This window comes from Sturnus vulgaris, chromosome 11 (assembly GCF_052056855.1).
Source record: "Sturnus vulgaris isolate bStuVul1 chromosome 11, bStuVul1.hap1, whole genome shotgun sequence".
Taxonomy (NCBI): domain Eukaryota; kingdom Metazoa; phylum Chordata; class Aves; order Passeriformes; family Sturnidae; genus Sturnus; species Sturnus vulgaris.
The window spans coordinates 22,210,551-22,332,446 of record NC_142253.1 but is presented as its reverse complement, the minus strand read 5'-3'; the positions used below and the strand labels follow the sequence as shown (position 1 = coordinate 22,332,446).

General features: G+C 44.6%; 1 protein-coding gene across 3 annotated transcripts; it reads left to right on the top strand.

Annotated features, from left to right (window-relative positions):
• The first annotated feature begins 241 nt into the window (after positions 1-241).
• PHF2 (PHD finger protein 2) lies at positions 242-53,777 on the top strand. 3 transcript variants are annotated; one of them, XM_088171731.1, is made up of 23 exons: positions 3,533-3,571; positions 3,698-3,798; positions 23,391-23,476; positions 28,861-28,975; positions 31,941-32,101; positions 32,587-32,728; positions 35,086-35,272; positions 35,828-35,990; positions 36,834-36,921; positions 37,460-37,566; positions 37,850-37,941; positions 38,344-38,433; positions 39,201-39,563; positions 40,314-40,433; positions 41,037-41,155; positions 41,498-41,676; positions 41,883-41,956; positions 43,020-43,177; positions 47,447-47,724; positions 48,619-48,714; positions 49,606-49,715; positions 50,869-51,130; positions 52,678-53,777. In XM_088171731.1, the coding sequence occupies exons 1-23, from the start codon at positions 3,548-3,550 to the stop codon at positions 52,764-52,766; spliced, it is 3,204 nt and encodes a 1,067-aa protein (XP_088027857.1). In that variant the 5' UTR covers positions 3,533-3,547; the 3' UTR covers positions 52,767-53,777. The 3 variants fall into 3 exon arrangements, with proteins under 3 accessions (XP_014746930.1, XP_088027857.1, XP_088027859.1); XM_014891444.2 differs by lacking the exons at positions 3,533-3,571; positions 3,698-3,798 and adding an exon at positions 242-573; XM_088171733.1 differs by lacking the exon at positions 50,869-51,130.
• Positions 53,778-121,896: the final 68,119 nt, after the last annotated feature.

Sequence of the window (121,896 nt, the reverse complement as noted above, 5' to 3'; positions counted from 1 at the left end):
GACCGGAGAGCCCCGATCTGCCGGTGCTCCGCTCCGCTCCGCCCGGCCCGGCCCGGCCCGCTCGGCCCCGCTTCCTCCGGGCTGACGCAAGACCGGGCCCGCCGGGGAGGCCGCGCCGGGCTGTCACCAGGGGGCATCGCCGCGATCGCCGAGCATCGGGAATCACCATCCTGGAGGGACAACAACAACAACAACAACAGAGAGCCCCGGCCCGCGGCGCCGGCGGGCGGCGGGACCTGGCCATGGCCCCCGGCTCCGGGAAGCGCTTCCCGGTCCTCCGGCACCGCTCGCCCGCCCCTCTGGAGCCCTAAATCTACTATCGCGGTTTTGTAGCATTTTTTATTATTTCGTATTATTCCTGTTTTTCCGCTCTCCCCTTCCTCCCCCGTTTCTCCCCCCTCGGCGCCTCGGCCCCGCCGCTCTCCGCTCCGCTCGGCCGGGCGGGCGGCCGCGAGCGGAGCGGATCGTCTCGAACATGGCGACGGTGCCCGTCTATTGCATCTGCCGGCTGCCCTACGACGTGACCCGCTTCATGATCGAGTGCGACGCCTGCAAGGACTGGTTTCACGGCAGGTAACACACCGCGCCTGGCACCCCGGCCCCGGCCCCGCCGCCCCCGGCGCTCCCGCCGCCGCGCTCCCTCCCGCAGGCCTTCCCGGAGCGCCGAAGGAGGAGCCGCGCTCCCCGGCGCCGCTCCCGCGCTCCGGTTTTTGTGTGTTTTGTGGGTTTGGGGTTGGATTCCCGACACAAAGCTGCTCCCCCCGCGATGACACTGGAGCCCCGGGGTGGCGGGGACCATTGTGCGCGCCCGAAGAGGGGATGGGGCCGCCCCACGCCGCCCGCCCGCGGCTCCGCGCCGCGTCCCTCCCGGAGTCGGGCCCGGGGCGGGCAGCGCGGAGCCGCGGCGGCGGCGGCGGCTGCGGGGCTTGGCCGTGCTGTCAGTGAGCTCGGTCCCCGCGCCTCGGCCTCCTGGCCGGGCAGGGCTCGGGCACCTTGGCCGCGGGGTGTTCCCCGGTGACAGGGCGGCCATAGCCGGGGAGGGCCGGGGGCTGCGGGGAGCGTCCGCCCTGGCAGCCCCTCGGCGCCGGGGCCGGGCGGGGCGGGGGGAACGGGCGGGGAGCCCTCGCTGGCGCAGCGCCCGCCCCGGGCCCCGCCGGGCAGCGCCCCCGCCCCCCGGGGACCCCCGCTCGCCCTCGGCCCTGCCCGAAGCCGGGGCCTGCCGTGGCGGGCCCGCGAGCAGGCGAGCGGTGGGTGAGGCCGAGCGGGGCGGAGGACTCGGCTTTTAGGCTGGTTTCTCCCCAAAGCGCCTCCCGGCGCGCAGACAATGGGCGGCCGCGGCGGAGTTGGGGCGGGCGGCGGAACTTCGGTGGCGCCTGGTGCGATGGGGGCGAGGGCGGCGACTGGGGACCGAGAGCCTCAACAGCCACCCCAGCGGCCGGGCAGCCGTGCCGGGGACGGCAGTCACCCGGCGAAGGGGGGGTACAGGCGGGGACAGTCCCTCGACAGTACGCCTCGCTCCCTTCGGATATGACGGAGAAGAAGGAGGATGGAGTGTCAGCGGCATCGCAGCAATTCCCCAGGAGTGATTGAAGTGTAAAAAGTGCAATTAAAATCAGGTAAATCACCTGGATGAGCGCTTTTTACGACAGGGATCCGGTCAGGTTAGGCTGTCGCTTTTTCATCGGAACCAGCGCCCAGCAGCGTTTCCAAACAGCTGCGGAGTAGGCGAGGCGAGAGGCTCTGCCTGGTGCGGCTCACGGATGCCCGAGCGGGACCTGGGGCATTCGCGGATCTTCCGTGCACGGAACTATTCAAGACGCTTTGCCGTGTCATTGGGAATGATGTTCTGCCATTTATTTTAGAAGCTGTATAGAAACAGGAAGAGAAATACAGAAACAGGCAGTCCTAGTTCCAGTGGTGGCAGAAGGGTGCTCCGCACGTGTGTTCCGGGACCGTAGGCTCGCAGGACACACGTTGTCCGTGCCAGTGGGGACTTGGGCACAGATGGTGAGGTGAGGATGGAGAGAAGCCTCAAGCATGTGTTATTGAAACTTAGAAAGTTTAAGGACATGAAAAAGTTAAGATTTTCAGGCAAAGTAATGACGGAGTGGATTCCTGAAGAGTAAACAGCGAAAGGCATTAAGGTGCTTGCACAGGATGGGGAATTTCCGTTGAAACTGATGAAGAGAGGTTGCTTGTAGCTGATCAAGCAAATGATCGTGTTCTGGGCAGCTCAGGGTCAATAGCACAAGGAAAGGCGTTTAATTTTGTGGCGTAAAGGGCAGAATTGATTTGTAGCACTGCTGGGGTGGAGTTTGTACCCTTTTTCCTTAGATTACGGTGGTGCCCAGAGACTGATTTTAGAGAAAGAAAACTGAGGAGTTCACTTCTTACAGTGTCAAACTCTGAGATAATTGTATCAGAGACGTTCATGGAGTATTAGGAGCAAACAGCTTATCTATGATACTGTTTGCTTTTCTTGGTAATATACAAGCAAAAAAATAGAAAAAACAAATCAGGATTTAGTTTTACAAAATCATGTCTGTCCTGTACGATCAAAGCGCTGATGTTGATGTTTATACATAACTGCAACAAAAATATTCAATGTTATATAGTACTGCAACCAAAAATACAGTGTTACATAGGTGTGGCAACCAAGCATGACCCAATGTGCCAAGCTGCACAGTGCTCAGGAGGCTTGCTCTCCTGAGTGTTTTAGTCATACTTCTGTTTCTTTTTAACATCATGTACAGTGTGCAATTCAGAAAGAAAAAGGTGTCATTTCTGGTTTGGTTTTGTAGAAGCAGATTAGTTTTTTTCATGTTTTTCTTCTGACAGGGGTTCCCAAATATTTAAAAGAAATAGTTTTCATGGGTTTATCCCTGCAGCAGTCACAGTCTTCCTTTCATCTAAGGCTGGGCAACATCTCTGTGGCAACTTCAGCAGTTCTGATGGCAAATTGATATTTTCAAAGTATCTAAAGTGTGTTAAACTTATGTCATGTAGTTTAGAATTTGGACACAAGGCAATGGAGCCCTCTCCACTTCTGGGACAAATGCACTGGGGACCCTTGGACACTGCTGAAGTGTGCTGAGCCAGGGAGCTGTTGGTGTGCTCACAGAACCCTGTGACTCCTTGTGAGGTTTGATCATTCCTGTTCTGTCCGTTTGCCTGAGCTGCTCCAGACAAGCAGCTTCCTGCTGTCTGGAAAGGACATAGGTGATCTTAGAGGCAAAGGAGAATAATGGCAAAGTGGGCATGGGGCTGTTTCACTCCTCTTTATGTGCAGGTGGTGTGTTCTTTGGTGAGGCTGTTTGGGCGAATGAAGTCCCACACACTTCAGTGCTCTGCCTGAGCAGCCACCCTGGTGCTCCATGGTTTCCTGGCCCCTCTCCTCTTGGGTCCCATCCCAAAGAGGAGTCCTGGTGTTGTTCTGCCTGGCACCAGGTCTGCAGGCAGCAGGGACAGCCGGGGTGCAGGGACGGCTTGGCATGGGACCTGGCTCTTTGAAGAATATCAGGAAGGGAGGAGGAACTCAGCAGATGCCATGGGTCACTCTGCTGCCTCAAGGGTAGGCCTGGCTGGACAGAAAGATTGGTACCAGGGTCTCTGGGCCAGCCACATGATGCTGGGGCACAGGGGATGTGGGACAAGGGGGTTCAGCTGTGTGGTGTGAGGAGCTTTGCCTTTTCCACAGCTTGCAGGTGATGCTTCTGGCTGTCCATGCCTGGTGACTCTGTGCTGCCCCGCAGGGATACCCTCCATTCCCCCTTCCTGGGAGCAGAGATGGGCTTGCTGGTAAGTTGCTGGTGGCTGGAAAAAGTCCTACATGATGACAGGTCTCTGAGTGTCTCATCTTCAATGGAAACATTACAGAATCTTGTATCCAAGACAAGTCCTTTTGTACCAGTTTGTTCAACTAGAAATCTGTACGAGGTTACTCATTACAGCTGTAGGTGAAGGGAGGTAAATTATTCATTTTCTCTTCAGTATTTTGTTACCTGTTCTTATAACCCACACCTGGTGCTGTAGGGTGGGATCGTGTTTGCTAAATGAAATAACAAGTATTGATTTTATTACTTCGTGTATATTTTAAACTTTGAACCTTCTTGCTCCAGGCCTAGCAGTAGTCAATAACTTAGTAAAAGGTTTAGTTACCTAAAAGTAGCTTGTGCAGTTATCAGAGCAGCCTAAAGAGGTGGTGGGAGTTACTCAGGATGCCCTGGCACAAAGAGTGAACATGGCTGGCTTAAGAAAAGCGCTTCTCTGTTACACTGCAAAGCTAAACCCTGTGTGTGGGCAGATTTTATGCTTATAACAGAGCATTCAGCATTTTCCCTTTCAAAAACAGGTCTGGTTTTACATGGCAGCATCTAGTTCCACTCTTTTCCCGAGGCTTATCACTAGCTATGGGCAAATTTCGAAATTTGGCTAAAATTTGAAGATTAGGATAATCCTAAAACTAGCATGCTATTTGCTTTGGTTTTATCACAGCAGAAGAAATCCTTGAGGTTAATCGACCTGTGCCGAGAATGATTTCCTTTCATGTGCCGAGTTCTGATAGGACCAAGATGTGTAAGTTTTCAAATAACTAAAAATCTCAGGTTATTTCAATTTTTCCTGCAGAGCTAGTTGACATGACAGGCTCCATTTTTCTGGGATCCTGAACACAACAGGTATCATGAACGAGCCATGCTAATGCCTATACTAGAATGCTTTAGAAAATCCAAGTCTAAGTAATACCAAAAGTGTGGAAAGGCCTACATGAACATTGTCTGGCCTGCTGTTACCTGAGAGCCAGTATAGATCACAGAAGAGTTTTGTATATAAAGATTCTTTTAATTCTGGAAGGTTTTACCCAGATTTTATCTCTGAAAGGGTTAAATGTTAGACATATTAAACACAATTCATGTTTAATTAAAAGAAAAAAGATAAATATATGGTTTAATGAGTACTCTCCAGCAACCCAAGGCTTTAGCTGCACTGTTTTGTGAGCAGTCCTGTGGGCACCTAGGTACCTGTTGAGTTCGGCACTAGTGGGATGGCAGCTTTACCAGCCATGTCACAACAAAGTTCTGCAAGCAAAGGAGAACTTTTTCCTTAGTGCTGAATAGCTCCATAATAAAGGAAATTAGTAAAGATATTTTGACAAAAATTATCAAAGGACTGTAACTGCATACGGGGAGATACTGGTGAAGAGAAAAGATGTTATACAATCATTATAAGGCTTTCCAAAACCCACAGGCCACCATCTTTAATATTACCTTAATGGATTTTCTTCTTTCTGACCAATATAAATTTTGTAGAAGCAGTGTAGTATATCTACACTGAAAACTGAACATGTTCTCCTTGCCCAGATAGCCCTCCCCTGAATGTAGGCAGCCCTCTCTTGTATGGCAGCCTATAGGTCTACAGTTCTCAAAATATTTTATTAAAACACTGTTTGCGGCATTAAAAGTGTCCTAGAAAGGTGCTCTGTAACAGTGCTGGAGGTTTGTTTGTGCTACAGGTGAGCTGATGCTTTGGGATCACGCGGGTTTTTCATAGTGACCACGTCATGCATCTTATCAGTGACTGATAACACTGTAATGTGGGTGTACATTAGCAAGTCTTATAGTGGCTGACTGATACCAATAGTAATTCCTTTCTAGAATTTTATCTGAAAACAAATGAGCCTGGTCACAGTGTTACAGTCCATTTTACAACTTTATGCATGGCTATTTTTGGCTGTTACCTGGCATCCAAATACATCAGGTATACAGTATAATGGCAATGACAACATGTTTGGCAAATCTCACCATGCGTCTTGTGTAGATCTTTCCTGGGGTGTTGGTCCCCCACCCAGTGTGATGGCTGAACATCTTCCCCCAAGAAGGGCACTCTCTGAGGGACAGGAATGTCCTGGGGGCCGTGGTCTCCAGCAGTGTGGTGTGATCAGTCTGCAACATCTTGAGGCAAATGGTTTCAAGTTGTGCCAGGGGAAGTTTAGATTGGATATAGGGGAAAATTTCTATATCAAAAGGGTTGTCATCCCTGGCACAGACTGTCCAGGGCAGTGGCGGAGTCAGCATCCCTGGACAGATTTAAGAGAGGTGTGGACTGGGGACATGGGTTAGTGGTACACTTGCCAGTGCTGTGGTGATGGCTGGACCTGATGATTTTGAGGGTTTTCCAACGCAAATGATTCCATGATTCTGCGATCTCTTGCTTCGTGCTGGTGCTTGGTGCTCTCCAGCACTGGGACCACAGCCTGGGGCACCCAGGGTGCCAGGGATGAATATTTTCTCCTGGGCTTGGAGACTGCAAATCTCTCCTCGTTGCACTCTCCTGGGTCTTTGGAAGAGCTGTTGGAAGAGGCTGACAACATGTGCAGGACTCCCAGCCAGCAGCCCATGGAGGAGTTCCTTCTTTTCCTCTTAGGCACATCCCCAAAAACTGGTAGGTGCTGCTTCTCCAGGTGAGGCCAGGGCTTAGTCCTGTGCTTACAAGCAGAGCAGGAGTGAGGACACTGAGTTTCCCTGGATGTAATTGTGTTTAGCTTCCCAGCTAACCGGGATAGGCTTGTGCTGGGATAGTCAGCAATTTTCAGTGCTTCATCCATTAGTTTTAGCAAGAAGTCGAGACAAGCAGAAAGTTAAGAATAGTATATTTTGACAGGAAAAAATAAACCAGAATTGCAGAAACGAAGATATTTTAAAATTTCCTGATTGCAATTTTCAACCCAGTAATCTGGAACTATGTGAGAGCTGCCTTATTGTTTTTATGGAATTGCTCATGGATTTCATTGTGTTTTCCTCTTTCAGCAAAATATATGGTACATTTACTCTCAGAAAGAGCATTTCACCTCATCTGGCAGACTGGAAGGGTGTAACAAGTGAAAAAAAGTGAAATATTTCTGCTAAATAGCAGTAGCTGTAATTTTTTTGTTTAACCTCCATTTTTGCTGTTAACATCTCAGTGGAAGGGAATGGAAATGTGAAAATTGGCTGGAATGCTGTTTCTGTGCCATATGTGCTGTGTCCCTTATGTCAGCAGCACATGGAACAGCCAAGGATCCTTGTGCAGGAGCACAGTCCCCACAGGAAGGTTGTGAATGAGATTTAATGCATTTATTGAGCATCTCAGCAAAGCCTCTGGGTCAGGGCAGGTGGGGGAAGTAAAAGGGCTTGCAGTGCTGTTGCTGCTGGGCCCCTGTGTTTACAAGGGCAGTGTCTCCTGGATCACCATACTATCTACTTGGGGTTTCCTCTCCATTCGTGATCTCTAAGTACCCTGAAATACAGTTGCAGCAGTTAATAAAGAACGTGGAGGGCATCTAGTGTACTCTTAATTTATTTAGCCAAAAGGAGCAGTTTACTGGCCAGGAGCAGGACGACTGGAGCCCCTAGCTCCTTACAGGCTGTGGGAACAGCATATGAACAGCATCAGAGCTCCTTCACATCCCAGAAGTGTTTCCCAGGGAATTAAAGAATGCTGTCACCGAGGAGTCCTCCTGGTTACCTGAATGAAAATATATTGAGCAAAGAATGGTAAAGATGTGGGGCTGCTAAGTCTTTTGTTCCATGGTCACGTCAGAAATCCAAGTCACAGAGGTGCCATCAGAAGCCACAAGCCTCCCAGAGAGCCCAGGGGCCGCCTCTCGCCAGCCTCTGCTCTGTCATCCCTGCTCTGTGTATGGAACACTGACGTGCTACTCTGCAGCTGGTTGCTGATAAGGGATTCATCATTCCAAAGATTTGACTAATTCCTGCTCTGGTTTTGCGTCTCAATGCAACTTCACCCTGAAAGGTGTAAAGATGGGTAGAGCATATGAAAGAGGGTTGGAAAAGGTGAGGATGCCTTTTCCTTACAGGTGAACATGGGGCTTGTTCTAAAAGGAGTGGATTTGCTCTTGTTGAGATGGCTGAGGAAGTCTTAAAACACTCAGATGTGTTCTGAGAAGATCCTAAGAATTCACAGCTTTTACTGCCAAAGTGGTTCTTGGCAGTATTTGGAGCTCTTATCCACCAACTCTTTTGCATAAGGACAAACACGTTGGCCAAATGAAAGCACAGCTGTTCTTGAGGGAAAGCCAACAAATCCGCTAATGAGTTGTCTACTAATAACTAATAAAAATAATAACTAATAACTAATACTGGTTTATTCGTTCATTATTGGAAAAAATAATGTATATTTCCAGTCCAAGTTTGCTTATTTTCAGTTTCCAAGTGCTGTGTTAATGCATTAGTGAAGAGCCTCTTTCTCACCGAGGTGTTTCTATCAATGTTTTGATGTACTTCTGCTCAAGTCATCTTCTTTAATTGTGACATGATAAAATTGTTCATCTGGGTTTGGCTGAAATAGTAGAACATTTCTACAGTCCAAGAAATACTCTTTAATTTTCTAGTTCTATACAGAGACCTTTTAACTTTTGACCATGTTTCAGTGAATATTTTTCCCCTCTCTTCTACTCCACATTAAAGTTTCCCTTTCTCTTTGTTTATATTTGCAGTAACTTAGCAGACAAATGTTGGTTATCTGCATTAAACTTGTAAAGGAGCCAGATATGGCTGCACTAGTTACCTTTTAAGCAGTCTGTTTTTGAAATTGGGTTTCTACCTTTGGAATTGGCTCATAAATAACAGCAGAAGGCCTCAGCCTTGTTTGAGTTGGAGCAAGAGAAAACCTCTCCAGCCTGCTGAACTAGCACTGATAAGTCAAAGTGCTGAAGGACCAAGGAAAGCAGAAAGAAACATGTAACAGTTCCTCAAAAATTAATTTTTAGATTATTGTATGGGACTATGATAAAGTTCAGCCTGGTGGAATCACAAGGCGCTATGGTGGGCACACACCAGCTCTTGCTGAGGAATCCTGCCCACGGCGCTGTCCTTCCAGCACTCACGGGAACAGGCTCCACATCAGCCAGGGCAGCAGCACATCATGCCCTGAACCCTCACTCCCAGCTTCACCAGCACACCCCTGCTCACTGCTCTGCTCACCCCTCTGCTCACCCCTCTGCTCATCCCCTGCTCACCCCTCTGCTCATGCCCCTGCTCACCCCTCTGCTCACCCCTCTGCTCATCCCCTGCTCACCCCTCCGCTCATGCCCCTGCTCACCCCTCTGCTCACCCCTCTGCTCACCCCTCTGCTCATCCCCTGCTCACCCCTCTGCTCATCCCCCTGCTCACCCCTCTGCTCACCCCCCTGCTCACCCCTCTGCTCTGCTCAGCCCGCACCGCTGCACCCCATGCCCCCAGATCCAAGTGCTGCGCAAGGAGTGTGCGTGTCGATGGATGCAGCAATGTCCTTAGAAATCGAGGATTGCTGGAAGGTGTGGGAGTAAAACTGCAGGGCACTATGAGCAATACTGGGACTGAAACGCAGCTGTGGGTGGAAAACTGTTACTATTCCTGATATTGCTTGTAAATCATAGTCTGGAGGAGACAGCGCGAGGCTCGGTGTGTCAGGACACTTCGCTGGGAATGGAAGGAGAGGGCTCTCAAAGATTTGGATACATTGTTTTCCTTCGTGCTTTGGACACAGAGTTGCACAGGAGTGTTACAAACTGAGCAAATGCTTGAGAGACATCCCAGCCCCGCTCCTGGGCTTCGCAGCACCATTCTCCCGCAGCGCTGTCACTGCATTTTCTGGTTTTATCAAGTTTTGCCCTCTTTTCGACACGCACCAGACTGACCAGAGAACAGGATAATTTTGCCCAAACACCTCCTGTAAAAGGCAGAGTGCTGTGCTGACGTTGGCTGTGCAGTGGTGATTCCTGCTCACCTTAATATCTCAGATACCTCTAAGGTCTGGGTGTGATCAGCTATGTGCTCCTCCTGCACGTTCACTGCTCCCCTTGAGCAGTTCATGGGGAATATGGTGATATTCCTTGGTTTTGCAGGCTGGACACAGCCCACTGCCCCTGTGGGTGTTACTGAAAAGTGGGAGTTCATGCTTCAGATTCCCTTGTGACGTTTGCAGACTGAGAGGGGAGCAGGTAAGGAAACGGGTGCTATGAATTGACAGAAGCAGGGAGGAGATGGTGTGAAGAGCAGTCCTGCACCGAGGGTGGTACTGGGCAGTGTTCTGCTCCCAGTAGCCATCTGGGGCTGCCCTGAACTGGTGCTGGCTGCTACCTAAATCCCATGTACAATTAATGTCCCTTTTTACCATACTGCTAAATTTTTCCATTTAAAAAATGCTGAACTGAAGTAGTTGTTGGAATTCAGTTACAATCCTATATGAAAAATACCCAAAGGGCTGGAATGAGCTGGGGTTGTTCCCTGATGCTTCCAAAGCAAGGGGCTGTAGGAAATGATCTATTCAACATGTCACTTGCAATCAGAACTGCTGTTGCCTGTAGTGTTCAATGATGAGCCAAGCCTTAATGTTTCTAAATTCTCAAACCTAAGCTTTTTCCCAGGAGGCTTTCTGCAGGGAGGTTGGGCAGGTTTTGTTGTTCAGTTGGGAGTTTTTTTGGTTGCTTGGGACTTTTTATGTAGAACAAGCAGAGCTGTTGTTTTATGCTTTGGTGCAAGGAAGTTTTTCAGATACAAAGCACTCACAAATGTTCTTCAGAATAATTGTTTCTGCTTTTTTGTGGTGTGAGAGTTGGCGAATGGTTTGAGGAAGGAAAAACGTGTGTCAAGGAGGTGTTTCTGAAGAGCACTTACCCGGAATCTTGCAGTGAGTGGGAGCAGAGCCCATCTAGCTGTCTGCAGTCACAGCCTGAACCTGCCAGCTGCTGCTGCTGCCTTTTCATTGCCTTTCTTTCTGAATTTCGTGTTTCTTTGCATTCTTGGAGATCTGAAATCCCTCTCAGAGCAGAACTGGTTGCTTTAACTGCAAACCATGCTGATGGGGAGGCTCAGTGGCACTGGCCTGCTGGCATTCTAGGTCCTGCTCATGCCACAGGGCTTCAGGGGGACAGAAATGTCACAGAAATGTCACAGTCATTTTTTAAGGAAGGATGTCTTGTGGAGCACTTTTAAGGAGTCTTGTGGAACACATCCTGCATGGGCTGGAAGGGTTCAGTTAGGTAAAGTTTTCCCTTTAAGAAGAGCAAGGCTGAGCTCCGATTTTGTGTTGAAAAGTCACAAGCAGTGAAACAATATTAACACTTCATGTCGTGTTTGTAAAAAGACAAGAGAAGTATCTGGAGAAAAAGAGGAAGTTTATGACTTCCCATAGAATCCCAGAATCATTTGGGTTGGGAGGGACCTTAAACCTCACCTTTCTCCAGCCTCCTGCCAGAGTGCATTGATGTGCAGATGCCTAAATCAGCTGAAGAAAAGGGAACTTTAGGTCAGCACCGCACCTAGCAACGTGCAATCCCTGCTGCTAACTCACAGGCACTGAGTGTCACTCGGTATTTTGTTTTGAGCTGTTACTGCTCCTCAGCAGTTCAAAATCATGGGTGATTAAGAAATATGTTGGGCTTTCCCTGTCAGTTACCAGGTGGAGCAAATCCTTACATGGACATGAAGGACACAACTTCATTTCATGTGCCCAGTCTGGATGCCTGATCCGAAGACACTCATGTGGTTTATGGCTGTTGCTATCATGGTTTTCTTTCTAAACACGCAGGTTCTCTTTGTATCCCGGTATGAAGGATGTTATCTGTCATTCCCACACACACATGCCATGTGCTGTGTCAAAGGACAGCATGGACCTTCTCCACCATGGCTGTCTTTGGCCGTGCGGCAGTGCTGAGCATGCCGTGGGCTGGGACCCTGTGTGCTGTCACCTGGATTAGTGATTGTGAGGTGAGCCAGCTGGAGAATGGCATGGGAAGAACACGCAGAGCACGGCATAGATGTACATGGAGACCTATAAAGCCAGTTTGCTTCTTGAAATAGGAATAAAATGTGATAAAGCTGCAATTAAATTATTTGAAATTTAATGTTAATCTTTTGAAAATGTATTTGAAGTGCTGAAAAGATACAAGAGGAGGTCATACATCTCAACAACACAAACAAGAATGATTTGGAGGTTCTGTTAATTATTTATCATTCTTTAATTGTGTGGTTGTTGGGTTTAATATTGTAAGTTCTTTGTAAATATGACAGTGAAAATTATCGCTGTTCCTTCTCCCTCCTTGTTGTACTGTCGGTTGGTATTAGAGCTTCCCCTGTGAGTGTTGCAGCTGGTTCAGAGTGTTTGCCATGCAAAACGGAGCATGGAAAGGTAACATCAGGATACTATCAGGATTGCCATGTGTTTATATATTTATATATGTATCTACAAAGAATACGTGAAAATGGTCCTGTGACTGAAAAGGACAACCAACCATTGACCGGTATTTTTAGCGAGATCTGAGCATTACGGTGATGTTACTTCAGATTTAAAAGTAAGTTATATAAATGGTTATATAAATGGGTGTCACAATTAAAGCAAATCGAACACACACAGTACTCAGATTTGTATTAACATGTATAAATACATACATAGATGTATAAATAAATACACAGGTACAAGTAGTTGTTGCTGTACAAAGTTAATGATGTCTGGGGTTTTGCTGCTGTTGAGTTTATTTGCATTTATCTGTCATTTAGTCAGACACATACACTGTCCATCTCCTGCTCCTGCCATATGTGTGGCTGTGGATGTGACACACAGGATGAGTAGATTCTTGATGTGTCAGGAGGGGTGAAAAGGAACATGAAGTCCAAAGGAGTGGAGGTGCTCCAAGTATTGTGGCTTTTGGAGGACAAGTCACAAAATCAGAAATTCCAGAGCAATCCATTGGTTGCAGGCATGAGTTTGTAACAGGCCAGTGTTATAGGAGTTTGTTGAGTTGTGGGTCCTGCACAGGTGATATTACAGCAGTGCTATTTATTTGCAGTAATGTTGCTGTTGGAGGGAGAAATGGAAGGAGGGGGTCAGGGCAAGACTGTGGTCAGTTTGGAAGGATTTTGGACAATGGCTGATTTCCTGGTGTGTATGTGCTCATTTTTAAAGGTAATTCCTAGAATTGCAGAGGGCAAGACGTAAAGGATATGTTTTACCAAGCAGTGCTTGGTAAACACAGGTTTGTATTACAGCGCAGCTGATCCTGGCTCCTGCTCCTCAGGGCTTGGGTTTAGCCCAGCTTTTGGGGTTTCTTCTGCAGTGGGGCTCTCTCAGAAAAGTGGCCTCCCTGCTTGGCCACTTGTGGGGTGCCATTCCTGATAGAGATGCTTTTAATCTTCAAATCCTGGGCCAGCAAAGAAAGGCTGAGGTTAAATCCAGTCTCATTCACAGTGCTGCTTGCTGCCACACTGGGCTGGTGGCTGTCATGGCTCACTCAGACCAGTCTGCCATAGGAGTTGGCTCTGTTAGTCTGTAGGGTCTGGACACATCCTGGTTATAGAGCTGGCAGTGTCCACCATCCTCATCCCTTGTGGATGTGTGATATTATACGGAACCTTGAAACTGAGACCTTGTTCTGTAGGGTCTCAAGGAACTGAGCAGTGAGCCCTGGCTGCTTTTGAGGCCTCTGACTTCCAGCTTTGAATAACAGATTTGTTGCTGGCATGCACAGGCTCTAGTTAGGCCACATAACAGTGTGATGCTGGCAAAGACTTGGGCTGTGCAGTAGGTCCAGGTTGCTGCGATCTAGAAACTTCATTTATTTCTGTTTGGTTGATTTCTTTTTTCTGAGGTGGGTAATATTTCTTTTATACAATGTCACTAGTTGGTTTTGCTGAGGAACAAAAGGCACGTGCTAATAGTAGATGTTTTTGCAAAGTAGTTTGGCCTGTGCTTGGGCACAAGGTACCCTGTGAGAGAAAACACACAAAGGCTGGGTTGCAGCACTTCTCTGTGGAGGAGGGTTTGTGCTGGGTTTGTACAAGGCTGATCTGACAGTGGGCTGTTCCCAGGGGCTGCCCCCTGGAGCTCTTCATGGAGCAGTGGTCAACAGCTGAGGTGACACGTTGCATGAGGAAGAAGTGCTAAGACACTAATATCACAGAATTTTGTTGGTCATACAATAATTCAAGCATTATTTTCCCTGAGACAATTCTCCTTCCTACTCCCTTCTGCACTGGACAGAATACAGCCTCTGGTTTCTAAAATGCTCATGAAAATCAGTCCATTCCCAGGATCTTTTGCTGACTGTTGTGCTTGCCTTAGTGCACGTGAGAGAAGGCACTCCATCACTCCATCCCTCAGTTACCTCAGTTATGTGCAGCAGATAAACAAGGATTTATTTGATCAACCCAGCAGTAATTCCATAGAGAAGTTTTGCAGTATGTTTGGAGATAGAAGAGGAGGCTTTTAGGGATCTGGAGAGTTGCTTATGCAGACTGGGATGAGCTGGGAGTCAGAGGGAGGAAGGGTAAAGGACAGTTTTATGCATGAGTCCACTTTCTGGTGTATGGCCACTAACCTGACACAGCACTTACACCCAGGCAGAGCCCCAGGGCAGGACTCCTCCTGTAAGTGCCATTTGCTCTGCAAAGCTCTCAGTGACCTCAGCAGGAAAACCTCAGTGTCCACCCCAGTTGTGTTTAGATCTCAGCCATGGGGAAGCTCCATGTGAGAGGTTATTCTGCTGGCAGAGGCTCTGGTTAGGAGTGTCTTGTGAGGATGACAGGTCTGAGGACATGGAGCCTGTAAGCTAAGTGTCAGGCTCATGGAGCAAACTGGCAACAACCCCCAGTGCTACCAACTCCATCAGGGTGTGGAGCTGCTGCTTTCCTTAGGATGGAACAGAAAGGGTTTAGGGCACTTGGGGTGTGAATTAGTGGTGACATTGGTAGTGCTGGGGAATGGTTGGATTCCATGTCCTTCAGATTCTTCTCTAATGTGAATGATTCTGTGATTCTGTCTTCTGCCGGGCCAAGAGTCCTGTGTGGGTTGTGGGTGGAGGGGTTGCTGTGTTGGTCACAGGGCTGCATGCCTCAGGCTGGGGAGCTGAGCTGTGAGGCAGGGCCTCTGCACTGCACCTAGCTGTGGCTGTGCAGGGGGAGCCAGGACATGTGCTGCCTGCTCACTGGCTTTGTTTCTGAATTCTGCAGAGTGCAGTGTCTGCTCAGGTGTATCTGTTTGAAGCTGTGTGGAAGCAGAACAGAGCTGTGTGGATGCTGTCATGCCGAGTGGGACTGGTGTCACAGCTCTGAGGTTCTTGGCTGACACCTGCGTGTCAGTTGCAGATGAAATAGAAACCATACACAGAGAACAGAAGGTGACTGCTGAAAGGAGTGGGAGAGAGGAAGAAAGCAGCAGAGACAAGACATGTGCAAAACAGTTCACTTTTCACACCTGCAACCTGTTGGCTCAGCCCTTGGGGCGGGGGCTTTGTCACCCTTGCAGAACCCTTTGGGGCAGGGCTGGGATGTGCTAGGGTGCTGTGGAGGGCTGCACAGTGGTGTTGTCTGCTTTGTCACCTTCCCTTGCTCCCAGGTTGGGATGAGCCCTTCTTGCTTCCTGCAGTTGCAGTATGGCCACCCAGCCTGAAAAAAGTTTTGGATATGACCAGATTCCTTTGTGGACCAGTGCCACTTCTTTCAGTGGTGTTACACAAGGAATAAACAAAACCTAAGAGAATGATTTTGAGATGAGGGTTTTTTTGTTCTGTTTGTTTAATGAACTTCTTGACCTTTTGGGTTTAATTTGGGCTTGGCAATTTTTTCCTTCAGTTTTGTTTTATTCCTGCTTTTTACCACTCTCTTTCTCTGGTTCCCTCCCTCTTGGCTTATATCCCATCTGCCTTTGGGAAACCCGGTGATGAGAAGGAGGAAAACAAATATCAGGACAGCTGTAATCACACAGGGCTGAGCAGCTTCTCTGCTGAACAGGCTGAGTACAGTTTTCAGCAGCAGCAGGAGCACCTTGGCATAGTAGTGGATCCACAGATGTCCTGTGCCCAGCTCAGGTCCTTCACGTGGCAGAGGATAGGGCTGGTACTGCCAGGGGATGGGGCAAGAATTATGTTTCTGTGCAAAAAATGGCACGAGGCATTCTCCCAGTCAGTGGTGAAGGTATTCACCTCTTCAAGGTGTTGCCTCTGAGGTCATCAAGATGACAGGCATTGCAGTCAGCTGGAATTGTGTGATTGATTGTTGGGGTAAGTCTCTAAGTCTTTAATTATTTTAGATTATATGACAGCAAGATTGAATAGAATTTTGAGTTGACATAAAATAATTAGGGGGAAAAGTCTCTCATCTAGCACTTTTCAGCCATGTGTGTTTCATGAGAGAGTAATCTGCCAGCAGTAGGGATCAGGAGAGCTGGGCTCCATTTCTGAAGCAGGGTGTATTTCCTTGTTCTATACATTCCCTCAGTGAGAAGAGGTTGTTGGAAAATATAATTTGTTCTAAACTAAGCAGTAATTCTCCTTCAAATTATATCTTAATAAAAAAGATAACATCTTGGGCAGTCTCTGATTTAGGCACACTGCATTTTAAATCTGTCCTAATTATAGTGCTCATTGCTTAACATTCATTTAATGAAGATCCTCATTTATAAGGACAAGGTTGGCAAATAGGAATTAATGCCATTATAACCCGTGAGTCTCCCAAAGGAAACAAATCAAAAGATCTGTGAAGGAAATGAAACCTTATTATTTATAGTAAGGCAAAGCACAGAGTCACCAGCCATACCTTTGTGTATCTGGCTCAGGGGCCTGCAGCAGATGTGGTTTGGAAAGGACAGTGGAGAAGCCCCCAGTCCAAGGCACCTGTCTTGCAGGTGGACCTTGGTTTTGTTTTGGTCTCAGTTTCTGATTCAAGACCAGAGCTCCTCTCATCAGCCCCGGAAATAACCATAGTGGTTCACCAAGGCCCAAAAATAAGGATGGAAAGAAGACATCCCTGTTGTCTCTGTGGATCTGGAATGTTGTGGTGGATGCAGGTCTCTGCTGCTGTCATTTCATCTCATGCTGATGTCAGAACTGCTTGATTTGAAGGAGCGCTGTCAGAATATCTTCACAGGTGTTGATTTCAACACACACAGGAGGTGGATGGCTCCACTGGCTCCTTAAAAACCTTGGTCACCCTGAACAATGTTTCACTGGTGGAATTCAAGTGATGGCAATGAGAGTTATGTACCAGCCTAAGAGCCCTTAGGGCAGTGCAGACTTGCACAGGCCCCTGCAACTCTCACAAATATCTCCTTACTTACTTGGAGGCTCCAAGTCTCTGGTGACTGGAAGGAAGGGCTGGAGCTGGGCCAGGGCAGGCTCAGGCTGGATCTCAGGGGAAGGTTCTTCCCTCAGAGGATGCTGGGCACTTCCCAGGCTCCCCAGGGAACAGACACAGCCCCCGAGGCTGCCAGAGCTCCAGGAACTCCCAGGAATGCACGGGGTGAGATTGTTGAGGTGTTTGTGCAGGGCCAGAAGCTGGACTAGGTGGTCCTTGTGGGTCCTTTGAGCCCCTGAAAGCTCTGTGTGGGCAGCACAGCCCAGCTCTTGCACAGAGCTGGGCATTTTCAGAGCACTGAGTGTTTGTCGATTTTAGAACAGCAGCCTTGAGGCAATGGGGCAGGTGTTGGTGGTGCTGCATGCAGGGGGGAAACTGAGTCAAAAAGCTGAGCTCATTTCCTGGGATGAAAAGCAGTCCAAGGAAACTGATGAGCAATGAGGATTTTCCCTGTCCCTGCATTCAGGTGTTGCTGAAGCTGCCGGGCTCCTTGCAGGGACTGTGCAAATGCTGTTCACTTTGCAAGAGGAGTCCTTTCCCTTTCCCTTTCCCTTTCCCTTTCCCTTTCCCTTTCCCTTTCCCTTTCCCTTTCCCTTTCCCTTTCCCTTCCCCTTCCCCTTCCCCTTCCCCTTCCCCTTTCCCTTTCGTGTTTCTGTGAGTGAATGAGGTGATGTGAAATCCTGGCTGTCCAGTACAGCTTGAGTTCTCTCTCATTTAGGCCTTAATTAAAGACCTCTATGCAGGGGACCCTCACCCCTGTGCCCACACCAGCACGTGTTCCTTCTGCTGTGCTTGGTTTTGGGTCTCCTGCTGAAGTGACACCAACGTGTGTCCCTGTTCTTCTGAACTACTGCTGAGCTCTCTGCTTTGCTTTAACCGTAGCTGACAGCAGGTGTCAGCTCTCCAAAACCTGTTTCATGAAAACGTGACTGACTAGATGAGACAAATCCTTCTGCTTAGGAAAAGGCTCGTCTCTGCTCTGGAGACACTGAAGAATACACAGGCGAGAGCTCTAGCCAGAGTTTACTCTGTAAAACCACCAGAAAAACAGCCCAGGAGACATGAACCCATGGAACAGTTCATTTCCTTGCTCTCCAAACAGCCTCCCTCTTTCCCCTTTTCTGTCTTTTATTAACTTCTCTTGTGCTCACGGTGTTGGCTGTTGCATTTCTGGATGTTGGGATGGGCACCTAACATTGGCTTGGCATCAAAATATGATGCATGAGCCCCTCCACTGCTGGGTAGTGCTGCTTTTCTGCAGCACCTATGGCTTTGTCCAGGTGTGGAGACTCCTGGAACTGGACAGGTGTTTTCTGTACAAATGACACCTTGTTGGTAAGGAAGAATGTTGTGCAACAGGTGATCCATGACACACTGAGGAACAGCAGTCATTAAGGGATAGGGATGAGCTCAGGATAATCACTAATTGTGATCTGTAAAAATGCTGGGAATTTTTCTGTGTTTCATGGAGCTTTGATGATTTGTCCTCATGAGTTGGGGTGGAGCAGTGCCAGGGAGGGGAGGGGAGGGAAGGGAAGGGAAGTTAGCCTATTTTTTCTTCAGCTCTATTTCTGTTTTCCTAAATTTGATTTTATTCCCCATCTAAGTAGTCTTTTTCTTGTTTATTTTATTTTTTCATATTTTTCTATATTGTTTTCTGGTTGATAATGGAGGTAACATGGTTTTGATAGAAGAGATACTATGTGGGTTAACTTTTCTCCTGAAGCTACTTAAAATGTCACCTCCCTGCAGAAGACAACCCAAGGTTGACAGAAACATTCATGCTATAAAACCAGTTTAATTTACACACCTTTTATTAGTGTTGCCTGCATAACAAAAAAATAATTGTTAACTTTATCAGAATATTGAGACTTGATAAATCTCTTCACTGCAAACACAGAAGCAATTTCATTTTAAAGTGGCAAAGGGCAGAGTTTCTATAAAAATGTAATTTGTAGCCTCTGACTGCAAAAGCTTCTAATGTGCTAATTCTCCTTTAAGTCAGTGTAACATGGGTGAGATATCAGCTTAAACAGCTGCTATATCAAAGCCTTTACTTGTCATTATTATTTTTTCCCTACAACAGTTTTGGTAAAATTCAAATACATTTTAAATAATATTTCCCTTTTATCTCATTATCAAATTAGTTTTACACTGCCTCATCATGAGTTAAATCACTTAACAACCATTTAAAAATCAACCATTAGTTTGGTTAAAATTGTTCCAACAAGATTCCTGGAAGCAGGATAATTAATCTCTTAGGCCATCTTTGCTGTGTTTGGGCAGGAGGGTTTTTTGAGCTCTGAGAGGTGGTGGTGTCTGCTGCTTCAGCAACCCACATCCCTGCCCTGCACAGCAGATGCATCTCCAGTTCCTGCTGGCACGGCTGAAGCCCCTCAGGCATTAACGGCCATGGCACAGCAAGTGAGGGGCTTTGTGGGGTGTCTGGGAAGGGCTTTCTCTCACAAAAAATTGTCCAACCCTGGCACAGCTGCCAAGGGTACTGATGGCGTTCTCATCCCTGGAGGCATTTAACAGCCCTGTGGATGTGGCATTTGGGGACATGGGTTAGTGGTGGCCTTGGCAGTGCTGGGGAATGGTTAGACTTAATGGTCTTTGAGGGCTTTTCCAACCTATTTCTGTGGAAATTCTGTGGCTCTGTGATTCTGTCCTTCAACAAGCAAAAATTTTTTCCTTCTAACCCAGCAGTGCTTCTGGGAGCTCTTCCCAGTTCTTCCCTGACAATGGGAATGCACCCAGATCCCACACTGACACTGCTGTGGGACTGCTGTGTGATCCTGCTCCTGAGCACCCTGCCTGGATCCTGAGCACAGCACCTGGATCCTGAACATGGCACTTGGATCCTGAGCACCCTGCCTGGATCCTGAGCACAGCACCTGGATCCTGAACATGGCACTTGGATCCTGAGCACCCTGCCTGGATCCTGAGCACAGCACCTGGATCCCAGGCACATCACCTGTGATCAAGCACTGCCTGTGATCCCATACCAGCTGCCTTTAGACCCATCTAATAATTTTCAAATGCTTGGTTTGAGTCTTTTTGATGTTTGTTTCTCTTGGGCAAATGGAGCTGAGAAAAAAGTCTGGAGGGACCAAAACAGAGTGTTCTCATGGGGTAAACCGCAGAGTGTTCTCATGGTGTAAACCACAGAGTGCCCTTTGTGCTGCAGTTTGAGGGCTGAGAGGGAGAACACCTCTGTTCAGTCACTGTAGATGACTCGGTTTTCTTCAGCTGCAGAAATGCTTTCATTCTATATTATTGGTAATTAACCACCCTGAGAAAAAATACATTTGTAAATTGGGTAGGAGATGCTTCAGAACTGGGCCCTGGCTTCTACCCCAGCTGGCAGTCCCCTTCTGCTTTTTATTCCCAGGTGAAAATGCTCAGACCACCCCCAGGGGCAGCCACAGCCCCCTACTACCCAAATCTTGCTCTGTAAACCCAACACAGGCAGCAGGAGAGGTTGCTTGGGGCTGTTTGGCAGTCTGGCTTTAACCTTTTGAGGGAAATTTGGTTTCCTGTGTCTATATCCATGTGGAAGCCACCAACAGTCCTGCTGGTGGCAGTGCCTGGAGAACCCAGCTCTGCTGGGTGAGAGAAGCAGCACAGCCTGGAGTGGGTTGGTATTTTGGTTCCTAATCTCCCGAGGCAGTTCAGCTGGGACATCCCTTGGACAGTTCACACTCTCTGTTTCCCACACAGAGAGGGCAGCAGCTTCTCCCTGTGAGCAGCTGTAAGGGGCCAAACCTTATTCCAAAGCCGTGCTGTAGCTGGAAAAGTTGACTGTGTCGTGTAGGGACCTGCTGGAGTTTGAGGTCAGTTATTTTTACTTCTCTGCGTTGTTCTCTCAGAACAATGGCTCCCACCACGCTGCAGCATCGCCCTGTGCCACAGCTGCTCAAACCTCCTCCCATCCTGTGCCAAGGGTCTCATCTCCTTACTTTAGCTAAATATAGACTTTTCAAGCTCTTGTAGAGAGCCTAATCCATACCTTTACTGAGCTTAGCCAGCTGAATCCAGTGGCATAAGCAGCTGACACAGCTTTCTGGGTAGAGGAATCCTCTACATTCTCTTACTCTGGCTCTAATCTACCAGGGTTTGTTCAAATTTTTTACTGAATAATCTGGTATTTTCTACTAATTTTTCTGGTATTTTCTATCAATCTGATATTTTTCTCTATATATGTACAGGATTCTGAGGACTGGATTGTTGCGATGATGATTTTTCCTGTCGGCAAATTTCAGTTTTCCAGGAGCACACAATAATTTAGTGTTTTTTCATTTCTTGAAAAATGAAAAAAATTTTAATGAAAAAAATCAACCAAATCTGCAGTTGCTTTGACACAATTCCAAAATAATAATTTCTGTTCCCAGTCTGGGTTCACAGAGATGAGAGTGTCTCTGGCTTTGGTTGCAGAGCTTCTTTGTGTTGAAGGGAGCTGGCTCCCACATTGGCAGCTGCAACAGGGACACCATATCCACCAAGGTTTCTGGCAGGATCTCATTTTGACACAACATTTACAATGGGAATAAAAAGGATGTGTTTCTGTATCTTATCTAGTTTGGCCTTTCCCAGCGTGGTTGCAGCCTTGGTTTTGTTGCTGCTGTTCTCCAGCAGCAGGTGTGTCTGTGGTTTGTGATGGTGACGTGCAGCACCGTGTGCCTCGGGGTCAGCAGGGGGTTCAAAACCACCTCTGAGAAGAGGAGCTCACAGTGCATTTTAACAGCTGCCTCCCTGCCCCAGGTGTGCTTGTGTTGGTGCTTGGACACCTGCACACCCCACCAAGGGCACCCAGAGCCCTGAGCTCCTCAGGGAGCAGATCCAGGGACTCATGGGAGCAGTGGGCACAGGACTGTGTGTTATCCCTCCTTTATCAGCACCCAGGTCATGGCCTCCCTGCTTCTGGGCCAGCACTAGGTGCTGCTGGTGTGTCCACCCTGTATGAGTCTCTCCCATTGCTGAACCCAGTTTTGGACACGCTGATGTCCGGCAGAGCTTGAATGGAGCAAGAATGGTCTGAGGGGTTCCGTGAAGTGCTTGGTAGAACTGGCTCATGCTGCTACCTGGCCTTTGGGATGGAGCAGCCATCCTCTGCTCTGCTTCCTCGGTGCAGAAACAGAAGCAATAAACTCTGAACTCCTGCACTCATCAGTACCCAGCAGTGCTGGGGAATGCCAGGGGCAGAGAGTGGCCTTGTGCTTGGAGGCGGCAATGCATGACCCCTGCCCATACCTTTTCCCTCGCAGAAAAGCAGTGTTGGTGCTCTCTGGAGCTGAGGAGCACTGGGAGCTGTTCCCTGCTCCCTGCATGTCCTGGGGAGGCATTTCAGGCAATGAAGTAGAGGAAGCCCAGGAGAGCTCTTGGCACAGTGCGATCCAGCCTTGCTTGTGCTGGAGCTTAAGGTGCCTCTGATGCCTCTCATGGGTGATCTTGCCTAGCTAAGCTCCCATAGAGCCAAGGCACCAGGGATATATCCCACAGCATCCCCCTGAACCCTTTTCTCTCTGTGGTGCCTTGCAGCATGGGCTGCTCCTGACACAGGGAGCAGAAGCAGAGTCCCCTTTGACCTTCCTCCATGGCAGGACATGCTGGAGCTGGATTCTTTGGCTGGCTGCTTGGCACTTGGACTGTGCAGCAGCTTCTTGTCTTGGGTGCTTCAGTGCTTTGTCATGTGTTTGGCTCCTCCCCAGTGCTGTACTCCCACAGGATTGTCCACGGGTGTGCCCAGGGCTGCGGGTGCTGCTAGTGTGTCCCATCCAAACCCACCTTGGTGGCATCCTGGCATACCAGCAATGCTGAGCTGGGGGTCTGCTTCACCTCCTCATCTTCCACATTGCAACAGAGGTGGAAGTTGTGGAACTATGGAAGTTGTTCACGTGGTATCCCTTGCCAAGATCCCTCTGGTACTTCACAGCTGCCCACAAGTATTTTGTGAAGGTGTATTTTGTTAATCAAGTTTATGTGGGATGGTGCTGGGAGAACTCTGTGTAGGTGATGAACAGTCTCCTTGGAAAAAAAAATCTGTGACACTCTCTGCCACATTTTTATGGAGTTCCACAGTGGGCTACTGGGTGGGCTTCTGGCTGGCAGCTTTTGGAGCAAGCCCTCAGGAATGTAGGCTACACAAACCCAGTCTGTACCTATGTACACGGCCTCAGAGCTGGTTTGGGCAGGTCAGTGTGGCTGCACAGCAAACGTATGGGGCTCTCATTATGACTGGTGTGCTTGGAGATGGGCTAATGTCAGATTTAACTTCTTGTGTTCCAGCTGTGTCGGTGTGGAAGAAGAAGAAGCACCAGATATTGACATCTATCATTGTCCAAATTGTGAGAAAACCCATGGAAAGTCGACCTGTAAGTACCCCTGTGCAGCCAGTCCCCGACACGCAGCAGGGTGGGAGTGTTTGAACAACAGGAGCTTTTCATTTGGGTCATTACAAAAGGCATGCCTCAGTATCATTGCCGTAAATATTGGAATTCAAACCAGAAGGTGAAGAAAGGTGTTAATGGAAGATGCGAGTTGATCACGGAGCTTTGGATGCAGCCTTAGGCACATGTGTGAGCTCATACAGGCATTTACCTGGAAAAATGCAGTTCCACAAAAACCTAAGTGTCCTTCCCTGCATGAATTGTGCCCACACTCAGTAATGTGGGCTAGAAAAACCCTATGGAGGCAGCTAAGTACTCATAGAGGAAGTTTTGGAACCTACACGGTGTTTTCTGTCTGCAGATGAGAAGAGTAAGAAATAGTTTGTTTTGCTTGGCCTGGATATAGAATTCCAGTGATTTCAGTGTCAGTCAAAATTGTAGGATACACTGAGGGTGCCAATTCTTGCAGTTCTTTCACAGGGAGAAGGTTCTCCTGAGCAAAAGTGACAGTTGATCTCAGTGGGAGTTTGTCTGGGAAGGCATCGTGGGATGTGTTTGCTTTGGTCAGATTAATTCACAAATTCTTTCTATTATACAATGGAGAAAAAAAAAGAAAATAAACCAATCCCTGTGAAAGATTAAATGCTTTGCTTGAAAACCAGTTATTATAAATAAGCAACAGTGCTGGGGAGGATCCTGCTGCTCTGCAACCTCAGGGCATCCTGCAGAGGAAGAGCACTGCTCTCATCTGCTGTAGCTGAGAGAATCCTGATGACCTTTTATTTAGTGTGAAATAAGGGATGACTGGAAAGTGACTCCTGTTGTGTTAAAATTCAGAATTTTTAACCCAAGCAAATATTTCTGTATTGCCTTAATTGTTAAAGTTTAAAAAATTTCTAGTGGGAATGAGATGGAGTCTGAAGTGTTTGTTTTGTGGGCAAAACTAGAATTGTATTTACACTGCGATTTTAAAAAAATCAAATGTGCACTAGAAACCTAGATGACCTGCAGCTGTTCCTGTCTCCCACAGGGTCCAAGTGAGAAGCTGGCAAAATCCCTGTTGGGGGGCTGGTTCTGAAAGATTTGACAAAATCAGTATGTGCCTACAAAAATGCTCTAGTTTGAAAGGATCAGCCTTTCTAGTGTTTTATTTTCCTGGTTACACAAATATCCACAAATAATTTTGAAGTTAATGATTTGGGATTGAAGGGGGGATGACTGCAGACACTCCCAGACTGTTCCTAACTCAAGAGGGAAGCAGCAGCAGAGGATCTCCGGCCTCTGAGAGTGTCAGTGCATAACTCTGAGATGGGTCTGATACTTTGATTTCTTTTACTTTTTAAAAAATTATAAATGATGAAAGGCACCTACTGTTCAGTGCAAGGGGAAAAACCCAGACGGAAGCAGCAAAAGCCTATAATCAGGAATTGAATATCAATTCTATAAAAACTGGGGTGCATCATCCTGGAGTTGAAGACATGGCAGTTTTGATAAAAAGATTGCAAGTTTAATATACCAGTTATGATGAGGAGAGTTGAATTGACAACAACATTCTGATGCTTTTTAAAACGTTTCTGTCTATCCAGTTATTTTTATTCAAATAAAAATCCACTGGTGCGTCCCAGAGCATGCAGCCCAGCAGAAAGTGCTGCTGGAGTACAGTTCCACCCCCTGCCATGGCAGGGACACCTTCCACTGTCCCCGGCTGCTCCAAGTCCCAGTGTCCATCCTGGTCTGGGACATTTCCAGGGATCCAGGGACAGTCACAGCTGCCCTGGGCACCCTGTGCCAGGGCCTCCCCACCCTCACAGGGAACAACTCCTTCCCAATATCCCGTCCAGCCCTGCCCTCTGGCAGTGGAAGCCATTCCCTGTGTCCTGTCCCTCCATCCCTTGTCTCCAGTTTCTCTCCAGCTCTCCTGGAGCCCCTTTAGGCCCTGGCAGGGGCTCTGAGCTCTCCATGAAGCCTTCTTCTCTCCAGGTGAGCACCCCCAGCTCTCCCAGCCTGGGTCCAGAGGGGCTGCAGCCCTGAAGCAGCTCCGTGGCCTCCTCTGGACTCTCCAGCAGCTCCATGTCCTTGTGCTGTTGGCCCCAGGGCTGGAAGCAGCTCTGCAGGTAGGGTCTCAGAAGGTGTCCCTTGACCCTCTTCCCTCTGGGGATGCAGCATGATGGGAATACAGACCAACACCCATTCTGTAGGGCAGCAAGGACACTTCCTTTTCTCCCTTTGAATACAGCATAGGCAGTTTAATGACATGCAACACCAATCATCAAAGAAGTGAAGTGCAACAATTTTATTTAAACATAAATTATTGCTCTCCTTACCTTGAGTTTTGGTGACAATGTCACAAGCTGCATAGTAATTTTCCCTACTAATGTGTAGAATTGTGGATCCTGTGGAACAACGAAGCTGTTTGCTGTAGCCCATCCTTGCAGGGTACACCAGGCCAGGGGAGTTAAAAGCTGGATGAAGTGAAGGAGGGAGCGGCTTGGCTGGTGAATTCCATCTGTTGGAATTTGCATGGAGGATATGCTGCTGCAGGGCTTGGGCGCTGCTGGGAGATTGCTCCCTTTGCCTATTAACTGCTCCAGAATCTGTTCTGACCCGTTATCCAGCACTATTAGCTCTGTAATAAAGGAGTAGGAGTTGTTCTAGTGCCAGTAGTTCACTGGTAGGATTTAATTATTGTGAGATTAGCAAAGGGAAACACAGACACAAATTGTCTGTTATGCAACTTGTCTGGATTTAAAAATATACATGTATTTTTGGAGCTTGCCTTCTACCAGATATGTTTTCCAGATGTGAAATTTAAAAATCATTTTCCTCTCCTTACATTTTTCCACATTACCACTGTGGTGAGTGGCTGCTCTCAGAAGATTGCTTCCTGTCACATGGCATTTTAAGCCATTCCTGTTTAATGAAATGTGTAGGGACTTCTCTTTGGGAAAAAGCATCCATATTATCCATTTTCTGACATAATTTCAATAATATGTAAGGGCTTCCTTTGGGCAGGCTTGGCTCATTTTCATAACACAGTCTGAAATGCTGGGTTTGATTGCTGCCTCGTTTCCAGCAGTGAAAATCAGGAGAAATCTTTGGAATCAGTGGAGTTACAGAGCTGCAAGTGAGCCAAAGGCTGTGGCTGGCTTTAAGTGGCTACAACCTTTGGTGTTGATCAGTAGAGAGCTCATAGGGTAGTCCTGGGTATCCCTGCTCTAGGGAAGCACCCGGGTCATGGTTGGAACAATATGGGCTTCAAAGTCCCTTCCAACTCAAACAGTCATTTAGGTTGGAAAAAACTCCAAGATGACTGAGTCCAACCTGTGACTCATCACCAGCTTGTCAAGACCAGAGAACTGAGTGCCATGTCCAGTTGTCTCATGAGCACTTCCAGGGATGGGCACTCCACCCCTTCCCTGGGCAGCCTTGTCCCATGCTTGACCACCCTTTTATTCTTCCTGAGCATTCAAGTTGATGATCCCTTCTACACAAATAGGTTTGACATAATGTATGTATTCCTGTGAATTACTCATTTTGAGCTACAGTTTTTGTAAAAATTTATTCCCTTTTTCCAATGTTGGACTTCCCAAAGGTTAAATTTGATCAGAAGGATCTGCAGAAAAAGAAATCTGTGATAAATTACAAAAAAGTAGTTTTTCTGGCCAAAGCTGGGATCTGTTGCACATGGGAATGAAACTTTAGTCCTTACTATGGTGCTTATGGCAAAGATTAAATATAGAAAACGTAGCTGAAAATGGACAAGGCTTGAATGTTTGATGCAGTGTAATGGACTCCAGCTGCCATCCAGGAGACAGCCTCTCCTGGGGAACACTCTGGGGTGAGGAATCTGGGCTGCCTCTGCAGGAGGGTTGGAAGGGAGAGGTGGATGGGAGAGATGGATGGGAGAGGGGGCTGGGAGAGGTGGCTGGTGAGGTTCAAGGGAGAGGTGGACGCCTGCCAGCTCTTGGTGCCGAGGCAAAGAGCTCCCTTGAGGTTTTGGGACAGTTGCAGTGGATTTGTCAATTCACTACTGATCTGTCGCTTTCATTTCCCAACACTCCATGCTATCTGGAGTGTAATAAAGGAATGTGCTTAGAGGATAAGCTCTTTAATTTTCCTGTGGCAAGTGACACCTCTTCCCTGGGACTTGCACTCAGAGTGCAAGTGCAATCAGCACACTCGTGGTGTGGATTCAGATGTACTGAGAGGGGGAGGAGGCGGAGATTGGGAAGAGAGGGAGAGGAGGAAGGTTTGGCGTTCAAGCCAGGCTTGTTTCCTTTGTTACCAGGAGCATTGAATTAATACACTAAGCCTGAGAGTCATTAAGATAAAGAACTAGCAGCTTTAATGAATATCTCCAGCTAGGCTGGGCCTGCATGGAACGAATAAACCCAACATGTTTTGTGCAAAACCTGGGATGGACTCACTGGGAGATGTCTTTCCTTGAGTTATTCCAGGCCTGTGGTCAGGAAAGCAAAATTTGCTCTTTCCAAATCTCATGTATTATATCTCTAGGCTCCAGATTCCTTTCCGAATGGAAAAGTATGTGGATCTCTGTGTGTGCAAAGAGTGAGGAGTGGGTGCCATCCTTGAGGAGTCTGCTGCCTTCCCTCACTGTTTTGATAAGAGGTCTGGACCTGGAGTGAAAAACTGAGTTTCATGTTGTAAAACAAGGGTGGAAAATGAAAATATGTGACATATGAAAATTCTATTAACAGAGGCTTTAAGTGATACAAATGTGGAAAAACCCAGTTTCCTACCAAAGTGAGTTTCTCTGGACACACTGTGGAAGCAGGAACAGCTGAGGGAGATAGTGCTGACTCAGGGGAAAAGCAGGACCAGTTTTTCTTGCTTTGTGTTATCTGGCTGTCAGAGGCAGGGCAAAACCACACTGAAACCTAACTGGCTCACGTGTGCTCACTCCTGCTGGCCCTTTTTCCCTGATGGATTCTCCTGTGTGTCCATCCCTCACTGGGAGCAGAGTCAAGGAGTCTCAATCTGTTGTCAGGTGCAGGTCTGAGCCATAATAAATTCCCTTTCTGGGAGTTTCCTGGTGAGGGTGAGGGGCAGTGTGAGAGCCCAGGGTGTCCAGAGCCAGTGCTTGTGTGAGGCTGCAGGCACTGCAGCTCAGCAATTACCCAGCTGCTGCCCTCTGCTCCAAAATGCTCACTGCTCACTCTGTAATGTATTCAGCTGCACCACTATCATCTAATGGGGCATTGAGAGCAATATTAAAACCTGCAGGGCAGCATGGCAGGGGTTCCCTCCACTCTGCTCATGTGAGAAATTAAATGAAGATTCATCCTTCCTGCCAATGCCTTAATAATTATCTTCAATTTAACATAACCGTCCAATTAATTCTTTTTCAGTGAAAAAGAAAAGAAATTGGCATAAGCATGATACTGGCCAGACGACGGAGGTCAAGCCTGTACAGAATGGGAGCCAAGTGTTTATTAAAGAGCTTCGAAGTCGGACGTTTCCCAGGTGGGTTTTGGTCTGGACAGGGTGCAGGGGCAGTGCTGGGGTCCTGTGAGGCTGGGGATGGTCTGTGCTGGAAGCATTGCAGAGTATTGGTGATTAAGTCAGTGCTGTTTGACTGCAGATGTCTCAGGCTCTTTCCTTTTTCACATTTGTGCAGCTGTATTCAGATCTCCTCTCGGCTGAGCCCAGTGCCTGTGGATTTCCGTAAATGCTGGGATTTGGGAAGGCAAGGATCATGGAATCAGAGAATGGTTTGGGTGGGAAGAGACCTCAAAGCCCATCCAGTCCCACCCCTGCCATGGGCAGGGACACCTTCCATGTCCCAGGCTGCTCCAAGCCCCAATGTCCAACCTGGGCTTGGGCACTGCCAGGGATCCAGGGGCAACCACAGCTGCTCTGGGCATCCTGTGCCACGACCTTATCCCCTTACAGGGAACAATTCCTTCCAAACATCCAATCTAAATCTCTCCTAGTTTAAAACTCTTCTCCCTTGTCCTATCACTATCTACCTCTGGAGAAACTCACTCTTGCTGTTTTTCATAATCCCCCTTTAGGCACTGAAAATGGCTCTAAGATCTCCCCAGAGCCGTCTCTTCTCCAGGTTGAACCAGAGTGTGTTTGGCCCCTGGAACATCCACTTGCATAAGAAACTAAGCAACTTACTGCATAGAATTCTCCAGTTCTCAAAATTCTAATGTCTTTGCTGAAGTCTGTCCCCATCTTGGACAGAACAATGACGTGCTTGCTGGGTGACAAAGGCTCTGTTACTGGGGTAATGAATGGGACTAATTGTTAGGTGGCATGTCCCACATGTTATTAGGCTGCTCCACAGCCACTTGCAAGAGTCATCATTTTCTTTTGGCTCTTTAATGTAGGCTGTAGCCAAATAAATCCTTAATTATTAATAACTAATTATTTTAGAGGAGTCCTTGGAGAGTGGCAAAGTAAACACATAACTTTTTCCTTTTTATTAAGAATTTAATTTCACATTTAATTTAAGATACTAGTCTTAGGCTGCTTAAAGAAAAAGCTGAAAATACTTAAATAATTCTGGGAATTGTTTTGCAGCTTTTATAGATGTGTTTTGCTGAGCTCAGGACGAGTATTTTTACTTGCCTTGCTATTTCCATTGGGGCCTGCAAGGTTTTTTTATTTTTGTCTTTGCTGTTGATCCTTTTTTATTTTTTTGTAATTTGTAATTTGACAGGCTGCACAGCTCATTTTTAAAAAGATTTATGGCCCAGGCAGACTGATTTCAGTAACTTCGGGTAGCTTCTGAGACTGCAGTCACACATATAGTATCTCTGAGTCACTCCAAAATTGATATAAATAATACAGCCTCCCATTTTTTCTCTTTCTTACTCATTAATGTGAGCATAAGAAAATCCTGCTGCCAAATGAATCTCGTGAGACAGGAGGGTCTGTAGCACAAAGAAATGCCTGCAAGATCTGGGGCTTGAACACAAGGTCTCATGGAGGAATTTTCTCCTCCAAAGCAATGGATGGGATGTACAGATGTGACAGACCAGCCCCAGCACTTGGCACCCAGAGGTGCTGGAGGGAACAGGGGGCTCAGACCAGGAGCATCACTAATGAATCCCAGCACGAGGCAGGGATTGAACACAACCAGTGTTCACAACCCCCAGTGAGTGCTTGGGAGGGTCTCAGGTCAAAAGGAACACTGAAGAGAGAATTCTCTTCATGTCATTCTGTTCTAAAATGTTGTGTTGGTTTGAAAGCAAAACCAGTGCGAGGCTCCAAGTCAGTAATACAATTTAATAGGAAAAAAAAAAAAAAAAGAAAAAATAAAATACATGCAATAATACAAAAGAAAAACCACCGACAGAGTCAGAATACAACCTGACACCCTGTCAGTCAGGGTGTTGGTAGCAGTCCGTATAAATGGTGGCTGCAGTCCTCTTGGATAACGGATGTGGTTCCGTTGAAGCAGTGCTCCTGTAGAAGGTGCAGTTTTCCTCCGAAGATCCAGCGATGATGTGGAAATGGTCCGACTTTCCTCTGGGATCCAGTAGAAAGGTCTGCCTTCGCGTCCCAAACCCCAGTTTTTTATCTAGGTAGGAAAGGCTTGGCTCCTGCCCCTGGCTGGGGCATCTCCCAGTGGGATGATGTAATCTTATCAGTCACACAATAGGACTTAATGGCCCATTAACGGAATATATCTTCTGGAGGAAGGATGGGTTGTGAAAAGATAACGATGATCATCCCCCGATCTTATCAGATGGCACATCAGCAGAGGATATCTCCCACAGAGATAAGGATCACCACCCCTCCCACATTTCAACAGATGGTGATAGAATACACATTTTTGCATTGTACCCCAGGACAAATGTTTAATATCGAAATAGCACTGGAGTAGCAAGAGTAACAGTGATAACAATTAAATTGATTATTCCCTGGGAGGATGTGCAGGCCCTGGCACAGGTGCCCAGAGCTGCTGTGGCTGCCCCTGGATCCCTGGCAGTGTCCAAGGCCAGGCTGGACTTTGGAGCTTGGAGCAACCTGGGATGGTGCAAGGTGTCCCTGCAACTTCAAAATGATCTGCAGTATATTTCCCGAGCACATTATTTGGCTACTTTAAAATGATATGCAGCACATTTCTAGGGTCATTTATTTGACATTGGGTAACGTTTTTAATCTCACCTTCTTTAGAGTGAAACATTTAACATTAATTCCTTTAACATTGATCACTGGTAGCTATCCTACAGCTGAGGAAAATGGTCTTTTGCTTATTTTAGGACTTGCAGTGGTTGCAGCACAAGGCTCAAGCAATTGATGTTGCATGATTTTGTTGTGCCCTTCATGGTTTTCAGTGAATGGAGTTTTAGCTTATGTACCTAATTTGCCTATAATTTCTTTTCCGCAGTGTCTGCCTTTCAGCAGTGAAACACAGAATGTTCCAAACTCAGTGGGGAGCCCCTCACCACTGAATCTATGTTTGCTTTTGCAGTGCTGAAGACATAGTGGTGAAAGTGCCAGGCAGCCAGCTGACAGCAGAGTATTTGGAAGAAAAGGGCTTTGCAGAGCCCATCCTGGTCCCCAAGAAGGATGGGCTGGGCCTGGCTGTGCCTGCACCCACCTTCTATGTCAGCGACGTCGAGAACTACGTCGGTGGGTATCTGGCGTTGCACTGCTTGGAGCTCAGCTGCATTATAGAAATAATGAATTGTATTGTAAAATATTGTCTGTGCCATGTGCTGTACTGGTCTCAGTGTTTGTTATGTAGTGAGAGCTTGTAGTTAGCAATTAAGTTGCTCTTGTTTTGTGTGGCAGCTTGGCAGTGAGGCTGAACCAGCCTGCTCTGCTCTCCACAGCTCTGCACAAGCAGTAACAGCCGAAGTGGTATCAAGGAATGGCTTTCCCAGGGACATGACTACAAAAGCACCATTTAATGGGTATTATGTATATGCAGGTCTTTATGTATGTATGTTTGTGTGGGTACATACATAACCAACAGGGAAGATCGAAGGGCTGAAAAGGTCAAGAAAATCAGAAGATTGAGATGTTTCTGGACAGGTTAACTCACCCCCAAGCATAGAAAAGAGGGCAAGGCAGACTGTCCATCAACCTGTCCTCTCCATTGAATTCATGTGCAGGGCCGGAGCGGAGTGTTGATGTCACTGATGTCACCAAGCAGAAAGATTGCAAGATGAAGCTCAAGGAATTTGTGGATTACTACTACAGCACAAACAGGAAAAGGGTCTTAAATGTCACAAACCTGGAGTTCTCTGACACCAGGTAGGTGTTCAACCTGCTTCACAGTAATTACTACAGATTTATTTTGATTTATAATTTGTATTTAATTTATTATTTTGTATATAACAAATTTCTATATAATAACATAGCTGTATACTATGCTATACTACCTTATGTATTTATTTTTGAATTATATTAATATTACTTACATGGAATTTTATATAAATTATAATTTAAAATTACTGAATCCCACATCGTGTCTGGGATACGTGGCTGGGTTCAGCCTCTGCCTTCCCCAGTGCTTTTCCTCCTTGTTTAGCAGCTTCTGGCTGCTCTGACTTTAGGTGTAGGGTAGCATGTCACTAGGTGTCCTTTGGGAAGAATAACTTTGGAATTTTGTTATAATTCTGAAATCCTACAGCACATGTACTAGTCCTGGTTACAGTGCTTTTGCCAGGTAACCTGTGATCTGTCTGATCTCAGCTCAGGGTCAGGGTAATGATGACTTCCCAGTGGCAGGCTGGGGGTGATGGTGCAGATCAGAGGGATCAGATATTGGGAAGAAATTCCTCCTTGTGAGGGTGGGCAGGCCATGGCACAGGTTGCTCAGAGCAGCTGTGGCTGCCCCTGGATCCCTGGCAGTGCCCAAGGCCAGGCTGGACATTGGGATTTGGAGCAGCCAGGGACAGTGAAAGGTGTCCCTGCCCAAGACTAGATGGGGATGAGATGATCTTTAAGGTCCCTTCCAACCCAAACCAACCTGTGATTCCATTAGCTGATGCCAATGCTGAGTCCACTGCCTGGGGCTCTCTGCAGCTGTGCTGCCATAACTGAGCAGTGCTGTCCTTCCAGCAGTGGGCAGGGACATCTCTGAGATATTGAACACCAAGAGCTGTGCAGGTTATTTTCACAGGCCACGTATCCTTTGGGGTAGCTGATGCTTCCAGAAGGGAAGCACCAGGAAAAGGAAAAGATTCTTTTGCACATAAACACTACTCAGATGATAATGAATATCAGCAGAAAAACAAAAAATTGTAGTTTTGGGGAGCATTCTGCTTCAGCATGAAGGCTGAAAAAAGAAGGCTGGTGGATAATGGCAAGCTAATTTTTCCCAGGCATTCCCCTGATCCCTGTGGCTGGAATTTAGTGGCTCACCCCCATCGCTGCAGAGAGCAGCTCTGCTCACTGCAGGTTTGAGACCACCGGGATTCTCAGCAGAGATTTTTTCAGCTTTCTGCCATTATCCCCAAATAATGGGATGTCTTTTTTCCTGAAGGACTGCTGGAGCTGTCGTTCATACTCTGCTAATCGAGACATTAATAGCAAATATTTTATTTCTTAGCATAGACAGTGACAGTTTAATTGAATGCACAGCTCCATCTTCCCTGCCATGGAAATGGAGTTATTGTCATCAGGGCTTGACACTGAGCACAAATTACATGTGGGAATATTTAATATTGGTTTGAAGTGCAGATACTCTTACTGATGTGGTATTTTAGAGTGTCTAGCAGTGACTCTTCACCTCCTGCACTATCAGTCCAAATTTTGGACTATTTGAATCTACAATTTAGCACATTCTAGGATGAAACACTTACTATCTGGTTGTCATGCCACTGCATTGTCTTAGCTGTGATTATAGTGTATGTTATGTATTTGACAAAAACATAATATATAAATTATATAAATAAATAAATAGGAACATATGTTCAGTGTGAATGAAGATAATAAAAAAATTTGTATAAATTTAGATACATATCCAGTAAGAGTATGTTCTTAATGTACATAAATAGATTCATTCATATAAATTATAGAAATATATTATATATATTATATTTTAAATATATTCACGTTATTAACCCAAATTAGACTTTTTCCTTCTTCTGAGCTTTTAGTATAACTTAATCTAAATTAGATTGCTGATTTTCAGCATCAGATCAAGAGTTTTTTATCCACAAGCATTAATGTTACTATTATTAGGATTATTAACATTAAGCTTGACTTGCTAATTTTTACAGTTTACCAGGGGATTCCTGTCCAAGTGCATACATTTCACTTTCTGTTCTGGAGGGGCCTGGGAAGGTGGCTGTGATCACAGCAGTGTTGGTACCTGAGCCTGCATAGCAGGGGCTGGAAAACTGCAACCAGCACATATTTGATCATAGATGATACTGCTGAAAGAAGGCAAAAGGATTGTTGTTAACTCATCACACTTAAAAAACCTTAAATCTCTGTCTGCAAACAGTTTTCCATAATTTTCTGAATGAAAAGCAGTTCCACTGCCACAAGAGGAGCTGCTCCAGTTTGCCGTGCAAGTATTTGTCACACTCCCTTCTAGCTGTACCAGGGTCGTGGTGCTCTGTTTTAAAAGCTGCCTGTGTGTTCTCCACTCTCTCTGTAAGGATGTCCAGCTTTGTAGAGCCTCCTGATATTGTTAAGAAGCTGTCCTGGGTGGAAAATTATTGGCCTGACGATGCTCTACTGGCTAAACCCAAAGTGACCAAGTACTGCCTGATCTGCGTGAAGGACAGCTACACTGACTTCCACATAGATTCTGGGGGGGCTTCTGCCTGGTACCACGTGCTGAAGGTGAGGGAGCCTAGTTTTCAGGTATAGCTAGTAACAAACTCAATTTTACACACAAAGCCATCATAGAATTCTCTCCAGAATTAATCTCTCCGTTCTTTTCATCATTGTCCTGTTGTATCTGAGCCTTAACTGCTCTAAGTGAGTACACTCCCAGAGGTGCCAGGGTCTCCTGAGTGAGGAAGCACTTGGAGCTTCATGGAAGTCCTCTGTGTATTTTCGCCCTATTAGGATTTTAATGGTTGTTTAGTGCCTTCTGCACATACATCACCCTAGGCCTTAAAGATACCACATTCTGTTTTTGCAGTGTGGTGGAGCCTGGCACTCTAAACTTTTTGTGCCATCACTCACACAAATCTGAGCAGGTGTGGTCAGCTGTGATTGAATTATTTCAGCCCTTCTCCACAAAGCTGACTAATTAATTTTATTTAAATGCTGCCAAAATACATGTTACATATGTGTTTAGGTAAATATTTGTATGTGTGTCTGTGTGTGCGCGGGCCAGTTCAGTGTTGTTTAATTTGGCTGCTTATTACTAATTTTATATTTATAATTCAGGGAGAAAAGATCTTTTATCTCATCAAACCAGCCTCTGCAAATATTTCTCTGTATGAACGCTGGCAGTCAGCAGCAAATCACAGTGAGATGTTTTTTGCAGACCAAGTAGATAAATGTTACAGATGCACCGTTAAACAAGGCCAGACACTCTTCATCCCATCAGGTGAGCAGGTGGGGGAGGAGGGTTTTCCTCATCCTTTAGAGCAGCACATCCAAAATGCCAGAGGGGTGGGATTTGACAACTTTCTCTGACAAGATATGGAGTCTAATTCTCAGTAGAGGTTTTATTTCATGTGCTTACAAACAAAACAAATCAGAACTTGTACTGGTCTCTATTAATATTTTAGCAGCCTTTTAAAAGTTAAACTATTAGGGAGAGTGTTCCACTCGTGGTCTAGATGGGTTGTAGTAACTCATGAGTTCTCTTTCTGTATCCATCATGTCATTGGTGCTTTCTGACATCTAACAGACAACTTATATTGAATGAATTTGCATTCTGACCATGACACTCCCAAATTCTTGTCACAGACATTAATCCCCTATGACTCTCAGGAACTACAGGTGAATGTGTAAGCAGATTCTCTCACCAAATGTTTACACACTTGAATTTTACCTTGGGTGTAAGAAGTAGAAAGTAGGTGTTTCTCTTATGACCATCTGTGGAGCAAATGGTGGAACAAACACAGCGATTTATAGAGAGTCACTAACTTAAGTAGATTTTTATGTGAAAATACATGTTTGGAAAACACCTGATTCTGACACTGTGATAAAGCACATGCCAGGGGCTGTTTCAGGTCTTTGTGGAGACAGGAAAGCAGCTGCCATTATGTATCCAAGCAAAGAAGGGACCAGAGGCAGCTTTGTTCAAAGTGTGTGTGGTTCTGGGGCTGGGCTGTGTGGGTACCTGTGAGCAAGGTGCTCAGTGAAGTGCAGACATCCTTTGGGATTGAAGTCTGTGCTAATGGCCTTCGAATTCTTGTCTTGAGGACCCTTCTCTCTCTTTTAGGTTGGATTTATGCAACTCTAACACCAGTAGACTGCCTGGCGTTTGCAGGACATTTTCTACACAGTCTAAGCGTGGAAATGCAGATGAGGTAATCTGTCTTTAAAATCTAAAGTTATGTAGAGGCTCATTTTAAAATAAATCAGTAATAACGTATCATTTACAGTAATACTAGCTCTTGGGCAGTTTTGGCACTCACCTTTGCCCCCTCTGATTGTGGTCCCTGGTGCTGAGTTATCCTGAGCTGTCCTTGCACCTTTGACAATGCACCGGAGGTGTCCAGCTTGATGTGGCCACATCCTGAAGGCAGAACTGTTACACACTGCCTGGAGTTTTACCCTGGCACCTGCCCTTCACTGCTGGATCAACCCCCACCTGCTCGGCTGGGCTCTTTTCCCAGTGTAAGACAATACAATCAGTTCTCTACTGATTCTGGGCAAATGATGCAATAAAACCATCATACATCTGTATCTCAGTATTTTACCAGTGCTGTCATGTTTTGCTTTTGGCCTGAGGCCCAGCCTACGCGGCAGCAGGGTAAAGAGGGGACCCACTGCAAAGTGACCCTGACACTTCTGTGACCCACTCGTGCTCTGCCATGCCCAGGTTCCTGTGACTTTGTCTTGCAGGGCATATGAAGTAGAAAGGCGTTTGAAAATCGTCAGTCTGACTCAGTTTCCCAACTTTGAAACGGCATGTTGGTATACGGGGAAGCATCTACTAGAGAAATTCAAAGGTAAAACTGCATTTCCTTGCCTACCCTGATGGCTCAGCTTCGGGATCTGAGGACAATTACCCTGAATCTCAGTAGCCATAATTGACAGGTGGGAAGGCTCAGCTGGATTTGGGACACAGTAAAAACTGATTATTACCATCAGGTTGTAGTAGGTATTAATTTGTGGGGCTAAATCTCAAAGAGTTAACTTCAGCTTCCCCAGTTACAATTTTCAAATTAAATGCTTGCTGTAAACAACTGTAGCTGTCAGTGGCTGAGTGACAAGTGTTTTTCCTCTGCTTAGGTTTGCATAAAGCTGGACAACAACCTCCTGCTCATCTCCTTCAAGGAGCAAAGATTCTCAATGGTGCTTTCAGGTCGTGGACTAAAAAACAGGTGGGAGAAGCAGCTTGGGTTAATATTATTTGTTTGTCAGTTGCTGGAGCAGAGAGGAAATTCTGGAACAAGTAACATCTCCATTGCAAAACATCTAATTCTAAGATGCCAAAGAGAAGGTATTAGGAGAACTGGGGATGAGCAAAGTGATGTTGCAGTTGTGAAAATGAAATAATATCTGAAAAAGAATGATTGACTTTGTTGTTCTCTCAGGACAACTTGTTACCATAACACCCAGAACAGGGGAAAAATTTTTTTTTCTTATTTGAATGTCTAATGCAGTCAAGATTAATTTAAATACATAGGAAAAAATATGGACAAGTCACTTTAAGAGGGTTTTTTAAAAAATATTTTTGAAGAAAATATGCACAGAAACAGCCATTTGGCTTTGTTGTGTTTTAGGCTTTAGCAGAGCATGAAGATGAACTACCAGAAAACTTCAAACCAGCACAACTTATCAAGGACCTTGCCAAAGAAATAAGATTAAGTGAGGTTTGTGCTGTTTTTATAATATTTACTGTGTTGGGTGTCCAGGATATAAAATGCACGGAGGTACCACCCATTGAGTGTGGTGTCAAATCCTGCTGGCTGGAGATGTGTGACAGCAAAAGATGGCCACAGCTGGCTCAGCTCCTTCAGGAAGACATTGTGCTGCATTCCACCCTGTTCCTAACCACATCCAGAGACCTCAAAACTGAAACCTATCTTGTTCTTTGATCCACTTTGAAATAGTATTTAAGTTTTCTGATTGTCAGAACAGCAAGTTAAGCAGAAAAAAATTTATTTTTAATTAGTCAGTGTTAATTTTAATTGGGCAGCTATTTTACTGCTAATTTTTCCCAGGGGCATGAAATGTGATTCTGCTATATTTATCACATCAGATTTGAATGGAAGGGGTTTTTGCTCGAGGTGATCAGCATTTTAAGCAGAAGGCTGTTCATTTTATCCATCCTGTGTGGACAGGCCATTTAAGAGTCCCACATGATGGTACAACCCAGTGAGGGTTACATTCCTACCAAGCCTCTGGAGTTATTGCAGGCCAGGCTTGAGGAATGTGGGGGTGGGATTGGTGAGCAGTGCATTTCTGTGGCCTTGGTGGGATTTTCATTCCTCGGTCAGACTGACCTGTGCTGCAGATCTCCCTCCATCACACCTTTGGGCATCTCTGGGGTTTGTTTCCCATCTAACGGGGGGTGCAGGTGAATATCCAAAACGGGACCGGTGTGTCTGAACACCTTGTACTTTGTGCCAAACCACAGAACGCTTCAAAAGCCAGCAAAGCAGACTCGAGTGCCAACCCCACGGCCGAGGAGATCTGTCCTGTGGAGAAGGAGGAGGCTCCATCACCTGTCCAAGTCACCCCTCCGCCCCTACCTGTAGAAAAGCTCCCTAAAAAAAAGACTCCCAAAACTGTGAAAACCCCTAAACAACTCAAGCCATCCAAACCCCCGAAGCCTCCCAAGCCCCCCAAACCTCCCAAAACACCAAAAGTGAAGGGAGAAGGCAAAAAGAAAGGAAAGAAAGCGAAGGAGAGCCCACCACCAGCCATCCCCAACCTCGACCTGCTGGAGGCACACACGAAGGAGGCTCTGACCAAGATCGAGACGCCAAAGAAGGGGAAGGTGGGTCGTGTTTGAACCTCTCCCTCTTCTCCCACCCTCAGAGAGATAAAATCATTCCCTAAGTCTCACGCAAAAAGTAGCATGTGCCACACATTGTGAAACCCTGGCTCTGCAGAAGCAAAGGAAAAGTTTGTAACTGCTGGCTCACTGCCTTTCTCTTACTCAGCTGGTGGGTTTGCTTTGATGTGGAGCCTCCCAGAAACCCACTGATCTCAAAAGGTGTCAATGACAAAAGAACTTGGTCCTAAAGTGCCTCATTTGCTTGAGATGTTACTCTAGAATGAGTGACTGAAAACAGAACAATAGTTTTCTTCCACTTTTGCCCACTTTCTTTTAGACATCCTTTAATTCTGATGCCCTTTAATTCAGCGTGAATTTTGCTACTGATTTCAGTAGGGGCCAGGATCGTCAAGGCACTGACAGAGGAATGGTTGTACATTGTTTGTGAAGAAATATCCATAAATCTTTCCTAAAATGTTTCTGAAGTTCTAACACTTTGTGTGCAGGTTGTGAAACCTGTTGTGGGGTGACAGACAGGGAGAGGAGAGTATTCATGTATCAAGGAGAAGTGCAGCTGCTGTTCTGCGCACTCTGAAGGAGAAATATTTGATTGAACCTCAATTTGGGGTTCAAAAAGAATAAATGGGAGTTTTCAAATATATATAATGTTATTGCCCAGATAAAGCCTGTATTTCTGACATGCCAACACTCCATCCTCATTCAGAAGACTTTTTCCTGACTTTTTCCCAGGCTGCAAAGAATGTTTTAAGTGCTCCCAATAAGGAATCTGCGAGCAAGCAGAATGAGGTGGAGAAATTTGAAGTTCGAGAGCAAAATAAAAGCAAAACAGAAGCCAAATGGAAATACAAGGTAATGTCTCCTGTTAAATTCTGCCACATAATGATAAAAAGGGTAGGGAGTTGTTTGTGGCTCTGCTTAAGTGGAGAGAGCGAGGCACCAATTTTCTGTTCTCAAAGAAAAGAAAATTAAGCAGGAAATAATCAATTAATCCCTTATAAAGGAAGAGGGGTTGGATGGATTCTCCAAAAGCATGTGCTGAATTGTCCATTTGTCCATAGTGACACCAGACTGTTAGCAGGGAGATGGTTCAGTGTTGATCCCTTTTGTGACTCTTGCTCTGACACAGTCCTACTAGTTTAAGTCTGAAATCAATAACTAATCAGTAGCTAACTAATAGCTAATAATCAATAACTAATTTTAATGGTATAAAATGAGAGTTAATGACATCTGAATTATGCCCTATGGATTAAAAGACTGCCTTTCTTGAGGGCTAATGCAGGGTAGGTGAAATTCACTCATAGAATAGAACATTATGTCTGCAGGGAAAATTTGATAGAATTTTTAATAAAGGAAAATTTAACAGGCTTAGATTCTGAGGGTACCTGGGAAGCTGAAACATAAATGACTAATTTAACTGATTTATATATTTTGTTTTGGTCTTTTGCCTTTCAGAACAGTAAACCTGATTCACTTCTAAAAATGGAAGAGGAACATAAATCGGAAAAGACTCCTTTATCAGGAAATAAAGACAACAAATTCACATTCTCTTTCTCTAATAAGAAATTGCTCGGGTAAGTAAAAATATGACAACACATATCAAATAAAAAAGGAAATTGCAAGGAGGTCATTATTTATATTTTTTATATAAGGCTATGAAAATCTGCCTTTCTGGTCCATGTAGAAAATACCCTATCATTAAAACTTCTTCTAGTGCTCTAGTCAGAGTCCTATTTTGAGATATAAATCCTACGTTCAGAAATGTGTTTGTAAAATTATTCTAGTTGCTTTGGCATCCCTGAAAGAATTCAATTTGACTGAGATTTCTGCATAGAGATACTCGCTGTCTGTCAAGTCATAATCTGTTTTCTACTCAGAGTGTTGTTATTGATTTGTAAATTTATTTTTTTTTTCAGTTCAAAGGGAGTCAAAACTCATCTGAATACCAGCGTGTTTGGGTCACTGCAGAATTTTAAAGAGGACAAATCCAAACCTGTACGGGATGAATATGAATATGTGTCAGATGATGGTGAACTAAAAATTGATGAGTTTCCAATCAGAAGAAAGAAAAACACTGCAAAAAGAGAACTGCCCTGTAAGGATATTTCCTGGTTTGTCTTTATTTGCTCAACAAGGTCTTAGGTAGTGATGGTCCAAGACAATCGATATAATCTTTGAAATCTATGTGATTTATAATAAAGAAAGCCATGTCTTACCTGTCAGTCAAATGTGAGTGGAATAGGAGGACTGGTTTTTGAAGGGAAAAACGCCATGACTTTTTGTTTCTTTTTATTTATTTAGTTTTATCAGATAAAAAGGAAGCCCTGCAGCACACTCCTGTTAAGAAGCCGAAGGTGGAGTCGGTACCATACAAGGTATGAGGTTATTGTACCTTCACAAGGAGGCACTCCTACAACATGAGGCTCTCTAAGGTCCTTTCCAACCCAAACCATTCTGTGATTCTCTTCCTGTGATGTAGCAACTCAAGTGCTTGTTTTGTGCCACTTGGCAGAGCCTCTCTGCCCATCATGGGCTGAGATCTAGAACACTCCTGAGCCAGGTGAGCCCGGCCCAGCCCCTGCAGTGTCTGTGAGCCTGGGTGGAGTTCACCTGCAGGATGGGACAGCCCACGTGGGTTTGCTCTGTGTCTGAAGCTCAATGCTGGAAATCAAATGATATTAAAATTAAACGTTTTGCCCAACTGTGGTTAATACAAATTCATATTGTAATACCAGAATAAATCAGAAAAAGCAAAATAGTTTGTTAAGACAGAACTAAAGATGACCAAAGTGCTTGGCTTTCAGTACTAAGGAGTTCTTTTCACCCTGGTTTGTGTCTGAGACATTCAGGAAGCAGTGCAGACCTCTGTCTGAGGTACCTGAGCTCTGTGGCTGGGTAGGAGCCCAAGGAAGGAGTCCCTGGAGACAACAGATTAGCACCCCAAGCAGTAAGGGCTGGTGCTGTAGCAGCCTGAAAGCAGGGCAAGAAGGGGAAAAAACTTTTCTTAGGCACCAGACTACAGTGCCTAGAAATCTCAGCCCCAGAGAGAGGGCCAGAGGTAAGCAGCTCCCTTCCAGAGCCTCACGTGACACTGTTCCTACTTATCTGTCCCATTCCTCTGCCTGACCCTCCCAGTCTGCTGCTGTGGGAATGGAAACACTCATTAAAGGGAATTGATCCCATGAACAAGATCAGACCTCAAAGCTTTGGAAAAGGAAAGAAAAACCTACCACACCTACAGGCTACAAGGAAATGGATTTTTACCATGTACTTGGTGTCTTGTTTTGCTTTTTTGTTTGTTTGTTTGTTTTGTTTTGTTTAAAGAAAGTAAATTCCAAAGGCTAGGCCATGTCTTTGGAGGAACAGCAGGCTGCAGAAGTTCTTAGGGACCAGCTCAGTGGGTTTCCACCTTTTTTAGCCCTTTCCTTGTTTTTGCAGAGTGAGGACTCATCAGATGAAGATTTACTTCACATTGACACAGAGGCAAAACCGGGACGCAATTCCAAAGTAAAGAAAGAGAGCGGAAGTTCAGCAGGAATTCTTGATCTTTTGCAGGCAAGCAAGGAAGTTGGGGGTTTAGAGTATAACACCAACAGGTATGCACCAGGGGCTGCTTTTCCCTCTTACCTGTGAACAAAATTGCTCTTTTGTGGTTGTGTGTGAGTGAGAAGGAATTTTGCAGCTTGTTAATTGCTTTTTCTCCAGTAAGCCAACTCTTCCTTTATCTTGTGATCTGGAGGGAGACAGAGGAAAGATCTTGACGGTGTAATTTGAACGAATAAAGGATTTCGCATCTGTAGATGCTGAAGATCAGTTTTAGCAATAATGCTGTAATAGATGAATAATTCAAAAGGAGAGAGTTCAGTGACTGCAGCTTGAGAGTGGGAATTATGGTTTTTAATGTAGTGAGATTGTAATAAAGTAATCTAAATGGCCAGCATTTCTCCCATAAGGCATTCTAAGGTGCCACAAATACCAGGTGTTTGAAAGAAAGATATAGGAAACTGTCTGCCCTCCTTCCCTCCCATCTCTGGTTATCATTCGTCTTCTCACCAAAAAATGAGGCTTGGAGAAAAAAGCAAACTCTTTGGTGAGTACTTCTGTACCTGAAATGGAAATATCTGCCTCGGCTTAGTGGTGTCTTATGTGGAATGTGGAAACTGATGCTGGATGTTTTGGGCTATGGCCAGTAAGGTACAGCACCAGATCCTGCAGTGATCCAAACAGTGAGTGGTAGAAAGAAATAATCCCATTAACACTTGTCTGCTTGACCATCCCTGTGAATTCCTTGGCCATTCTGCATTGTGGTCCATGATGGGATGGATGTTTTTGTTGACTTTACATTTACATTTTGGCAGCTGATTAGACACATCAAAAAACAGTTAGGTGTGTCTGATGCTGTAATAAAGTGCCGGGCTAATAAAACTCCCATGCTGGAAGTTTGGTATAAAAAAAGAAAATTTATCAATTCCTATAAGAAGTTAAAGAAATCTTCCATGGCCCTGTGCACACTGCTGGCCATTCTGTGGATAACACAGCTCACTGTGTGCTTTGAAATGGTCCTTGATCATTGTCTGCCTTGCTTGGGGTATGTTTTGCTGTCTGCAAGGAGTTAAACCAGAATAGAGCAGGACTCAGGCCTTTGCTTTCCCCCCACAGCCTGAGCGCTGTACCCAGGGAGTTTGAAGGCTCTGTAGTTTCTGAAATCAAAGTCCCACACACAGCCCCGTCACCAGTCTCGGCTGAGTTACTGCTCTGTGTGGAGTGGCTCACTGGGAATGTCTCATACCAATGCTGGCTCTGTGATAAATGCTGCATTTTGGCAGTGTGTGCTGCATCTTGATTGGGAAAAGCCCCTGGTAAATGTAATTACTGTGTTTAATTTCATAATTACGCTGGGCTTTTCAAATGGCCATAACGTGCTTTTTGAAAATAAAGTGGAAGAAACATGATATGCAAACACGCTGTGTCACAGCATGAGGCCAGTGTGGTCACGTCTGACTCTCAGGAACAATTCCCATCTTTCTCCTCTTGCAGGGCAGATGAAGGGTAGGGCATGTGTGTATTTATAGATCTGTATGTGTACATTGTGGATGCTGTGGAGCGGCCCTGTGTCACTGTGGGATCTCCTCTCACACAAGCAGTCAGTGCCTGCATCCCTGTCAGACCACTACTGGATCCCAGCAGTCACTGGGAAGCAGGTCAGGGCTTTTTGTGGTAGTGGCCTTATCTGAATCATGCAAACCTTATTCTGTAAAATACTGGGCTGTCACTAGCAGCTGGCCACTGCAGAGGCCCTGATGGCATTACCTAGAGCGCTCTAGAGAATTACAGCTCAACTATGTGTGTCAGCAAGACAGGGAGAGGGAATGACAGATCTCCTGCAGAAAGGCTGCTGTGAGCGTGTGAATAGGCTGAAAGAACTGAAATAGAATATGGAAAAGGCTTGGAGGGCTGGTCATCACCTGAGCTTGAAAGAAATGACTTGTGTCCAGGTCTGACTCAGAAATGGAAGAAAACACTGGGTTTGTACTTGAAATTGTTGTAGTTCTTTAGTTTTATACAATGGTGACTTCTCCAGAGCCACCGCTCAATCAGTAATACTCTGCTGAAATATTATAAATTCAGTTTCTAAATATGAGGATACAGGTAGGAGACTCAGTAATTGCCAATGGGAGGAAGGAGATGATCTGCCTAGAGAGGGTGAACCCTTGGAGAGGGATGGCAGTGGTAGAGTTGGTGGTTCAAAGCAAGGCACCGGCTCCCTACACAATATCCTTCATGATGCAGGGTGCTGGGACCATTCCTGTGCCCATCTCACTGACGAGGTAAAACCTGAGTCCATCAGTGCTTGGTCCTGTCCCCAGCACAGCTGTTTGCCTGCTCCACCTGCTCTGGGACATGCCAAGGATAGGATGGCAAGCCTGGGTACCACAGTGCCCCTGAGCCTCCTTTCCTCAGACTGAGCCCCTTTCCCAGATCCTTCAGCCCTTCTCCAGATCTGCTTCCTTCTCTGGACATGCTCCAGCCCCTAGATGTCCTTCTTGACATGAGGAGCCCAAAACTGACCCCAGGATTCCAGGTGATGCCTCAGCAGTGCCAGCACAGGGGCGGGCACTGCACTGGTCCTGCTGCCACACCAGGGCTGCCACAAGCCAGATGAAGGCACAAGCCCTGCTTGTGTCTGGGTGTGTCTGTCAGAGTGTCCTCCTCTCTGTACACTCACAACAGCCGCTGTCAGTCCGAGGACAGGACAAGAAGGCTGCTGGGCTGGAGGCAAGGCTGAGCTACCCCCCAGTGCCACCTCCTGTGTGTTTGGAGGTGGCTGGGGGGATACAGCAGGGGCAGAAGCACTTTGGCTGCATTGTTCCTGCTCCAATACTCTTTTAAAATGTTTTTCTAAGCCAAAATTGTAACTCACTGATAGTTTACTTCCATAAATGTGTTTTTTAAAAATCATTGCTGAAGCTACAGAAAGGGGATGTGGCTCTTCCAGAGCTTCAAAATTGCTTCCTGAGTCTTCTTGAATTTTTTGGCTTAGAAAACTGAAATACTCCTGATGGAAGCACACCAGGCACATGCCGTAATGAGAAACACTCTGCTTCATGTGCAGCTCTGAGACATTTCCCCATTCTCAGGATGGTGTTTGACTCTCAGAACCACTGTTTTTGATCATATCCCACCATTTAGTTGTTGAAATTTGTGTTGCTTAAGGCAGTTCCTCTCTGATTTGCCCATTTAGTGGTCAGTATTTGATGGTCTGTTTGCAGTGTTTTGAGAGTCCAGTGTTTGGAAAAACAGTTCAGGGAAAAAGGCTGGAAGAAAATATGATAATTCCTTGTAGATGATGCAAAATATTTCTTTGCCACGGAGAAGGCAGAGGAGAAGGCATGATATTGGAGGGATTTAAATGTCTCTTTCCTAAATAAGTTTTTTTATGTTCTTTTTGTTGAGTTGTGAACTGACATTAGTCTTTACTCATTTTCAGGATTATGACTAAATGCCATTAGTGACCAGAAACTTCCTTTATGGTCTTGTACATTATTCAGAACCCAGATTAAGCTCAAGTAGGAGAACGTGACATGGTGCTGATAATTCTCTTGTATGTTTGTGGCTTCTATTGCAGAACAAATGTGTAACAAGTGTAACAAATATTATTGCCACAGCAAGGGTTTTTTTGCATTTCACTACTTGCCCAAATTTCAGACTTCTGGAAATACCAGATAATGTGTTCTGCCAGTCTCAGAATTAATTTCCAGGAGCTCCTGGAATGGTGACAGCCCATGATGTGAACTGGGACCAAAAACTTCCAGGCAGTTTCGGGCAGAGCCCCCCATGACACCCCCCACCAGTGCTGATGCATAAGCTCGCCTTTTACAGGAGCTGGTAGTATAGACTATAAATAATACTATTCAAATGTGAAGATGAGGAGGATGACTTGGTAGTACAGAAATATAACACTATTAAAGATAGATAGACAGACAGATAGACAGATATTTAAAGATTTTGATGAGGAGGAGGAAGAGAAGGAGGATGATGATGATAGTTGGTATAGAGACACTGCTCTGTCAGGAATTCTGCTGTGGGCTTTGGGAAGTTCCTTGAGCTCTGCCCAGAGCACTGACAGCCCCAGGGATCTGCCCACATCTCCCTGGCTCCTGGGCCATCACCCCCATATCTGAGGTGCTCTCTGTGGTATTCCTGTCCCATAAAATTCCCCACTGGCCCTGGTGGTATGTGCAGCTACTCAGAGGAATCAGACGGTCTCTCCTAGCACAAGTGCCATGGCAGGAGTGAGCTGCCTGCCAAAGGTTGGTGTTTCTGCAATCACCGAGTGCTCCGGCATCTGTCCCTGTGTCCCACAGCCAGCCACCTGCCTCCCCCAGCACGCAGGAAGCCATCCAGGGCATGCTCTCCATGGCAAACCTCCAGGCCTCAGAGTCCTGCCTGCAGACATCGTGGGGCACCAATCAGGCGAAGAACAACTCCTTCTCCACACAAAACTCAAAAAAACCTGGTGGTGGTGGCAACAAAAACGCTGGGAAGCGGCTGCTGAAGAAAAGCACAAAGAACAGCATTGATATTGAGGATTACGATGAGGACCAGGACCACTTGGATGCCTGTTTTAAGGACTCAGATTATGGTGAGTAGGAGGGAAGCAGAATGAGGGTGTGCCTGGGGCTGCATGGACACACGTGTGCCTGTTGGCAAATGTCCCTTTGCTCATGGGTGCTTCCTTCTGCTCTGCCACCCTTGGATCAGCCGGGTATGGAACAGTGATCTGCACAGGAAAGGAAGCAAAGACGTGATGGCAGACTGGCTGCAGAGCCCAGGGTCACTCAGACATTCTGGCAGGCTGGATTTGAGGTGTGGCACAATGACAAACTCTCAAGAAACATGGAGAGCCCCCGAAACTGCAGCAGTCAACCCAGAAACAGGGGACTGTCCTAGAAATGTGGCTCAGGTACTGCTACTTGTGACAGAAATGTCCTTGTCTGCACAGTAGCAATTAAACCTCCAGCTGAGAGGAGTGGAAGTTGAATTTGTATGTGAAAAAGGGATCTAATGCTATTTTGGCAGAGAAGGCAAGCATCTGCAGCAGAAATGGCCACATGGAAACACAGAGTGGTTTGGATTGGAAGGGACTTTCAAGGGCCATCTAGTTCCACCCTCTGCCATGGGCAGGGACACTTTTCACTAGACCCTGTCCATCCTAGCCTTGGATAGTTGCAGAGGTGGAGCAGCCACAGCTTCTCTGGGCAACCAAGTTGTACTAGATGATTCTTGTGGCTCCCTTGCAGCTCAGGATATTGTGTGATTATAGAGGAATACAGAGAGACAGTCACAGTTTCATGACAGCACTACACACATCCCAGTAGTAATGTGTGGATGAGAGCAGAGGAAAGTCTCGAGTGTTACAGCTGTGACAGAAGTGCTTCTGTGCCTGTGGTCACTGCACCTGAACAGAGTAAGGGGCCTCTGTGCAGGGTAGAGCTGTTTCCTAACCTGAAACTCTTGCCTTTGTTTCCTACTGTAGTTTACCCTTCTCTCGAATCAGATGAAGATAATCCAGTATTCAAATCCCGATCAAAGAAAAGGAAAAATTCAGATGATGCCCCTTACAGTCCGACAGGTAAGTCCATGTGGTCTGTGATGCCCAGATTTGGGCTAAATCTCTAAAACTCTGCCATTTTTCAAGGAGTGTGGAATCTGTAACACATAATGAGTGATTTCATTAGCACACGTGAAGGATTAACTCTTTCCATGGCAGTGGGAGGTGATCCAAGTGCTGGGATTCCTGCCAAGCAGTTTTAGCCTTCCTCCGGCAATCAGCTGGCAGGAGAAATTAATTCCTTGGTCGGTTTATTTTTCCTCACACTCTTAGTGATAGATCATTTGGTTGCCACCTTGGCAGTGGTGTAACAGTGAATCAATTCCTGGACAGCTGAGTTGCCGTGGATTTCAGGAGTGGACTGGGAATACTGAGAGAGCAGGCATAGTCTCCTCCAGCTTCAGCTGAAGCTCAGGATCTGGAAGGGTTTGGTCTGCCCTGGGTTTGTTGGAGCTCACCAAGGACAGTGACAGGCGAGAGGGCCCCTAGACCCCTTTGACCTCTGTGGCCCATGAACAGGGCACCCTCTGTGTGTGCTGTGTGTGACAAGCAGCCTATGCTTGGACTCATCAGCTTGTGGCCTTGCATGTCCTCTCCTGGTGAGCAGGTGAGCATTATCCCTTTGGAAATGACACTCGTAATCCAGGATGTGGGCACAAACCTGTGTGGCTTTGGATTCAGGTGGCTGTGGAGCTGCTCAGCTGTGTGACATCTCTATCAGCAGCTTCTGCCTGTGCCACTGTGCCCAGAGGCTGTTGGCTCTTGTGCCTTCACTCGCACCTGGGGAATGGAAAGGGCAGAGGCTGTCCCTATCTCTCCTGGCTGAGCAGGGCAGAGCCTGCTGCCCTGTGATGGCTGTGCTGCTCCCACAGGCACATTCCTGCCCCTCACCTGCCTCTGCTCTCCTTGCAGCACGCGTTGGCCCCTCGGTGCCCCGGCAGGACAGGCCAGTGCGAGAAGGCACGAGAGTGGCCTCCATCGAAACTGGACTCGCTGCTGCCGCTGCCAAGCTGTCACAGCAGGTGAGAGGTTGCCTGGGGAGGAGGGGCTGTCAGCAAAGGAGAGCCCTGTGCCCAGCAGCAGAGCTGTGCCCGAGCCCAGTGCTGGGCCAGCCCTGCGTAGTGTTTGGTCCTGCCAGTGACACGAGGCTCTACAGCCTCAGGGAAGTAAATGGAATCCAAACCCAGCAGTGTCACAACACACCTAAGCATGTCACAAGGCAGCAAGGGACAGAGAAAAGCACAGGGAAGGATGAGGGAGTGAGAATGGCTACTGGGGTAGAACAGGAGAAGGCTGCCTCAAAGGAGTGTACTTGATGTGTACTTGAGAGCCTGACTGATGCGATTGCTTGTCTGTGAAGATTGGCTGCTGGGAAGTGTCAGGGTTTGCTTCCAAACGTTTGGTGAACTGTGAACAAAGGGTCAGTTTAGGAAAGGAACTGGGGCAGTTTGGATGTTTGGTAAGTGTCTAGTTTCTGAAGGGGTCAGAGAAGCCCCATAAAGATGACCTGGTGAGATGCTGAGGTGACAAGGCCTGCTGGAGTGAGGTTGGTGAGGCACCTCAGCAAGCTGGTGGAGATGCAGGTTGTGGTGGCTTTGGGCTTCTGCGATGTGGACTGTTGAGTAGAAGAGCTTTAAGGATGGTGGCAGGGTTTCAAGAAGAAGGAACTGAAAGTAGACAAGGGACACAGAACAGCAGCAGACCTCTGCCATCCCAGTGTGCATGTTCAGGTGCAGTTACAGGTCAGGAGATGATGTGTGTGTCCTAGCAGGAAGCAGAGGCTGGATCAGTGGGATGTTTAATATCCTTCATGCTGTTGTGCAAGGGTGTGAAGATCCCTGAAGATAGGAGGTGCCAGTTTTTGTGGAAGATGGAAAGATTTGCCCATGCTGACCACGCTTCTGTGCCAGGGCGGTGTCGGTGTGGCCCCCGCTGGCTCCCACTCGCCGCAGTGGTAAGGAACGAGGAGACCCCGCACAGAGCGAGGATGTAGAGGCACGAGAGGCAAACGTGTGTGTGCAGCTGTGAGCCAGACGTGCCGGAGCAGCCCCCGAGCGCTTGTCCGTGGCCAACTCCTGGGGTGTCGTATCAGGACCCTAAGCAACACTGCTGGCCCTTGCCCTAGCTAAAGGTCTTCCGGGGATTAATCTGAGCTTCATCTTTGTCATTTTAAAGGAGGAACAAAAAGGCAAGAAGAAAAAAAATACCAAAAAGAAGCTGTCAGCCCCCAACGCAAGCAAAGTGGCTCAGGAAGGCAGCTCCCCCGAGCCGAAGCTGGAGTCACAGGCCAGCAGCCTCACAGATCACGAGTACACCGCAGGGGCCAGCACCTTTGGGGTCGCCCAGCCTAACAGGGGATCGCAGCCGATGGCACCTGGTGTTTTCCTCACACAGAGGAGACCCTCATCATCCTCGCAGAACAATGCCTCCGCCAAAGGTACCAGGAAACGCCTGGGTTGTGGTGCAGGAGTGGGGAAGGGTGAAGGGCCATGGAACCCGAGCCCTCAGCAGGGCCTCCACTGCCGTGTGTGGTGTGGGCATGCACAGATACAGGTGTGTGGATGCAAGTCAGAGCTGGTCAGGGATAGGGCCCGTCGCCTTGACTGTCCTAGCACTGGGGGGGCCAAATAGGTGCTTTTCTGCTGGGCTGTTGGTTGCAGGGTGTGAGGTATCCCAGGACAGGAGCACTGCCCAACACGGCCGCAGCTCAGGAGGAGCACCTGCAGGGTCACATCCCAGACAGCCTGTATGGATGTAGGGAGCCTTGGCCAGGGGAGGATGTGTCCATGAAGGCTGTTCTGCCCAGGGCTGGGGCAGGCACTGTGCTGTTGGTGGTGGCTGTCCACCAGCTCTGTGCTGACTGTAGCTGAGGACAGTCCTCCCAGGACACACAGAGCAGGGCACACTGCAGATCCCTCTGGACAGCTGCTGCAAGGGTGCAGAGGAATATCAAACCTCGGGAGTAACAGAGCTACAACCAAAGACAGGGGATAGGAAGAGGTTGCTCGCTGTCTGCTATAGGGAAAGAGCGGGAAAGCTGAGGCTGTCCCAGAGTCTGGGCTGGGACCTCCTGCTCTCCACTTGAACTTGGCTTAAGACGTGTAACTGAGGCAGGTATGTGGGACAGGCACTGCATGGCACGAAAACTGTGTGTGATCTCACTGGGAAAGGCCCCAGTGACAAGTGAGGTAATGTGGCAGATGTTTCCTGAATTCCATGTATTCATGTGGAGCAGATTAGAGGTAGTGCCCTGTCAGCTTGGATGGCCATAGGGCAGGATGTGTGTAGCCTGTGGTAGGGGCTGAGGTCCTGCCAGGAGCTGGTGGTACCTGTGGCTCTCTGCAGAACTGGAGTGGAAAGAATGTATTTGCCTGGAATTGTGCTTTTGTGGTGAAATGGTGGGAAACAGGTCCAAGACAGAGAGGTGTTCAGGAGCCTGGAGCTGTGAAGAGCTGTGGGGCATGTGTGTGTCTGTGTGTGTCTGTGTGTGTCTGTGTGTGCAGCCTTTCCCTTAGGAGCAGGACAGCACTGGTGGGGCTGGGTTTGACTGTCACCCACTTGTGGGCAAACAGGTGACCATGAGCAGTGAGCCAGGGCAGGTGAGGGTGCAGGGCAGCAGGGCTGGCACTGCAGGGACAATAGGGTGCCCAGCAGAGCTGAGGGGACAGGAGAGTGCTCGGCAGAGTTGTGGGGACAGGAGGGTGCCCAGCAGAGCTGTGCCCCCCCAGAGCAGGTGTGGATGTGTCCATAGGAGTGGGTGTGCACTGTATCCCCAGCTCAGCAGGGCTGACTCTCCAGGGGCTGTGCTCCCAGCCAAGCCCTGTCCTATGGCCAGCAGCCCCATTCCTGAAGGGTACTGGTGGGTGTCCTCGAAGGTGCTGGGCAGGGCTGGCAGCAGGGCCATGGAGGCAGCTGGAGGGTCTGTGCCTGTGGGGTGGTGCAGGGTGGGCATAGGTGCTCACCCCAACCCTGCTCTCCTTCCAGGGAAGCGTACGAAGAAGGGGATGGCCACGGCCAAGCAGCGGCTCGGCAAGATCCTGAAGATCCACCGGAACGGGAAGCTGCTGCTCTAGTGGCCTCAGGCACACTGCCACCCACTTCTGGGTCACCACCACAATAATCCCTTTAACTTTCAGCGGTCAGACTGTACAGAATCCTGGTATAAATATTTTTTAATATAGATGTCCTTTCTCAGAGTGCTGAGAGCGACTAGCCGCAAAAAGTTAATACTAATCTCGGCCACCGAGGAGCGCGTCGGGTCCCCGCTCTGCCCCGGCCCCGGCTGTGGCCCTGGCCCCTCTCCTCGCCCAGCGAGCGGGCAGGGTGGGCGCCGCCGCTGTGGTGGCAGCACCGGGGGCAGCGAGGGCCATGAGGCCACGGCGGGAGGAGAGCGCAGGACTCAAGGCGTCAGCCAGGGAGGTGGCGGGCGTGCTCCTCAGGCACTGCCGCTTCCCTGGGCCCCTTTTCCTAGAATGTAGCTTGTACATAGCTTTTGGAATAACCACCGCCGGGTTTTTATACGGGGAGGGTCTCTCCGGGCGCTGCCCACCGGTACCAGCTCTTTGCGTAACTTCTTGTACGAGGAGGGAGACAGTTATTTTACTAGCACCTTGTGGAGTGTTTCCGTGTTTTGTGACAATGTAATTTATTAATGTTTGTAGCTTTTTATATTTGTACATTTCTTATGGGCTTTGTTTATATACACACATTACCAGGGCGCGGTGCCTGCGGGGAACCAGAGCCACCTGCCGCTGTTTGCCAGGGCCACCGGGGCCACCACTGGGGCCACCACCGCGGCCACCACCAGGGCCGTGCTGGCCTGGGTGTCGCGCCTGCTTTTTTTATTATGATTATTATTATTAGTATTATTATTTTTTCGCGACATGTACATTTCTAACAAAGTTTATCGTGGCTATCTATCTATGACGGTGTTTTATTTACCGATTCATATCAAATGCTCTTGTATCGACTTCACAAAATCTTAAGTAAACCTAGAGCAAAGTTTAAAAAAAGAAGAAAAAAAAGTAAAAAAAAAAAAAAAAAGAAAGAAAGCAAAGTAAAACTATTTCAGGTTTTGTACACAATTGCCTGGGCCTGGCCTTTTTGTGGGGTCAGTGAAGGAGGGGTGGGGACGAAGCCGGGGGTCCCTCGAGGGTGGGTGAAGGAGCAAGCAGGGACCCACAGCTGGCACAGAAAGGGAGTGGCTCTGCTGCCACTGTAACTGTCCCCTCTTACACACCTCTGCTTGGTACAGCACCACGAGAAGCCCTGGTCAGTTGGGCATGGTCTGCAGTGTCCCGGTAAGATACCTCACGGTCCACCCAAAGGTCCATGTACCCCCCAGCACATCATCCACCTCCCATGGACAAACACACATGCCTGTTTCCCTCTGCTTCCTCCCTCTTGCGGTCACCAGGTGCTCCAGCCTTTCCCCTTTTGTGTGCTCATTAAAACATGCCGCACCTCACCATTTATTCCTTAGGGACATGTGCAACCTGCATTTTTCTCTTTGCTGATGCAAGGCCATTCCCACCTCCCACACTGCTCCCTGTTCTTGGACACCTTGTTCTGGCAGTGGCCCGAGCCACCTGCAGCCTGCACAGTTACCTGTTCCCCTGTGATGGCGCCAGCAGCCTCAAGGTGCAGCCCCTGGCTCAGCACCCTGCTCCGGCCAGGCCGAGGGCTCGTCGCCCGCTCCGTGGCTCTGAGGAATCCTCGCAGGCCGCTCTCGCAGGGACATTTCGTGAGGGGTGCGGTGGCTGGTGGCGATATCGAGCTATCGCCAGCTGGGGGAGTTCACAGTTTAGAAACAGCTGCGGCCGGGAAAATGGGACCCGGCGGAATAGAACCTCCCGAGCACCTCCCGCGGCTCGGGGACAAGCGAGCAGCCCTGGCTGATCATAAATTATCCCGGGCTGGAAGGGACCCGCCAGGATCACCAGCTGAGGATGCGCTGTGACGGGTGAAAGCGAGCACCCACCCAGGGCACCCACCCAGCGCCCACCGCCGACTCTGCCCCAGCCTCACGGAGCCGCCCGCAGTCACACGCCGCAGAGCTTGGGTTCTGCAGTCGGGAGGAACCGCGCGATGGAAAGCCAGTGCAGAGCTGCCGCTCCCATCCAGGGATAAGCGGGGACAGTCGCTGTGCCAGCCTCCCTGTGCAGGAGCCCGGGGCTGGTACGAGGTCCTGAGTGCCAGTGTGGGACAATCGGCTCACCTTAGGTATCACCTTTACTGTGACTGGTACCTGGGAATTCATACACGTGCTGCTCGATGCACAAAGTATGGCCCGGCCAGGGAGGTGTTTGCATTTATAAGCAGAGAGGCTGTTGGCTGCTCCTGCTAAACCACTACTCACATTTGTGTTTCTGCTGTTTCTGTCTTTATACTGACAAGAATCACTCCAACGTAGACATTTGGCACAACCACACCTTAGTCTCACAGACCTCACATTCATTTTCCCCCCGGCAGGGGCAGGCTCTGCCTGGGCTGTGGGGAATGTCCAGCATGGCCCGATGCTACCCGGCGCTGCGGGCTCATTCCATTCCATCTGCCATGGATCTCAGTGCCCATCCCACAGGACTCACAGCATTTGTGTAAACTGTTTGGAAGTTTTTCTCTGCATATCACAAGAGAAAGCCTACTTCTCCTCTTCTCTTGAAAGTGTAATAATTATAATGAATTAGATTTTCTTCTCTTTTCAGCCTGCAGGGAAGATGCACTTTGAGATTCATTTTCAGGTCATTCTCCTGTGAAACTTCACATACTTCTGTGCCCTGTCCATCTCCCTGTCTCACTGGGCTTGCTCCTGGCTCACTCCTTCCACCACACACTGCAGGTGTTTGCAGACTGTGTGTGACCACGTGTCTCCCTCTCACCTTCAACTCAATCAAATAATTAGCAGTCCCGTAGGAGTCAATTAGGTGACATATCTTGAAAGTCTTCATGTTTACCCTACTTCATTTATGAGCTCTGTTTAGCAGCCCAAGGGAAACCCTTTCTTCCTGAGGTCACCAGGGCACCCGGGCTCATCTTCGGTCTCCTGACTGGACTACAGAAGAGTTCACACTCATTTCTCCACTGGCTGGGCAGTGGCCGCCGTGGGCCAGACTCCTGCTATGGCCACAGCTCCTTTGCTTCGTGGTCCCTCAACGACTCTGCCCTCCTGTGACTGCAGGGAACATGTGGCTGTGCAGTAGAAACTGTGCTCCACTGGTCATTCTTTTCCCTTTCTTTGCTGAACTCAGCAGTTCCAGCCCACAGCCACTTCATTTGGTTGCTGCCATCAAACATATTTAGTGGGTTGGTTTGGAGAACAAACCTTCCATACAAAGCGGAATATCAGATCCCTGAATCCAGAGGAGACAGAAAGGGAAGAAAGGGTGAAGGTTTTCTAGAAGCACATGTGTATGAATTTATTGGAGCAGATCTTAAAATAGGACCTAGAACAAGTTATACAATTAAAACTGCACTAATGCTGTATGGTTTACACGTCCCTTGCCCAGGGTTAGAAACTGCAGCAGCTCCTTTCAACATACTTTCTTAATTCGAGATCGCCAGCCTACGTACTTTGCCTCAAAATGTGCAAACCTTTAACTTCCCCCAAGGGACAACTCACTCTGAGAATGAAATATTAATTAGAGCCTCGTCATCTGCCGTCACTGTGTGGCCTCTCAGAAGCAGACCCGGTCCAGCCCCAAAGTGCTGCCTTTGTGTGGGGCTTTTCTTCCCCACATTCCACCCGTGGGGCCCTGTCACAGTGGGTAAGAGCTCCCCAGGCCTGAAGGGGAGCTGTCTGGCTGAGAGTAGCTGGCTGCTGACAGGGAGTATCACTATTAACCAGCTTGTTATCTTTCGGGGTTTGCACAAATCGCTCCCTGCCTGGCTTTTGGCATCAGCGGTGATGACAGCTCTTCGACAGATGCTGGTGAGGAGTGAATAAAGGTGCTGTGGCTAAAGACCATCTGCAGGGATTAAACCTTCATCACATTCGGTGACTTCTCTGCTCTTTAGACAAGGGAGCCTTTATTTTTACCCAGGTACACACCTTAGTTTCTCCAAAAGGCTGTTTCCCTGCCAGGCACTTCCACTGCAGTTTGTCTATCATGGAGACGTTTGATAACCACCCTAAACTGACTATTTGCACATTTAATCCATTATTCTCTCTAATGCTTTTCTAAATCTCCAGCAACAACCCACCCTGGTGTAGGACTGCTTCAGGAAGTTGCTGATGGCTCTTAGGGCCACCAACTGCCAGCACCAGCCACAAAGGTGTTGAGGGTTGATTTTTCTTTTACCTGTTGCCTGTGGAATTTTTCCCATTGACTTGCTAAAGAAGCATTGATGGCTATTGAGACAGGGGAGGGGGAACAAACCGCTCTGCTTTTTGGGAGTTTCTCTAGGAGGGAAGGACAGAGACACCGCGAGATTACAAACAGGTAAAAGGGGGAGCGGCGGGGGGAGGCAGGGAAGGCACATTGCTCTCTCTCTCCCTCGCTGTTGGCTTCGGATCACCGCTAGCACCGCTATAGCGGAGGCAGAAATTGCCTCATCCTCTGCTGCTGGATCCCCCTCTCCAGCCCTCCCAGGACACCCTGGGATCGACGCTGCCCCAGGGTTCGTGAGCAAAGCCTCTCTTTTCCACCCTTCCCGTCTGGGATATGGCCGCCATTACCGTGTGGTACCCGAGCCCGCCCCACAGCGTCCCCTGCAGCCGCGCGGGGATCATCGCACCTGTTCCGCCCAGCGCCCCCTGCCGGCTGTGACGGGAACTGCACCAAAAGGGAAGTGCCCACGGCCGAGGACTGGAACTGGGTTCCTGTTCTGTTTGCTATTAATTTCATAGTTGTTGTTGTTTTGTTTGCCTTGTTATACATACTAGTAAAAACCTGCTATTCCTATCCCCATACCTTTTCCTGAAATCCCCTTAATGTCAAAATTATACTAACTTTGAGGAGCGGATTTACTTTTTCCATTTCAAAGGAGCACCCTGGTTTCTCTAGCAGACACCTGTCTTTCAAACCGAGACAAAGGTCAAAAGAGAAAGTGATGTGTGATCTTCAGAGTCATGGCTTTCCATCTGAGCTATGTGCAGAGAGGGAGAACTAAAACATGTTGTGATTCTCCATCATCTGAGCAATGACACAAATGTGATTTGAATTACACAAGAGCCATGGATTCACAGAATATCCTGAGCTGGAAGGATCCACAAGGATCATCAACTCTAACTCCTGGCCGTGCACAGGACACCCCAACAATCCCACCCCGTGCCTGAGAGCATTGTACAAACATTTCTTAAAAAAGATTTAATGTTTAAAATAAGGAGAATATTAAATCTTGAGTTTGTTTGTCCAATGCATAAGACTGAACAGGGAATTAAATAGACCCAAGCAAAGCAATTAACTTCAGTGAGGAAACTGCTGTTTGTTTTCAGTGTGTTTTTTGCTGGATGCAGTAGCATATGAGGAGGAAACAACATCTGATGGGGATGTTTATCTCATGCAGTGACTCAGTCCTCGTGCCTGATGCTTCTCAAAGCACCATGTCTTGCTGCCCTTGTTGCAGTCCTGTTTCCATTGAGGTCCTGATGCTCACTATTTCCTTCCAGAGCCCCGCTGGCTGTGTTCCAGGTAGGACCCCCCAAATTCCTACAAACCTCACATTGACCTGAGGCATCCTTGCAATAGCAAAGTTTTTATTGCCTCCCTGTGAGGGTGGGGAGGCCCTGGCACAGGGTGCCCAGAGATGCTGCGGCTGCCCCTGGATCCCTGGAAGTGTCCCAAGTCACGTTGAACTTCTTCATTGTGTAGTCAGTAATGAAAGGGCCCTAACTATTCTAGCAGTAATTTATTTTTATGCAGAAATCAAGGAGATTTCCATCTGAAAATGGTCTCCCCTCTGGCCCCAAATGGTTAGTAACTGCCTGGTTGGACTAGGCTTCTCCCACGTACATGCCTGTTCTTGGAAGTCACAGGAATCCCATGCACAGAATGGATTTGCACAGGCATAAATAAACAGACAATCCCAGGCTGTGGGTCTCCATCCCAGCCACATTGTGCTGGATGAGATAAACCTTGGCCCAGGTCCCTTTCCCAAGGCAGACCCCACCTCAGGCACTGGAGGTGAAAAAGGGTAGGAATTATGTGTTGTCCGTACAGCAATTCCAGCAGGGAGCTGCTGGTGAAGGATTTGCACTTCCTTGGAGCATTGTTCTTGCCAGCATCCCATGACCTAATTCCATGTACCTAAGGCAGGCTGGCAGGACAGAGTGGCATTCCTTCTGGAAAAGTGTGCTTAGCTTTCCTGTGAGCCAATTTGTGACAGCTGGAACCCTGGGTGGTCAATTTGGCTGCAGCCCTCCTGCACAGCTCCATAGGGGAATTCTTGAGCTTGGCTCTACCTGTGGATTCACAAGACATATTGTACTTCTTCCTGGACATTATTTTCCAGAATGATTCAGTTGAGAAATCTAGAACAGTTGGAGGGTTTATCTGGAAATACATCACTTTGCCCTTAGGTATATTCATTTAATATATAGATATGTATTTATTTATGTGGAAAACAAACCAACCTTAGACAATAACAATAGCTAAAAGCCAAACTTGCAATTGCTATTCAGTGTTACTGCTATTAAGCAGCTGCTACTCATAACACAGCAGTGCATACTTTGGATCTTAATCTCCTCTTGTGGTATTAAATGGGCCAAGCAGCTGCTAAATGGAACGAAAGTGTCATCCATCAGGATCAATTTGGATAAACATAAACATCCCATTTCCTTGCAGACAAACATGGCATGGGCTGAGCAGCTTGCTTTGGCCATCAGAATGATGTTCCTGGAGTTCCAGCAGTGGAACCTGAGCCTGGTACTGTTTTGGGGAATTGCGGGTGTGAAAGGCTGGAACATGTGATGTCCATGCTTTTTGTGGGGATGGAGCTAGGGAAAGGTGACTCTGTATAGTGCATCTGGGGCTTGGCTTGCACTGCCTGCTGTGCCTGCATCAGGGAGCGCCCATGAACCCTGGGGCAGATCCCTGCATGTGCAGGGGCAGTCACACAGTGCTCAGCAAGGGAAATATCAGGGGTTTGAGTCTAGGACTACATGGCACTTCCTCTTTATCTAAGCAGCCAGCCTCTTGCAAAGGAAAATTATCAACAAGGCAGCTCTGTCGGTAACAGATTTTTGCATATCACAAGTGCATGCAGGGAGCCTGTGTGCCTTGAGTTACCATCACTCAACCTCAGAGCTCCATTTGAGAGGGATCAGCTGTAGGGAAGTAATTGGAAAAATATGGCATAAATTGTGTGTGTACACATGCACATGAGTAAAGCAGCTTTCATTAAACAGCATTAAACACAGAACCATATGCCAGATTGAAATCACTGAAGATTCCTCTGATTACTACAGCCAGCCCTGGGCCTATGGACTGCTACGTAGCTTGGCTTGGTGGTGAGTAGCTCTGGAATGTCCCAGCAAAGGTGTGAAGTCAAAAATGAGAGGTGGCTGGAAATTTGGGGACTGACAGCTAAGAATCGTGGAGGTTCAAGAAGCATATGACACCTGTGAGAGTGAGACCTTCTCATCTGCTTGCAGCAGGATTCAGTGCAAGGTCTGGTGAACATATAAACTGATTTAGATCTTCATGGTGAAGATATAAACTGATTACATTAAGTGATTGCTCCACCTGTACCTGAAGGCAACATAAATTAGGTTTTTCCTTCTTCAGCTTCACCTACACTGAATTCCTTCTCATCCCCTCCTCTCTCCTGTCTTTTCCAAGCAATGCCAAGAACATGGGACATGGGATGTCCCATGGCACCATAAAGATGTCAAGGAAAGGGCTGAGGAGCAACTGCAGAAAGATAGGAGCAACCTTTGGAGTGGGGAAAAATGCTGTCCCTGTCAAGGCCCTCTGATGTTGTATATTTAGAAACATGAACCCAAAAAAGTCAGTAGATTTTTAAAATTGGGAGTGTAGAGTTTTATTATTTAAGAGGTTTTATAAAGATGTTTTAAACAGACCGTGGAATTGCTATAGCAGGTTGGGTTTTTTCCTCTTGGAAATTACTCAGCCATTTGGTTTCTATTTTTGCACAAAGCACAAGGTTTTTGAACAATCATTTGATATGCTTGTTGATGCATCACAAGAAGGAGATATGCTTTGAATTCTCCTTAAAAACCCCATGTAAACACAAGGTTTATGGAGCATTGCAACAAAATACCATCTCCTTATTGAGTGCTTTCACATGTAATTTCCTCTCCGACTACTGCATATAAACACATTTATTGTATTTGAGAAACTCCAAAACCTCAGACACAATCAGGATCAATAGCTCAGCAAAGGCAAGTTATAGTTTAAAATGTTTCAATTTTGAAACAAGATGCCTGAATAGTAGCAGAGGAAGGAATAGAGGGACATTTTAACACAGTAGGGTGGTTGGATGGCCCCATTTTTTACTCCTTGGAGTCACATACTCACACTGCACATACCAGCAGCATCCTCCTCACCCAGGGACAGCTGCTGGTCCATCGTCTGTAGAAAGGACATCCAGACGCAGGATTGTCATTTCACACAGACAAGGGCATGGTCCTCTCCAGGCCCTTAATTGTCCACCGTGTTTCTTTTTGTGAAGAAACATGCATAGGGGTTGTTTTCCTTTTTCTTGCATTTATATTTCCTTAAGGCTTTATATTAGAAAAGACCTAAAGAAATACACAATACCAAGATATTATGCAGGTGAGAAGAAATAGTAACAAGTGTAAGATTCAACATGACAGAAGACTCTGAGAAAATTATTAAATAGTGCTGAAATAAGTGGATTGTCTTGTTTCCCGTTGTGCACATGGCACACTGCTGGGCACAGAGGTGATCACTGCAGGACTGGGGTCCCTTTAGCTTCCCCACAAGTCAGCCAGGATGTGCACACATCTCCTAGTTCTGAATCTTCACTGTTCCTGTGGAGACTTGTGAGGTCTTTTTAGTTTAGCACATAAGCCACTGCCACCTTCCTCCCCACAGACGAGCCTTCTGGAAAAATTGTTGAAAGTTTAAACCCTACTAATTTGTAAATGAATAAACATGAAATTCTCTTTGGTAAGTTCTAAATCACTATTTGTGCCCCTAAGGCTGTTTATGGTTCTAATTATAGAATCATCACGGATTGGTTTAAGCTGGAAGGACCTTAAAGATCATCTCATTCCCATGATGGACAGGGGCGCCTTCCACTGTCCCAGGATGCTCCCAGCCCTGGCTTGGACACTTCCCGGGATGAGGCAGCCACAGCTGCTCTGGGCACCCTGTGCCAGTTCCATAATGATCATATAGTTATCATTTTCCTCTGCTAAAACTGGTACTCAAATTTAAGCTAGACATTTCTCCACCTGTCCTGAAGGCAACGTAAATTGGGTTTCTGCTTCTGCAGCTTCCCCCGCCCGAAGAGCATGGCTCTGGGCTGAGCACAACAGGGCTCTGGGCTCTGCCAGCGCTGCCTGGGGCAGAGCAGGAGCAGCTTTGTCCATGCACAGCAATCACGGCACCAGGGTGCACAGTCTTGTTACGCAAAAGATCTGTGAAACGTGAGTAACCTGCAAAAACAGCGGGGCTGCAGTCTGAAATTACTCTCCCCGATACTCTCTGTATATATATATTTTTTTAAATTTGTTTCTGCTATGCCCTGATTTATCAAAGCCCTAAAACACATGTTTGACTTTAAATACCTCACTGCAGCTAGAACTAATTGCATGCTTAGTCTTTGACGGCTCAAGGTCATAAAGAAATCACTTGCTTTTCCAAACAAATACTTCAATATGTTAATTGCTTGCAAACCACATCCCACAGTCCCTGCAGAGATGGGTGTAGGACTATGTGCCTGTCGGTTTCCCCGACCAAATTCAGGCACTGCCCTCAGTTAGTCGGGGCACAGCATGTCCAGAAGGGTTGGGTCAGGCTGGATTTGTGTCTGAAGTGTGACAAAGCATTTGGGAAGAACGTGTGGCTGTCCTTCCTGGTCCTGCTGGTAGTGGCTGGGTGGGAGATGTCTGATGTGCCACAGTTACCTGAACCCATCTGGGAAGTCTTCAGCATCTCTTCAGCAGACATTTCACATATCGGGGAATCATAAATAATATAGCAATATCCCACTGGGGATCTTATTAGTGCATGTAGGTAACTACATTAATACATAAATATGCAAATCATATATAGAATCTAAACTTGCACATATCTAAAAAAGTGGTACTGCACCAGTAGGGTTCCCACGGACACTCACTCCGACAGCCTGGGGGTATTCCCTCCCTCCCTCTACACTGGCTGCTTTCCCCTCCAAAATTCTTAGTAGAACGATAATATTTTAACAGTTGCAGCTTTAAAAACCTTGATTATGACCAATAATTTCTCCCAGGCAATTGCATATTTAGCAGAAGGGAAAAATTAAACTTCCCAGGAATTAGGTTATTTAGGGCATAAAATTCGAGGAAATAGGTATTTACGTCATTGTGGGCATGGTTTTTATTTTCCCTAATTTTCAGATTACTTTCGATTAGGGTCTGGTCAGAGTGGAAAGTTCTTGATGTGAAATAGATACTATCTAAATCATTAGAGCTCATTCATTGCCATGTGCCACCTTTTAGAGCAATTAAACCTGACCTTGGGGTTACAGAGCTGAGCACTCACCGACCCAGGGCACTTCCTCTGAATATGAATAAGCTTGGAGTACAAATACAGTGGGGCAGGATTGCTCCTGGCACAGATAATGCCTTTGTTAGATAGAGCAGGGCTCTGTGGGCTCTTAGACTATGGAGTCCATTGATTCAGAACATTCACTGCTGGGGATCAGTTCTTGGAATTTTTTTCCTTTTTTTTTTTTCCTTGACATCTGGAGTCTATCTCTTTGCCAGGCTCTCAGCCCTCCACTCAAAAAGAGAAAGTGAGGGAAACAGATGGACAGGCTCACAAACATTGAATAAGTACCAAAAAAGTTTGACAAAAATTTTGCAAGAAGAAGAGGGGAAAAAAAAGAAAAATATCTAAATTTTTAAGTCTTTTGTCCATTAAAATTTTTGCCAAATACTGCCAGATGAACTTGAGTTCAGTCTAAAAATCCCATAGTTCTCACCAGAGTGGTTTCTTCTCACTTTTCAGCTTTCAGTAGCTCTTCCAATGGCAGCGCCCACCATGTGCACAGCACATTTGGAGTCCTTTGACTACAGAAAATGTACAGGGCAAGGACTGTCCAGGATTGCCCTGGAAATTTCTGCTAGGCCTATCTAGCCATAGGAGTTATTTCAATGCCTTCTTCATTTGGCAGAAACAATGGAGAAGCTGCCTCTACTTACAGGAAACAGAAAAGGAGATGCTGGTCAACAATTAGGTGGGGTCTTGTTTAGAGAACAGAGCTTTTCATGCCCTGCCAAGCCACATTAAACAATAACTGTCAAAATCTGTTAGAAGATGGAAAATTGGTATTGCTTGGTACAAAACTAATTTTGCTGGGGTTTGTTCACAGACTATGTGGCACGTTTAGTCCTGTTTACCCCAGTTCTCAACAATCCAAGACAGCTCCAAATGCTTTTCTTTCAGCTTTCATAATGTGCTGAGGGGAAAAAGGCCATCTGGCATTCCTTCACCTGGCAGGGCCACTCCTCATCAGGCTGCTGACCTAAAACATAATCTCCACCATGACTTATGCAGAAACGGGCAGGACCCACCTGCAAAGTAAAAGCCCTTTTTTGAGGCCAGACTCCTGATGGCTGATGTGTGCACATTCACCTTTAGGAGACTTTGCCAACTTGTATTTCATTGCCACAGCGTGCAAATGGTTTCCAAGCAAGTAATTCTGCTCACTTGCAGATAAAAGTTAAAGATACTGAGGGAACTAAATCAAACATCCTTGTTCCCTACTGACTTAATCCAAGAAGTCCAGACATGGAAATATTCTGTGTTGCATCATTTCTGAATTCCTTTACACATCTTGTACACAGCATGAAGAAGCAAAGTCAGGACTTGATGTTGTGAGGGCAACATTTTCTCACCATAGCCTATAAAAGTATAAAGAATTAGGAAATATTCACAGCCATGGCAGATTTAGGGATTCTGACTTTTTTTGCAGGTGTGATTATAAAAAAAGATGATGAAGACTATTTTAGATCAGCTTTATTTAAAAATTTCTTCCGAAGTAAGCATGCAGCTGAATTAAGTTGTTGTAAGAAACCAATTTCCTGTGGTGGCTGAACAGTTTGATGGTGAAGTTTTGGCTTCAAGTACAAACACAAAATCAAACCAGCCTTTATTACCCATTTCCAAGTGCAGCACTTGACTTCATGAAAACAGCACTCTTCTCCTCTTAGAAGTTTTTCTCATGGTACATTCCCATCCCTGAGGGAGCAACTCATTCCCTGTGTTAACATTTTATTTGAGAACCATGATGTTCCTGTGTAATGAGTGTAAGGAAATGCCATCCATGCTGGGATACCACACTGGGAAATGAGGGCCAGAGATCCACACCACTGTCATCCTCCACAGAGAGCCAGCAGAGCCAGCAGGATATGAATAAAATTGTATCTGCTCAGTTAAAATACTGCAGTTTTACTTGGTTAGCCGTTTCCATGGACACACAAAAAAAGGAGGTTATTAACTGGCTATAAAATTGTACTTTCCATGTCAATATGTCAATACAGAATTAGGTAATAAGAATTTAAAAAATTTGGAAAAAATTAGTACCACCTGCTTTGTCCACGAGGCAGAAAAACGAAGGCATTATCAGAAAGGAGCTGCAGAAGGAGCCTGTACCCAGGCAGTGATGCTGAGAAATATGCCTCAGTGGGCCATAAAATCATATAATTTTTTGGGCTGGAAGGGGCCTGAAAGCTCATCTCTTCTCCCCTGCCATGGCAGGGACACCTTCCACACCAGGGTGCTCCGAGTGTCCAGCCTGGCCTTGGACACTGCCAGAGATCCAGGGGTAGCCCCAGCTGCTCTGGGTGCCGAGTTCCTGCACAGAGCACACATGGACTGTCATTACTGGCTGGTGTTTGTCTGCTAGTGAAGGCAGGGTAAATGTACTGGCAGTCTAATTCCTTTAACTGGATATATCAGCCCCAAAATCACCCACACAAGCTGGGAGTGTTGGAAAAATGGTCTGCAACTCACTGGTATTTCAGGGGCAGTGCTGGTACCTACGTGTTACGGTGGCTTTGCATTACTTTTTAAATTAAATTACATTTTATCAAACTGGAAGTGTCCTATTGCTGAGTAGATTTCTCCTGTTCCAGGCACAGAACCACTGCTTCCATAGGAGAAATAAAGCGGAAAACCATGGTTAAAGCCAGACCATTCCTTGCAGAAGTTTAAATATCTCACTTGGAACTCTGTCTCCTCTTTTTCATGTGCTGGAAATCAGGGCTGCAGAGCGAGGGCTGGCTTTGAGCAGGCAGGGGGCTGGCGGCAGCAGGAAAGGCAATATTTCCAGCTCCACTCTGGCCATTAACAAGAGCTATTTGCCCACAAACAATCTGGAAAGAGTTTTCTCAGATTACAGTAAAAGTTAATGGAGTTGGAAATTCCTTCTCTTTTGGATTAGCTCAGCGTTCTTTGTGCAGCCCGTAAGTACATGGTGAAGTGCAAGGAAGGCTTGGTAGCAGCAAAAGCAACGGAGAACATAAAGCCCATTGCGGGGAGCGGGGGGGCCTGATCCAGGATTCCTGGGTCGTCTCACTGCTCCCTTTACTCCGGGTGGGAAAGCTCAGGACCTCCCTCAATACCTTTGAAATTGAGAGGACAATTAAAGAAAGCACTTGTCAGCAGATTCTGCTATAACTGGTTATTTAAGGAGGTGAGGGGAATTGGAATAAGCAATACAATTTCAACAAGTTACAGCATCATCACTTTGACAGCAGGTTTTGCAGACAGAGCACTGCACGAGCACGGAGAAAGAAGCTGAGAGGACAGACAAACAACAGACAGCAGAAAACATGCATTCTAGGTTAAATAAAACTAACTGTTGGTTTGAGCCAAAGCCCATTAGGTGACACAGATTAATTAAAACATGAGAAACCAGCTCACTTATGCTACACATTAGGTGCTTCCATGGATCTCTGATCACAACATTATGGATTCTTCAACGCATCCTTTTCAATGTACCTTTACACCTCCTAAGAGCTCTTGTTATTGTACCAATTGTAACAAAAAAAATTCATTGTCATCCATTTATATCAGAAGAAACTTACAGCTAAGTTGTGTTTACACTTCATCCGTCTTTACTATATCTCAGACTTGATTTTAAAAAAAAGAGTGAGAACTCTGTGTGGTCAGCAAAGTCTTTCCACTTAGAGGTCAGCAGAACTTCCCCACCTGTGTCCTTCACCACCAGAGGAGAGCCAGCAGGGAATAAATGAACGGCTGCTGGAATCATCTCTGCCTGCACAAGAAGTGAAAAAATGCTGGTGCACTCTAGTTAAAAAGTGGAAATCTCTTGCAATGCATAAACTTGAGACAAAACCTACCAGAGCTGCTCACTGAAGAGGGTTCGAGGTCCATCTGTACAACAGGAGATGTCTTCTTCTCTTAATCATTAAAGCAGGCGAGGCAGAGCAGGGACTGGCACCCGTTCTGTGTGAAGCCAAGTGACATTCACCAGGGACGAGCCCACAGACAGACGTGACCCCTTTCAGTCACAGCTGGCTCGTCCTCAGGGTGGATGGAAGCTGCTGAGGACAAATCCTCCCTTCTTTATCCCCACCTCCTCCTGTTTAAGTGCCATTACATTACTGAAAAAATACTTATAGTTAATCAGTGCTGCTTAATCCTGCTCACTTCCATCTGTGCCTCTTTGTAGCCTGACACCTCTCCTGTCCCGAGGCCATGGAAGGCACAGGGTATTTAGTGGGGAGGTCTCTGGGGAGCAGCTGTCCCCAGTCATCCTGTCCACATCTCTTTCATTCCCAGATTATATCTTGTACCAACAGTTTGTGTGTAGGAAGAATCAAAGCTGTCAGAGCAGCTTCCAGGATGTGCACAGTGCACAAGTGCCCAATCGGGGGCGTGGGCTCTGACCCCTGTGCTCACCCAAAAAAATGACGAATAAATAATAAACGGGGCTGATTTCCAGCCTCCTCCAGCTCCTCCAGTGCTCAGCAGCAGAGTAATCACTGACATGCACAACCAATGAAAGCAATTTGGTGTTAACTGGCTGAACAGGCTTGTCCAGAGACCCCAGATTTCCTCATTCAGGCATATTGCACAATGGTAATTTTCTCTTTAAAGGAGGTAAAAAAACCCCTCAACAGGCTAAAAGATGCCTCCTCACAGCCTTACTTTCCCAGTCCTGCTCTTCAAAAGCAATTGACAGAAAATCCAAGGACGAAATTTCAGAAACCATGGACTGTAATGAAAATGGAATGCTTGGATAAGTCCTAATGGACTAGAAAGATTTGATAACAAAAAGCATTTCTTTAATATTAGTCCTTCACCTAAGCTCATGGGGATGAATCTATTGAGTTGCTCACATTCACTGTCTTGGGAGGGTACTTAAGTCTTTAATTCTGGCTGACCAGGGTGTTTCTGATGGATTGAAATGGAAACACTTCTACAGTGGCTTTGTGGGTGCAGCTTTGAACTATAATTCACTGCCAACAAAATTCTGTTTTGTTGATGTCAACCCAGAGAGCAGGCAGGGGAACCAAAAACTTGCTGCCTGCTGGGTTTCAGCCTGTCAGCAGCACTGCTGGCTCATCACATCCCAGTTCTGTTCTCCAGTACTCACTTGTTACCAAGTACCTTATCTACTATTTTAATTGTCAATTTAGCATTTAACTAAGCATTCAGTCACAGAAGGACCAAACGCCACAGGGTTCCTGCACACAGATGTGCTGACCCCATATGGCACTGCCTGGCTTTTGACATCTGGTTATTTGTAGCTTCAAACGATCCTTTACACCACAATATCTTCATAAACCATGAAAATGAAGTGTTTTAGGGGTGTGTCAGTAAAGGACAGGACAGGGAGTGCCGAGCTAAGCTCATGGCACGATCTGAGCCTCCCAGCAAGGCGGACTCAGTAACTCAGTAGATGCGGGTAAGAGTTCAGGGCAGGCACTGTGCGAGGATCACAGGGAACTGCTGTTAGTGCTCTGTAAAATTAAATAACCACCCTCGGAGCAAATGCTCTTTCTTGACTGCAGGAACACCCCTGCTGAGGTTATCAATGGTATTGCAAGGTAAACCTGTCAAAATCGGGTAATACCTTAAAGTAGGATAGTATTTTGTGAGGGGTTTAAGCACTTTTCCCCAATGGCTCCTCTTCCAGCTTGGCCAGGGAAATGCTGCTCGGTGCCTCGGTCACCTGAGAAGAAAGCACTGTTATTTTATGAGTGGAGTGAGATGAGTTATCTTTCTTCCACGCTTCAGCAGCTCCCTGTGGCTGCCTCGTTCGCAGGTATTTCGCAGGATTAAATGACCTGATGTTATCTAACTGCCGGGCAGAACTCGGCGTGTCCCATCTGATCCCATCTGTGTCCCCTCTTAGCGCCCACAGAAATTCCCATTTCTCATGGCACACGCCAGGAAACGTTGTCAGCTTACATAAATAGATAATTTGACAAGGAAATTTAGGTTTTTCCTCTGTTATTTTGTCTAATACTTCTCATGTTTTGTCTATTGTATTGCAGATTGGTTAAAACAGGACTGCAGGCAAGGGCAAGATACACAGAATGCAAAGGTAGTGTCCACTCCATTTTGCTATCAGGCAATACTTAGGTCTTGAAAGTCTACTCCAAGTTAGGAAAATATTCGTATGTTACAATGCAAATATTCTCATGTTTCAGTGCCAACCTTTAAAAATGAAGTTTAACACTGGAAGTGTATGTGCCAGCCACAACCTTGACTCTGACCCGGGCATGCCCACCGACCCAGCTCAGCCTGGTTGTGTCATGAAGGTTTCACAGGATCACAGAATATTAAGGGATAAAGATCACCTAGTCCCAACCCCACCACCTCCCACCAGACCAGGGTGCTCAAGGCCTCTCTTTCCACAAGACTCAAGACCGTCCCAAGGGCACAAGAGCCTGTATCCATGTCCATCACATAATTTATGTGTAATAATTTTGGTTGTCCTGCTACACCAAGGGCCATTTCAGACCCTCGGGCACCCTTTGGCAGAAGTTCATCAGTTGCTTACCAAGCATGAGGAGAAACAAATAGCTGAACTGTCATTAATTGGAAACATCCACAGTTATGTCCTACCTCACTTGCAGATTTTCAGTATTATCGTCACATATAAATATATATTGTGCCACATGTGACCTCGGGAGGGGTGGCTGAAGTTCTCACTGCAGAGACCATTCTGCATGGCACAGAATCCCTGATATTTCTGCCCCACCCTGCCCGCCCTCCACTCCTTACAAGGGTACAAAACACAGAACATGTTTCTTAAACAGCTCCAATCACAGTCACACCAATGTAAGAGCAGCAGCTGAGGCTGTCTCCAAACCTAAAACCTGACTGTGCCTTGAAAAATGAGCACATCTCCCTGGGGATGGAACCTTGGCCCTTTTGCAGATGAGTGGGAAATCTCAGGTGGTTCCAGCAGAGCTTGGTTGTCACTCCAGCTCTTTTGGGCTAAGGCACAAAGGGGCCTGGGCCCCTCTCTTGGAAGGGAAGGTGTTGCCTTTGGGGTCTCAGCACTGGTGGTGTATCTCCAAGCAAGCTCAGAGCTGATGTAGGTATCTCCAGTAAAAGTTATGGAGTTGTTAATCCTCCACAGGTTTTAATAATCATTTAGCATTTAGTGAATGTGCTGGACTATAAATGTGTTATTAAACCTAAATTAAATGCAGATTTGGAACATAAATATGCTATAGAAATTTATGAGGGATCTTAGCAGTGAATAATTTTTTAGACATTGCTGTGAAAGCTACAGAATATCAGTTTCTGAATTAGTATAAAATACTGTGTGTTACTTGTCCGTTATTGAGCCTGTGTCTGTGGAGGTATGTCCTAAAACCCCCATGCAGTCCAAAACTTAATTAATTGGCAGGAATTTCCAGGTCTGTAAAAAAACAAATGAACCATTTTCATGTCAGCACAGTACTGGTCCACCTGGAATTGCTGGGTGTGGGTCCCACTTTCTCCAGGCGTACCAAGCTCAGGATGTGCAGAAATCACAGAAGCCCCGGATGACTTGGGTTGGAAGGGACCTTAAAGATCATCTTATCCCCCCCTGCCATAGCAGGGACACCTTCCACTGTCCCAGGGTGCTCCAAGCCCTGTCCAGCCTGGCCTTGGGTACTTCCAGGGCATGTGATTCACATTCTAAAGACCTGAAGTTTGTTTGGGCTGCCAGTGCTTGTACATTCCTCTTCTTCCCCGAGAACAATCACCAGAAAGCCCTTACTGCAAAGCCTGGAAATGTGTTGTTGATAAATTCAGGGAAGCCATTCCCAATAAATCTCAAGCACCTCACTCACCACGAGGTATCAGAAAACAGTGCTGTATTATGTCGACATGCCCTTGGTTGAATTTACATCAACAATACTGAATTAATTTGAATTGGTTTTTAAAGGAGAAAAGCAAACCTATAACACTTTCAACCAGCTTACAAACCTGTTGATGACTGCAAAATCTGAAGATCCTGCACACTACAGCCTTTTGGTCACTCTGAGGTACAAGAGGATCCTATTTTCTGCAGGAGAACTTCAAGATTTAACAGCTTTGGGTAGAACAAGGCTGTTAGCTGAGAAATGAACCTCATTAGTATCATAGTTAGGAAACAGACTACCTCAAATTCTGCAGTGGCCAGGAGGTCAGGGCAAATGTTACAAAAGACAGAATAGTGGAGAAGTTAATTGACCTAATGATGATGTTTTATTTTAGAGTCATGCCAAATTTCCTTCATGATCTGCACCAAAAAATGAACACCCAGCTGTCATGTGTGAGACATGGCTGTCCACATGTGAATTTCCTAAAGGATCATCTCTGTTTCTAGTAATTCCAGATGCAATTGTACACCTTACCTTAATCAGGCATGATGGAAATCTGCTCCCACTCAGGGAAAGAAGGGGAGAAAGGAAGCAGCAGTGCAAGGGCAAGGTCCTGGAGCACTGGCTGAACACTCGAGGTGGTTCCTGGAGGAACAAAAGAGACATTTTACATGGCAAATATGCTCTCAGCAGAGCACATCATTGTGGATGACTTCCCCTCACTCCTGAGACTGATGCATCCACTGTTTCTATTGCCAGCCCTGCATGTGATTAAAGGACACTCCACATCCAGAGCAGTGTTGTTGTACAGAATGTGTGTCTTATCAAATAATAAACTATCTGTCATAATATTGGCTCAGGATTTGGGAATTTTCTAATGCAGGAAGATTAACATGACTGAACTTCAAATAAGTACCATTTCTGACTAATTGTTTGCAGATATGGCATAGAAGCAAGATGGCTTCCTTTGAGAAAATAATATGATTTTACTTTACAAGATTTTAGCTGAAAAATAAATGCTCAAAGCCCAAACTTGCTTAAATCTGTACATTTGCAGTCACCTGAAGGGAAGCTTCTCTTAGAACACTGGAGAGTGACCCCAGCATGCTGGGCTCTCCTTTAAACAGTAATAGGAAGCAGTCACCATATTAGATTTAATCACCTGGGCATAGATTTTGTTACAACCACATGGGCAGCTCTTGAGATCTGGTCTGCAGACCAGACTTGACTTGTGAAGTCTTCCCTCTCCATAGCCATGAAGACACACAGAGAAATTCACTCTATAGAACTCACAGAGGCTCCCACTTCTTTTTTTAGCCATTATTCCACTCCCCTTTCTTTATGGGAAGGACACAAATGCCACGCCTGTGTCTCCATCCCTCTCTTGGTATTCTCCTGTGCTGATCTCCATAGGGTGGCCTGCACAACCATTTTCTCCCTGCAGGACACTGATCAACACAGCCAGAAAGATCTTGGTTCTCTATTCCAGCTGAGTCAGAGGCTCGACATGTGACCTTCTGTCACTTGGTCTTCTCATGTCAAAATCGAGTTTAAATCCAAGAACACACTGAGAACTGGATGCTCCAGCTGAGCCGTACCTTTCTGGGTAGATACATTGCAAAGAGCACAAATCACCCCACTTCAAACTTTGGGAATTTGTATATATTTAAATGTATACAAAATTCTGCTGTTTCTCGACAATAAGTTCATGCTGTAGAAGGAGGAAAATCCAGCAGGCTGAAGTGAATAATGCATTAGAACAAACACCAGTACATTGTTTCCCATTTAAGGAACTGCCTGGATATAAATAAATCCTTACTCATATTCTATTATTTAAATAACAGAATCATTCTTACTGTGAGTAACAATTACACCTTTCACAAAAATAAGAGGTAAAAATTAGTTTTGAGAAGAAAATCTCAATGAGGAATGAACCTTAAACTTTGATGCTCTCGAAGTGTATTGAATGTGGCTTGGTTCACAACTATCTGCTGTTGTCCCCAAAATGTCATTGTTTAACCCCCGCCAGCCACCAGTCCCTCTCAGGTCCTCTCTCATTCCCCCACCAGTGGGAGCAGGGGGAGAATCGGAAGGGTAAAAGCCAGAAAACTTGTGGGTTTAGAGAAAGACAGTTTAACATGGCAAGCAAAAGCTGTGCACACAAACAATGCAAAACAAGGTATGAATTCAGTGCTGCCCACGGCTCGGCAGGTGTTCAGCACGTCCAGGACAGCAGGTCCCCATCCTGTGCAATGGTGACTTGGAAAGACAAATGCCATCACTTCAGACGTCCCCTCCGTCCCTCCCTTCTTCTCCCCCCAGCTTTACATCCTGATTATGATGTCACATGGGCTGCAATATGTCTTTTTGTTTGGGTCACCTGTCCTGGCTGTGGCTCCTCCCTCCTTTCTGCCCAGTGTGACCACACCAAAGCAGGAAAGGCTTTGGCTCTGCCCAGCCCCAGCAAAAACATGTCTGCATAATGAACCCCTCGTTCAGCACAAACCCAAACCTGCCCCAAACAAGCCAATTAATTCTATCCCAGCCAAAACCAACACACTAGTAAAGGACTGAACTGGATGTGTGAAATTCAAGCCAAGGCCGTTTCTACTTTTGATGCTCTACCTGAAGGTGCTGTTTCCACCACATGGCAAAATCATGTGTTGCCTAAATTTGTGCCAGCATTGTGTCTTTCTAAGGTTTCCTCTTGCAGAAGGCAAGGAGCATGCAGTGCATGGAAACACGGACACAAATAATTGTCCAAAATAACAACTAAGGTAAAAAAAAAAAAAAAAGAAGAAGAAGAACATGGATCAGGGATCATGGACCCTCACTGAAGCAATTTTCTCAGTGAGAAATGGGCTGGTGTTCTGGCATTAGTGAGAAGGTGCTGCTTTCCACTTGAAGTCCCAGCCTGTAGTGAGATGTACTCATGAATATTTGAGTTCACTGGACAAGAGGCAGCTGAATTATTGCATATTTACACATCTCCAACAATACCTCCAAATAACACCAGAAAGAACTGAGGCAAATGCTTTAAAAACATAATTTTCAAAATCTGAAACACAAAGATTTCAATTTAATAACTGGTTGCATGATTCCAAAAAAATGTAGGGTGCTATACATTCAAATCAAGTAACATGATCCTTTTGCCTGTAATTCCACACCAGCAAAAGTCAGTTGTAAGGTAGATTAATTAGCCACTTGATTTTTTTTTATGTGTGATATGTATAAGCCCAGAGTATTCTACTCTAAAATTCATTTGCATTTCTGCAGCATTTGGAGTGAACAAGTTAAAAAAACCCAAATAATAAAGTATTTTCTTTTGCTTGTATTATCAGTTTGTGAAAACAAAGATCTGATGAACAAACCATTTTAAACAAACAGGGGTTTAGGAGTGTGCAATACAGCAAATTGTGGTTATTTCTTGCATAACTTTGTTACATGCCAAGCATTGATTTCCTTTTAATATAAATGAAACCTATAAACTGATGTAATTACCCTCCCCACATACATTAGTTTAAATGCTAGGGTGTTACAAACCCCATTTATCTTTCTTGCTTTCTGTTGGGCTGCAAGTCAGCTCTGAGATTTAAATGTTGTTTAAAAGTTCTTGGCTAATTGATCACTTTAGAGATGCTTTAAACACAGGTAAAACACCGACAAAGATGTTAAAAGTAAGCTTTCCTAATGGATGAATTGCAGCTATCCATCATCCTGCAGCTACTTCCCCAGCACCCTGCCATTAAACCTAATAAGTTCTATTAGAGCTGTTAACATGTGGCATCTGTTAATGGAAAGTGTATAATGCACAAGGCATGAGGGGACCTGAGGGCTCCAAGAAGTAAAGTTTGGAGCAGAAAAACAAATTCTAGCCATTCCCAAAGTTAATGTAAAGCCAGGTCAGTGTTCCAGGCCTTTCTCAGAGGAGATTCCCATTTAAAGCCTTGCTGGAGCAGAGGCAGTGGGGCCTCGTTCGCTGGCACAATCCACATGTTATATCTCAAATACAACAGCAGGCAAAACATAGAAGTTGAAGGAAAAAGAAGAAATACACTTATTTTTGGCTTGAGAAAACAGTGTGACACATGACAAGTCTGGATCTCTTTTGGAGAGGCCATGCTCTACATTACTGAGATTAAGTCTGATCATTGCTGAAGGAAGACAGAAACCCCCCAGCCTGGATGGCAGGGCTGTTATAGTGGCTGTGAATATCCGGTGTGAGCTGATTCCTGACATCTTGAACGAGTTGCTGGGGCAGTTCCTCCAAGCCTCTGCCATGTGGATGCTCTGGCAGATGGAGGGATGGGGCATGGGGAGAGTCTGGCTGGCAGCTTCAAGGACCGTGTGTAATCAGAGGCTTTGAAGTGTTCCTAGCCTGTGAGACCACTTTCCTTGGTACTAGGGGGACTATCAGAACATATTATAATGACCAAAGACAGCCCATGTAGTAACAGCTGTGAGTGTAATCCAAAAATTAGCTCATTAATTCACAGGAAAGTATTTTCTACTCGTCTTTCATTATAAAAAGCATGTCTGCTTGTTAGCAAAACGTGGAGCTTTAACTGGAATCTTTAAAACATTAGCAAAGCCATGTGCTTTTCTATCCTTAGTGGGAGATTTATTGAGTTTATTCTCTAATCTCTGTTTACAAGCAGAAATATGATGAACATAAATCATTTGAATAAGATTTCAAGCTACAAATCCCTTTTGCTATTTTCTGACATCCTCATGTTATTTCAAAGCTGCAATTAATTCTTTTCTTTGCTGGCCCGTTTGTTTTTAAAAACAATTTCACTCCACTTGACCTTTGTATTACTTGGAAAAATGTTCAAAGTTGGAAATAACTCTAGATGTTATCTGTTAGTGCTTATTTACCATGCACAGTGAGCTCAACTTGAGCCGGAGCTTAGGAGCCCCAGAGAGATACAAGATGAAGGGGCAAATTCCTACCAGCAGGAATTAGTATCACAGGAATGCTGTGATCATTATTAAGGCTGCCCTCCAAGCAATGGCTCTTATGAAAACTTCAAATATTTAGAAAAGAAAGAAAAAAACCGATGACACAAGAAATAACTTTCTAGAGCTCTGTCCTGCAAGGTGCTGGGAAATCTGGCCACAAGCTAAGCAAGCACGAAAACAATCATTAGATGGGCACAGGTACAGAACTGGGCCCAAGACCCTGAAACAGCAGCAATTAATTACTGTTAATTAATTCCAGTTATTGTTGTTGAACAAGACAAAAACGTGCTGTGCATGAACTGCATTACAGCAACCTCTAGAAGCCCAGAACTCTGCAAAGCTGGTAATTGTGATATTAGAGTGATTTCAGTGATTCTGCAAGAATAACTTTTATCTTTCTAGGAAGTTTTGCCTGTTTTCAGTGGGAAATGTGTGGCTGAAAAGGGCTGCTCCGGTTTTGCAACTGCTGCCAGCTAAGGATCTGCTGAAACTTGTTTTCAGAAGTGCAGCCGATCTATATGGGATCAACAACAGGGCAACAGCATTAACTGAACTATTACACCAATAGTATGTTGTCCAGACACACAATCTCCACTTTTTTTTATGCTAGAGGGAATTCAAGTTCTGAAAAGAAAAAAAAAAAGGAAAAAAAAATCTAAGAAAAAAATTGAATAATTGAATACAGAAAGCCAGCAATATTTACATTTAACAGATTGTAGCATTTTGGTTTTCAAAAGACTGAGTCCAAGGCAATTAAAACTTTGGTGGCCTTTCGGTTTTTAAATTGCAAATGCAGGGTACCACGGCGGGAGAGTGGGGTCTCTGCAGCACATGTGGCTGTCAGGGTTTGACAGGTGTGTGCTCGGGCGCTGCCGCTGCCTCGGCAACCTCGGGAAACCTGAGAGTGTTTGTAAACAGTCTGTGCTTTCTCAAAAGTGCCCTTGAGATTTGGCACAGGAAGTCAAATTGCTCAAATCTACCTAATTTGGCACGATACGTTGAAAGCATGCTTGAGTGATCATAATTGCACTGGGACTGACTTCATTTAGCAATCTCTGGGCATACCTTTCCAATAACAACTGCAGGCGATATAAATTCAATCTCTTGTTTGTTTCTGAAAGTGATTAGCCTAAAAAATTTGGAATTTAAACACTCATAATTGCAAAGTGTTATTTATATTCAATTTTGATTTATTAAAGAAAAAAGTCTCTTCACTTTTTCTTCTTCTTCTTCTTTTTTTTTTTCCTCCTACCCAGGAATGGTTTGAGCTGCTTTGGAAGGTGAAATGGGTAGAAAATAGAAATGAAAGGAAAAAGACATGTCTTGTTTGTGGTGAATATTGCTCTTACAATGGGATTTTTTCTCCTACAACATATAGTTTTGCAACAAGAGCATAAAAGGTTCTGATGTTTGCTTCAAGCCTGGACTTTTTGCTGTGAAATATCTATGGCTCACTAGGATTAATATAATTTTCACATCTATGCAATATGTGCAAAAATAAGGCAAATCAACTGTGCTGTGCAACTGCAAGAGCAGAAAGAGACCTCAAATAGTCCCATTTACATTCTGAGTACAATAACCAGCGTTGCTCAACATGACAAACAAGGCTGAAATAAAGATATTTGTTTGGTGCATGCATTCAAGTTTTAAAAATTGCTTAATCTAAAACATATTTGCATCCCTTTTATATTTGCCTTCTCCAGAAATTGTTGGGCAAGAATTTTCCTGAAAGTGAATTTTGGGAAAAGATCTGCAGAAAGAAAAGATTGATTCATAAATGCAGGCAAATACTCATAAGGACTTTTCAGCAGGATGCTAGCTCAAACAAGTAAAACAATCCCCCTAAAAGCCCATAACATGTATAAACCCCAAATGTCAGATTTCCAATTAAAGAAGCATGCTGTGAACTCTTTAGAAATTTACTTATAAATTAAGAAATTGATTTCCCGACAACTGTGTTGCAGCAGTTTAAAATATTCAGAGAAAACAAAAAAATTCATCTTTCTTTGCCCTAATCGCAAACAGACCTGTGTGCAGCTCCCTTGCTCTAATTAAAACCAAGAAATTAGAGATGAAGCCAAGCAGCAAGATCTCCATCAAGGCTGACCCTGTGACCCCAGCCCTACATGGCCAGGAAGGACTGGGCTCTCCTCACAGGAAAAACAGAAGCTGGACAAGTCTCTTTGCCACATTGGTTTTTTCCATATCCTCTTTGTAACCATGCTCTGCTCCTCACTCTACTTGTCACTGAGCATGGCCAGCTCTGAGCCCAAGGAGGGTGAGACGCTGTGTTCTCACCAGGAGCCTGCTGTCTCCAGCACACTGTGCAGCCCTGAGAGCCTGCTGGGCACCAGCAGCCTTCAGCAGCAGGGTGGCAGCAAGGACGTCACGTGTGTCACACCGTGGCCACTTTCACCAGCCCATCTGGAGCCCTCAGTGCTGTCCACAACCAGCTGGGTGGAGTGAGGAACCGGGGGTGTGGTCTCTTCCCCCATATAACAAACTGACAAGCAGAAATGGCCTCAAGTTGTGCCAAGGGACGTTCCGGTAGGATATTGGGGAAAATTCTTCACTGAAAGAGTGGTCAGGCATCTGAACAAGGTGCCCAGGGCAGAGGTGCAGTCACCATTCCTGGAAGTGTCCAGAAGGCTTCAGGATGTGGCATTTGGGAGCACAGTTCAGCAGTGAACATGCCAGGGCTAAGTTAGTTGTTGGATTTGAACACCTTGGAAGTCTTTTCCATTTGTGACAATTCCATGATGGTTCTAGGATCTCTCCTGGCAGCGATGCCCACCCCATGTTGCTGTTGAGGGGTGCCCACAGCTTACCTGGACACCTGGCTAGGAAAGGAAGCTGAGCACATGGAGGGCAAAGGCACCTGCACACCCTGAAACTCAAGTGGAATCTTTCAGACATTTCTGAACCCCTACAGGGCCCTGTGGCAAGTCATGGGATCCCAGGGTCACAAACCAGAGTGATGCCAGCAGGTGTATCCAGGGGGAACAGGTCACTTAAGTGGTGCTGGAATAGAGAATGAACAGTTCTCAGACCTATCAAGCTTTATCTAAAATTTACTTTGTTTTTAAAGTAACAAATAAACCAAATCATCCCTAAAATAAAGCCAAACATCAGGGTGGATGATTTAAAAAGGGTCTGTGCACAGACTGTCTCAAGTTAGGTGAAACCTTCACCTACTAAGCAAATAATTTAGTGCCATAATTATCCCATTTCCCTGTCAGCACTACTACTGTTTACCCAAAACATCTCCATTTAGTTTTAAACCAAACACATTATTTACTTGATGGGAGGGAAGAGAACAGAAAGAGCAGCACAACCTGAACATTCATCATTGTTGTTTGTGCACCTTGAAGGACATTGTTGAATTATTGCTATAAACATTCCCCATTTGGCTAAATGTTGATGATATAAACAAGGATTTTTCCTCATTAAGGTAATTTGGCTCAGTTTGAGAAACTGATTTATCAAGAGAATTAATTCAAGGCAGATATGATTTGTGTTTCTTTGTACTTGTAGATGTTTCAGCATAAACATCCCCATTATAATCAAATTACAGCTAGTCTGATCCTACTAACAACAGTTTTCAAATACACTTCACATGTGCAGACACGATGTCCTTGCTCCAATTTGGAGCTGTGCTGCCGAGCCCCAAGCTCACTGTTGTCATGGTGCCCAGGAGGCAGAAGAGCCTGGCAGATGCCTTGGGTGGCACTGGGGACCTTAACGTGGAAGGTTTGCTGGTTTTGGAGTGGGGCAGAGGGAAGTGCTGTTTTCTCCTCCAGCTTTCCCATGAGGTACAGATTTAAAAGGACTTTCCTGGGCTGGAGACAGGATATAACTAGGCAATTAAAATAAAAAGCCTCTCCCTGCTTCTCTAATGTGCATTTTATGTGGTCCACAGAAGCAGGATGCAAATCAAGTACCAGTGAAATCAACTGCCCCTAAACCAAAGATTTGTCTGGTTCAGCACCTTGGTTCAGTCCTTTATACAACATTTCCTAGTCTTCTTTTTATCAGAAACAAGAGAAAGACAGTCACAGTGGCAGATGGTTGGACCTCAGGACACACATCAGTCACCCACACTCTCAGTGTCCTCTGACGCAGTGGAGCCCTGATACAGCTGCAGAGCTGGCACAGGGACAGGATCCCTGTGTCCTCCTGGGACAGCATCTAGAGACTCAGCAAGAGTGAATGGCACTAAACCCTGATTCTGGGCCCTGAGTCACCATTCTGCAGGTTCCTCAGCCTTTGTTTCACATCAATCCACCACAAGAAGGTTCACAAACACTAACCAAAGCTCCTGAACTGTTGCTTCTCTTCCTCTTACCACTGGCCCTTGGAGCTCCTCCACAAAGCCAAACTCAATAAAGCAAAACTCCATAACGGAAAACTAAAGTGCAAATTTGGCCCAGGGTATCCAAGTGCTTTGAAAGTTGCATGGAATAGGCAGCAGCAGCATCCGTTGTACCAGGCTGCCTGAAAAGCAGGTCTCTGCTCAGGGAAGTAGTGAATAAAACTCTGTTACGATTTATTTTGTTTTCTTGCTGATGCTTGCTGATGGAAACTGGCAAATACCCGTAGTGTGTTCCCCTGCTCCAAATGGACGACCAGTACTTGCTCCTCAGCTCCTGAGAGTCGGGGGCACAGACCTGGGGTTAGGACACTGTGATTCCTGTTCTCTCACATGTTGGTTCAGATTGCAGGGTAATCAGCAGTGACCAGATCATACTGATTTTCTTGTCAGCCAGCAATACAGAATATCATTTGATAGAGAAATCCAAGTCTTCTAATCTTGACACAGAAAGAAATCAGGCATGGAAAGGAATGGGGGAAGCAGATCAATCTAGCTTAGGTCATGGACATACCTCACGTCTTAACTAACAGCCTCTCAAAGACTGAAGTACTTGCTGTTCAAAACACAGCTGAAAATCCCTGAGTTTATCTTCATTCAAAGGAAACAGGCAGTTAGTGATTAAGGACAAGCCACCTTTCTGTTCCCAGTCTTGATGATCAATCCTGCAGGGATGTTGAACATCTTCAAGCCACTGTTAATTTAGTCTGCTAATTACAGTGCTCAGCAATTCCCAAGCTGTGAACATCACAGAGGCAGATAGATCACATATGTACAGAGAGGGCCTTGGGAAGTCCGGGTTAGTCCCAGCACAACTTGAAAGAAAAGATAAGGAAGCTTAAGGGGACTCTTCCTCTCCTGCAGCAGACGAATGAATTAGCAGACAAGGCTCCAGCTCTGGTCAAAGGGAAGGGATAATGTGGTGATGAAGTAGGTCTTCAATCACTGTGATGTATTTAAGTGCCACTCTAAAGAAGATCTAGAGATGTAGGGAGAAAACAAACTATCCGTCAAAATCATGAGGCAAATTTGAGGACACCGTGGGTCGGTTGCATACATATTCTTTCTAGCATAAGATTCCTTTCACTTTTAAAGGGTCTTTCATATATTGTTCATTGAAGTGACAGAACTTTCATTTAATCAAATTATTTATCCAATTTTCTTACCTCATTTCTCTCACACGTGAGTGTCATATAGTGTTTTATTTTCCATGGGCAGAAGGTGTCCCTTGGGAGGGAGCTGTGCTGCTTGGCCAGGAGACTACAGAGAGCTGGGGGGATTCTGGTGGCCCTGCCAAGGGGACAAAGTCCTTCCCTGGTCTCTGCCATTTGACAGAGTGTGACATGTGGGCTCCAGCAGCAGAACGTGCTGCACCTGCAGCAGCAGCACTGCAGTCAGCACTTTGGTGGCACCCGAAGCTCCCAGCTGAGGTGTGTGAGAATTGAACATCCTGGTACCCTAAGAAGAGGAGTGTGGTGAGAGTCTGAGATGCTTTAGGGGTGATCCAGCTCCCGAATTGCCAAGGGGCAGGAAAAAAGTAGAGAAGCTCCTCTGAGGTCACTGGTGTCAGTGCAGGGACAAGAGCATCTCCTGGGATATGCCAGGGAACAGAACAGAACCACACCAGGGCCGAACCCTGACTGCAGAACTCCCCTTGGGCCAGGCTCCAGCTCTGGTCATTGAAACAAAGGCAACAAAGACAATACATTGTGCTCTTCTATTTGAGGTTTGAATTTCACATCTTCTGGCATAAATCAGAAACAAGGCTCAGGGAGCACATGGTAAGAGAAACTTCTTCTTGCATCTGCTTTTTCAGGAGTGAATACTTACCCCAGGACACGCACACATGGCTGAGGTACTGCTGTATGGAAATTAAACATGGCATTTCACTTATAAGTAACTGGTAATTAACTAGCCATTCATTAATATCTTTGGCTTTCATGGAAACACTTATTTCAAGGAAATATGATGCATATGCATCATCTGGGAGGGGAGAGGGTGTCCTGGTTAAGGGTAAATTTGGGAGGAAACCTCTGAAAGGGGTCCCTCTAGGAAACAGATTCAAGTGGTCCCTCCCCCAACTAGTTCGGGAAAATATTTCCCTGGAGAGAAGTGGAAAAAAACCTGTTTATTTAACAGGCAAAACACTTCCCAGCACAAAAATGAATGAATACTAAACAGCAAAGCCTCTCTCCGCTCTGAAGAGGTGACAGATTCAGAATGTCCCTTCCGTGGGTGCAGCCCGGCTCACTCAGGTTGTTCTCAGTCCCTCCATCCCTGGGAAATGTCACAGCCCAGGCCAGGCCTGGTGGGACACAGCTCTGAGCTCCCTGTGCTCCTCTGGGTTTTCAGTCCAAAGCAGGCTTGAACAGTTCCAAGAAAAAGGAAAAAATCCCCCACTGTCCAGGGAGCTTCTCTGCCTCAGCTAGCCAGAAAAACCAGCCAAAAGCAAAGGAGAGCTCTCCCCCGCTGTCCACTGCAGACAACACAGGAAGGATGGAAGTGCAGTTTCTGATAACAAACTCTGCACCTCTTCTTTCCCCCTTCACTCTTGAACCAGTCTTAAAGCTGCAGAACTCAATATCCAATGCAAACAGGACAGAAAACTGGGGATACAAGCATCATAAAGTCACCCCAGGACAGAGGGGAATGAAGAACGTATCACCTAGGACTTGAGAAGATACAGAAACCTCATGGCCCCACACTTGCCATGATGGTGCTGTCAGCAGCTGCAGTAAGTGGCTGCATCCATTACAGTGATGGGAGCTGTCAGCAAAACGAATTAGAGGCTTATTGGGCCATAGCTGAATTTTACACCCTCCTGGCAATTCTGTCTCACACTCTCATGAAAAGTAGATTGGGAGAAGAGGGCCCTAGTGCATAAGAACACAAAATATATAGATTGTTTTTCGTTTTCATAATAGAATAATGTGGGATTTTACAGCAATTTAAATATCCCCTTTTTTCCCCTTTCCATATATCCCACTAGTAAAGAGCAGTTGTCATCCTAAATCTTAACTAAAGATTATTTGGAAAGCATAATTAATGGCTGTGAGATAACATCCCATCCACAACGCTGGGTAATTAATGAGTAATAACTGATGTACTTGTGACTGCCAACAAATGTGTGTCCACTTTAAACTGAAGAACAGACGCAAATCCTAATTCACCTGGAACACCAATAAATGGGCACAGCAAAGCTCAGATATGAGTGGATTTGGCCCTTCACACAGCAGCTCTGGAGGAAGGAAAAAGAGCCAAATAAATCGGATTTTAGTCTGTCCCCACGTCTCCAATGCTGCTGGTAGTTTTGCTGGAGCAGTGTTGTATAATCTGGGGAAATACCCATAACCCAGGTGAGCTTGTTTGGAGAGCCTCTGCCAAGAGCCCTTTAGGCACTTCCCAGCACAAGGAACCTTGCTGCTCTTCCCAAGAGAGCTGTGCAGCAGCCATGGCAAGTGTGGCTCACACAGGAGCCAGCAAAGCAAGGATTGCCAGGGCTCCAGGGTCCACACCCCTCCCCACAGCTCTTTCACCTTTTGCTGCTCCTGTTACCTTCTGTTACCTGCCTCCTGTGAGTAACTGACACCAAGGAAACTGTCCAAAACTTGTTCTTATTTACCGGAAAATTTTCTGCTGCCTTGCTCTGTCTTGAATCCAGCCTCTAAATGCACAAATACATAGAAAGATCACAGGAAAGATGCTTGTTTAGAAGAAATGAGTGCATATTTTAGTATTTTTACAGCTTGAATAATAAGTATTTTAGAATGTAGCATAGAAAATGTAGTCTTTACTGGGAGGTAAGAGGGGGAAATGCCTATTGGATGAGCATGTATCTGTCTACAGTCTGTCTATTTTGGTTCCAAAATGCTAAGCAGCACTGAGTATTTCAGCAAAACATCACAGCACCCAGCACTGGAGGGGAGCAGCCTGTGTGGGGTGTGCAGGCTCAGGGGACAGGTATTCACCTTCACAGCTCATTGGCAGTGTGCTGCAGGACTGGGATCCCACAAAGGCAGAGTTTCCCTCCTGGGAAGGTGCAAAGTCATTCATCATTTTCATGAGAGCACAAAACACCCACAGACTTCCCTTAATACAACAAGTTGTGTGTTGAAAATGCAAATTCCCTGTGTGGAAAGTGGGGCAGTTTGACCATTCTGGCCTCATCTTCAGAGAGCTGAAGACAAAACTGTGGCAAGGCTTGAGTGGAAGTGTCTCACATGCTGTCACAAAAATAAGCCAACACTGCCCTCCCAGTTTTTATCACCAGCTCAGTCCATCGCTTGGCACCATTGTTTGTTCAGCAATTTGTGGCTGAGCTCACTGACATCACCACAGGGAACAAACACCCCAGAGCATGGAGTTTTTCCCTGTCAGTCCTGGTCCTACAGCCCTGGTCCATCTGTTACCCCTCTCTGCACAATGTGGTGACAAGGGCTCAGTGCTCTGGTGGTGAGACCTAATTTTTCAGAGAGCTGAGGACACCTCTGCAGCACAGTCTGGGGGCTCTGGAGTGTTGCAGAAAATATGAAAGCATCACAACTCTGTTTTGCAGTCTCCAAGACTGCCTGGGGCTCCTGCATGCAGTTGTAATATGGAATTAATTTTGAACTTTGGGTTGCAATGTGAGTGCAGCCTACTAGTCACTGTGAAAAACAACATGACATGAAAAACAACAATTCAACAAAATTGGTCTAATTCCTAGTCTAAGGAAATGAATAAATATGATTGTATTTTTCTCATGCTAACCAGCCTAACACAAGCAACAACAGGTTATATACACGAGGCTGTGAACCTTCAGCACCTCTGAGCTCCTTCCATGCAATCCATCCAAGGCAAGAACTGTGACAAAGAGATGAGATGCATATTTCCTCAGTTCTGTAAATCACAGAATCATCCTAAATTTGTTCATTTGCATTTGTGAAACAACACTCTGACCCTCCTTCCTTCTGAATTAGCCCCAGATTCTGTTCTGTCACTGTTCTACTGAGGCCCTGGCACAGGGTGCCCAGAGCAGCTGTGGTTGTCCCTGGATCCCTGGCAGTGCCCAAGGCCAGGTTGGACACTGGGGCTTGGAGCAGCCTGGGACAGTGGAAGGTGTCCCTGCCATGGCAGGGGGTAGAATGGGATGATCTGTAAGGTCCTTTCTAACCCAAGCAATTCTGGGATGCTCTGAAGCAATTTTGCCTCTGTCTCTCTCGATCCAGAACAAGCAGCCCTTTAGATCCAGCCATTTATATTTAGGCTCAGTCAGCCCAACTGCAAATACAGGCACCACCTGCACTCCTTGGACTCGGAGTGGCTTCCCCCAAATCGAAGACTCAGCATCAAGAAAAGGGAGGTGTGGGGTTTGCAGGTCACCTCTCAATGCAGATGAGTTTATTGCAACCCCAGTGAAAAGCTCCTGTTGTGCAGCAGGCCATTTCAAGTGTTAATCAAGGAGGCACTTTTGCCAAGCAACACCCCAGCTCCCCTAGTTGTCATAAATATTTGAGCATTCTGCCAAATTTCAGTGTGAACAATAAAGCACTTTCTGTTATCAGAGCACAAACCCCACTCTCAGCTACTGTGAGCTGCTCCTTAACTTCAGTTCCAGGCACCCCCAAAACCATTATCCCTGGCAGGCAGGGCTGGGAGCAGCAGCAGCCAAGCCCGGCCGGCAGAGCCCGAGGCCTGACATTAATAAGGTGCTCTATGCCTGAAAGACCATAAAGGGAAAACCTTAACTAGGTGTTATAACAAGGGGATATGAAGTGTCACAAAGTGTGTAAATGTCACGAGCTCTCTATGAGGCCTCTCTGTTAAAATCCTGCCTCATCTCAGCTCCTCTGGATAAATATTTCCCTTCTGCTGCTGCTGTTTGTAAAATATTTGGATAACAAGAATGAAGATGATAATTTCGGTGGTATGCGTACTGGCAGCTTTGTGGGGATGGCGGCAGAGATCCCAGCACCAAGGTGGAACAGGGAACACACAGCCCGATAACAAAAACCAGACATGTATTGCCATTAAAAGCTGTTTACAGAGTGCTGCAAGTGTTTCAGATACAACATAAACCCTGTTTCCTGCCACCAGCATTTACACCCTCACAGTTAGGATGATTGTGCTCTTGGTAAATCTGTGGGAAGGTTTCCATAGTTAATGCCTGTAGGGCTGGAGGGCTGTAAACTCAATCCTGAAATTCTGAGCCCCCAGTCAGCGGAGATGATCACTGCACTTACACTTCCTCGGGCAGCTGTGGGCACAGAGAGCCCTGTGAGAGCATGGCAGATCACGGGAGGAACACCTCTGCAGGGAGAAGGGCAGCCTTTTGGGGGGGTTAGGTTGGGGATTTTTGCACAGATAATGTGTCGGAGAGATAATTTCCACTGTGACACTGGAGAACCACATGAATCACCTGAGCTAGAAGGGATTCACAGGGATTATCCAGTCCAGCCCCTGGCCCTGCCCAGACACCCCAACAATCCCACCCTGAGCATCCCTGGGAGTGTTGTTCCTGGAGCTCTGTCAGCCTCGGGGCCGTGCCCATTCCCTGGAGAGCCTGGGCAGTGCCCAGCCCGTCTGGGTAAAAAACTTTTCATTTGAGATGGTGTATTAAGGGTGATGTGATAGAATATAGGCATGTAGAAGTTGGTTCTATCATTCTCTATGCATGTGCAAAGAATTTAAAGTGTCACAATTACTCTCCTAGGACCAAATATTCCATAGTAGTGTGTATGGACTGCTTTAGTGCCTAATTCCTGGTGCAATCAGAAATCTTAGATGAACAGAATGGTTTGAGCAGGAAATAATTCAGTTCTAACCCCCTGCCTCAGGCAGAGACAGACCTCCCAGGCTGTTCCTCATTCTGCACACGGTCAGGGCAGGTGCCAGCACACAGGGGCCAGCATCAGGGTGCTGCTGGCGTGTCCCAAAGGCTACCACAGCCCTGTCCCCACTGCCACAGAAACCAGGAAGGCTCTCCTCGTCTCGTTATTAATGAGAGGAGAGCTGAAGGGCTGTGCAGAGCACCTTCCCCAGCCTCACACCGCCATGCCAGCCTGTGATGAATTGGGCTGTGCTTGAACTTAAAGACCAGCAAACTAACAGTTAATTAGGGGATGATAAATAGCAGAGTCACACAGCCCCTCTGGTTTAGGCAGTGTTCAGCTGCTGCCCCTCTCCCATATCTTGACACAGTGAGTGTTTATGTGCACCAACAAGCGCCTGAGTGGGAGCCGCGCCTGGCCTTTGTCAGGGCCGGGGCTCTCCCTGACACAGGGCCTTTATCAGCATTTATCCCCCAGATAAAGAGAGGTGGGCAGGGCTCTCAGGGACAAGCTGGGGCCTGTGGTGGGAGTGAAGGGCGTGTTTCCCTGTCTATCCCTGGGTGGAGCCTGGTTCACTCCCATGGATGCACTCCACGAGTCTCCTATCACCAGGAATCTGACCACTTGAGACAAGGTCTTGGCTCTGAAGGGGGTGTTAGACTAAACCAAGGGGACTGCAATTCATCCCTCTGCTATACAAGGACAGTTTCCTCAATCCCGTCTGAATTAACTGGAAAAAATTCTCTATTTCATTGGAACTTAGCTCCATCCACCTTGGTCAGAGAAGAAACCCTTCAGTGAGGTCTCTGTAAAACTCGAGTCCAGCAGCCTCTTTCATGTCCTGGCACTGCTGGTGGTTGCCAGGAAAGGCACAGGATGCCCAGGGAAGCTGTGGCTGCCCCTGGATCCCTGGAAGTGTCCAAGGATGGGTTGGACACTGGGGCTTGGAGCAGCCTGGGACAGTGGAAGGTGTCCCCGCCATGGCAGGGAGTGGAACAAGGTGAGGTTTAAGGTTGTTCCAACCCAAACCATTCCATGATTCTGTGATAAAGTCAAACGAACAGATAAAATAACTAAATTTTGTTAAATCTGATAGGACTGGAAGAGCCGGATATTGGCAGGACCACCCCAGCTCCACAGAGCCCGATAACTGAGCTGTGTATGGGGTGCAGGTGAGGATGTTGGTGTCTCCAGGCTCACTCATCTCTCCTTCCCCTGCTTCAGAGCTCCTCTAGGTGACAAAGCTGGAATAACTCTGGACTACACACCTGGTTTAGACAGGACCGAGATGTGATTCCAAAATGTGAAAGGTAATAAGGGTTTTTCCCCTATGAAAAATTAGGGTTTTTTCCTTATGAAGATGAAGCTGCCGTGTATGTATAAAGTCATAGAATAACTTAAATCGGAGAAGACCTTTGAGATAATGAAGTATAACTTCCCTAGACAAACATCACATCAGGAAATATTCCCCTTTACTGCACCTCCTCTTTTTGATGCTGTCACATTTTCCCCTAGCTGGTGGTTTTCTAACTCTGCAGGGTATGGGGTCTCCAGCAGTTCATATAGGCTGTATGGCCTATTCCAAAATTACTAGATTTGGCTAAAACCCACAAGAATAGACCCAAAATACTACTATTAGTTTGAAGGGGCTATATATTCTTGAATCAGTATCTAAAAATATCCTGTTTAATAAATACATAAATCAACAAAATCCCTTAAGTGCCTTAAAGGTGGTTAAACATATACTCAGATTAAATTAAATTCACTGTAGCTTTTACACATTTCTTTGAGTGACTTAAACAGGTTTGTTTTCCTTTGGAAATAAATGAAACAACTGTGTGACGTTCATGTAGGAGCATTGCTTCAGTCAATAAAGGCACATTCAATAAAATCCAGAAACTAACATTTAAATAATGTTACAGCTGGGATTAAACCAACAAACAGAAAAGGATGCAGTGAAGCAGTGATACCATCTTCCTCCCCAGTCCCAGTTTATAAAACAAAAGGCACCTTCTAAAGCAGAAGCAATTTCCAAGTTTTACTCTGGGAGCCTCTGTGCCTTTGCATCTCAAACACTTGGCTCCAGGATCCATGCAATTGTTTATTGTACTCAACTGCCATGCTTGGAGATGTGAAACAAGATGGAAACTTGGTTTGGAAGTTGTTTAACAGTTATCAGTCTCTGAGGTGAATGATCATCTGCAAATGCTAATATTCATTCTAATTAACGGCTGGGAGTGGACATGGAATATCAGCTACCCCTTTCCCATCCATCCTCACTCCCTGAGCAACAGCACAGAGCAACTGGGCCAACTCAGATGAATGCCTCTGTACCTGTAGGCTGGTTTTACTATCAGAAATGTAAGATTTAAAAACTTGAAATGAAATCTAGGCTACTGAAAGAGTCAGTAGGAATTCCTTATGTAAGGAGCAAATGGACTTTGGACCAAAACCTCAAGAACTAACCAAGGAATTCTCAGTTTTTGTCCCTTTCCTGTTCAGCAGCATCCTATACTGCTTTTCCTCAGCTTTTATTATTCCCTACAGAGCATATTAATGAATCCGTCTTAATTTTTTCAAATAAGAAATTGAGTTCTTAGTATTAACAGGCAGAAAATAAAGGGTTTAATCTGCTGTGTGTAATTATTTAATCATATTTCTATATCCCTGAGTGAGCACATAATTTGAAGGAACAGGTTTAAACTTATATTTATCTGTCCTGAACATTCGACACCACTCCTTTAATTGCTCTCTGAGATTTTCCCAAACTAACTTGAAGAGGATGTGATCGTTGAAGGTTTGAGCTCACAGCAGCGATCCTCACCTGCAGTTATCTCATTAATGGTGTATTCTCGTAGGATTAACGCAGTTCTGCAGTGCAGCCCCCGAGTGCTGTGGGAACAACCAGTGGTTGTATTTAACCGTCTAATTTGGGCTCCATGTTTAAGCGAAGGAAACAATAATGGTGGCCTTAATTGCAGAAATTACCAGCTAGTGGGGTCTGACATGAGCTTAATGACCAGGCGGGGGAAGGCGGGGGAAGTGCCAGCCCTAATGCCACTTGGCAGACAATTGGAACTGATAATCAGCTCTCTAAAGGCTATTGCTGGTAATCTGTTAGGAACAGATTTGGCTAAGGAGAAGGGGTGGGCAGTTTTAGGAGCCCCCAGTGGCAGTCAAGAATGAGGAGTATTCACATTTCACTGCAAACACAAATCCTGGAAAGACAGCCCTGAAGTACCAAAAGACAATGTTGTTCCATCACTAATGCATTTTATAGAGCATGCTTACTTTCAAGTAGCAATGCCCTGCACAGTCTCACCCGCCCTGTATCACTGCCTTGTCCTGTGCTTGGTGCTCCTGTCCCGTTGGTGCCACAGGCCCCAAGAACTCATCCCAAAGTTCTGATGAAGCGTGCTGACAAGCTGCTCAGTATTAAACTGCACTCTCTTCCCCAGCAGGAAGGAACCTGCCTTTAGTGGAAGAAAAGCTTTCAAAGTGGTAGTTGGGGTGATATTGAACAGCTAAGTATCAGTGGCTATTCCAGGTGAATTTCTTTGTATGCAGGTGTGCAGGAGGGCTTGCCCAAGTCTGCGTTGATTCTTTGCTTTCTGTCTCCCTGACATCTTGGCCAGTACTTCTCTTTTTTACTCTTAAAAAGTATTTAAACAGAATTTGCAACTATCTTATACATTATGTGATTTGTATAGATAGCTTTGATCCATCCCAACCAAAATATTAACTGCACTGAGGCTGTTTATAACCTAAACCTGTTTAAACCTAAACAAAGCCATAGCAGAATGTGATGTGATAGCTAACAGGAAACGTGCAATCCCTGGTATCACTTTTCCTCATCTATTCTCTAAAAGACTTCTGATTTTCCTGCACTAGTATAGATTTAGAAATCTATATTTATTATTATTAATAATAAATATTTATAACCATATTTCTGTCCAGTTTACTATACATCACTCAGTACAGCTAATTTTCCCTAACATGTAGGGGAAAATTAACATTAAAAGCATGGCCAGAAGGGGGCCAGAGGAAAATATGGATTTTCAGTCCCAAATTTAGGGTAGGAATGAGTGGTGGAATATAATGTGAGTATAAAAGAAATAAAAGTAAAAAAAGGCTCAACACAATTAAATAAAATCAAATTTGTTTGTTTGGGGTTTTTATCAGACTGAATATCTACCTAATCACAAGAGGAGGATGTTTAAATATGTTTTAAAGGCCAGTAAAGACAGGCATACCTTATATAAATCCATTTAGTAGAGAAATAACTTTTAGGAAAAGAAAAAAGCAATGATAAAGAAGAAAACAAGCAGCCCTACTCCTTTAAGTTTTCTGCATCATGAACAAACATGAGAATTTTCATCTTGAAGAAAGACGAGGCATGAGAAAATGAAACATAATAGTGAAAATCCAAGTATACCCTTCCCTGAACTTCAGCCTTTTGGCAAACGACAGTGATGCAGAGTGATTTTGGAGACAGCAGGAGAGCTGCTACTGTAATCTGAACATCAGGTCCTCAGTAGCAAAGAAGCAGTTTTTATAGCTAAAACTACTTTCCATGCAGGGAAAAAAAGCAACGCCTGACTTACTTTGTAATTTGGTGACATACCTCAGATGATATTTATTTCTTGCCCAATATGTGCATAACCAATATATCTTCTGGACACGCAATGACATTTTTGTGACCAATCCAAGAGGATGTCTCACCCAGTGGAAATGCACTGAACTACAAATATGTCACAAGAAAGACTTGCAACTAATGATTTAATTTGTATTTTAAAACACTCACAGGTTTTGGTGCTTTTCTGATACATGTACTCCATACCAACAGGGTGTAATCACAACCAGGTTTCACGTATTTGTTTCCCTTATATATTTCACAAATTCTCCACTTTTTTAGTGGTTTTTGTTGGTGCTTTTCAGAATGAGCATAGCTTTTAACTGCATGCAGAGTGGAAGTTTGCCACAAACAGGAGTTGAGAATTTGCTGTGAAAGGTCGGAGAGAGCTCATTTACCACAGCACGAGAAGTCATTCCCCTCCCTAATTCCAGGCAGGAGCCAAAGCCTACCTTGTCCCCGAGGTGTGGGCAGCGAGATCCATCTGGAGCCCATGTGCTGGAGCCTTGCTGGTGTCACAGCAGCCTCACTGAGCAGGGCACTGCACAAATACACAAGACAATTCCTTGTTTCTCTTCAAAGCACCCAAATCCAAATGATCTGCAGAGAAAAAACTAAAAAAAAACCAAGCCAGCAGCAATAGATATTATCTGCAAATATCATCAGGAAATTCAGCACAACATAGCTCTAGCTTTGGTCTCACCAGCTTCTAGGGATTTAAACATTTTTCCACATACACAATTTCACAAAGACTCAAAAAGGCTCAAACTTTCAGAACCTGGAGATTGGTTTTGTTTTATTCCTCTGTACGAGATTCAAGGCTAAACATTGCTATAGGTCAGAGATTCTATGGCCAGAACTACAGGCTTATGAGCTGGACCACAAACTGCTGCTCTGAAACAGGACCTACCATTTCATCTGCTCCTTTCCATGAATAGTATGAATTCAGAATATAATACTTTACTACACAACATGGAGCCTATGGAGGAATAACACCTCACTTCTGCATAATTCCACAGCACAGCCTTTGTGCTGGGCATCTGTATTAAGTACAAGTTCCAACTTTGATGCCCAGCTGACAAGCCAAGCCTAACTCAGGCAGCTTAAACTAGAAACACAGTTTGTAGGCATCAGTTAATGATATTGAATGCAGAGTGAAATCTCCACTTTTGATGATGCACACGTCATACATACCTAAACGAGGAAATATGTACAGCCATTAATCACAGCCATTGGGCACCTCCTGCTGAAGATCTCTCTTCCGTGGAATTTGTGCATTACAATCAGAAACTCTGAGGCTGCCTGTTACCTCTGGAGATCATCCAGATCATCCAGCCCAAAGCCTTGGGCAGATTGCTCATGGGTGTGAGGTCCAGGTTCTGATTACCTCCAAGACTGGTCCCCCGCTGCTCCAGTGTCTGGCCACTCTCTCTGTAATCTCCACCTCTGCCTCTTATCCTGCACTGAAGGCTCTGACTCCCTCTTTTTTTTCTCGTTGTCCCTGCAGGTTAGCACGCACTGCTAAGTCTCCCTCGAGCCTTCCCATCTCAAGACCTGCAATGCAGAAACTGAATTGTCCCATTTGTTTAATAATAACGGATTTTTATTGAATATAGACTGGGGGTAGTGGGGGTGGGGTGTCCCATGACTACCACAGAGCTTCCTAAAGCTTTCATTTGCTCTAGAGTGAGAGGCCAAGGCCCAAGGGTGACACTTGCTCTGAAGTCTGCCCTTCACTGCAAAAAGGTGACAATTTGACATCAGTACTTCTACCATGAAGCAATACCCTAGAACACAGGTAACTGTATTTAGACTGTTGATGGAATCACACATGCAGAAATCTCCAAAAACTTTTTGGGTGGTGTCTGGATCTTGTCAATGAACTCCATTTGCTCTCATTAGTAAGTAAATTACAGAGCAGCATCAGTCACCAGTAGAAGAGCCACGTGCTGCCAAGAGACTTCAAAGGCAGCCCCGTTTGTGCTGCTGCCTTTGATTTACAACGGCACCAATTACTTCAGCTCAACACCAGTGCTTCAAATCCATGACTAAATCCTAAAATAATGAAGCAAAACATTTTTGATGGGATTATTTTCCTTGCCTTCTGATTTATGATCCATAAGGCTTCCAATATTTAGGCAATCTCACACGCACTGGGCCCACAGTTTGTTTTGAACTAAGAGATGATTCACAGAATTATTTGCCTGCAGAGTCTGGATCATTAGGCAAAAATGAAATATTAGGAAAATGATCATAAATTTCAAGTGTTAACCGCACTGCCACCCTACATATCAGAGCAAGGCTTTGTTTTATGCCTCTACACGAGATTCAAAGCTAAACATTGTGTCAGGGATTCTCTGGTCAGAACAACAGGACAATGAACTGGACCCCAAAACTGGTACTGGAAAAGGCACCACTTTTCAATGGTGACAGCCCATTTCCCAGCTGCAAGGTGACTACCAGGCTGAACTCCAATTGGACAGCCACCACCAGTATCAAAAGCTCAGATAAATATTGCACTGAGTTAAGGTTAAAATACCTCTCTTTGACCAAACACATCAAACTGCACAACTTTTACATACGTATATACAATGTATTAAAGCAAAACTCAAAATTCATCTCCTTAAGAACATTATCCTTGAAAGCAGACATGGATAATGCTGGTGTGAGATGAGAAAAAAAAGTTCATGGATTACATTCTTCACCTTTTTATTATACACACAATTCTAGTATCTGTAATGTTTTAAAGTACTTATATACACTATAGTCTAATATGATTTATTTGGTTATTGCAATAACATTTTAGTGCCATTTTATCTGAGAGTTCATGGAATGTTTTAAAATCCAAGCCTAATGGAAGCCAATCAATCATCACATTTTCAAAGAACAAATTATTTAAGTTTTTGTACTACACGGAGCTAATCACTGCACAGAGATATCTGATTGTTTTGACTGATGTCATTCATTTCTCTTTAGGCTGACCTGATTGATAGTCTAAGTGCTGAAGTTAACCAGACAAATGGATACGTACTTCTGGGCTATTTCCAGCCCAGCTGCCCTTTTTAGCACTAAAAACTTCATATGCCTGATAGCAGCTTGCAGCTGCTCCTGCTCAGGCGATTGAAATTAAAGCTGGAACGAACCTGACAGCCGACACTTTTTCCTCTTACATTAAGGATTTTGTCCATGATGCCTCCAAGCAATCACCAGTAATAAATGAGATGTATTAAATCCACATCTATATTTGAGTATGTGGTGGCCTGCTTTCCAAGTTCCCACTTTCACATCTTCAAACACTTATTAATAGCACTGCTGAGACACCCAAGTATTATTGCATTCAACTCTTCCTCTCCTCTCTGAACTGGGATCCAATGCTATGTCACATTTAGGCTGTTGCTTTTGATAACTAGAAAAGTCCTTCATGTGCCAAAAACTGGCTGCACTCCATCAGGGGAGCTGCCCAACTGAAATCTGCAGGATTATTACCTGATTTAGACAAGCAAAATTTGGCTTATCACATGCAAAATCAGTAACAGCAACACAAGCTTCCCCAAATTCTGTGAGATCTAAGACAGGCCAGTTCCAGCCCGAAGAACTGACTAGACTATTTTACTTTAATGTATTACATTACTTTTTTATGGGCTGACATCTACTATAATTGAGAAAACTTTGTGTGAGGAATTAAAGGAAAAACTTGCATAGCCATGATTTTTCATTTATGTGGTCACTGATCCAAATGTATCACTGGTTCTAAGGAGCCTCATTCAAAGCTACTAAATCACAGATATATTTGACCTTTATGCTACGACAGAAGACATAAGGAAGTTATCAAAGCTTTGATTGTTTTATGTGGAATGAAATGCACTTTCAGAATGGCCATTTTTGTTGTACACCCAGGAAGATGAAAATTCAGATATTTGTTTCATATGCTGAAATATCTTTCTAAGCATTGCTGGCAGAGCTCAGAGCTCTCCATTTGCCTCCAGGAACTCTGTTTACACTATAGGAATCACTGATACCATATAATGTGGCTTTTGCAAATGGAATTTTGACTGTGGGACACCTGACAGAAGTACTCATACAAGGGTCAAACACTCATTATGTTATTCTAGTAAAAAAATCTGCCCTGCTAGCTGCCACTTAAAGGTCACTGCTGCTGTGAAAGAAAAGAAGCAGCAAAGCAAAAGGCAATTATAGAGAGTTACAGGAAACAATTGCAGGTATTAGTCCCAGTAAAAATAGCACAGATACGAGAAACAATGGTTCAGCACTTCATTTTACCAAAATCCAGAATGAAAACAAAGCATCATTCCATAAATCAACCTGCCATGAATTAGACAAAATGTTGGTAGAAAACTTCCTCCACTGGAAGAAAGCACTTCCAATTTCTGCATGTCCCAGCCAAATGTTGTTCTCACCAACCATAGAAACACCAGGAATATTATAAATCAAGGCAACATGAAGAGGTTATCTTCAGAATGTATTTGTTGAAAGGCTAAATATATTTGCAAGGGCAAAATCCTACTCCTTTTCAAAGCAATTAGATAACTCACTGCTAAGCCCAGGGTTCTGAGGTCCAAAGAGCTAAATAAAAAGTAAATAGGAAATAAATATTTCACAACCATTCTTGGAACCAAAACCATTGTGATGTGGTTTTCTTAACTGACATTTTGTTAAATACAAAATTTTGAATTATTCCAAAACAAATATTTTCAAGTAGCAGATAGCTATTGGATAGCTCTTGACATGAAAAATTAATTCAGTTCAAACTTGGCTTGATTCCATGAATATTGACTTGAAATTGGACATGAAACTGCTAAAGGCTCTTCACTGTCACATCATTATTTGGCAAACTGGAATACACTGGACTAAGATTCACATTTCATCCAGAATTTCAAAGAGAATAATGTGTTCTCATTTAACAAGCAGAAAGTGGAAGATTCTAAGCTCAGACAGTGTATGTATATTTTATATATATAAAATTAATATATTTTTATACACGCACACACACACATCTATATATGAATCTCAGTATAGCTGGCTGCAGCATTTGCCAGAGCTGAACAGATTAGACAGAAATTTTTATTAAGGTAGATCAAAATTATTAAGTTTGAAGTACTCAATGAGCCTTTCCTTGATAAAGTACAATTAGAAGTGATATTCCGTAATTTCATAGCAAAAATATTATGTCAAATATCTGGAATTTGAAACAGCAGCTGTGTAAAATATGTCAGAGTTTTGCTTAGTACAGAGAATGAGAATTTTAAAAGCCATAAAAGCAGGAACGTCCAAAAACACACAGTACAGAAACTTTCAACTTGCTGTACAATTAAAGGGCTCTGTTCACAACTGGAATATATTTAAACTCAAAAAAAAGCCATTTCTTGTGGAACCGAACTTGGGACAAGACAGTCATGACCTGGCAGGAGCTACATTTTGTCCTCCAGGAGAGACTGGGGTCTTTTCTGCTCCACAGCCATGTGCTGGGTCCAGGGTCTGTCACCCTCATCCTGCCCACAACACTTACTTATTTGTGGCCAAAGTCATTCTGCCACAGGAAGAAACTGCTCTTCTTGTGCTCTGCTTTTCCCTGTGAACCTCAATTTTATATAAGGTCAAGGGGCTCAGATAGCTGTCTCTTACAACTTCTTTGAACAAAAAGCATCATGCAATGGTTGTGGCAAAAGGGAAAACTTTCCTGGGAAGCATGGAGTACTAATAATAGAATTATGAAAACTTGGTGCTAATGCTAACATTTTTTGTCTTCGTTAAAATGGTAGTTGCTGTATTTTTCTTTTTTTTACTTTTTTTTTTTCTCTTCACCTACAAAGCTAACCAACAAATGTTCCCTGAATCAAAAATTGTGATCTGTTATCAGATCATGTCCTTGCCAGCTGTGAAGCTCCCTGTGCAGGCAGTGCCTGGGGGTGAGGATGCAACTCCAGCTCACATCCCCAGCGTGCTGTCCTGAAGCTGCTCAGCTCTGGGGCACAGCTGGGGGATTCTGCCCAAACTCACTCTTTAAAACCTATTTTCTCCCTGCTCTTGCTTATCAGTGAACAAATTGCCTGGATTACAGTGGAGATAAGCTCTGCTTCATGCATCTCAGAGCAGACTTGATCAGATCAGCTGAGAGCTGTTTATACAGTAGCTCCGAGGAAGCCCTTGGAAAATTTGCAGAGTTTTGTTGTTTGCCACAACCCAGGGCATCAAAGTCTGCACCTCAGGATCACTGCTGTGATTTAATACCTTCGAGATTTCGCCTCAACAGTTTAAAATAATTCCCTTAAGTAAATGCAGCCAGGTCCTCCTTTTGAATCACTTCAGACTGGGGTTGGAGTGAGAGAAGAGGGGAAGCTTACGCCCAGGACATGTAGGAAATGCAGCTCTGTAATGGATCTGCTGCCTAACAGGGAACTAATGTGAATCTTTCAGCAAAGGGGAAATATGCTCCGAGTGTTTACTTGGAGTGATAAGGCCTCCTGATCCGTTTTGAACCTGCTCAGCTCCATGAGCAGCCCTGCCAGGAAAGCCTGCAAGCGTCAGTGTCATGAGTGCTCAGAGAAACCCGGGCAAACCTGAAAGGCAGAGCTGAGCAGTGCTAAATGGAGCCTTTAACTCTGAGACTATTATTTCCTAATGTTTATTTAAGAGCCCACGGTGATGGGAATTGCTGGGTATAGGTATCATGGTATTCCTATTAATGGGAATGAAGAATAACACAAAAGAACTTAAGCAATTGTTGAGTTTACTCCAGCAGAATCTAATCCAATTTCCATTTTAGCAAGAAGAAATTCAGTTTTGTACACTGAAGCAGATGTATTGCTTTTTAAAAGAACAATATCCAGGTTTGTTTATATTTTATACTGCATCAAAATTATAAAATGGAAATATTTAATTTTCAGTAATTTTCCTTAAAAGGTTATAGTAGATATTCCTGGTTGAAAAATTTTTGTTCAGTTTCTTTTATGAAAAGCATGCAACTTTGCTCAGTTATGCTTGAGAGGAGTACTGTTTAAATGCCTGAAACAAAATCTCTTGAGTCGATGGAAAGACTTGCACCGGCTCCCTGGGCGTTTGATCAAACTTCCATTCAGAAAACATTTTTCTCCACCAACATACTTAAGCTATTAGAATTAAAATGCAATTTAAGCAATTACATAAGTAAGAGTGACAAATGTTTCTTTTCTTAAGTGCAAGCAGGTGTAAGGCACAATCGAGGTTATTCTCTGAGAGCCGCAGAGTGCCAGTGATGCTGAAAGAGCCGGAGACAAAAGGAAAGGAACCTCGGGAATCTCAAACAGGATTAACCCAGCTTACAGCTCATTGTACAAACAGATCCACAACAGCATCCCTTTGAACAGTGCCCACTGTTCCACGAGCCCCTGTCAGCGCAACCAGGCAGGAACGCCTGAGCACAGCGCCCAGGAGGATGGACAGACATGTTCAAATTCTGGGCTTCACTCTACACCACTCATCACCTGAGCGAGTCATTATATTCTGAATATCTGTTCTAAAAGAAATCAGAGGCCATCCACCAACTGGTTCCCCTCAAAGCTGGGATTTTGCTACATGCCATTACTCTCAGGTAGTAACTTCACTGAGACCACACTGACACTTTCCACAAAATTCTGATTCAAATATATGAGAAAGCTGCAGGGGAAAAAAATGAAGCCTTTTTAAAATGACAGCTTCTTACATATCCAAAGCTCAACCATTAACTGCTCAGATCTCTGCCTTTGCTGCTAACACACTGTAGAACTTGTGGTGAGCAGAAAACTTTCTTTGTTCTTTATAATGCTTCCAAAAATAAAAATCTCAAATACTAAACCCTTAGCACCAGCAGTTCAGCACCTAATGTAAAATACCTGCACTTACTGAATTTAGAGAATCCCTTACTTGACAATGAATTCTCCATGGCTGATCTCCAAATGTCAGATTTTTCTTCTAGTATCAAATGCTCAATATTGACTCACTCTATGAATACAAAAACATGCAGGTCATTAATTATAAAGGCTTTATTCAGTAATTACAAAGGTTTTGCTCTGTTAACCAGACAGTAAAATCTCAGCTAATATACATAGATGGTGATTTACAGCTAAGAAACAGATCAGAGTTTTGTTTTGATGACAATATCTGTGGTTTCTAATGATTTCTCTTTGAAACAGCTTCTGTATTTTCACTGCCAGGATGCGAGTGTACAGACAGGTACAGTTTGTTAATGAGAGACTCAAATCCTTTTGTATATATTTTTCCTTTTATTTTCTCCTAGTTAGTGATGAAATAAAACATAATTCAAGAAAGAAAAGTCACTTAAAAATTAGTATTGAGTAACAAACCTGAGAACTTAATTTTTATTTGCCTCTTATTTATTTATATCCCATTAATGTTATCACTAGACTTTGATATATTTTTAAAAAATTCTCATTATTATTTTCCTTGAGATTCTTCTATGTACACACACCTCACTATGAAAAACCACTGCAAAGTCCTTCTCTAAAATTGCCTTGTATTTGCTACTTATTGTACTGGCAAGGCTGTGTTTTCTCAAGACCCCACAGGCAAGTGAGACACACAAGATCCGGATGGGAAGCACAGCATAAAGAGAACTTCAACACTGTAATTTTGTTATGAGAAAAGCAATATTTAAATATTTGCTCAGGTGTTTTAGAACAGCTCTGGTAACAGTTGAAAGGTAAGACAATTGTGTGTGACTCATTTATTATTGTTTCAGAAATATTTTTAAACAACTACTGTAGCAATTATTTTCACTGATCTTAAGAAAAATTGGGATTTGGTGGCTTTTTCTTCCCACATATAACTGTGTAAAAATTAAGTATACCCAAATGCAGCTTTGCGGGAAATAGGTTGGTATAATGACTCTGTAAAGGACTGAAGGGTTTAATTACTGCCCTGTGATGAGGGAAATGATGGAGGATTGTGAAAAAGGCTTTCCAGATTCCCATGTGATGGGCAGGTGAGACCGCACTTACCTGAGCTTGATGAACAGCCTCCCCTCTGAGCACTGGTACAGCTGCTTCTCTGTATTGCGAGGTATGGAAGTTGAACCACAAACTCCCAGAATCCTGGAATGCTTTGGGGGTGAAGAGATATTAAAGCTCATCCCGTTCCACCTCTGCCATGGGCAGGGACGCCTTGCCCTGTCCCAAGTTGCTCCAAGTCCCAATGTCCAGCCTGGCCTTGGACACTGCCAGGGATCCAGGGGCAGCCACAGCTGCTCTGGGCACCCTGTGCCAGAGCCTTCCCACCCTCACTGGGAAGAATTCCTTCCTGATATCTGGTCTAAATCTCTCCTCTTTTAGTTTAAAATTCTTCCCCCTTGTCTATCACTATCTGAACTTCCAGAAGACAGAATTTTAGCCAAGAATTATGATCCAATTCTTTATAATCTTTTACTGTCCTTGGCTGGAAGTCATGCCAACAGGCAAACCTGGCACTAATTCTTTCTCCCTCTCCACAGACTGAGCTGAGCAGGGTTCCACAGCACAAGGAAAAGCTAGTGACTCTGTTTGCACTGTGCCTGGTTCTTTCTACCCTGTGAATTTTTATTCACAAGAAAGTAAAAAACAATGCTCAACCACATTCACGTGGCAGTGCCATCAGCAGATCCTTGCAGCAGGGCTCCAGCCTTCTCCAAAGAAAGTGATCAAAAGCCACTTCTGGGGCAGTGCCCAGCATGAGATAGGTGATGCCAGTGGTTATTCCCAGTCCACGTCCATGGTCATTCTCAGCTGATGCCAATGGTCATTCCCAGCCGATGTCCGTGGTCATTCCCAGATGATGCCCATGGTCATTCCCAGATGATGCTCACGGTCATTCCCGGCTGCTGCGGCACACGGGCACCACAGGCCGCTAGATGGCAATGCATAGTGGGAAAGAAATAATTCGGCTTTTACACACCCAGCACGGGTGGTGAAGTGGTAACAGCACGAGAGTTTTCCCTGTGCAGTGCTGCAGGCACCTCCAGAGAAGGAATTACATACACTGCTCTGCGACATGGGAAGGATTTATTGTAATTTGGGAACTGAATAATTTACTTAAGTGCAAGTATCCAGGGAGAAGGAGCAGTAAAACACAGCAGAATCTGCCAGCGATTTGTCAGCTTTTTGTCTTCATGAAGCAGTTTAAAATAAATCATTCTATGATTTCTGTGCAGTTCTGTTATTATTATTGGACGCCCTGGTATCATCTGCAAACCACAAGAATGGGGCTTAAGTAGTGATGCACATATTTCACATTTATCAGAATTCCTAATTTTAAATTTTTTTTTATCATTTCAGTCTGCACTGAACAACCAAATAATTTAAATACATTTTTGAGAGGAAAGACTAATAAAATGCTCGCACTGTGTTATACGATTAGCCCTTAGAAGTTTTCTATTTTACAGTTACAGTAAAGTTTTAGCTAATTTTATTTTTATTACTGCTGAAAATTTCCTCAGCATTACAGCTACACATACAGATGTATCAAAAATAACGTGTTTTAAACTACACCCACAGTTCAAAAGCCATTCAGGAGAATAAAGCAGCATGTTACATCTACATTTCCCTACAGGGGATATTGTTAGAGTCAGCTGTATTTGAAATACTTTTTATTCTTTATATATATATTTTTTTTTTTTCTTCAGGTAGTGGTAGGAATCTCTTCCTGGGAGAGTTCTTCAATACATCTAAGAAGTTGCAGAATATTTCTATATGTCTAAAAATATTGGCAACCACAATTTGTATTCTTCAAGTCTCAATCCTTATAGGACATACTTCCTATTTTTATGTTGCACAAGCTACTCCTGTAAAATTGAGACAAATATGTTTGTTTTTATGAAGAGCAAATGGCTATGAGTGGGCTGCAGAGAGTGGGCAGAATAAACCACTCAGGACATAAAATCTAGTACAATTTTTGGAGCATAAGGGACTCCCAGAGACAGATGCCTTCCTTACCCATTCTCCCTTAAAAGATGTAGAAGTATTTCTTTGTTGCTTCCTTTTAGGTTTTCTTTCTTGGTTGTTGTTGGTTTTGCTTTTTTGTTGTTCTTTTCCAGGGGATTGGTCATAAAAGGTAATAAAATACTACTTTAGGTAACTACTTTGGGATCTGTTTCCCAAGAATTAACACTTTTCTTCACAATTAGCTAAAGAACTGTTTTTCGTACCAGGTAGTCCCAGCTCTAGTTACTAAGAATTTTTGCTTTTAAAAATTAATTGGTAGATATTCCAAATGCTGACTTGGGATTTGCACAACATTCATCCCAAGATTAATGGAAAGCACATGGTGAAAACTCCACAAATCACCTGGAAAATGTATCCTAAGAAGTGAGTGACTACCTGCTGAGGGACAGGCTCTCTTGCTTCCATGTGGGGAAATCCACTGGGATTAAGGGCACTGCTAATCCTGAGGAAGGACAATAAAATCTGCTTCGTCTTCTTCCATCAAGTGTGAGAACTTTGAGAACTTTCACAGCAATTTTTCATTCTCTGAATTTGTTCCCAACATATTATTAGAAGTCTGCAGAAACATTCAGAGCTGGATAAGCCTTCCCAGTGTATTCAAACTGTACTAGATGCAGTGTAAGAAGCGGTTTGGCCTTTCAAGAAAACCATCAGTTCAAAGTATTTTCAGCATAATCCAGGACACTAAATCACCAGTGGAATAGAAACATTTACTGACAGTTTGAGTACAAATGTTTTATTGTGAAGAGCACTGAATGTAATGACTAGAGCTGTAGCCTCTTGGTCTGGCTAAACAAAGTGATGGAGTTGGTGGGTATATGTGATTAAAATGTCATTGCCAGGGCCAAGCTGGCAGTGAAAAAGGAAACAGGAAGAGTCCCCACCAGGCCGAGGAAAGCTTTGGAAGGGCTTTAACAACCTCTGTCCATATGAGTCTGACTGAGATAGACTTATTTACCCTTAAAAGGGCAAAAAGATCCATCAGAATCAATAATGCTGCTCTGAAGCTCAGTCCCTCTATGGGCCATTCACTGAGGCTTGGACTCAGTGATCCCTGTGGGTCCCTTCCAGCTCAGGATATTCTGTGAAAATTTAATGAGATGTAAGACTGCCACAGGCTGCTCCCAAATCCATGAGCCATCTCAAAACTGGCTGAACAATCCGGCCTTAGCAGCAAAGACTTTCAGGCCCACACAAAACAAATTGTGTTGACTTTAATCCAGCCCAGCTCAGCTTTAACTTCCCTGGGTCCAGTGTTCACTGTGGTCTCAGTGCAGCAGAACTCATAGGGGTCACCCAGGGACTCTCCTGGTTGGGACCTTCCCCCGAGACCTTGTGTTTCTGCAGTGACACTACTCCTGGCACCCAAGCACTCACGCTGGGGCAGAGGATTGTAATTACTTTATATATATTATTTTTATGTATGTATGTATAATAATCCAACTCCACATTGTTTGGCTGCACCTGTGGAGCAGATCCAAATATGAGTTATGTCCTGTTGAACAAATTGTAAATATTTTCATCAGTTAGTGTTCTAGTCTAAAAAAAATCAGAAAACGAATTCTAATTAAAATTCCTTTACTTTTTCTCTGCCATACTCCTTTCATGCTGCAAGTTTCTGCCTGCTCATCACTACTCTTCTACAATAATCTCATTTATGCTGGGCCTCACTGCAGTACTTCTTACCAAGTATCAAAACTAACCAGGAAAAAACCCAAACCCAAACCACTATCACATCCCAAACCATGCAGAATTGTTTCACTACTCCATAGCTTGATGTCATGGACAGCAGGCTGCAGAAACATGACAAAATCATTTCATATTTTAATAATTTTTGTATATAATATATCTTTTGTACAGGACGTTCTTATATATAACACATCACACCACGATGCTAGCACTACCCCTCTTCAATATTGTTAAACTGTGTCTCATTTTACTGCCATTAAACAATGAGCAAGTGTGCCCTGCTGTAAAATGCTTCATTACCCAACTTTCCAGAACCAGAGTTGAGGAAAAGTGCAGGAGGGTAGGGCATGTTTTATTCGCTTTTCTGTGTGTGCTGTATGGTGAGGGAGTTGACATGATCGGTCCAGCTTTCTGTTGGAAAAGTCAATTAGCAAGCAATGAGCTATGCATGGATCTGTCAGCTCTTACACTAGGGCTGCCTCAGGGCAGCCTTCTCTGCATTCTTCCCTCCCCGTCAGATCTTCTTTTTAATCCACATCCTTGGAGCACTGAAGCGTAACTGTTTCTTCCTCAGCCGATTCTAAGGTATATTGTTAAAGAAAATCCCAATACCTTTGAGGGTCCTTTAAATATAGGTTTAAATGATGTTTAAGCCAATGCAGTTTAGGCAGATGTGTTAAGCAAAGGATGTGTTCCAGGTTTTACTGAGTGGGAGACTGCAAACCAAATCAGCCCAGTGAAAATGGACAAAGATGGAAAACCCACCACAAATGCTGTTTTCTCTCCCAGCTCAAGACTTGCTTCTGAAATTTTTTTATCAGCTACAAAATGTGACCAGATATTAGTTTATTTGTCTGAATAAAAGGGCATTAATAGTTAAAAAGGAAACGTGCTGCAAGATAAAACATCTTAGATTTTTCAATATTCCTTACACGTGATATTAATGCTAGAACACCAAAAAATAATGGCTCCGTTTTCAGATAGTGATGGCAACTGGCTCTGCTTGATGCAAGAGATCGACAACTTTTTAGTAGGAAATAAAATTCAGAGGCATCCCTTTAGGATACCATTGAAACAACCTGCCTCAGCACCTTCTATCAGATTACTGTAATTAAAAGGGTGTTTTTAGACTAATGACTCTGTTTGGATAGTTCTGAGGTCTGCCTACACATATTCCCCAAAAGATAGTCTAGGTCTAGTGGAAGGTGGCCCTACCCATGGCAGAGAGTTGAAACTGGATGGTCTTTAAGATCCCTTCCAAACCAAGGCACCCTGTGATTCGCTGATTCTATGAAATTTTGGAAGCATTTAATCAGGTCCATTAATAGAAGATCCATTCGGAACCACAACACAACTTGTGCTTCTGTTTGCAAGGACAGACATGCAAGCACTGAGAGGCCAAATTTAACAATTGGAAGGTAAACCCATCCTGAAGTTCTATGAGGGAAAATAAACCATGGAGAAAAGCCAAACTGAATATAAAGGACTGGATTCTGCCACTTCTGAATGCAAAGATGGGTGCCTGGTGTAAGGCTTTTGCATTTGCAAAGCCCAAAATTTGCCATGTAAAAGCCACTGAATTTCTCCTAACTCACGATTACAACACCATTTTTTAACTGAAATAACTTAAGAAAAACACAGTATGGCAATTCCGTATTAAAACAAACATCTGCAGCAATCATCATTGGATCTCTGTTGCTGTCTGTGGCAACTTTGTTCTCCTACCTATTCTTCTACCTGCCCCCATGGGTTTGTGCCCACCTCTCCTGCTCAAGCTACGTCACCCACATTCTCCCTGTGTTGCAGGTGCCAGGGGTAACTTTCACTTAGTCTTCTTTCAGCACTTCTCTTTGGACCTTTTTTCCAACCTGGAAACTTGCACATGCTTTAGTCTAGACATGAATACGCTGTCTGTTTTTGCTCCTCAGACAGCATCTTTTCACAGTAACTCTTCTCTTTATAGCTCAAAGTAGAACCTCGATATTTACCATTAGTGAAATGGAGGGAACCCCCCCCCCACCATGGCAGTCTCAAGCCTCTGCTTCCCTGGGTGTCCATCCCTTGCCCAAATGCTGGTTGGGGACGGCACCCCTGAGGAATGCCATGGCAGGAACAGGAGCATCAGTGCTGAAGCACAGCCCCAGGACTGCCACTGACCCCCCTCACTGACCCAGTGCCCAGCAAGCTGCAATGTGCTCCTGAGGAGCAGCTGTGTCCTGCTGGGAGCTGAAACTGGGAGTCTGGGGCAACCTCCGTGTCTTGGTGCCACCTCCCACCTTGGTCCTGAGGCTGCTGGAGACAAGGTCATCTTCCTGCTGCCCTTGTCCTCAATGTGCTGTTCCCCACTGAGCCAGAGCTGCTGCCAGCCAAAACCTCGGTGTACCTGAGAGAAGTTAACAACTGTTACTAATGATGATCAATTATTTTTCCACTGGTTTCTAGGATGTCAGGGTGAGTACATTCCATCCCAAATGTAGCGTCTCTGAAAGGCTGCTGAGTTCCTCCTTCAAGCCTTGCTCTGTTCCTCATTCAGTACCCAGCCTGTGCCTCAGCCCAGCCACATTGCTCCTCACGGCTCATGAGCGCTAATACAGATTTTGTTTGAAAAGCCACACGTTGGCAAACCACAGTTATTTGCAAGCCTGGCCTAAGTCTAGTGTCAGACATCAACACATAGGCAGCACAGATATTTTATTTAATTAAGTCATGCCATCTGGGCCAACAATGAAGGCACTCATATACTTTGCCTTTGCTTTCAGACTGCATAGAGCTCTGATCCCTCAAAATTGTTCTAAAAGTCAAATCTCTGCGGAATTTAAAGAACACTTTCAGCTGTTACTTGCATTAGACTGAATTTCTGCTGCAGCATACTCGGGATTTTTCCTATCCTAATAAAGCCAGTCAGATTTATGTGCCTCAGTTCCATCCGAATGTTGCATCCACCGTGCAGGAAATTACTAATGAGCAGCTAAAAGGCCTGTGCTATATATAGCAGGTGTGTGCACCACCACAGAGCCACTAGCTTTATTCTGCCAAGGGTTATTTGCTATGAAAAACAAAGGTAGAGCCAAGCAGCTGGGCACTGGCATGGGAGCTGCTCCTTGTGCAGGCTGTGTAGAGCTGCAGGGTTACTGCCCATGGCTACACACCCTCCTGAAAAAAAATGTAATTTTTTCCAGATCAGGGGTTTCCTAATGAACCCACAATGAACAGAGACCAACCCTAAAAAAAATGTGACAAATATGAACTCAGGTCTTCAGAAAAGAGAAAAGCTTAAAGGATGTTGAATTTCCTGACTTAGTTTTGGGGCTCAAAGAAATTACAGAAGCATGGAATCACAGAAGGGGTTGGAAGGGACCAAGCTCATCTTGTTCCACCCCTGCCATGGCCAGGAACACCTTCCACTATCCCAGGGTGATCCAAGCTCCAGTGTCCAACCCAGCCTTGGACACTTGAGGGATCCAGGGGAAGCCACAGCTGCTCTGGGCACCCTGTGCCAGGGCCTCCCCACCCTCACAGGGAAGAATTTCCTCCTAATTCATAATACAAACGTTTCCTCCTTCAGTGCAAAGCCATTCACCCTTCTCCTATCACCACGTGTCCTTCTGAAAAGTGCCTCTCCAGCCTTCTTGCAAACTCAGTTCAAGAAAGAATCCAAATTCAGGAAAAAATATCTGTATACCCCAGCACCAACTTTGGCCTGAACCCAAACGTGGCACACAGCCCCACCATATTAACCTCTGCCAAATTAAATGTGATGGGCAGACTGTCACTGTCACTCTAAAAAACTGTAGATACCTACACAGCTTGAGATCAGGGTTAAAAGCCCAGAAAACACTGAAAAAATGCATAGAAAAAAGGCAGAAACTGAGCACATGCAGACTACTCAAGTTATTCTTAATTGCCCTTTATCCAGACTGTGGCATTTCCACCTTGTTTATGGGAAATTTACTGGTCCTTCTCGTGGGTAACACTAGACCACCACACTTACACAGAGTCATGGCACACGGTTACAGTGGGACTCATAAACATTTAATTAAACTGTTTCAATAACCTGACTGAAATATTTTAGCAAAGTTTAATAACTTTAGCTGAGGTTCAGAGCTGAGCCAGATGTAATTGAGTCGCTGTGCACCCCCTGATAAGTGCTACTCTTACTCTTTTCTTGATAGATGGAAGATTTTATCACACAAATCAACTTAAATAGAAACTGAAGTGTTTTGCTGAACTGAGGCCCAAGCACATGGAAACACAATTTTTGCTCACTGTATTAAACAGCATAAGGTATTATTTAGCACACCTATACTGTTCAGCTTTTCAAAGGTCTAAAAGAACATGTTCACCAAATTTTTTGTGAGGTAAGAATACAGAGAACAAAGCTACGATCAAAGAGCCATTATGTCACTGCTCAATTGCTGAATTTCTGGGAAACTCCCCAAGCCTTTGCACTTCCCAGTTACAATTTACATCTGACCACATTAGACAATTGATTCTAACACATGTATTTCAGCACCAAAACCGCCCTGTCTCCATGTTGTTAAAAACAAAAATCAACCCATATATCCTGGGAAATGGCATCACTGAACATTTTCAAGGGAAAAGAGTATTTTTACATCCCTATTTTCCAAGTGTCTGTATTTAGCAATGCTGGGCAGAAAGTCAAACATTTCCTTTTTGCTTCAGCAGATGCGAACTGCTGAAACTTCTCACGCTCCTGCTACCATCTCACATTAAGGGAGCAAGAGTAAGTGCTCCTAAGTACTGCAAAAATATCTACACTGGAGACAGGAACAGCAGATGGATGCTCCGGTCAAGCACTACTTAGTGCCATCAGCATAAGCACTCAGGAATCAAGGACACCTGCAAATTAATTTCTTTAGCATCAGGCTTACTCTGAGCTACCACGAGCTGCCTATTATTCTATTATTATGGCTCTTGCTATTTAAAACAGTTTTAATGGATCCAAAAGAAGTGTAACAGCAGAGGTCACTATGAAGTATTTCACTGATGTACTTGATGCTGTTTCTCTGTGCTTCCAAAAATACAATCAAACTGTTTTAACATAGCTGGTTTATGTAGTAATGAACTTAGAAATATCAAGCAGTAATGAAGATGCTGTACAGAACAGCAAAACATTCTGGGGAAATTAAAAAATTGGAATGTGCTTTAGTGTGTCAGTGGATAAATCAAACAGAAAGGCCCCAGCATTGTTATTAGTAATTGGTTAAAGAAAAGAATAAAATTGTTTAACATCAAGCATTCAGAAGGTGTTCAAGATAAGGCAATTCAAGAATGGCATCTAAATATTTCAGAAAATATTTAAGAGGATATGAATATTCTTACAAGGCATAAAAATAACTTAGGTTTGTGAAGGACTGAAAAATTGGCTTCTGACTTATCTAGTCAAATTTACCCTAGGACTAGCCAGTGAGTTCCATGTAGAAATCAAGTACAGTTTTTAAAAAGCAAAGAAATTGGACTGCTAATTAAGCCCTAGGTTGGGGGGAAAAATTGAAGCTGGGAGTATTAGGAAATAGTGTTTTTGAGTAAATAGGAACTCTCCATATTTACACATGACCTGACTGGGAATGAAACCAAAGCAGCCGCTCTCTTGCATGTATTACACAGAACTCGTATATGTGATGGATAAAGCAAATATTACAAAGGGCAATTATTGGATGTGCAAGGCAGTTTACAGCTTTGTCTCCCAGGCTGGAGAAACTTTCGGAAGATTGAATGCAAAGAACAAGTTTCTTTATAGTAAGACAGAAGGGGTTTCAATCTCTCAATTTAAAAATTATTCTGGAGGCTTGAAATGCACCTTGAAGGAGCTGAAGGTCCCTGTCCCAGAGCTCAGTGCTGCGGGACCCGTCCCTGGGCCGTGCTGGCCTCAGGACTCAGGAGCTGCTCAGCTGGAAGATTCTCTGCCATGGACACAGAATATGAAGCAGACAAGCAGCAGCGGCCAGAAACCAGAAGGAGATTTTTGGCAACATTGTAGGAAAACATTTTGAGAAAGGACAACTGGATAGTGAACAGACAGACAGGGAAAGGGCTGTTATGGCATGGGGGTGTCCTTGGTGACCCTGGAAAACATTGGGAAAGAAATCCTGCTGAGGGATCGGGGCAATGCTGAGGTATTGCACATCTCCTGTAGAGTTTATACAGTTGCACTTTAGAAAGTGCCGCTATGGTGCATAGACCATTTGATTTGTGCAGCACAGGATGCAAAGATTACCAGGATTTTGTTCAACTTATAAAGAATTTGAAAGCAGGAGAAACTATGGACATGAGAATGACAATTTCGACACTCAAATTCTGGTAAGTTGTGTTAGCCATCTGAAACAGTGTTGTGTAAGCATGGAGAAACTGCAGAGAAGTATCAGAGAAAACTGAGTTGAAAAATCAGACTAGACATAGGCACAGCCTGAAGCCCAGCCTGTTTGACTTGATCGTGTTGAATTCAGTGAGATTTTAAAATCTGTTGCTTTGCTGATTTGGATTAATATGTTTTACAAAAGCAACAGCTTCACAATGAGAGAAGTTCAGTCCTCCTGTCTCTCTTAGACCTTTAAGGCACCTGGGACAGCATTCCTTGGACTGTGTCATGATATTTACACATATTCAGAACTTTCCCTCCTTCTTGGGTTTATCTGTTTCAGCAGGAGCACATATCTAAGGAATAAATTTACATATGAGTTTAGAACATTAAGTCCAGTCTACAAGTCACAGGATTTCAACCAAACAGGAAAACCCAATAAATTTCTCAATGCTTAGATGCCCTTGCTAAGGATGCTTCAATTCCACAGGCCTTGTAAAACAGTCCCAAAATTTATAGTTTCTACGTTTACTGCTCAGAGGGCAATTTTAGGCTTTATCTTCCAGAAACAAAGGAACAAAAAAAGGAAGGGAATGCTATGAAGAAAAAGTTACTCAGTTCTACACCTTCATGCAAAAAATTATGCATAAAAGTTTGTTGGTGAAAGTCAAGCTGAAAGTTCAACATCATTTCTTCACCCCCTAGCTCCCATATTAAACCCTGTCACTTCATACCATTTCAAGACTGTGATAGCTCACAGACCCATTGAAGATAAATTTGTTTTTTCTTTCTGGCCTAAAAATTCTTCAGTGCTTAACAATTGCTAGGATGAGGAGCATCTCTCTCTTACATAAACTTTTATGAAGGAAATAAAATGATCCTGCTGTAATCCCAAATTTGTTTTTTGTATTTGTGTGTATTTTGAAGTGACATCAGCTGTTAGTTGAATTTTTTTAATCGAATTGCCCCTGAGTTTCAGACAGTTATTTAAAGTCGCTGAGCACCAGAGTTTGACTGAGCAAGCACACAAACACACCCACTCCTCTGTGTGCATTTCTGTGCTCTACCCACGGGGGCTGAGTTTCTGTAAATGCACACAGGACATGGACATGGATATTTTAGGTACCTGCACACTGAGCCTCTCCACTCCCTGGAAACACGAAACTCTCCTGATGAGCTGATTGATATTTCTGCCCAACAGCTTTTAGCCTGGGGCATCCAAAGAGGTGTCAGGATTGCAGAAATGCCCCGTGCTCTTTTATGACATGAAATCCAAAAATACAGGGTTTAAAAGTGCCTAAGGTTGAGACTCGCCATTTAATGCTATTTATTTCCAGCAAAACTGTATCTACTTGCCTTTAAAATAAACTTTTCCTCAATTTTCCTCCTGGTGTTTCACCTGATTGAATTAATCTATTTTCCACTCAATGGAATGAACTAACTGTGAGACAAAGTGGCAAAGAAATCCCAAACAGAATATAAAATTAAATATAAATTACTTGTAAGCATGTTACAGCAAAGGATGAAAATACATAATTCTATTCACAAAAAGAGCTGACTGTCGAAAATTCAACACACAAAGTATATATGAAACATACAATCTGGTTTTTTTCATGTTTGAAAAATTACATTAATCCTTTTAGTGAATTTTTTTCACGTGTGGAGTACATTAGTCTGGATTAACGGATGGTGTTTATCATACTTTGTATTGTGGTTTCAGGAAATAGTCTGGCAATTGTAAGTTTCTACAAATGGATTTAAAATTAATCAACATCTATTTATGAGAAAGTTTAAACCATTATTAATACACTGTAAATACAGATCTCCTTAGAGCTGACCCCAAGTGTCTACCATCTGCTCAACTGTTGTAATCACATTTTTAAAGAGCGTGGTCATACACAATGATTCTTCTCAGGAAAGAGCATCCTTAAGTACATCAGCAACATTTCAAATTCCACTTGTGTAATGCAATAATTTCCTACTGCCCTTTGCTAAGGAAAAAAGCATATGGTGGTGACTAAAAGCCAATCAAGCAACCCTTCATTTGTTTTTGGGGCTGCAAGGATGATGCTTTTAATTTATTTTTAGAAGAAACAACCAAAAAACTAGCTCATAAAACTTTTTTCCTTTTTTTTTTTTTTTTTTTTAATTAAATGTGAGTATTCTCACTAGCTTAACTAAAGTAGCCTTGATGGTAATATGGAACGTTAACTCTAACTACAAACCTTGTGGTAACTTGGGATATATCATATTCCTGAATTAAAGCACACTTTTAGCAAAGGCAGCTGAACCAAACAATTTAATTTGGCGAAGTCCACAAAATCCCTTCTAATCCTCCCAACATCGTTCCAAGTTAACGAACAAGACCAGGGGCATCCGTTTAGAGTTGGTCTGTGGGACACGGGGACAGCAGATCCCACGCAGCCCTTATTGATACATCCCGGAGCAGCCACTAGCCCTAGCTGAAACACTTGGGTTTTGTGGGAGGAGTGGACAGGGAGGGGAGGAAGAAGGGGCTCCAGATCAGCGTCCAGTTTCCATGTGGGCACACAGCTCAGGGACCACCACAAACTCCCCAAGGGGGAGAGGCCATCAAAGAGGCGATTACCAGTTTGTAACTTCAATAAAGAGTTTCATGGTTGTGTTTTACTTTAAAAAACATTTTAATTGGAAGCAAAAGATATATAAGGTTTACTGAACACTGTGATGCACATAGAGCAGCCAATGTTGTTGTATCCATTAGTATCCCTATATGGACCTTAATCTTAGGGATAACTGGAATCTCTACCGTTAAACCAAGTGAGAAATTATTCTGTGTTTAATGTGCTAAACTTTCTTTGGCAGTGTTGGGTTGAGGATTGGATTCAACGATCTCAGAGCTCTTTTTCCAACCTAAAAGATTCTATGACTCTTCAAATGCTACTAGAAATAAAAATATTTTTAACTGTCCCAATTAAAGCAAGCAAGCAAGCAAACAAACAAACAAAGCCTGAGAGTTACAGTGAGTCAAACAGTTCCTAATAAGATGCAGTTTTTCATCTGTAAGTCACAAGGTCAAATCCATCAGTAGCCAGTACTACTAAAAAATCATGCTCATAGGATGCTTTTATAAACAGCCCAACATGACACAATTTTATTGTTTGCAGTTCTGCAGGGTTTGCCGAGTTTGCTTCAAATTATCTTGACGGCCCTATGTTGATGGGCATGGTTTGATTTCACACAAACAGAGGGACTCTGTTATAGCCCACAATATCCAAGATATCCCAGAGAGTACAGAGGAGAAATTTTACAGATTATGAAGCCATTGCTGTGTGCACAACTGACGCAGCAGGGACACCTGGTTGGATGCAGGACCAGGGCCCAGGAGAAGGCTGGAGGAACACAGTGGAAGGGCAGAAAGCAAATACAGGCTTGGCCCAGGGGTAGGAGAGCTCAAGCGCATTGTTAGTGAGGGCTGGAGAGGCTGCTTTACTGCCAGAAGCTGCAATTTCCAGCCAGGTTTGGGTTGACAGCCAAGGAGGGCTCTCTGCTTCCAGAAACATCTCCACATTCCATTTATCGTCTTCACATGCAGGCTTAATCTGAGCCAGGCTGAAATCAACGCAGAGAACAGCCTGCCCTGCTCTCAGATGCACAGATATGTGACCATACCTTAAAAGACAAAAAGCCCCAAAGCAATCTTCCAAGATAATTTTATTGCCACACCAGGGAAGATGTGGTTCTCCTTTCAGCACCGAGCCATTAAACGCCCCTTGTAAAGGAGCAGCCTTCACTTCCTTATGCACTCTTTCAAACCATGGGCAGGTCCTGGTGGATGAAAAGGTAATTCTTGTCAGTAATAAATACTGAATTCCTTAATCATCATGTTAAACACAAATTCTTGCAATAGAAAGCATTTCAGAGATTCTACTCCTAGAATGTCACTACAGTTACATTGTCTCAGGCAGCTCTTCCTGATAACAGCTGATAACAGCTGGTAACAGCTGCTGAGATAACGTCGTGTGAGCAAAGTAATTAAAATTAAAGTACAGGTGCCAACTTTTCAGACCAGCTTCTAGGATCCTGAGAGTGGAAGTGTAAAATTTGATCCTTAAGAAACCTCCTCTTTACTCATTCTTGTTTACTCAGGATTGCATTTAACAGTCCTGCACGACTGAAAACCAACGATGCAGAAAGCCTTAGTAATTTATTTTACAAAAATCTTCTTAACAGTTTTTAGAAGCCACAGCTGGATATCCAGCAGAAATTAAATGAAATTTGTACTTTATGACATGACTGCATAAAGTTATGAAGGACTGGAAATAGGTTATGGTACCTTTAAAAATTTCTCCAACTGTCACATTGTTGATTCATACTTCTTTTTCTGAAATGCTTTTAAGCATAATATTCAATATTTCACTATGAAATGCAATGGTTCTTTCTAAAGTAAGTCATGTTTTTATCTACGATTTCTGCATTTATGTGCATGATTTATCATGCACTGCACAGATGAAAGAATTCCACACCCCTTTCCTGTACCAGATGGACTCAGTTTCAGTAATTACTATTTCAGGCTAGTTACTTCTTTGCCTTCATTTTACTGTAGGGAATGGTGGAATATGGAATTTGGCCTTCTGAGCCAAACATTTGTTTACTGAATACAGTTCAGAAAGTGTTACCACATCAGAAGTTTTGTTAGTGTGTACCAAGAGCAAGAATTTACTATTACTTGAGACGAGGCTTTGCCTTCCTGGATTTGAAATGAGAAGAGAAGCCATTTGAAAAGCTAAAGGAATATTTACTGATGTGCCATGATGTGGGTACTGATGATAACATGCCATCATTTGGGTATTGATGATGATTTTACCAAGGTGTTCAGGATAGATGTGACCTGGAACTCCAGGCTGCTGGGGCAGAACATATGACATCTGTGGGTCTGTGGAACCTCAGTGGGGCTGAGGGGGTTAATGCATTCCTCCTTTCCTCGGGTTCAAATGCAGTTCAGGTCACCAGTGAAATGCTGTGGTGGTCTCCAGGCAGAACACAAACCCAGGGCGAGGTTTGGCCACTCCATGGTCAATGCTGGCCCTGGGGGGGAGCAGGGTCACCCATCCCAGCAGGAAAAGTTGCCCCATCCATCAGCAGGGAAATAAATCCCTTTCCACAGGTGAAACCCAGAACAGCTTGGGCTCTTTGGAATGCTCTGCTTCCTCCTGGAGCCTTTGGAAAGGTTTCCTGCTTGAAATGCTTGGATTTTTCAGAATATCTTCAAACAGGAATTTTAAGAATGTTGAACACAAATAATCCAAAGGTGAAATTCTGACTGCGGTGTTTTCACTTGAGCTTTTTCATTAATTTTAATGAGCTCTGGATTTCATTTTTATTTCATTTTTGGTTTTATTTTCCCACATTTTCCATGCAGAGTCGTTTTTGCACCAAACTGATACAAGATATAACAAGGAAAGAGACAAGTAGTAATTCTTCACTAAAAATTGTCTCAAGAAACTGCTGTAAGTATGTATTAAAAAGAAGAATAATTGCAAAACTATTAATTTGTGTATCTGTTTAAAATAGGTTTCTTTAAAAATTCCAACCCCCAACTTAAATACTCAGTAACTGGGCAGGATGAAAAAGCTTTCTTTTTTGTCACATACTAGTTATGTCTGAAATATCGGATGATATCAGATGAATTCCAGAATGTAATTAATTTTCCTGAAATATAGAAATATATTAAAATTTTAAAGTACATTACATAAAGATAAAACAAAAGGACAGCACTGAATTATTTCAAAATATTTCACACTTGAAAATTCTGCTCTCAGAACAGAGCATGGAGAGACCAAGGGACATTTCTCTGTCCTGAAGAACAAATAAAGAGAAATTCTCCTGCTGTCTCCTGTGATACATTTGTCATGAGCACAAACAAGCGACCAAAGAGACAAGATTCCTAAGGCTTTCTCCACCCCTCACTGTTCCTCTTTCTTTCTTTCTTCCTCAAATCAACGTGCTTCAAAACTGGAGAAATAAGACAAGCAATTAGAGGTTCCTGAGTGATTGTTTTGGGTGACCAACACAACTGACATGGTGAGTGCCGGTTCAGCTGGATGCTTTCCACTTCTTTATGAGATGGTTGGCAACTCTTACCTGCCTCCTTCCCTCTTAAATATTTGCTTCTCCAAATATTTAGACATTAGCTCCCCAAAAGCTTGCAAGAAAGTGAGGCTTTCAGCTGGAATATGTCTGAGGAGCTGCACCAGGAGCTGCTGTTTATTTCCAGTGAGGAGAACACGAGGAGTGCTTGATCAAGGTAGACCCAGCTCTCCCCTTGTCTGGAACACAGCGAGGGAGCTGCCTTTGGCTGCTCCATCACCCAAAAATCTGTGGCCACCCTGCCCAGGGAATGGGCTCTGGCTCCAGGGGAAGGGGAAAGAGCAGGATCCTGTAGCTCATGCTTTAAAACCCGCTGCAGACCAAAGGGACCGAGATAGCTTTTGGGATATTTCCTTACCCCAAAGCCAATTAAGGAATTTTCTACGGCAGCTGAAGTTGCGTCTTGGTGGTTTGGAGCATTTCGCTTACATTGAAATATGCCAGAGTATGTAAATAACGAGTTTACTGCAAACAACATAAAGAAAAGGCAAGAACCTGAAAAGCAGCACTAAGGAAAGCAGTAAAATACTACATTTTACCCCAATTCTAATGCTTGTACGAGCTAAATGAATTCAATGATGGTTCTATGGCAACTCTCTCTGAAGGGATGTTTGAGTTGAGGGAGATGGAAAAGAAACAGATAAAAATACCAAGTCATTGCCGTTCACTTCTTGGTTTTGGACTTGGCAAACAAGTTTATCTCAGATATTAACTGAAGAGTGTGTAAGATTGCCTGAAAAATCTAACGAGACTTAAAAGTGTTCAGGAATATATAAAGCAATAAGAAAATCTCTGTCATTTTCCAGTGAGAGACTTGGATGCTGTCTAGTTCTACATGCTATAATTTTTGGGAAAATATTTTTTTGCAAATGATGGGAAGTCAGTAGTTACAGTTACTGCTTGCTGTTGACATTAGGTGACTGTTCATATGCCCAGAATACCACCTACCTCAGCTAAATGGTATCTTTATGAAATTAACAGAATGCGGTTACAACATGGCTATATGAAAAAATATTAACATCAAATTTTGGATTATAATTGGAAAACTGACCTTTGGAAAATATGTTACAACCACAGTCCTGAACTGTACTGTAAAATGACAACTTTAAGGAGTGAAAGAATGACTGTATTATGCAGTTTACAAAATGCAGCAAAATACAAATAATTATACTCTCTATGCTTCACTGGAATTCTAAATTAAAAAAACCTTGAGGCTTTCTAGGGCCTTCCTCTTGTGAAACCATTCACATTATTTTCAGTCTTCCAACTTCTTGGAAGTGTCTGTCAAACATTTTAAAGTACTTTCAGCAAACCAGATTTGTCTGTCATTACACGGGCAATCTCCGTAGGCCATTGTGACAGGTAATGTAAATATTTTCCTGGAAGCATCTCACAGAAAGATTATTTCGGATCATATACATGTTTCCTTTTTGTTGTTATTGTTAAACAGCGAGATTTGATTGAAAACCATCAGAAGTCCCAAAATGCATTGCAGGAGACAATTTTGAGAAGCTTCTACAAGATCCACTTTGATACCTCCCAGTTTCTCTTGGCTCTGTTACTCCTCAAACTTCTGCCACTTGTACATTTTTGTCAGCAGTACAGGCAGTTTTCTTTGCTTTTGATCCATTGCTGTCCTCCCTAGGTCAGTATTTATCAATGTGTGTTGCTGTATGCAAATATAGCTTTATTTGCATTTCTTAACCATCAAGTCACTCTTGTGTCATTAAATTGAAAGGCACTTTTTAATAAAAAAGATGCATAGAAAAATGTCATCCTGTTGGTACCATTTCTTCTGGATTTATCTCAGATATTCAATATCTGATTTCTTTTTCTGACATGACTGCTCAGTTACAGTTTCGCTTCTCATTGTATACATAAAAATCCCTTTTCCATAGGAAAATTTTTCATTGGTACATTAAGAAATAGACTTCTACAGAGATAAGCAAAACTATTTTGCAGTTGTGTTTAATCCAGCTGTGCTAAACCACCACCTGATGGAGAACGTAGAACTCAAAGCATTTGAACCAAGTATTTATTTCTAAGCATTTATTTCTATTTCTAATTTGGTTCATTCTCAGTATAGGAAAAGGTAGAGAATTAGAGATGCTACATCTTCCTCAGTTTGTCAGTGACTGACAATTGAAAATTAAATCCCAGAGGACTGAGAGAATCACATTAAGCAAGAATGTTGGTAAAACATAATTTAAAGAATACCAACACCAATATGGAATGTATAATGGGGGAATATCCTCTTGGCTGTGTGAATGAAGCTGGTAAAACCCTTCCAAAATTTAAACCAGATACAAGAATTGCCAAACTCTGGCAAGAGTTTGTGCTAAAAATAAAACTAAAAGCCTCCACAATTCTGAGGTGAAAAAGAAACCATTTTTATTCAAATACTATTTGTGCTTCAACATAATGTCTTAAGACTAGACTTATTTAATTATAAATTAAATGCAAACTAAAAATAATCAGACTAAATGTGTTATTTTTTGAACTAAGCATTCTGGATTGGTTTGTTTCCATTTTTTTGGTTGAGTTTTTCATTTTGCTGGGAAAAAGAAATAGATCTCATTACATAGTGACTCGAAATGATCCAGCTTGGCCCAAAATTTTTGGGGCTGGCCAGAGAAATGAAAAGAATGAAGTATTCACTCATCTATATTTTAGATACCGCTGGTGTAAACTGAAAGTCTGAGTCAAGGCTCACTTGCAGAACGATGAGTGAGAATCTTCTGGACAGTCCTAGAGCCTTTTCCCCCCCGCCTCTTCTTTTTGACAGCCATGTAATAAAGCATGGAAGTTAGTGCTTCTTGATGCATGGCAGCCATTCGTGGCCCAAACCTCAGGGGTTTGCTGCACGTAGTGAAGGTAATCCCCTGCAAAAACTTTTCCTGTGCCCTTGGAGGAAATGATACAATGACAAAGCTGGTAATTTTTCACAGTTTTATGCTGATCATTACCGTTCCATTCAGAATCCATCCTTGCTCTATCATCCACCCCATCCCCTCAGGGAATGTCCTTTGCTACAAAACCCACTACAGAACAACCTCCCTTGGACTCCCATCTTAGCAGAGCAGCTATTTTTCTCTCCTTCTTTTAATTAAAATCTCCACGTCAGTAGCATGTATTAAATCAAGTTCCATTACAAGCCCAACTTTCAAGAGTGCATTTTTTTAAGCAGCTCATATTTTGTCAAGCCTAATTGCTTTAGTTCTAGGCAATATTAGTTGCAGAACAGCCAGTAATAACCTTTAGTCCTGGCAAATTTTCTCCCTACCAGAACTCAATCACATAACATAAACAGCTATAAAAGGAGGCTTTTTAAAGCTTTATTCATAATGTGTAGCACATGCATGTGGCAATGTATATCAGATCACAACACTGAAGGAAATATGAGATTTATCCATGATGTAAGTTATGCCAACATATAGTAAGTTGAGAGCATTAATTTGAATTTATCTGCATTAGGAAAGAGAGGGGGAAAATGACATGCTGCTTTATTAGTGCAGGCTTTCTCAATTTAATATTAAAACCCATTTCTTGCTCTGTGAGCGGAGTTGCTCATGGCAACACGCTTGATGATGCAATCAGTGCAGGAAAAGCACACCAAGCTGTGGATAGAGAGAATCAAGGTGGTCCATGTGAAGAAATGCGCTCTCAGGATCTGTGAGGAGGAAGAGAGATTTCAGCTTTTGGGTATGGTGGCAAGAAGAAATCTGTAAGGACCGCAAACTCAGAATGAAACTCAGGATGGCCCCCAGAGCAAGAACATGTCCAGGGGCTGAGGGAGCCCCAGCCTCAGACATACCTGAGAGCATTCCCGAGGTGCACAGGCAATGGAAAAGCCACATGTTGGCCATTCTGGCTGGCTGGGTGTCCCACAGCAGTCTGGGTTATTCCCAAAAGCCCGCGTGTAATTTATGGGGTGTATTTACAAAACGTCTCTGCCTTAAGCCACTGAATTCGTTAATCCCCAGAGATGAGGATACAGTCTTCATATGGCAAGCACACTGCAAGGATTTAATATCAATGTATTTAACACCTAATCTGGTATATTTTAAGCCAGTCTATTAGAGGAATACGTCTTGCAGACAGTTTTCACCCTGACTGGTGGTCAGTGAGAAAGAGTCTTCTCAAACACTCCACCATCACACTATCCTCTCCTAAAAGACGGCACAGGAACAGAGGGGGAATTTATTCCATTCTGTTGTTTCACTGCCTTTGGTTTTATTTACATGAGTTACAAAAAAAGAGAGAACCAGAGTGAAATAGTCTGAAATGTTGCAGCACACAAATATCTTACCCAGAGAGCAGTAAGGTAAATGTGAAGCAAGTCCCTGAGACTTTGAAAGAGAGAAAAGGCTGATAATGAGTTATATTTTGTAGTTCCATACAGTCCAACTCACCTGAGAGCACTATATAATAAAGAATCTGAAAGGTGGTGATAGAACTTTCCTTGTGATTTATAAACTCCCCTAAGTCAAAAATACACTGTTAATGTCACAAGCACTGGCTGCAAAGAGGCACCAAAGTGAAAAACTGCAGCAGGGTTTGAGTACAAAAAGGCCAAAATTCTCCAGAAACAGAATCTTCTGTAGGACCATTACGTATTTCACCAATAAGTTTGCATAGTTCAAGCTGAGTTTTTCCAAAAGGTAATACAATCCTTTTTCAAAGGATCCATTGCCAAATGCAATTATTTGTGAGCATTTGAGAAGTTCATAGAAACATTATGCATACAAATTCAATTTGAGGAGTTTTAGGAAGTCCAAATTCATTAGGGAAGGCTGATCACAACTGAAAAGCAATTTGTGACTCTGTCCAGCCAATTTATGAATGTTTTGCAAACCTT

What these genes read in the sequence shown, in the direction of transcription:
- PHF2 (XM_088171731.1), top strand. Translation starts at nt 3,548, where the DNA reads ATGGGTCACTCTGCTGCCTCAAGG. An exon ending in AGACGCCAAAGAAGGGGAAG is followed by an intron (nt 39,564 to 40,313) that starts GTGGGTCGTGTT and finishes ACTTTTTCCCAG; the next exon opens with GCTGCAAAGAATGTTTTAAG. An exon ending in TGGAGTCGGTACCATACAAG is followed by an intron (nt 41,957 to 43,019) that starts GTATGAGGTTAT and finishes TTGTTTTTGCAG; the next exon opens with AGTGAGGACTCATCAGATGA.